We start from the raw sequence: 144179 nt of genomic DNA, 5'->3' as shown, positions 1-144179 counted from the left end.
ATTTGTATTTTATTACTGGGTTCCAAACTTAGCCCTCGACCGAAACACATTCGGAACATTAGATCTCCACATCTAATGCCGGGGACACAAGATACACCTCACGCCCACAAGTGCCACTTTCTAGGTACTAAAAACAACAGTTGTGTCAAAACACATCACTCTCGGGTAAAGTGGCAGAATCCTCCTAAAACCGTGGCCAGGAGAAGGAACCTCAATATCGGGTTCAGGGGACAAAGGTAAAGCCCACAGAGTTTTTGTATCCTCACAGTCTCCCCAAGACCGGATCTCTAAGATCCTCATTCTCCAAATGGGTGATCCCAAAAGGTATATTACACTGTGCTTTATTATTACCTTTTTTTAAAAAATCAATTCCTTAAGTTTTGCAACACCATATGCAAAAATAAAGATAAAAGCTCGCATCTATCCCGCGGGAGCCATCATAGGACTCCGGCCCGTGGAAACATATAGAACAATACAATGAAATGAAATATTAAAAAAACATGATTTTTGCAATGCATTTACATGAATAAGGAATAGCAACCCTCAACTCGGGCTTACCAAGCCCTCGATAATTCACTTTGATCACCGATGTACATTATGCATAAACCATAACATATTGTATGTGAAGTAAATCACGTACTTTCAATTTGCACATTTTTCAAGTTAGTTACAAGCTCACAACCCATAAGCATAACCACAGAAATTTTCAGAATTTCCCTATATACAAACTCAAGTTGATGCATGTTTTCTTTTAAGTGAGCTTCCATATGTGCATACCTATTTTCCAACTGTGTATCTACTCATGTTGGAGGAAAACCTTAACAAGAGTCACATATGCATGTCACTATATGTTCATATCATGTGCATGCCCACTGGTAAATGCATTGTTATGTTAAAAGAAACATCAACATATATGTATTTTCACGTGTATGTAGCCAACAATGAAATGGGTTTGTTTACAATAGTCATAGGCACATCAACACAACTACTACCGTTCTACGTGACAGTCAAATGCAAAATTTTTAAATAAGTGCATGCTTGTTGTTACATGATTTGATTCAATCAATGCATGTCTGTAAGTGTCTATCATTGACTGTGACATGCATGCCTTAAGGAAAAATTTATGTTTGTTTGTACTTCAACATCCATCCCATGTCCAGCCAACACCCGGATGGTTATGGCAGCGTGTACACAGTCCCAGCAGCATAGGAGTCGAAGCTGGACAGCATAACAGCAACATAGGAGTTTAACAGAAATGTTTAAACCCTATACATATCTCACCTTATATATATATATATATATATATATATATATATATATATATATATATATATATATATATATCCTCTTATTTACTTTTTGCTTTTTTTTATTTATGCAGCTACAGATTCATACCCAGGCTCGGCCTGTCAGGTCAACCGAACCCAGCTCAAATGGTCTAAGAGCCAGTTGAACCCTGGGTACATACAAAAAGAACTTGTCTTATTTTCTTCTTTTTTTCTTTGTTAAACAGCCCAACAAACCCATAGCTACATAATTTATTTTATATTAAAAATACAGTTTTTTTCTTCTTATCTAAGTCATCCGGCCCAGCCGACCCTGTCGGCTGGGTCTAACGGCATATCCACAGGCCCAGTTTGGGCCTGTGTATGCTGTCAGGAAACCACAGCATATACAGACAGAAATAATCTTTTTTTTCAATGCCCAAGACCACAGGCCAACACCCAGCTGACTGGGTCAGCTGGGCCTGCCGTTGCCCGACCCAAAAGAGCACAGCACACAAAACAGCATATTAACATTTTTTTTATGCATCAACACATGCCAGAACTATTTATTAATATATATATATATATTGAAAAGAGTAAGCCCAGCCGACCCTGTCTGCTGGGTCCAACCGCATATACACAGGCCTAGTTTGGGCCTGTGTTTGCTGTCAAAAACGATAGCATAAGCGTTATGCAAAAACTGCTTGATATTTATTATTATATACCCTTTTTTTTGTTAAGAAACAGTAAAAATACAAAATATATGAATGGGTAACAGTGAAAATCGTGGGTCCACTGTTCCTCCATGGATTTCCATCAAAAGATGCATGGAAATCCAATCTCTACCCGATTTCTCATTCATTTCAAGAAGAAGTACCCGTACCTTGACCAAGATCGTGATAATGGAAGCTGTCAAAAAGCTTGGGCTGAAGATCAATGGTCTCCTCTTGTACCTCCTCTCCTTCTCTCTCTCTCTCTCTCTCTCTCTCTCTCTCTCTCTAAGGTGAAAATGAGGGAGAAGGGCTGCCCCCTCCCCCTCCCTTCTCTTTTAATAAAGCTGGAAACCCTCTAGAGAGAGTTTCCAGAATTAGGTATCTCTCTCTCTCTATGGAGTTTCCAGATTTTAGGACTCCTTTACCTATTATTATTTTGTTTGACTTTTTGACCCTCCTTTCCTAAAAGATATGAAAACCTCTAGACCCTTTTTAATTAGGGAAGAGAGTTAACCCTAACCCTCTTAACCCAAATCCCGGAATTAATAAAAATAATTAAATTAATAAATTTATTTTTTTGAATTTACTTATTCTTAAATATTCAAAGGTTCCCAAAATCGGTCATGTTGACCATGGAGACTTTTTATATGATAATAACCTCAATTTAAAGCTCCTAATTGAATTTAAAGTCATAAAAATGTTGGGCTTAGATTTAGACCCAGATTCGGATCCAAGATCTAAACCCATACTCATAAAAATTTGGATTAAGACTCGAATCAAGTCCAAATTTTCTAGGACCTAGCTAGGACCCAAATCCATAAAAATTTGGATATTAGGCCTTGGATACAATCTGATCCAATTTCGGATCCGTTTCGACAAACTGTTAAAATTTTAGAAAAACGCAATTTTCGGGCCAACCGAAACTCAAATTTAGAAAAGTAAAATACCATTGCGCTTGGAATATCAAGGCGCATCCAATGGTATATTACATGAATATCAAATTCTAAATTTCGCCCGAAAATAACCCGAATTTTGCTTGAATTTAAAAGTCAAAGTTAGAACTCTTTACCGCACTTCGATTGGCTTGTCTAGACCTTGTCGATGAGACTTGAGTCAAACCCAAACTCTAAGACATCAGTCTAAAACTCGAGCCTCAAACTATTTTCTTACCAGACTTAGCCAAATTTCGAAATTTTCATGAATTGACTAAGATCTGAAAACACGAGAGAGAGAGAGAGAGAGAGAGAGAGAGAGAGAGAGAGAGAGATGCTAGCAGCAGGATGCCTCATACCTGAGTGAAAGTTGGTATTAACAATCAGCTCAGATTTCAGCTGTGATGGTCGGGATCAACTCTCAGGCAGCTAGGGATGAGTTCGGGCCAGTGAAGTGGCCGAAATGCACCAGATAGTCCGGAACAGCTAGGCAATGGTGAATTTGTACTCAGATTCAACTAGATCGGACAATCTTGTGGTCTGATTAACAGAAAGTGCTTCCAATTACACCAGAGGATGTTCAGAACCTCGTCTAAGCTGAAATTCACCAAGCTACACCCAAATTGTGAAAGTTTTTTTGTTAGATAATCCAAGGAAAACCCCCCTTATTATCGGCTGCACATTTGTTGGCCTTCAGTTGGTAAAACCCTTGCCCACCAGGGAGTATAACTGGCTTGGACCTTGCTGCAAGGGATGCCACCCATGGGTGTCAAACTTGTGACGTCCTATCAACTTGGGTTATTCACAAGTCGCCCCTACCAGATGAGCGGAGCCCTTGCAGGCCAGAATTGTGAAAGATCTCACCAAGGCCGGATTTTGCTCAATAGTTGTCGATAGTGCTCTAGTTAGGTGACTGGTTGAAAGATCGTTGCGATGGAAGATTGATCGGCTAAGTGAAGCGAAAACCTGATCAGTGATATTAGAATGTGTGAGAGGGAGAGATTGAATGAGTGAGGGAGAGGAAGAGGCAATTGAAGGGGAGGAAAAGGGGAGAGAGGAACAGAGGGATGGACAAAGAGCGAGAGAAGAAGGGTCGATAGGGAGGGAGGGAGAACAAGAGGAAGGAGGGAATGGTGACGTGAGGGAGGGAATTAGAGTTCTCTAAACATGGAATTTTAGAGAAGCAGATCAGGTCATGCTGAACATGAGCGTTTTTGCTCATGCTGACATCGCGACTGTCTGTTTGCATTTTGCATAATGCCACGTGGTTTTGTTGACTTTTGAGCTTTTTTTAAAATGCAAATCGGATGGCCACGATGTCGGCATGAGAAAAAAATGCTCATGTTCAGCATGACCTGATCTACTTTCGAATTTTAGAATTCCCTTTCTGCAAAAAATTATGGCATCCAAACAAATTAAAGAACTCTACCTTTTATAATAAGTGAATTCTTATTCCTGAGAATTCACATGAATCCAAACACACCCTTAATATTTAGCAAAATTTTCTTCAACAAGATTTTGCATATAATGATGTTTGAGACATTGCTTGCAACTAAGGGTATCAACGGGTCGGACCCCACTAAAATGGGTGGATCCAAACCCAAATCCGACTAAGTGATGCATGTATCAAATCCAGATTCAGGTCTGGCAGAATATTTCATAAGAAAAACTATACCCGGATCTGATAAGAATTACATAACCACACCCAGTGAAAATAATATTTTTTAAGTTTTCTACATTTAAAATTTATCGATCTTGATCAGCACTCTGATACAAGGTCGTTAAATGTGATAAGGCGAAGCGAGACGTTGAGCCTGTTATGAAGCGAGGCATAAGCCTCGAGGCATTGAAGCGTAAGTTTCATGATCAAAATAATAAAATAAAATATTTTGATCATCGGCATGATCGCCAGTGGAAATACGGCCAGTAATAAAAAGGGGCTTTACAGTTTACACAAAACAAAAGAAAGAAGAGGGGGATGCTACGATCAACAACACATGCACTTGTGCATGTACACGTATATGCAATACGTAGACATAAATGGGTATTCGCACATACCAGACAAGAAGCAGAGAGGCAAACAGGCAGGCGCTCACAGATCCTCTCGCACTTGCGAGGGAAATACGTCCTGCAAAAGGCCGTGGTCTCGTGGCTGTAGCTGGGGGAGCGCGTGCGGCACCCACGGGGGCAGGCTCGGTATGGACGGCATTCACTACAAGTTGAGGGCGAGCAAGCCCTGCTGCTGATGCAGAGGTGCGGGCACAGAGGACGGTAACGCCAGGACCACCTGCGGTGAGGGGGCGGCTAACCGATCATCAAGTTCACGATTCTAATTGTGATGGAAAGTTTGATCTTTCCACGAATTTGAAATTTTGGGATCAAATGCGAATATTCTTCGCACATGCTAATTGATCACCTCTTCAACACATCTACAATTAGCAGAAGAGAAGGGAAATCAGAAACCCTAATTTCTCTTCGCTCATGAGTCATGATCGAAGGGGACTATTCCTAAACTAAACTAACAGTCATGAATTCCTCTCTCATATGCAACTATGAGAGAGAAAGAGTGTACCTTGGGAAGGGACTATGCTTCACGGCCTTCTGGTCGCATTTTTGCCACAGAGATGCTGCGGGTGAAGGTCGTCGGCTGCAGAAAAAGGAGAGATGAAAGGTCATTTTTTTTTGCTTTACATGATGCGTACGCCTTAGAGGCGAGGCACGTCTCGATGAGAAGTGTGCGCTTTATCCATGTGAAGCGTACACTTCAAGACTCAAATGCCTCAGTACCTTAAGTGTGCACTTCGCCTTTGAGGCATACGCTTCAGGTATTGAGGCGTACGCCTCTCACAACACTGCTATGATAGAACCCAGTTTTGGTATAAATTTTTATCACTCATACTCGACCCATTTGATAATCGGACCTCATGAGTCTAACCCAGATAGTTAATCGGATCCCTTTCTTTTTAACCAAACCCTGATCCTATAGGATTCAGTACCGGTCAGAATCGGGTCATACCCGGTCGGTTGACGCCCCTGGCAACCATGCAAAACAGATGAACGTTGCAATTCCTTTGTTGCAAAGCTTGGAAAGCCAATTCCAACAACTTTGGCATTTCCCAAACAGAAAGCACAAACCAGGAACCAAGGGCGTATTGGTAATTCAATATCAGAAGAATTAAATAGCAAAATATGGATAAAATAAGAATTATATATGCATTTGTCAAAATGAGGTATAAAGATCCCTTAATGAAAACGCCCCCACTTCTCCCCACCTATTAGTCAGCCTCATCATGGTTCTTTCTGCCATGCCTCAACTTTCCGGCAAAATTTTCCGGCAGTTCCATGGATTGGGTATTTGAGAAATACTTGCTCCATCCCACCGAATTATATTTGATTTCTTCTCCATTTTATGATCATGGATGCCTCGAAAGATAACCACGAGAACACAATCACATCGGACGGTATCCGGCCATCTTCAAGCGAATCTGCAATAATTTCCAGCACCAACAGTGTCTCCAGCTCATCTCCTAACCGAAGGTACTACCGCCATGATTCCTTTAGGAGAAAAGTTGGTCATTGCTTCATATGTTCTGCTATGAAGTTATGCTTTTTGATTGAAAAATGCTATTAATTCGATGGTACATAAAAATTCAGCAAAAAGATGGTGCAAAAGAAAGTAATTTCGGTAGCAATAGGCGATCTCGAGGGCTCAAGACAAAAAGGTGAGACCACTCCACCGTCTGATTCGTGGGCGTGGCGAAAGTACGGCCAGAAACCAATCAAGGGATCTCCTTACCCGAGGTTCATCATCTTCTCGTCTTTGAATCTTATTTTCATTTTAATTTTCAGAAGAAAACAAAGAAACGTCATTTCTTGGATGATCCTTTTTTATGATAAAGCCTAAAGAGGTTCATACGAGCCATCCAATAAGGGTATTTTAATCATTTCTCTGATGTCAAAAAGCTCAAACAGACAAAAGGAGAAGCACGGGGCAACCAGGAGGCCTCAGATTCCACAAGTGGAATAAAATACCCTTGAATCATTCCAAATGATAAAAATGCTCTGCCGGAATTCTGGGGAATGGCGAGATGGGGGGGTGTCTTCATTCTTCCCGTTTTTTGGCCCTCATATTTCTCTTTTTCCACTGTTTGGATTCTGACTTTGTGAATTCCATTTTGCGTCCCGACTACCCTGCAGAGGGTACTACCGGTGCAGCAGCAGCAAGGGGTGCCCGGCGAGGAAGCAGGTGGAGAGGAGTCGCCTCGACCCCACGGTGCTCTTGGTCACCTACGCGTGCGACCACGACCACCCGATGCCTGAGGGCCTCCCGCGCGCTCCCCCTCCGGCCGGCGAAGCCAAATCCCCGCGGGAGCCTGCCAATAAGCCGCAACCGGAGCCGGACTTCCAAGAGGATGAGAAGTTCAAGATCGACGACTCCATGTTGGTGGGGGACGGCGTCTGCTGGTTCTCCGATGTCAGAGAGCCTGCCATCCTGCTGGAGACGCTTGAGATGGACGGTGGAGTATTGGGGTGCTTCCAGATGGACGGTGGTGGTGGTGGCGGTAGTAGTGTTGGTGGGATAGTGGAGTTTGGAGAAGACGAGGCCTTCTTCGCTGATCTCGGTGAGTTGCCGGAGAGTTCGGTAGTTTTCCGGCGAGGCGGAATTTTGGAGGAGGAAGAGGAGGAGCGCCACCGATGCAGCCTCACGACGGCTAGTATTGGATAAGTATGGGGATCTCTTTTGTCAATTTTTCAATTTCTTGTGTTTTTTTTGTCTTCTTGCTATCATTACTTTTTTATGGGAGATGATGTAACGTCTAAGAAATAGATTTTTTTTTCTAAATTTGTCATATTTTCTTTTATATATTTTTAAGTTTTTTTTTTAGGAAAAAAGAGATTTGATGTTTTTGGGAGTAATGGGCAGGAGTGCACGCATTTATTCATGAGCAAGAAATGCACTTAAATTTTCATTATTTTTTTATTTTTTTAAACTGCATAGTTGAAACTTGAATTAGCACTTTAGCAGGGAGCAGCTGAATCATCCGACTCCGATACAGAAGCAGATTTTTTGTAAAGGTTGAAAATTTACTAGTTTATAAATTATAAAATTTAAAATATTATAAAATAGTGTTTTTTATTGCAAATACATGAAACAAAGGCTGATTCCTATCAAATGGAACATGCCCAGCACATCTGTATGGTCGAATCACCAGAAAATGATGCTTAACACCAGTTCACTTGGAGCGTGCACACCTAAGCCGTTTACACCCCAACCCATTTTCTATATTTTGGTGTAGAATAAGGAAATGGGGAATAAGAGTGGTATTATTTTTTGGAGGGTTGATGGTCAAGGGACCATTTATATCTATGTGTGAATGGGAGGTATGGTGATGTTACTGATGCATAATAATAATAATAATTGAGAGGGGAGGAGGTTGCTTGTAAGATGGGTTGTTTGAGGGGTAGCAATGGATATGATTGGTTGCACATGTTGGGTGGTGTTGATAATTGTGTGTGGGAAAGCAAGTCTTCTTTGAGTTTGGTTCGTGGATTGATGTTGATAATTGTGTTGGAGAGCAAGTCTTCCTTTAGTTGGTTTGTTTATTTGGGCCATTGGGGTTTTCTTATTGTTGAGGAGATGGGAAACCGTGTGTGTGTATGAGAGAGAGAGAGAGAGAGAGAGAGAGACCTTTTGTGTTATTCAAACCATGATAAATAACCATGGAATATTGAGGCTACTTTGTGAAATCGAGGTGGGTAACTAATAGTAGATAAAAATGCTCTAGTTACAGGCAAGAAGATGGAATGAAATATAACTAACCTGCTATTATTTGATTTGTTAAATAACCTAGTGTCAGTTTTCCTGCTTTTACTAATGAATTACAGTTGGGATCTTTAACTTTGGATGATGATCAGACAAAAGGTTTTGGACACTTTCATCGTTTACAGGTCAAGATCACAAGATTGTTATACTGATCTTTCGTTTCTCCTTAAGGAACATCAAAGGAGAGAGTATTTTTTTTTTTGGAGATTGATTTTTGTAAACAAACTTTTTTTCATATCATTAATTGCCTTCGACAAGGAGAAAAGAGTGAATCTCTCTCTCTCTCTCTCAAAATGGGCAGTCTGGTCTGCAACATATTCAGTCATGACGGGTGGTGATCATTTACCTAGTAATCAGTATGACATTTTTCAGTCATATGGGTGTCAAGGAGCTTTACGTCTAGCGCTTTCCAATCTCTGTAGTCAGCAGGAAGCTTCCCAATCCCCTCCCTCCTCTATGGAGAAAACGAGAGCAGATCAGATGATCTGTCAGATCACTCTAATTAAGAAAGTGATCCGACGTCCTGACCGTCCATTGCTTCAATCTCACGGTCCTTGTGCAAGTTGTGGGGCACACCAAAAAGTTAATGATGATATCATCATTGGCAGTCCTAATGGTGATCATCGATCACCATAATGGACGGTGAGGATACCAAAGTGATTTGGCACATCACCTGATCTGATATTGGAGAAAACCAAACATGGTAATCCAGATTATCTTGATCTAATCTATTTGAGGAGTGTTCCCATGGCTGGTAAATGAACCAAGCCGCTCACGACTTGGCTCAGATCAGCTCAATAATGAGCATGTTCGGATGCTTAAATTATGCACCTATGCGGCTCAATATGAACGAGCTCATTATGTTAGATGAGTAGGGTTGCCAATGGGTCGGATCCAGGAAGAGGAATTTGCAAAATCCCGGATTCAAACCAACCCGACTCTCAAATGTATTTTGTGATCCGAAACCCAACCCATTTGCATCCCCATAGATGAGCCAAGCTTGAACAAGGACTTTCTCAATGCACCTCATCTAGGGCAGGATTGTAAAGATAATATATGTGCATATTTTGTAAGGGGTAAATGTTTGGCACTAATAAAGGTAGAAAACGGTTGAGCTGAAAATGATAGGTGTAAGCTGGATTCACTTAAACTAACCATCTGCATATGTTCATCATGGTTTGTTTGCTAAGAAACATAAATTGGATCACATTTTCCGAAGACAGACTTTTTTGAGCCCTGAAGTTTTGAAGTGCATTTGTAATGCTCTGTAAATGTGGGTTTGGTTCTAAAGTTGGTGTGATTACAAATCACACTTGCAGAACTTTTACTAAGAAACACAAACATGTGAAAGTAGAACTTGTGATTGTGATTGTCGTATATGATTCTGTACACCTTCAAACTTGTGAAAGTCGGTCGCATGTGTAAACCTGTACTGTAACCACCTTTCACAGGATGAGGAATCGCAGCGGTTACCAACACAAACACGCCTTTGGTATATTGTGGGCCAATTGATTTTTGAAGCCCTTAGAAAGCCTGCTTACATGTCATAATCACTTATTCAAGGATCATTTTCTAACACCTAAAAAAAACAAAAAATATGAAAAAGATATGGTTTCTACTCTATAATTTTTGTACCTTCACATAGTACCAAATATTTACACATTTTTTTTTTGAAAGGCAAACTGGGGTTAGGCAGACCCCCACCAGTTATTAGTCAATGTACCACTGGGGTTTGAACCTGCAACGTCCCACCACAAGGAAACGTGCACTGTAGCTCCTACCAACTTACACATTTAGAAAGACAGTGTATCATATAATGTAAATAATTGGTTGATAAGCTTGACTTTAAAAGACATGCACCTTAGTACCAAATATTTAAGCTTTTATAAAACGGTGTCATAAATTAGGACGTAGAAAGGTATGTCACATCCTATGTGCCTGATGACTTTTATCCATAAAATTGCTCAGGCATGACGTACAGCATGAGAAATTATCGCACTTGGTTACTGTTATTTCATCACCATCATTTATTGAAACAAATGTATCATGTAAGAAAAAATATATTGGGAGATTAAGAAGCATAAGCTATCTGGTCATCTCTCTCGGCGTGGAACAATATAAAAGCTCAAGATATCTTCATGTTCAATCCTACTCAAGTTACAAGGAAAATCCATCTTTTGCTTTAATAATGGTACATGCAAGCACTTGATATTTGGTAATCTTGATCAATGGAGGAAACCAAAACCTCATTTTGATATAAGAAAAGAAACACAACCCTTGCCTACAGGGTTTCAAGCAATAGACATAAGACCTGCCCCTGCAACTCATAAAAAGACGGTCTCTACCTTTGGAACTAAAGTTTTCCAAGACTTGTGTACAACAAACAATGGCAAGCACAACTTCTAAAAGTAAACCAACCATATCATTTTTGCAGTACCCATGATAAGCCTCTAGCTTGAGCAGCACCCAAATTCTCGTTAATGCAGAAACATCATCACCTTTAGTTTCAACCAGTGTTGTGAAAAGCGTTGAGGCGTAGCGAGGCGCTCCACCAAAAACCAAGGCGAGGGGTAAAGCGTAAGCTTCAATTTTTTTTTGAAAACTTTAAAATAATTATAAAAAAATATCTAAAAATACAATTAAATAAATAAATGCTTTATTGATAAAATAACAACCAATAAGAAATAAAAAGTCTCAAATAAGTACTAAAAAATATGAAACTAACATATAAAAGTAACTAAAAACTGATTATATAACTGAAAAATATATGAGATTAACCAAAAAAGTTAAAATATACTAAGAAACTGATTACATAACTGGAAAATATATGAGATTAACCTACAAAAGTTAAATATATGAGATTATTCTAAAAAATATGAGATTAACATATAAAAGTAACTAAAAAAATAATTACATAACTGGAAAATATATGAGATTAACCAACAAAAGATAAAATATACTAAGAAACCAATTACATAACTGAAAAATATATGAGATTAACCAACAAAAGTTAAAATATATGAGATTATTCTAAAAAATATGAGATTAACATATAAAAGTAATTAAAAAACTGATTACATAACTGGAAAATATATGAGATTAACCAAAAAAGTTAAAATATACTAAGAAACTAATTACATAACTGAAATAACTGGAAAATATATGAGATTAACCTACAAAAGTTAAAATATATGAGATTATTCTAAAAAATATGAGATTAACATATAAAAGTAACTAAAAACTGATTATATAACTGGAAAATACATAAGATTAACCAACAAAAGTTAAAATATGCTAAGAAACTGATTACATAACTGAAATAACTGGAAAATATATGAGATTAACCTACAAAAGTTAAAATATATGAGATTATTCTAAAAAATATGAGATTAACATATAAAAGTAACTAAAAAATGATTACATAACTGAAAATATATGAGATTAACCAACAAAAGTTAAAATATATTAAGAAACTAATTACATGACTGAAATAACTGAAAAATATACGAGATTAACCAACAAAAGTTAAAATATAGTAATATACTAAGAAACTTATTACATAACTGGAAAATATATGAGATTAACCTACAAAAATTTTGTTGATTATGTCTCAGAAATCAAAAAAAAAAAATTGCACCTCAGGCTTGCGCCTTGAGGCACAGAGGGCCACGCCTCAAGGCAAGGCACACCTTTTGTGCCTCAAGGCGCGTTTTTTATAACACTGGTTCCAACATTTATCATCTTCTCTCTCTCAAAAAAAAAGAACATTTATCGTCTCTCCTTTGCTCGGCACTGTGGTTGCTGCTAGCCTCAACAGCTTTCTTACTCACAATATGGTAAATCTGTGTTAGAACTTCCGCAGATGCACTCTCCACATTTGTGGATTCCAATGCAGATGTCTCCATGAAATAGAGAGAAGCGCTCTGCAAAAGCTTTCCCATCCTGAGCAGAAACTGCTACAAGGTGATGAAGGTCAGATTTTTTTCCAATGAGCATCATGTTGGGGTCAGTGTGGTCTCTTAACTCCTTGAGCCATCTCTCAACGTTCTCGAATGTGGCATGCCGGGTGACATCATATACAAGCAGTGCACCAATTGCTCCCCTGTAGTATGCACTAGTAATGGCGGGATACCTTTACTCAATACGAAACATGCACATTTATGTCATTATGTGCATATCAATGTAAGCATGTGTACTTTTCCAAACCTCAACGTGCATGTTTGTGTTTGTGCAGTGTTTTATGATGCATTATAAACATATTGCACATTGGAGGTGTATACATAAGCAGGTATCAATGCGATTCAAAGGTGTCTCTGTGCAAATTATACGTGAAAAAAGATCATCCATGCACTGTATATTATAAGGCATATGCAAGCATCTCTCTAATGTTTTCTGGCACCATCCAGCACTGAATTGGATGGGAAATGGAGAATGACACCACCGGCCATAGATCAACTGACTTAGTGAGAGGGTGGTGCCAATCAAAGAAGGGATGCTGGTCAACCACAAACACATTTTTCAGCCATGGCAATCCAATACTAGTAGACGAGAAATCAAGATTGTAAGTAGAGCATCGTAACCCGTATAAATCGGGCCCAAAGTAAGATAGGTGTCGTATCATAGCTATCATAAATTTCACTAAATTTTTTTTTAAATCTAAAAAGTTCTGAAAAAGCAAAAAAATCATAGAATACAATAACACAATATATTTATGTAATAAGATTAACTAAACATAGATATGTCATTAAACATTTAACAGCATGCATTGCACAATACATTTAACAACACAAAATATTTAGCATTTAACAACACAATATATTTAGCTAAACATAGAGTTCAGAAACATATTTTTATATATGAAAGTCATCTTCAGTATCAAACTTCAGCTCAATGATTTCCTTCGTTTATTGCATCATTCAGTGGCTTGAGATGATGATGGGTCATCTTCATCTTCTGAATCAGGAACCACCTCTCGCAAAAAACAATGTAGATAGAGAACATTTTCTTGCTAAGAACAAACAACAGACTTACTTCAATTGTGTACACATCTACTTATCCTAACATACTCCGACAAGATCTTAAATAGCAAACAGTTGCTAATCACTTTTTTCAACCATCAGTTAACCTCAAAATACAACAAAGGTTCATTTCCTTGGTTTCGTACTACACAAAAAACATCAGTGCATTTTAACTATCTATTGTGTTGCACTACTATAAAAGTGCTAACTAATTCTATATCTAAAAAACTACATTGTACACTACGATACATAAGTACAGGTGCAAGTATAGGGTACAACATGGGAATTTCTAAAAGTATGGATCTGGGGGTTACAGATATGCAACACAAACATACATAGAAAAATGCATGTGTACTACATTTCACAAAATGCTGAAGTTATGGACTGCCAATTACAAACTAAAAGTCAAGCATCTCAAATATATATAAACATTGATGTTTTTTAGCCCAAGTGCCAACTACATGTTGGTTAGATCATAAAACAGATAAAATGGGACCAGTCAAGTCCAAAACACTATGACTCAAACTGAAGTACCCAAGTACAAGTGCAAGTACGACACATTAAACCGGTGTTTTCAGTATTGATGTAAATCGGCCGAACTGAGTCATATTGTATCAGCCCAAAATCGATTCAATAAGAGCTGATTGAGCCCTTGGCCAAATTTAATATTTTATTATTTTTAAAATGTTTTAATATTTTTAAGATATTTAATAATCTTTTTATTTTGTAATGATTTTTATATTAAAAAAGTAAAAATGGTTGATTCTACTCGATTTGGTTTGAGTCTGAATCAGCCTATTCTCTGAATTGATTCGGGTCTGAAACCAATACTGACCATTGCATTAAACCAAGCAGCAGATTACTGCAGCTAGTTATAGTTGTGATCCTTGTCATTTATGTGATATTGTGATATTCTTTTCATGGAAACAGTATCCAGCTGGCCTGTGGCAGGTTGCAAACTGCATGTATGATAGCCTGAGATCAGATAGAGCATGGGTCCTGTTATTAAACTTTTCAGAATCACCACTGACCAACATTCTGACATATTCCATATGATCCATATTTTCAGATGTGCCAAACCAATCCAAATATACTGTGGTAAGGGTTTCAACTACTCAGCATATTCCATTAACAATTTCTTGAAATATGCCATACAGGATGTCAATGAAGCACATAAAAAGAATTTTTGTTGGATGATCATATTCAAAAACTTTTTCTTTTGATATAGATAATTCAAAACATGAAATAGGTTAGACAGTTATATCTCAGTTTAATAAGTTTATAATATAAATTTTGATTGAAATCTCCCTGTAGTTTATAACCAAGTTATTGTGAAAAAAATATGTATGACACACGACATATTTAAACAAAACGATCAATGATATAGTGAAAGGAAACACTATCTCAAATCCCTCTATAGGAAATCTAAGTGACAGGAATGGATCAGGGACAAAATTAAAACAGCAAGTCCTAAAGGAGTTCACTATGTTGAAGCAATAAAGAACCACACTGGAATGTTCGATGCATCAACAGCCTCCAACTCAAAAAATATGTAATCAAAAGTCATTGCCTAAACCCCATGAGAAAGCAAGACCCTCTTTTCTTATTGTTGGAAAATGGTGAACATGCCAAGGATCTCAAACAGAGCTTTATGCACCAAGAATGTCAAGCTTTCATGTTCCCACAAACAACTATCTTACTATAGCGAAATCAGTAAAAATAAATAAATAAAAATCAAAGTTCAAACCCCAAAAATAAAATTTGCAAAAGACCTAGAATGAACAAATCCACTCATTGATCCCATTAGATTTCACCATTTAGTTAAATTAGCAGCAAAAAGAACTGAATAAAAAACACCAACCAAACACGCTTGTTTATATTTCTAAAATCCAACAGATCCCTTCATATTATAACAGATCCCCAACAAACAAAAACAAATAAAAGAGACGAATAAAATGACCCATTTCAATAACCAGCGCATTTATCTCTAAACTCCGCCAAAACTCTCTTTTGCTTATCAACCAGAACAACAAACCCAGAAAGAGAAAAGAAACTTCCAACAAAAACATAACCACGTATCCAACTTATAATTCCCACAACTTCTCAAAGAGAACCCATCATATTTCTAACAAACCCAAGCAGTAAGAAAGAGGTGGCACACTGAAACCCAAGCAGTAAGAAAGAGGTGGCACACTGAAACCCAAGAATAGGCCCTACTAAACCCCACATTCCCCAAACCCCAATCCACAAAGCACACAGAAAAGCCCAAATATAGCATACTCGCTTAAATTTTTTTAGCTCGGTAGCACATTCCATCGTATTCATGGAAAGCCCCACCTTTAGAAAACAAGAAAATGACACCACCGATATAACCAATAACAATAAGGAGTGAAGGTCATAGAAAAGAGAAGATAGTAAAGAACAGGCACCTCTCTTGACCAACAGTGTCACAAATCTGAGCCTTGATGACCTTCCCATCAACATTCAGACTCCTGGTTGCAAACTCCACACCAACTGTGGACTTGGATTCCAAGCTAAACTCATTCCTGGTGAACCTTGAGAGCAAGTTAGACTTGCCAACCCCTGATACACCAATCAACATCACCTTGAACAGGTAGTCATAGTCATCATCTCTCTCTCTCCCTGAGACTAAGAAACAAAAGAAAGATAAAAAACAAATGAAACAAGAAGGGTGAGAGAGACAGAAAGAAACCGACCAACACGCCATCTGTCAATCTCCTGTGCATATTTTATTGTATGCATGTGTAGTGCAATTTGCAAAGGCTTCGTTTTTTAACATATTTTGGCTTTTGTAATTAAAATGTGTTTTTGTTTTTCTTAAACTCCAAGCAAGTGAATGGTGATGGATCATGGATAGAATCTTGTAATATAAAACCTGAAATTTTTGTTAGTTGAAACTTGAAAGACAGTAAATGGGATCGTGCATTTTTTATTTTATTGTTATTTTAATTTGACTCTTTAAGATAAAGGAGGAAAGAGAAAAAGTTACTTCTGTTGAGGAAAAGGGGCTTGAGCTGAATAAGGAGGAAACTAGACCTATTGAAAGAGAAATTAATTTGCAGAAAGACCCCTACCAATAAGCTATTTCAAAATATTGTTTAACATTTTGGTTATTACATTTAACCACCTATTTTTACAAATGTGTTTCAATGACATGCTTGGTCTTAAAGTCAGTTAAATGACCTTTTATTTAGCCAAAAAAGAAGGAATAAATCTGAGGATAGCAAATTCAATGGCTTGAATTTGAGAAATGAGCGGCCATGAAACACGGCCCAAGACATTTAGAGGACTTGGATGCTTGGGCTGCATCAACGTAATGTCTCGACTCCAACCATGATTCTTGAGACCATGATTCTTGAGTCAAGGCTTATAATGTGTTGGATTTTGGCTCAAAACTATCTAAGTTTTTAATGTTTTTTCTTTCATTTTTTTAACTTTATGGGTTCCTTGCCTTTTCTACAAGTTTAGTTAGTAGAAACTTTTCTTGTCTTTATATTGAGGGCAAGCCTCTCAGGGGCATTAGATCTTAGGCTCATGCATCTCTTGGATTTTGTACCTTGAACCTTCAACCTTGGATTCATATTCAATCTTAGACCTATCTTTTTAGTACTCAGGATAGATTTATTCTCATTGACTTTATATTTATCTTTTTTGGATCTTACCTAACCTAGATTTGTATAAACTAAGCCCAATGTTCTTTTGTTTTGACTATTGACGGTTTGACCCATCATGAACCGTCTTGACTCTACCAATGACATTTTGGATTCTACTCGCACCCTTTTGGTCCTCTTTCGACGCCTTTCTTGGCCTAGCTGTTTGGAAAGGCCCTTCATGGGCCTTTATGACTGATGGGGAGGCTGGGGACTATATAATCCCCAATTCTCTTTCATTTCTCTCAACCCCTTAGCTCTCTTAAGCTCTCCTCTCTCACAAGCTTTGATGTGTCTTTTTCTTTTATTTTGGAGTTCCTTCAGGATTCAAATCCGATTGACTTTAGGATCCGACTATGATTGCTATTTGAATCCATACTTTCTTCGGATCTATACTTGTAGTTTACATTCATACCCACCTTTATATAGGATACACATGATCCATACTCATTTCGAGCTTGGATCATCCTATCCTAATTAAGAAGTTGTTCAAGATTGTTTGTATCAAGGTTATTAGTCTCTCCTAGTATGTGGTGCAAATCAATGTTTTATGAGTAGGTGGAAGCTCGATTGTATCTTGTGAGCATAGTTGCACAAATACTCATTGCACCAAGGACTTATCCTAAGTGAGACAACTGTCGCTTGAAAGATAGTGTTTGTATATGTGTACCTTCGAGCACACTTAGTTTAAGCTGAGCTGCCTGACCCACTAAGTGAATCCTACTTTACAGCATCATATCTATAGTGAGTAGGGATTTAAAGGGATTGGATCCTGAACAACTAAATAGATGAAGGTGTCGGATTCAATCAAATCCCCAAAAAGCTAAAAATTGCAAAACCTTTATCTTGGATCCAACTCATTTGCATCCCTAATAGTGATAGTGAGCTTGATAAGTCTAAGCCTTGTGATCCTTTTTAAAAGATTTTCAAGAAAGAATTCTTGATAACATGAACTTTGTGCTCATGCATCTTAAACTAGCCCATGATGTGGTCTAACCAATAATGATGTTGGTCCCTTTTGCTTTTTATATAAGCGCTAAATTAACAAAATTAGCATCATATTGTAGCTTTATTTGATAGATATCAATATTAGATTTTTATGGTCCATACAATGGGGCAATCCAAGCAACATGGACCCCCTGCTCATAGTACTACTTTAAAAAAAATATCCAACAAAGAGGTGGTGTTTTCCCCTCCTAATCATGCATCCCCTCTAAAGAGAATACAAGGCTTCTAAAAAAAGGTGATGATATAAGTAGCATCTAGTTGGAAAGTGCTATCATTCACCCCTTTTTTTTATAACCAGGATAAACCACCTCATTCACTTATGAGCTCGTTGGGATTAAAACCACAGGCCCTCTTACCTGCTTGTAAGTGCAACCATCGAGATGCCTTTGGTAATGAGCCCACCAGGGGTACAATTCTCTCTCTCTCTCTCTCTCTCTCTCTCTCTCTCTCTCTATATATATATATATATATATATATATATATATATATATATATATATATATATATATATATATATATATATATATATATATTGAAAGTCAAGTTGGAGTTAGGAAGACTCCCACCGGTTATTATTCAACGTACCACTTAGGTTTTGAACCTGACAGCTCCTACCTACCTAGGGGTGGCAATCTTGTTGGGTTGGCGGGTTGACCCGACGGGTTGGCGGGTCAGCATACCTCAACCCCAACCGGACCCGTTTATTAAACGGGTCGGCTGTGGCAAACACAAACCCGACCTGTTTAATAAACGGGTAACCCGACACGACCCGCCAACCCATTTAATAAATGGGTTGGGTCGGGTAAACGGGTTCTCAGGTTCACGGGTCAGGTTGATGGGTCGGGTTGACGGGTTGACGGGTCGGGTTGGTGGGTTGACCCACCCACCTAACCCGTTTATTAAACGGGTCAGCCGGGTTGGCATACCCCCAACCCGAACCCGACCTGTTTAATAAACGGGTTACGCGGGTCGACCCGTTTATTAAACGGGTTGGCTCAACCCGAACCCGCCTAAGAGGCGGGTTGGCGGGTCGGGTCGGCGGGTCGTGTCAGAAATTGCCACCCCTATACCTACCATGCGGAGCACCCGCCACAATACTTATTGCTTGCATTAAACGTCACCTCCCCTTATAGGCCTTGTGGTAATGATCCTTATGGGGTTATGACGTTTACCACAATTATGTTGCCTATAATTTAAATTTATTTGTAGATTGAATTTCACTTTACTATTTATGGATCCTTTGTGTAGGGTAGAAGTTTTGTATAAAATGTATGTCTATGTTATTACATGAGTCAAATTGAGCTTTGGATCAATAAATTGAATGTGCAAATTTTCTTTTCTTTTTTAATTTTTTGTTAAGAAATCAGGTCGAGCTCTACTTGTTTAAATCCAGCTAGTCATAAACTGGAAGAGTAAGTCAAACTTGAACACCTTATGTTAGATTAGTTCAGCTCATTTACCCTTTCTAATTTGAAGGGGAAAGTTTTTGTTCTCTATTTACTAGTGCATCCAATGCCCTCATGAGAACACCCACAAAAGCTTGGTGTCCATGTATTGGTGTAATGATCTAAATCATACCTTTTAAACCGAGGCAGATTCAAGATCTATTATGGTGGGGTCCATGTTTCATGTACAAAACTAGGTCTGTATTTGTAATTGTAATAATAATTTATTTATTTTTTTGCAATAAGCTTTTTGTTTGTCTTTTTTTTTTTGAAAATAAGATTTTTGTTTGTCGTTATTGCTATGTATTTGAGATAGAGAGAGAGAGAGAGGGGCCGGGGTTGTAAATAGGATATCAACGGGTCAGGTTTGGTTCGAACCCAGCTAGAACCAGACCCAAACCTGATTTGCGATTATGGTACCAGGTCCAGACCCATATCTAGTCGGATCCATCATAAGAGAAACCATACTCTGAACACATAAGGATTACATAAAAACAAAACCGGACCATACCCAGTAAAATAATTTTTTATTCTTTTTACATTTAAAAATTGTGGATCTTAATTGAAACTTCAGTTGGGCCCGGGTCTGGTATGAAATTTCACAAACCATACCTGGCTCCTGATAGTATCGTATACTTTAGGTCCGACTGGGCTTCTAATCGGGCCTTCTTATTTGTCACCAAACCCTGACCCTGTAGGGTACTGGTTGGGTCCGGGTCAAATTCGACCCATTGACACCCCCAAGTTGTAAATGTCCTAGAACTGAATCATGCTAAATGATGTAACTTTTTTCTTGTCATTAATTATAACAATAGTAATGCCTTGATTTTGTACTTTATGGCATTACGCTTTGAGAAAGTACGGTGAATGTGATTTACAATCACAGGGCATGTTTGAAAAAGAATGGCATAATAAAAGTCTTTTGAAAAGTATGTCACATGTGAAAGCATCGTGACCAGTGGCACAAAACTTTGCCATTTAATAAAAAAGAGTAAAGCCCTGCGGGGTTCTGCTGCCACGTGTTAAATTGTAAGCAGTATTCTCTAAGATCTCCTTGCACTACTATGTGAATTCGCCTACTATACTCTCATGAACGAGACGTGGCAGCACCAAAATGATCGCTTGACTTTTAAACATGAGTCTCGTTGGTCACCTCACTGCTGCTCTGGTATAGCTTTCTAAAATCAAAGATTTAGAGATGTCAACGGGTGATAGGTAATTATTGAATGCAACCTAACCAGATTTTTTCCAGTATCACAAAGATACGAGGACATGCTGACACGCGATGGGAGTTCGACTCACTAGTTTTTTTTTTTTTTTGGAAAAGGAACACAAAGACATGGAATTTTTGTTTTTAAAAATCAATAATAACTATTCTTTAGATTTTTATGTTAAAACTATATTTTCACTCAAATAATATTTAAAAATTATTAAAATAATAGTCATGTGTCCATTCATGCCACCAAAGAGGCAGGAACACATGGCAAAAAACATAGAATGTATTCACTACAAGGATGAGGGTCACTAGCGACAACTTTTTTCACTGCTATTGCTCTATTTGCTCTATTTGGCACCACTGTATGTCTATAATGATGATAAAAAATAGCCCCCAATTTTTTGCCTTAATTAGTTGAACAATAATGACGACATTTATATGTCACTCTTAATGTGTGACCCAACACCGGCGAAGAATCTTGTAAGAACTGGGAACACCAATAGTGGTGACCAACCTATAACGGTGACATTTTTGTATTGCCTTTATAGCCTGTAACAGGGATAATTAACTCATTATTTTAGTCGATAACGGCTTGAAGTAAGTCACCATTATAGGCTATGAAACCGGCAATTAAGTCACCATTATAAGTTGTAACTGCGACATAGGGTTAAGGTCGATAACGACGACATAGGAATATCATCATTATAGGCCTTATACCTATAAAAATAATTTTTTTTTTAATTTTTTTTATATTATATTAAACAAACTGACAAATACAATTCAAATATACACTTTAAATATCTTCAAACATATATTCTCTCCAACCCCCTCTCATACGTCCTCTCAAAACCTATAACAAATACACTTCAAGAACGAGTACAATCTGACAAACAAAAAAAATAATCATGACAATGTTAATGATGACAGCAATATGAAAATTCAGTTTGATAACTTATAGATATTTTAATCACATTATAATTGAAGGCTCGATAATGCTTTCTCCTTTTTCTATAGTTTCATGAAAAGCTGGAAAAGCATAAATATAACATTAACAAAACATGTTTTCACATTTAAGAGGATATCAACTTCAATTCAATAAATAAATATATATATATATATATATATATATATATATATATATATATATATATATAATCAGATTCATACTAACTACAACACATTATAGTAAAAATTAATATATGTCAAACAGAAAAAGAAGATATAAACAGACATATGTCCTTAAAACATAACATGACATCAAAAACTATGATATGTGCATCCAATAAATGGACATTTGGTGGTCTTATCTACGAAAAAATAAGAGAGATTTAGGATGAAGGGTTCTATATGAGAGAATCTATGAAGGCCTGCATTTGTTTTATGAGCTTCCTAGTTTCTTCTCTCTCTCACTCATAGTCTTCTCTCTCGCTCCAGTTGCTAAAGGAGTTGCTTGTGTTCTTTTCTCTTTCGCTCCCATTCTTCTCTTTCACTTTCGTTGAACTTGGTTCATCATTTGTTCTTCTCTTAATTGCTGAAGCTCCGACTGTGTTGCCTACAGTTGAGAAGATAGCTCTGAAACATGAGTAAATACACTCATCCATCTCACATATCCAGACCACTCTCCGAGGACTTTGGCAAATATGTCTTATTGCGACATCGACGAACCTCCTTATTAAGAACATGTTTTATTACTTTCAATCTTCGCAGAATGCAGTTTGTTCTACATGACATTAATATTTGGTTATCAGTAACTAATGATAATGTACAAAATAGAAGAAAAGAATATTGCTTTTGCTTCACTGCTATAAAGTGTGAGTTACTTACATGAATGTTATGTGATCTGAATGGGTGTGCATCATTTTATAGAACGAACTTGTTGTCAGTTCGTGTCTTTTCATTTTAGTTTGTAAATAATAAATTTAGAATATATTAAATCAAATGTATTTAGAACTATACTACTATATGAAAAGAAACTTAGAGAATAAGAAAGTTATCATCGTGTGAAACCTCTGGATGTACGAAGATGGTCCACTGATATATTGGACTGTTTGTTTTGCTCTATTCATAGAATTTTTCTCTAATGTTCATTGTTAACCAAAAAAAGATCAATTAATGCACAAAAAATCTAAAAATTTAAACATTTATTTACTTATGAATATATATCTAATATTTATTGTCCAATAGTATCTGGTAAAAAAGTTGTAAATTTTTTTTCACACTTCTGAGTTGACTCTTTCAAGAGGATGCTTTGTTGCTTCATTGTGGTTTTCAAACCTCTTCTAATGCTTGTAAAAACATTCTTGCACATTTGAGTATGATAGTTGAAGTTGCTTATCTGTGATAGCATGATATTCAACTATATCCATGTCTAAATCAAACTTGGTCTACACCAAATTATCAAAATACAGTTAGTAACATTTGTTTTATGGATTAATCTGTTTATCAAAATATAGTTAGGCAATATGCTTACATAAACTGTTTCACACAACATCATCTTCTCGTCCTCTGAGACCTTTATCCACAACTTATGAGTGATGTTGGCTTGCTTCCTGACGATACATGAAAGCCTCTTACAGTTAACGAAGGCGACCTCTCCCACAACTCCTTATGTCACAAGCTTGATAGTTACCGAAGCATTTCATTGCTTGATTTGCTTATGGTGGACTACATATTTGTTTTTCTCACGTTTGCACTGAGAAGTTTTTTCAGTTGCTAATTTGTTGTAAGATACAAATATTAATAGAAATGTCAGTAATAAATTTTTAATTATACTAAAGAAATTCAAAATTAATATTTAGTTGAGTCCGTCCTGGACGACTGTGGAGTTGCAGTGGCCTGTGGTGTGTGGGGGTCTCCTCTTTCTCCCTTGAAGTATCACCACCTGTGGTATGAAGTTGATCTTGTTCAAGTGTTCACCTTAGCTGACGGGTGGTAAACTGATCCACGGGTAGAAAGAATGCACCTCCTTGGCGTGAACGATATGTCGATATCTGTTAATTTTATACAAGCATTATTAGCTCAGACTACACTATAAAAAATTTATTTATACAAGAATATTCACTATCATACAAAAATAACATTAAATTAAATGAATGGCAACAGCAAGATCATGGAGTTAAGATAGCACACAATCATGAAATATAAACATGGGTCATATACATTTTTTAACTCGTTTTCAAAAAGAAAAAAGAACACAAAGGCACTTACAATACACTTTATTTGTGGCCCTAGATGCTTTGTCAACTCTTCAATTGGTAGATGTCCAATTGCACTTAGATCAAATTCTGGGTCTAGCCATGAGTCTAACCAATTTCTGAGTCTAACAATATCAATGAATTAAAAGAAAAATAAAAACAAACATTAAACTTTAAGATCTTCAATAAATTGAAAATGACTAATACAGTTGAAAAAAATTAGGCAAAATGAAAGCCTTAAAAAGAGAAGCGAAAAGGAGTCCAAAAGACTCCAAATTTTTCATTAAAAAAAAGACTACACATGCAAAGATCAAATCTCCTTTCGGTTCATGTTTGGTGTATTGCTTGTGGTTTAGATATACCATTTACAATAAAAGAGCAACAAGCTTCTCAACTACTATGGAAACTTCCCATAATCAAATCACCTAGTATCTCTAATTCATCACTAGATGGGCATAATGTCTTCATAATAAATTCAAAGGAAAAATAGAAGGCAACACTCATTCAAGGAAAAAAAAGAACAATCTAAACACATGATTTTGTGATTTTTTGGACTGTTATATGTATTATGCAGTGTAAATAATCAGGGTAAATGCTCACCATGCTTCACAATATCATTGGCCTCAAATAATCTATAATATATTACACAATATATCAAGTTGGCATTGCAATTGAATGAGTGCAACTCAAAAGAATCATCAATCGCCTAAGATATAACAAAAAATTCAAATGATCTTTCTCTGCAGCAAATAAAAATTCACAGCTATGGCAAAAATCACATTGTTGAACGCAGTTAGTCCCATCAAATTGTTCTGCTCTCAGACATCAAGAAGGTTGTAGACGACATCCTCAAGCAACTGAACCAAGCAATCAACAATGCTAAATCACGAATTTAGCCTGCTTGCGCCCTCTACAACTTTTGCCTTTTTTGTACCAATCTATTTCAAAAGCCACAACCTCTGTCATTTTGAAGTTGCTATATCTAATGTGCAAGCTATCAGTAAGCTTCCTGCAACTGTTACCCAAACCTTTCATGGATCCTCTAAGACTTCTCTGAGTACTTTTGCGACAAATCAAAACTCCAACCCAAACTAGGGATTTCAAAGTATTGCCTGCCCTCTCTTCCCCAATCAAAATTAGAATTGCTACGAAGGATAACACCATCTCTTCTGCTCCCTCTTTCTGAATTGAATTTGGGATTACCCATCTCTCAGTCTTTACAAATTAAAAGTATGGTTAATGTTAGGGTTAAAAGCAAAACCACTTCATCTGCTTCTGCTTCTCAAATTAAAACTAGGGTTAGGGACTACCTCGCCTTTGTATACTTTTATATTTAGCAGCCTAGTAGGGTGTGATACATGAACCATTCATTATGTTGTTAGGTGCACAACCAATACACCAAAAAGGCTTAAAGTGATTAAGATCAATATATTCTCTTTCGTTTTACTTTTCATAGAGAGGTTTCCCTTCCCCTCCTCGTCCTCCTCCATGAGTCATAAGAGTCAGCCAGAGGTCACACTATCATTGTCACAACCCTCATGTTTCAGGGAGAGAGAGATTCTCCTTCACCCTTTCCCTCCTTCATAACCAAGAGAGTTTACAATCTTCTTTCGGTTTATGTTTCAAAGAGAGAGAGAGAGAGAGAGAGCTCATCAATCACCGTTGTGTTGTCGGTAAGAGTTGTTGAGTGTTATAGTGTTACTGCTATCTCTGGGATGATGGAAGAAATCAGGATTCAAGAGAAAAACCAAAAACATGTTGAGAGATCGAAGAGAGAGATAGAGAGAGAAGAGAGAAAAATAAAAAAGGTTTGTCGAGCCCTTTTAAAATACTAAGCTATAACGACAACAAAAAATGTCATTGGTGTAGAGAAAAAAAACTATAAAGTGACTGAAATGTTACCATTATAGAGAAAGGCTATAATGAAGACCTTTTTATCTCGCCGTTATATATCAATAGTGGTGATATTATATACCCATTAAATATTGCCAAAAAAGGTTTTTTAACGGCAATAATTAATGGTCATATAATGTCGTCGTTATAAACATGCCTATAATTGCGATATCTAAAGTCATCATTATAGGTTTGTTCATAACGATGACATATTTAACGGTCATATAATGTCACTGTTATAAACATACTTATAATGGTGATATATGAAGGCATTGTTGTAGACATGTCTTTAACAACGACATTTGTGTGGGGCCAAGGCATTCACAGGGTTATCTAACATCGCCATTATTTCTAAGTCAATAGCGGCAACTTTTTATATCGCAGTTAAAGAGTCGCTTCTATTGACTTTATTCCTTGTAGTGATTGCCTGAAAATATTTGAAGTCGGATGGAAAGGTAATACATAATATGGATCTGACTAGCTTTTTGGATATACTTTTCTATGGAATCATTGTGGATTATCCATTGGATTCAGATTCAAATTTAGACACATCATACTGGATCTGAGTCTGCTTATTAATTGGAATGTTTATTTGCTCAATTGAATCTTATTTAGATTTGGTTGAATATCCGATCCAAATCCAAGCTTTTGACATTCCCAACCAAAAAAACTTCCCACACAACGGAGAACCATTAAAAACTATTACCCACAAAATGGAAGGTTGTGCTATCCACGTTCCCCATAATTGCACTCTACCTCGCGCACCTCCCCTTAAATGTAGTTAAACGTAGCGGTTTCCGTACATCTTCCTCTTATTTTAGGCATAAATCTAGCGTTGCTATATCTTAAAACTCTCTCCATAAGACACCCCCACAACTTCCAGCCATGTCTCTGGCTTCTACTTCATCACCTCTAGAGGAGAATTCACCACCTCTGGTGCAACTGGTGCCTAGACACATCTCGGACCAACTACTCGGAAAATTCTCTGACTTGTCGGAATTCGGATTCGAGTACGAGCGGAGCACACTGTGGTCGCCGCCGATCCGGCGAGGCACGTTCCTCGCGTCGCCGGACAGGATCTGCACTGAAGAAGAGATGTTTGCTAGGCTCAAGGCTGCAATTGATGCTCATGACTCTAGAGCCAGGAGGTTTAGGCGTTGGCGCTGCGCCTGGATTCACTCGGTTCCTTGCAGAGCCAGTCATGCTGAATCATGATGAATCTGCGATTTTTTTTTCTGATCTTTTTGGTGATTTTTTTCTCATTGTACTTTTTTATTTATGCTGTGGGAGATACGTTTTGGAGCCTTGTAGTCTGAACGGTTGAAGCTGTGAATATTTATGGATCAGGATTGGTCTTTTGCGAGATATTCTTCCATTCTTGTCTTCTTGCCTGCCTAACTTTTTTCCTGCTGTTGACCATGATGAATCATTTGAGCAGGTCGGCAGGCATGGGGAAATTGGCTTCCTAGGAAGTGCGCTTCTCACTCGCTTCCCAAATCATTTCCGCTTCTTAGTTGATTCCACTCGCTTTCCTCTTGCTTCATATATTTTTTATATTATTACATGTTATGCTTTTTACTACAACATGCGATATTCATTTCCTTGTTGATCCTACCTTTCTTCCTACTTATTTGTTTTCGCTTCCGCTTCCTATCACTTTCCACACATTTCTTTTTTCGCTTTCTATGCATTTTCACAATCACTTCATAAATGTATCCCGTGCTTCATACTACTTTTTAACACTTCTCTTCTCTGCTTCTGCTGCTTGTATCCATTTCATTTCTTAGGAACTATAGGCAAAGTAAATGAGTTATGAAACCACTGCTCGATATGAGAAACTAAAACCTGCAATACAAGCAACAAATATGCACTTGAACCTCAAATTTGAGGGCTTTAAATATGCTTACTGGCGATGAAAGAGTGCATTTTTGCAAGGTTTTGGGATAATTGATCTTAGCCAAGTCTTTGGCACCCTACTTTGGTAGGCTAACAACAAAGCCGAAGGCATACACCTAAGCCGAGCAGAGTGCCTTATTAGATAGGTATGGTTTGGATCCTGATCCTGCTATCTTTGAACCAAACTTGAGTTAATCAGGCAATAGCTCATGTTCTTTATCAATTTTATGTACAAGTCTGATTCTAAAGTTGGATCTTGGTCTAGGTTAGGCACACTTAAAACAAGGGCTATCTACCTAACCATTGCATCTGGCTGCCTTATTAGTAATTTGAATCTGTTTATGTGGGTCCAAGACCTTAATTACTTTATTCTGGATCCAGTTGGTTCAGGTAAACCGGACCCATTGACAGCCCTAAAGTTGGAAAAAGCCAACCTATATATGTCAGGGAGAAAGATTAATTTTATTTGACATATATAATATGTTAACTGAAAATATGTGAACAACCGAGATTTTCATGGGTTTTTTTATTTTTTCTTAAATTTCACCATATGTACGTGATCTATGCTTGGTTTTATAGAAACAGACTCTTGGTTATCCGATTATAATGCATATGAAGGATATTTTAAGGCTTGAAAATCAACAGCTCAAAATTTTTATAATTATTCAAACATCCAAAATTTATATTTTTACATCAAAAATGCATTATCCAACAGTCGATTTCTAGCAAATGGACAATGCTAAATGCATTTGCAGGGTTCACATATTTTCAGTTAACGTATTTCAGTGTCCCTATATATATAAATGCACCTTACTATACAATTGGTACCTTACTAAGAGTGAGAGAAAGGGCATATATTGGTATTATGGAAACAGTACCAAATAACTAGCATGTAAAGGGATTGTTGGATTCAGTTTCGAAGCAGAAACAACTTAATTATCTCTCTCAGTGGTTTTTTAATGGAAATGCATGTCTTCAACGGTTTCAAGTTTGAATTTTTTTTTTAACAAAAGAAAGGTAAAGCTGCTATCTAAAAGGAAGATCAAAATTCTGGGGTTTATATACCGCATTTGCCTCTAAAAGTTGTAATCCTCTTGGTGTCATCAATTGCCCTTTTTTTTATTTATAATGCGAAGAAACCACACCCTCATGAAGACTGATTGTGCTGGCTCAGCCTGCCATTCCTCATATATAGTGACAAACGTTTTAAACGGCAATTTCTCGTTTTTCAAAAAACTAGCAAGAAATTGAAATTTTTTCATAAATCTCGTATTTTTTTAGCAAAATCTTGGCAATTAAAAAATATAAAAATTATTTTTATAAGGAAATAGTAATAAAAAATATTTAAAAATAAAAATACACATTTTTTTCGTGATCAATAGCAGTTTAAAACATAAATATCACATTTAAATCATGGTATTTATGTTTTTTCATAAATCTCTTGATATTTTGAAAATCTCGCAAGAAATTGCCATTTTTAACTTTCAGGCAATTTCTCGCGTTATTATCACGATATTTTCATAAATCTCACGATATTTGTCACTATGCCATACCTACGGTCATCATGCCCTGAAGATAAAACTCCGGAGGTTAGGACCCCTGCCCCCAGGGCCTACCCAGAGGGGAGACGCCCAGGTAAAGCTGTTATCTAAAAGGAAGATCAAAATTCTGGGTTTTTTTTTAAATGCCGCATTTGCCTCTAAAAGTTGTAATCCTCTTGGCGTCATCAATTGCCTTTTGCCTTTCCTTTTGCGAAATCATGTACCCATTCAACTAAGACGATTCATTACGGACCCGTACCTTTTCTTGCGCAACTTTGCACCCTAAAAAGGGCGAGTGTGAGACCCAATACATCTTCAAGTGGTTAATGAAAAATTCAATTGCATAAGATGGTAGCTAATTGCACAAAACCACATTTACCTTTTCATGGCGCTTGTTTAGTATAATGATTCTTATTTATGGATGTTTGCTGGTTGTCTCCCCTTCATTAGACGAGTTTCATTTCATCAAAGCTCATTTCTTTGTTGGTCTCAAAAGCTGAAAACTAATCAATATTTAAAATAACACTTTCTAGAAAAAACTTTCCATTTCTTTGTTGATCTCAAAAGCGGAAAACCAATCAACTTCTAAAATCACACTTTTTAGAAAAACATTCCTTTCAAAGAAGAGTTGTCATTTTTTATTTCCTACTTGCATTTTTCCTACCATTTTCTCGCTTCTAAACATGCTCAACGTGCGTTTGGGTACAAATTGGTGAACATGGCTGAATTGCATGTAAAAGAATAATCCAAACATAGCCTAAACAGAGAAAAAGTGGTGGAATTGCAACAATGTTTCTGTCCAACATGAGATTTGTATGCTGTAAAGCACATTTTTCAGTAATTAATTTAGCTTTTGGCAGAGTCCATCCCAACTTTGTGTGTTCTCAGACTCATTTTCTGCAATTTAGTTACTTTCACATGTAGCAAGCAAGTGTGGCAAATCCGTCGGGGCAAGAGGTAAGCCCACCGAGCGGCTAGGTCTCTGATCCAGGGAGTGGTTTCTGCCTGTAAATATAAAAAAAAAATAAAACCAGGCCTTTTTGTTCACGATCCTGCAAATTACGCACCGATTGAACAGAACAAAATTAATAAATAAATAAATTGTTCAGTGGTAATGAATTTGGTTTAAATTAAGGAATTTACTCTGCACAAACTACTATTTACCATATGCAAACGTACATTTGGTTGGTTATCGGCCTCAATAAAACCTAGTTAGCTTCTCTTCTAATGACTCCAGATGCTGGGATATTGTAAGGAAGGAAATGTAGCCTCAAGAGTGAAGACTATCAACACCATCGATTAGATTTGAGCATGTTTTAACCTTTTAGGCAATCTACAATCCTGAGCAACTTCAATTCTTCATGATAACCTGACTGAGTTGATCCTTGCTGAGGGAAAGTTCTTGAAAATGCTGGCTCAAAATCCCTCCCTCAAACGGGCCACACATCCACACCATCATACCCCTGCAATACTATCAACAGCCCTGCACGCCTCGACCCTATCAAATTTCTCACAGATTCTGTGAATCGCCATCCCCCACATTGGCAATTCGACTGCTGATCTCTTTGAAACGCTATTCAGAACAGATTCAAGTAGCTTCAGATCACAAGCCTCGCACAGTGAATCAACAAACTTCTTCAAGTTCACACCAAGAGGAGCAAATCCCTTGAACAGCATCTCGTCCAGAACAAAAGCAGCATCCTCAAGCTCCCCTGCACCGCACAAGCCATCGAAAACCATCCTGTACGTAACGACGTCGGGGGAGCATCCCCACTTGGGCATATCCTCAAACACGTCCATGGCGTCCCTCACCTTCCCGGCATCGCAGAGGCTCCCGATCAACGTATTGAACGTGAACACATCCGGCTCGAGTTTCTTCCCCACCATCTCGTCGAACGCGGCGAAAGCCGAATCGAATTCCCCCTTCTTGCAGAACCCATTGATCATAGAATTGTAGAAAACCGTATCGCCTTCGCACCCCTTCGCCTTCATCTCCTTCAGCACCTCATCCACGTCTCCCTGAAGCCCGAACCTGAAAATCCCGCTCACCAACGTCGCGTAAACCGCCGAATCCGATCGAATTCCCCTCGCCGCCATCTCCTCCTTGAGCCCGAACGCCGCTTTCAGGTCGTTCGTCGCGCACAGACCCTTGATCAACGACGTGTAGACGGCGAGAGTCGGCTCCAGACGGTAAATTGTCATCATTTCCTCCTTCAACCTGAAAGCTCCGTCCAGATCTAATCGCCTACATAGGTGAGCGATCAGGGTCCCGAACGTGACGCCGTCCGGCCGGATCCCTCTCCCACGCATCTCCGCGAACAAAGCCCTCGCTTCGCCGATCGAATCGTCGAAGCAGCGAGCTTTCATCAGGATGTTGAAGGTGCAAGCGTCGGGGACGCAGAGGGAATCGAGATCGGCGTGGAGATCGCGGATCTTTGCGAATTCCCTGCAATTGAAGAGGGCGTTGAGGAGGGAGTTCACGGATCGGACCGTCTGTCGGCAGCCGAAGGAAGGGATGGAGTCAAACGTACGGATCGCCGGCGCCGGGCGGCGGGATCGTCCGTAGGAGCGGATGACGTTGCAGAAGAGGGGCTCCCTGGGGACGAAGCGGGGCCGCTCGGAGCGCATCATGGCGAGGACGCGCTCCATCTCCGGGAACATTCCGGCGCGGCCGAGCCGCTCGATCAAGAGGTCGTAGGAGAGGTAGCTCCGCCGGAAGGGCTTCTTGGGGTTAGGGTTGGGGTTTTCGAAGAGTTGCAGGGCGGTGCGGGGGTCCTTCTGCCGGCGGATGAGGACAGCGAGGGTGTACGGGTTTAGGGTTTTGGGGCGGCTAGGGCCGCCGCCGGCTAGGGTTGGGGTTAGGGTTTCCATCGGTATGAGAGAGAAAGACGACGGACGGCGCCATTCTTTTGGTTGCGTCGCTACCAGGGTTCGGGTCGGGTTTTGTTAGATAGAAGGGATATTGAATTAGACCCGGACTGGACTCAATTGGATTCGGATTCAAGTCTAGGTCTGAATATAGTTGAAACGAACTCATACGGGTTGATAGGTTCATTCATAAACAGGTCGAGCGCCCAAATGTTTTGGCGAAGCGGGGGGGGGCTTGGCCACTGGACGGGTGGTCAAGGTTCCATTCTCATGAGCGTGTCAGCCCCTTGCATTAATGAGGGCAAGCAATAAGCCCATGCTCATCCGAAACTTTGGTAACTCCTTGGAGACAAGGGGTGCAGCGGGTGCACCATGGATTCATTCGGAACAGCGACCGACCGTACCCACAGCAGGATTAGCCAGCATGATGCGGTCTCTGATTTCGATGGTGGTTTTCTCATACTTCATGAAAAATAAAACTATAAACAGGCTGGTTTTGGATAGATTTATTATTAATGGAGTCTAAAATCTGGAATCAAATGCAACCCGATTTGGTTACATGATATTATCGTTTAATAAATATATATATATATATATATATATATATATATATATATATATATTAGCAAATCATGTTATAAATATGACTTCACATTATATGCAGCATTGCTGCATGGTGGTTATGCAGCCACCTGCTTAGCAGATTTACACTGTCTGGATAGCGACTGTACATACAGCGCAGGCTTAGTCAATGCGACGATGCCTCTGATTCCGAAGGTGGTTTCCCCATCCTTCATAGAAAAAAATATAAACAGGTGGGTTTTAATAAATTTATTTTTAATCGGGTCTAAAAATTAGAATCAAATGCAACCCGATTTGATTACATGATATTATCGTTTAATAAAATATATATTATAAACTTATAAATATGACTTCACATTTTATGGTAGGCATGCAGCCACCAGATTAACAGCCATCCATGTTGGCATTTCTTGAGATGAATGCAGATCTCAAAAAATGTTGGGGCTCCCCTTGTTTGGTAGGAGTTGTTAGCGCACGTGTGGAGAGGTTGCAAGTTCAAAACCCAATGGTACCTTGTATAATTGGTGGCAGTCGGACTAACCCCAGCTTGCCTATCAAAGAAAAAAATAAAAGAAATGTTGAGATGAATAGTCAGCCGTAGAGAAGCTGCATAAATAATTACCTTTATAAATATTTGTACATAAATATTGTATATTGAAAAGCTTATAAAATCACTATTAGACCATACCAAATTTTGGAGATGAGAAAAAATGTTACTTAAATCGGTTTGAATCCGTATGCGTGATGGGTAGCGTGTTCAAGTTCAGGTCGGGTATGTGATTGATTTGGGTGCAGAATCCATTACAAATAATAATAATATAGAAATTTTGGTATAAAAATAAGTCAGTTAAATGTATGTTTGAGCTGATATTTTTTTGTTAACCAAAAACAAACATGTCTGTAAGAGGATTTTAGACTCGACCCGAACCCACATGCCTATGGAGATTGGGTTGGGTCTAATCCGTTTGAAACATTGACTGATAAAGTCAAGTGTACTCGACCTAGTTACACACCTAATTGCCACGTCAAGCCCAAGCCTTAACTAAGTAATCGATGATAGTAATGTAAATGGATTGGATCATATGGAACCTGTGGTCTGAATCCCACACATTGTTTTATGATATAGATATTAAAATAAGGAAAATGTACGGTGGTTCTGCAGAATCTGTACCATGATCCTATGTGGTGGTACACACTCTTTGTTTGTATTGATGTAGCCCAAAATGCTGGATCCAACGATACAAATATGTTTAGCATGGTTTATTTTCTGTAACAGAAAGTTTTATCATGTTTAATATTCCACAAGATTCCGCTTTTAAGATTGAAAAAAAATTCATTGGTCGCAAATTCAGGAAAATAAGAGCGGTTGAGAAATGGTATAAAACATTATATTTGAGTCAACTTTAACACATGAAAAGATTAAAAAGGATATGATAAACATGATCCAAAGGTTAGATTTTGCATTTGGAGCTTAAAATTTTAATGTAAATCAAATGTATACCATCATATGCAACGACGGGGTGATATATTTCCTCCGTAGAAAAACTCATTAAAATAAGATAGGAATTGGGATGCGCCTCGAATGCTTGTATGTATCGATGGTCTGGCCTTCCTTCTAAGCTCCTTGTCGGCTTGGCTAAAGACACCTTAATCACAAATTAGTAATTGAAATAGAAATCTCAAGGAGTGTGTATCAGGTTAGAGCAACCTGATGGGTGTTCATCTCATCTATGCGATGAACGGCATTCCGGCATTCAGAGTCGTACCTGTGTTTTATGGGGCTTGAGGCTGAGGGAAAAAATGGGCCCCCTATTAATAGTAGGACTTTGGGGGCAGCGCTTTCGATTTTTTTTTTAAAGAATCAAAATAATAATAAAATTTGCATTCACATTAAACAAATATAATATTCTAAATATTTATATTATATTAAATAAAAATATATAAAATATTTATATAAACTACCTAAACAGTGGGCCCCTAAATTTTTTTTGAGCCCAGGGCCCAAGCCTCATTGGCCTCTTTATAGGTCCGGCTCTGACGGCATCCAAACCAAGATACCACTCAGGGCCGAATGGCCTCTTTGAGATTTGAAGCCATCACCTAAAGCCTCAAATGAAATATATATATATATATATATATATATATATATATATATATATATATATATATATATATATACAACAACAACAACAACTACGCCTTCATCCCAAAACAATTGGGGTCAGCGATATGAACCAAAAAAGAAATTCATTTTGGGTCTTCCACATGAATCCTTTTCCTCCAATCATTTCTATCCAATGCCATGTCCTCGGTGAGGTTCAAAGCATTCATATCCTTTCCTATCATCTCCATCCAAGTCTTCCTAGGCCTACCCCGACCTCTTTTAACTAATATATTTTCCCATTTCTCCAACCTTCTAACTGGAGCATCATTAGGCCTTCGCTGAATATGTCCAAACCACCGTAAACGATTCTCTCGCATCTTATTTTCAATGGGTGCAACACCTACCTTCTTACGTATCTCCTCGTTCCGAATCTTATCTTTTATTGTATTTCCGCACATCCATCTAAGCATCCGCATCTCAGCTACACTCATTTTTTGAATATGATGTCTCTTGGCAGCCCAACATTCCGTACCATATAGTAAAGCGGGTCTAATAGTCGTCCTATAAAACTTTCCCTTCAACCGCAATGGCATTCTACGATCGCACAGCACTCCAGTTGCACTTTTCCATTTCATCCACCCAATCTTTATCCTATGATTTACATCTCCATCAATTTCTCCATACTTTTGAATGATGGATCCCAAATATTTGAAATAATCATTCACCGGTATTTCTTGCTCACCAAGCTTCACTACACTCCCATCACTACTTCGTTGCTTACTAAACCGACATTCCATATATTCAGTCTTACTCTTACTCAACTTAAAACCTCTAGCTTCCAATGTCTGTCTCCATAATTCTAACTTAGCATTAACCCCAGCTCTAGACTCATCAATCAAAACAATATCATCAGCAAACAACATACACCACGGTACATTTTCTTGAATTGATCTCGTAAGCTCATCCATCACTATCGCAAATAGGAAAGGGCTTAAAGCAGATCCTTGATGTAACCCAACCGTTATCGGAAAATTGGTTGTCACCCCTCCACAAGTGCGGACATTGGTTACTACTCCTTCATACATATCTTTAATTATACTAATGTACTTGAGAGAAACACCTTTCTTCATCATTGTCCACCAGAGAACGTCCCTAGGTACTCTATCGTAAGCCTTCTCTAAATCAATAAAAACCATATGCAAATCTTTGTTCCTCTCTCTATATCTTTCAATAAGTTGTCTAAGAAGATGTATAGCTTCCATAGTTGATCTTCCAGGCATAAAACCAAACTGATTCTCCGATATCATGACAACCTTCCTCAACCTAGACTCAATCACCCTCTCCCAAAGTTTCATAGTATGACTCATGAGTTTTATACCACGATAGTTTGTGCAATCTTGTATATCACCCTTATTCTTATATAAAGGCACCAAAGTACTCTTCCTCCACTCATTAGGCATCTTATTAGTTCGCCAAATCAAGTTAAAAAGATTTGTCAACCATTCTAAACCTTTCTCTGCCAAGCATTTCCAAGCCTCGATAGGTATACCATCTGGGCCAACTGCCCTACTTGATTTCATTTTCTTCAAAGCCTCTGCAATTTCTTTCTTTTGAATCTTGCGTATGAAGTCACGATTTATCTCATGAAAAGGAATGGAGAAGTCTCCAAGATCTTGAGCATGACTATCATTAAAAAGCTTATCAAAATAATCTTTCCATCTCTCCTTAATCTCCTCATCTTTGACTAAAACCCTTTGTGTTTCATCTTTGATACATCTAACCATACCCAAATCCTTCGATTTCCTATCTCTCATCTTTGCAAACCTATAAATATCCTTCTCGCCTTCTTTGGTATCCAACTTGTCATAAACCTCCTTATATACCTTAGCCCTCGCGTTTCGAACAACTTTTTTAGCTTCCTTCTTTGCTATCATATACTTCTCCAAATTCTCATTATCACGACTCTTACTTAGATTTCTATAACACTCTCTTTTAACCTTAATAGCTAATTTGACATCCTCGTTCCACCATGATGTATCCTTACCTAGTGGTGCACCGCCTTTAGACTCACCCAATACCTCCTTCGCCACTTTCCTCATGCCACCCGCTATCTTATTCCACATTGATTCTGAATCCTCCTCGAGACACCAATCAACTTCTTTAACTACCTGCTATACAAACATTCCTTGTTTAGCTCCTTTCAGTGCCCACCACTTAATTCTAGGATCTATCCTATGTCTATCTCTTTTGCGGCATTGTCTAATTCTAAGATCTAAAATTAAGACTCTATGTTGTGTAGCTACACTTTCTCCCGGTATAACCTTGCAATCGATGCAACAACCCCTATCTCTCTTTCTAAGTAGGAAAAAATCTATCTGACTCGTATTAACCCCACTTTTAAATGTTACTAAGTGAGACTCCCTCTTCCTAAACCAAGTGTTTGCTAAGATCATATCATAGGACAAACAAAAATCTAAAATCCTTTCTCCACTTTCATTTCTTTCTCCTATACCATAGCCTCCATGGATACTCTCAAATCCATCCCTACTAATGCCTACATGTCCGTTAAGGTCACCGCCGATGAAAAGCTTTTCTCCATAAGATATCCCTTGTACTACTCCATCTAAATCTTTCCAAAATTGATGCTTAATGGAATCATCTAAACCTACTTGAGGTGCATAAACACTAATAATATTAATAATATCCGTACCTAATACTAATTTAATAAGTAAAATTCTATCACCCTTCCTACGGACCTCAACTACATTATCTATAAACTGACGACTCATAACAATCCCTACTCCATTCCTTTTTCTATTTATTCCTGTATACCAAATCTTATATCCCCAAGGTTCTATCACTTTAGCTTTCTCACCTACCCATTTGGTCTCTTGAAGACATAAAATATCAATCTTTCTCCTACACATAACATCTACTAACTCTACCAACTTACCAGTTAAAGACCCTATGTTCCAAGTGGCTAACCTAATTTTATGGTCTTGGACTAACTTCTTTACCCCCACCCGTCCAACAAAGTGAGGGAACCCTTGCCTATTTGACACCACACCCGGGCGCCGGTGTGACGCGTCGCTTCTGGGCGACGACCTAGCAACCCTTGCCCATTTATCACTGCCTCCGGGCCTAGAGAGTACAGCGCGTCGCTCAGTAGGGAACGCCCCAACGAAATTCTCATATTGGTTCATTTTCATAAGATATGACAAAGTTTTTATGCTGGCTGTCATATATATATATATATATAACGCTTATATTTTACATGCTGAGGGCTCCAATAAAAAAAAATAAAGAAATATGGGCCTCCAATGAAATATGCCCAGGGCATCAACTTCTCTTGAGCAGCCCCTGGTTGGACTCTGCATCTCCTAGATGGGTCTTACAACTTTTTTTGTTCAAAGCTGTTGATGCCCTAGATTAGGGCTGGTAAATGAGCTGAATGAACCGAGCAAAGGTTGTTAAGGTTTGCTTCATTTACAGCAAGCCACTGCTCAGCTCATCTGGCTCATGCCATACAAGCCAAGCTCGAGCTTGAGCAAACCCAAGCCAGATGAGCCAAGTCATGAGCTGGCTCGTTAAATAAAAAAACCATTTTTTATAGGATCCATAGTGAAAATGAAAACCCTGGCCTTTTGGTTGCCTACATACCCAACTAAACCAACTGTGGATTCATATGTTTTTTTGACATGTATCACACATAATTCCTATATAAGCTCACCTAAACTAGCCGAGCCGAGCCGAGACAAACACCCACTGTTCATGATCGGCTCAGTTACATTATACCAACAGCTCGTGGCTCATCTCGCCGAGCCAATTTGACGATCACAAGCGAGCTTTAGGCAAGCCGAGCCACGAGCTGCGAGGTTCATTTACCAACCCTGGTTCAACCATGGGATCTGGGATGCCTCGCATGGATGAATGGCATTAGGGTGACCTCAGCTCTCACCTCATACGAAATCAATCTGAAATCCGAATTTTTAAGAGGACCCTAGATCCAGTACGCGACGTAGAATTGCATCAACCTTTTTTCTTTTAAATTGACCTAGTTGTTGTTAATCATTAAATTCCTATTTTGAACACGAACTGTGGTCCGTACCAAAGCCACAGATATCGTTATAGAGATTATTTCAGTGAGAAATTAAAATATCTCGCGATAGATTTAAATACTTTTTTTTTCTTCAAAAAATCATGTGAAAATGAAGGCATAAAATATCTATTTATGTTTAGTTTTCTTTTTGGATAGTCGAAGGGCCTACACCCAAGTTTCGACCGTTCGGCAAGGGATGTCATTCGTGAGTTTTGAACTTATGACATCTCTCGTCAACTTGGTGACATTCACAAGTTGCCCCTGCCAGATGAGTGGAGCTTTAGTGGGATATGTATTTTTTTTTTATAAACAGAGCTGGGGGAATTAAGGCCCCCTCTTATTACAAGAAACTCATTTCTTTTGAACATTCATAAAATATCCCTTTTTAGCATTTAATTGTTTTTACCACCATAGAATCACAACATTGTCAAAATGTAGCAAATATTTGTGACCATGGTCATAGAAGGATCAGAAATTTGATCCAGGTCATGACCAAACTTGAGTCTGAATTCCAGATTGCATATGGATCGAATTCGGGTCCAAAGAGAAAGAGAATCTTGTCAAAATTTAGATACAAAAGGTTGGCTCCAAATTTGAACTTAACATTGATACATTTTTTAAGCATGATCTGATCAGCTATTGTCCTAATTGGATCTAATTTTACATCTAATAAGAGTTGAATATAGCATATACATTTGGGTTCAGATTCAAAACTGAGTCTTACCTCATTAACGAATGAAACCCAATTCTCTTTACTGCATCCAACTAAATGGATCCGGTTTGGTTGGATATGAGACCCATCAATCATACTGTTTACATTTAAGGGAGGGTGCAAGCAGGTCTGGCCCAGTCTGGGTCTGATCTGGATTTGATCCATATTGTCAGATATGGAAAGTTAATAACCGAATCAAAGATAGATCCGGAATGCATCTGACCTGGTCTTGTCATGAGATCCAGATTCAAAAAAAAAATCCTGATACCGTCAATAGCTTTTCCCAACTAATGTGGATCTGGTTCTGACCATCCTGGATCTGGTGTTGCCTGTTGCTGAGCTAAGATCAGACACGGACTTAGTATCAGTACCTCAAAGTCGGACCCATTCCCGACCATCTGGGTCCAGCCTAAGTTCGACACTAAACCTCTTTAGCAAGAACGCCTCACCTACTACTACGCTATCCCAGCCACTTGGTATGGATGATGATGGAAAAGCTGTGGAGCAGGTCCGATTAAACCTCGCCCAATTGGATTATGGATCTAGTTCACCGGGTCGAGGCATGCACGGGAACCGGGTCTTTGACCGGGCCGCGTAATAATATCTCGTGCAAGAAATCCAACGCCCCTTGATCGTGTGGCCTACGTTTGTTCAAAAGATTTCCTCGATCATTCTCTCTCCCTCTCTCTCTCTCTCTCTCTAGAGTGAATAAACGCCACCCTCTTCTTAAATCGTCTCTCTCATATCTTCTACTCGATCTCCACACACTATGGATTCTTGCGTTCTTAATTTACAGGTAATTTTCTTCAGATTGTTATTGAAAGATCAAGATCATAGTCTCTCTCTCTCTCTCTCTCTCTCTCTCTCTCTCTCTCTCTCTCTCTCTCTCTCTCTCTCTCTTCCTGAGAAGAGTCACTATGGGGATGTGAAGTTGGAGAAAAGTATGTAGATCAAGATGGTCTGGGAAACCATCGATTACCATGTTTTTAGTTTCTTAACTGAAGATTGTATTTATACGTTTTCATAGATAGATATTTTTCTTGGGCAGTTGCCGATTAGTCAGAAGATTTTACACCCCGTCTTTGTTCAGTTTAATGGTGATGAGAATTGCCACTGCTCTTTGTACGCAACATATGACACTTATATACTGATCCATCTAATCAAAACTAAGTTTGTGAGAAGAATTCAGTGCATTGTGCCTCTTAAGTGTTAATCTGGTGAGAGTTGATCTGTATCATGTGTCAGTAGATGGAATAGAATTGGGGCCAACTTTTGAAAAGTGAAAAAGGTGAAAAGAAAGGTCAATGGAGGTTTTTGGAATATGGGAAAGAATCCATTTCCATGTATCATTCTTGTAGAAATTTGAGGTTTAAAAGTAGCATGGTGGTGAAACTTCAGAAATAGTATGGTTGAGTGGGGCGCATCTCAATGGCAAGTCTTGTTTATGTTGGATTTAACAGTGTTTAGACAGTCCTTGACTTAGCTAATTTGTTGGTTTTGTAGATTGTATATGCTGCATATACTGCATATTCTGAAATGACCAAAAAAATAAACGTTACAGCATATTTTTTCTTATGAAACATATGGTTGATGCTAAGCATTGCATACTTACCGAGGTTGAATTTGCGATGTGTTCATTTCTATGTTTCGGAAATCATTGGCTAAAATCTAGTTTTGGAAGGAAATTTGGAAACTGCCCTCGATATGCTTGGGCATTGCTCTCAGTGGATGTGTAACCTAGACCAGTCGGTTAAGATGGTGTGACTGCTGATCCAGCTATTACATTACATGCTGCAAAACACTATTTACCATGTAATTTTGCAGATTCCATATTGCATGCTGCAGAATGTTTCATTTAATGTTCTCGTGGCGACTGCAGGGTTGTTCTTTATATTCTGTTGGTAGGAAGCATAATGAGAAGAGGTTGCTGGTCTCCCATTTTAAGCAGTCCATTCATCTGAATGACAGACTGCATCCATCTTATCCATGGTTGTTGCCACTCACATCAAAACGTTCTTGTAGTACTGTTTTTGCTCAAGCTGACAGACAGGCTTGGGATTTTGGTAGATTTTTGAAGACTCTGTACTTCTTCAACGGGCCTCCATCTCCTTTTAAGGTAAGGTATCTTGACTACAATGGTATTCCTATTATTCACATTTTTAAACAATATTAGATTATCTTGGTGAGTCCTTTGCATTACTTGTGTGCATACATAGTTCTTTGAGTTTCTTCTGGAGAAACTTTCAAGCTCAACATCAAGTGAACCAGTCAAGAAAATGGACAAGCATGGCATTATCCTAGTATCAGGAGCCACTGGTGGTGTTGGAAGAAGAGTAGTTGACATTTTACGTGGGAGAGGTCTACCAGTCCGCATACTGGTAATTTTTTCTTCTGTTCTAAAATGTGCTTTTTATTGTGTAAGAATCATCTTTCATGGGTACAGGTTCTTATTTCCTGTGTCTGTTCTAATGTTGGCCAGGCCAGAAATCCAGATAAAGCACGGGCTATGTTTGGACCAGATGTTGACATGGTAAGTAAGTGTTTGCATAATAATCATACTGATAAAATCATGGAGTTGGAGCATGACAAAATGAATTTCCCAAAATTTTCCCATCAGAAAATTTACAGGAAGTGCTTTTTCTTCTGAAACTGTAACATTGACGCAAGCATCAAACAACTTGTGTTTGTGTTATACTGTTCAGGAATAATCAATGATCATAAAAAACTTGCTAAAGGCCTTGCAATATATCTATGTCTAGCAGATGCACACCATGTATGCTTACTCAGAACCTCATATTTGGAGGTGGTTAACAAAATCTGCAAACATATGGTTAATCTTTACACAGCATTGTCTGTATGCTGTTTTTATATTGTCCCTGTAATATGATGTCTTTTTTTGTTGCTTATTGCAAACATTTTCTTTGTTTTTATGCTGCATTGTTCATATGCTCTTTTTATATTGCCCCTATAATATGATATCTTGATTTCCATGCTTATCTCATATTAATTGTTGTAGATAGCTAGGTTGAACTTGATTAGAGTATCGTCTTGGTGTTGGAGGAGTGTGGAGCCTGATATAAATCCCTAATTTTCGCAGATCCAACTTTTCTGTAAGTTGACGGGGAGTTGTAGGGAAGGGGGTCGCGCCCCCTGCCTGTAAGGTGGGGGCTCGGGAGCGTTAGTTCCGGAGGTGAAATTTTTGAATGGTAGTTCTGTAATTTTACCAGAAAAATTATCCTAAAGAGTTTTACTCTAAATAGGTCTAGACTCCTTTTATTTAAAGGAGGCAATCTGCCTTTTGTAACGTGTGGTTTTTCTCAATCTGAATAAAGAATCTCAGTACGGCTGTGGACATAGGAAACTCTTGCCGAACCACGTAAAATCCCTGTTCCATGTGTGATTTTTTTTTCTCTTCTTCTCGTCTGTTTCTTCAATCTATCGATAGTGTGTTGGATCGTTCCCGAACACCTAAGTTATGGACATGGGTGGCTTCATTGCTATATTCTTTTTAAAGAAAGCATTTTGGGCTACATGTATGGAAGAAAAAATATAATCTCCATGTGTGTGTGTGTGTGTGTGTGTCATATTAATGGTTGATTTTGCATGAAAGGAATGACATGGGATGATAGAATATTCACGTGTTTTTATTTTTTCTTTTGCAACACATGTTATTCAATTTTTTTTTAGGTTGTTGGAGATGTTACAAGGGCAGAGACACTTTCTCCAGAATATTTCAAGGGTGTGAAGAAAATCATAAGTGCAGTCTCTGTCATTGTTGGTCCAAAGGAAGGGGATACTCCTGACAGGGCAAAATACAGTCAAGTACGTTATTAGCTCATGTTCTGTACAACTAGCCTTTCACAGACTAGAAGAAGAAAATACTGATTGTGTTCCATCCTTTTCCTCTGTATTAACATATCTCCTGAATACAATAAGCTCTATCAGAAATGTTATATTGTACCTATAAGTCTGTAACTGCTATCTGCATGATCTTTTCCTAAGGGGCTTCCCCATCTTTTGCCTGATAATTTTACATTGCATTTTATTGGCAGGGAATCAAGTTCTTTGAGCCAGAGGTGAGATGAAGCATTGCTCATAAAATGTGTCAAGAATCATGTTCAATATTTAGCTTTCTTTTATTTTCTTGGCTCATCATAATTTTATTTATATACTTTTTTCCATCTGCTGCCTTATTGACATGTTTCTTTCTACTATAAAATTAGATCAAAGGTGCCCCTCCTGAAATGGTAGAGTACATTGGCATGAGAAATTTGATCAATTTGGTGAAGGACAGTATTGGACTTCGGAATGGAAAAGTTATATTTGGATTTGAAGGTAACAGCTATAACTACATAATATGTATATGTATACAGACTACAGAGCAATGAAGGCATGAATAAGATTGGCAAGCCTAATTCATTGGTTGATCATGGATATGACTGGGCTGACATTCATAATGTCCAGATTAGTGAAAGAACGATTTTGCAGTCCAAGGGTTGAATATTCCTTGATGTTTCAACAAATCCATGCATTGTTACACATCACAAGTTGTGAGAAAAAGGGTTAATATCTGATGACCATTTCATGAATCACCAATGTCTTATACTGGCTAAAATTGGACCTTGTCTCATCTCAACCTGTCCTGCTTCTGCATAGCATAGCTAGGCTCCTATGCACTCTGGAGTGGCTCATCTTATTTTGGTTTATTGATCTTTGATTTCGATGTTCAGATGGCATTTCTGGAGGGCTTGAATGGGGTGCTCTAGATGATGTTGTCATGGGAGGTGTAAGTGAAAGTACATTTCAGGTAGATCTACGTGGTGGTGAATTTGGTGGAGCAACTGGGATTTTTAAAGGTCTGTAAGCTTTATCTTTTTCATTGTTAAGAACTCCAATACAACTCTGTACTGAACCCTGAGCAGTTATGCTGAGTTCCTATCTATTACTAGTAGTCTTATATTCTTTTGTCCATGACATGCTTCTGTTTCTGTCCATCAGGACGTGTTTTCACTGCTAACAATGGTGGTTTTACTAGTATCAGAACAAAGGTAAATCTTCATATTTCCCTTATATTTCATGAGAAAAGGTCCGCTTTAATACAAGCAGTCTCATTTTATTTGAATCTTACATGTTTCCTTTTTTGTTTCTCATCAGTCCTTCTGTTGACTCATGCTGTTACCTGTCCAATTTGTTCTCCATAAAGTGTTTACCAGTCTAATGGAGTGTAGATGTGGGTTTCTGGAAAGCAAATTTAATGCACTGTTTTTCTGGCTCAGTCATTTTGTCTTTCATGAAAGTCATCAAGATATGCTTAGTTGTTCTGCATCCAATATTTCTATCTTGAAATTCAGAAAATTTTGCCCTCGCTTTGCCATGAAAATAAAATGAATTAAAGAAGTGATATACCTCACTCTTTTTCTGCTTCTACATGCTGCATTTCAAGGTAAAGTGAGAAGTATACCTTATGGAACTTTATGATTGCATTGTTTTATATGCTTATGCTGGACTCATACCGGTAAAGTGAGAAGTATATCTCATGGCACTTCTCACATTCTGTTGAACAAAAAATTTAAACTTGCTTCCAAATATTAGAGACATAGAGTTCCAGAGCTTCCATAAGCACTGGCTATTGTAGTTTATGTTGGAGTATGCTTTCAGAGTTCAGACTGAAATAAGCTTGTGGTTGTACCTTTTCAAATTAAAATTACAAAGGGCCCTTTCTTACTTTTTGAACATTGTGTTTGATACATTTATGCATGTGAGAATTACTTTCACTTGTTCATGATATATTCCTATCCATATAATCATAGATGAGGTATTGTCTGCGCTCTTTTCAGAACTTCTCTGTGCCTGTTGATCTTTCTCCCTATGATGGCCTGGAACTCCAAATTAAAGGTGACGGTCATCGTTATAAACTTATTCTGCGAACTAGTTCTGACTGGGATACAGTGGGATATACTGCAAGTTTTGACACTGTAAAAGGACAATGGCAGAGTGTAAGTACAGCAACAAGGTTGTCTTTTATCACTTCACTGTTGTCCTCTAATTTTCTATCCATTCAAAACTTGAATAATTCAGGTCCAAGTCCAGTTTTCTTCTTTAAGATCTATATTTCGTGCACGGACTGTAAAAGATGCTCCACCATTTGATCCAAGTAAAGTTGTATCTCTGCAGGTAGTTATATTCCATACTGCATTCTTTTCCCTTCTGAAGTTCCATTTGCTCATGTGAAATCTGTTTGAACTTTTCTGCAGCTTATGTACAGCAAGTTTGAATATGATGGAATACTAAACCCAACATTTGAGGAAGGCGAATTCCAGCTTCCAATTTCAAGTATACGGGCATATATTCAGGATCCTATCATGCCAAGGTATTGTTGTCACTGTGCTCAATCATACATACCTTTCAAGTTCCAATATAAGAATATATCAAGATGATTCTATGTTCAAAATTTTTTCTCTAATTTTGTTTTGTAGGTTTATTCATGTGAGTTCTGCTGGAGTTACTCGGCCTGACAGGCCTGGGCTTGATTTAAGCAAACAGCCTCCTGCCGTGCGCTTGAATAAGGAGCTGGGTTATATTCTCACATTTAAGTTGAAGGTATATTCCGCTGCATGACTCAGTTTGATATACACATTAATGAAGGAAAAGAAATATGTATGACATTGTAATTAGAGAAAACACTAGATTCAAAAGAGCATATGCATGATTTGTATCTGTGTTTCTGGTAGTTGGTTGCTTTCAACATTAATATAAAGTTAAATTTTCTGTGCATTTCATTATTGAGTAGGAAGTTTTCTTTTAAAAGTCTTCAGCTCATTGATTGTGATGCTTCATTTTAAGAACATGACTTTGTACTTCTGATTTTTTTTTAAATTACCGCAGTTAATATTGGATTGTATGTCAATGAAGCAATACAGTGTCTAGTTTTACAACTAGGACATGTGAAGTAACCTTTCTAAATGGCATAGACAATTGAAGCCTTAGCTGTGTTGTTTTATTTCAAATTAGGGGGAGGATTTGATACGAGAGAGTGGTATTCCATACACAATTATAAGGCCTTGTGCACTAACCGAAGAGCCTGCTGGTGCTGATCTTATTTTTGACCAGGGTGACAACATAATGGTACCTCAGTTACTTTTCTCTGTTTACGAATATGTGACAATTCTTTAGTTCTTTGTTCTATGTACAAAATTGGCTTTAACAGAGGTCTTGGCCTTTCTGAATGATCTCAAATGCATGTAGAAAAATATGTTAAAGGAGTTGTAAACTTTAATCATCTCACTGTTAAGATATATGTAGCATTTTCCTATGTTGTATTTTTCTTGTATATACCAAAGTATACCTAAGTGTATTCTAGGTATTTTCTTTCTTTCTTTCTTTTGATGTGTATTCTTGTATATTTAATTTGACTTGTATTCAAGGTATACTTTAGGCATACCTTTTATGCTTTTTAGGATAGGTATACTCTATGTATACTTATGGTATACTTTAGGTTAGATTACGTTTTTTTATCATTATTAAATTGACTAAATATTTTATTTTTGTTTTTTTTATTTTTTTTTAATGACCAACTAGTTGTGTTGGGGCTTGTAACGTCTAGTTTAACTAGTCAAACTAGTCGTTAGGATTTGTTTTAATGGCTAGTTTGAGTAATCAAACTAGTTGTTGGGATTTTCTCTAACAAGTCTGACTAGTCAAACTAGTTGTTAGGACTAGCTCTAATGGCGAGTTAATCAAACTAGCCGTTATGTCTTCCTCTATATATTACTCATCCTTTTGTTGTATAGGTGACAGAGGATAGATGTACATATAGTGTGTGCTTGAGTGTTTTGTAATGATGTTCATTTATAATTTTTGTTTATTTTGTTATTAATAAAATTATTTATTTTATTTCTTGGTGTTCTAGTGAATGTATAAATATGTTATTTCCTTTTTTTGTTAAATAAATTATGTTTGTGTTTTAGTTCCTTTTTTGTTTGTCTTTTTGGTTGTGTCTCGGGTTTTGTGACACACCTCATTGTAAAACATTTGAAGCAATCATTTGGGTTTCTGACAAGAAAGTTTGTGAAAAATGCAGGGAAAGATATCAAGAGAAGAGATTGCTCTTTTGTGTGTTGCTGCTCTGGAAAGCCCAAATGCACTTGATAAGACGTTTGAGGTTTTAGTTTATCTTGTCTATTTAGGCATGAGAAAATATTCCCTGTTTTTCCCCCTTATTTTCTCACTAAATTTTATTAGTATGTCTTTTAGTTGTTTAAATCATTTTAGTCAAATAGCTATACAAGCTTAAGTACAAACCCAATACTGGATCATTTGGGACTTTACAAAGAAGTACCATTTATAGTCTTTTATTAAAAATGTTGAATTGCTATCAAGTTGAAGTAATAAAAAGGATACAGAAATGTTAGTGCTTAAATTGCTTGCAATAAGATGGGACTGTATTATTTTGAATAGAAGCCAATACTGGTTGGATGTTTTCATTTATCATTAGCTGATGTGGCAAATGAAGCTTTTGAAAGAATATGTTAAGAAAGAATTATAAACAAAAAGTGAATATGTATCACGTAAAAATTTCAATAGGCAGTCTGTATCTTAAACTGTTTCTTCTTGTCAAAAGTGAGTTATATAAGACTTCATTTCTTTCCAAAAAGTGTATTAGTTAACTGATATGAAAAATGAAGTTTTTATAGAACATGAGCTATGTCACAGGGATTCGGCTAGCAGGGTGCCGCACCCGCGTCGACGCCACTTGACGCGGGTGCGGATGCGGCACTGGGTGCGGTCAACCCAATCCTGGGTGCGTTGACCGCACCCAGGGTCATTTCGGTCCATTTTTTATTTTTATTTTTTTAAATTTGCCCTACGAAATGGGCTGCGGAATTTTAAAAAAAAATATGATGACAGCTGCTTGCTGCTGTTGCTCTTGTTTTATAAAGGGGCACTTGTGTCCACAACATCTGATGAGCTTTGTTGGCATCCCATGCTATTCCTGCCTCCAAAAAATTAATTCGCAGCGTTGGAAAACATACTGTTAACTTGGAAATGATGATCCATCTTCCTCAAAAATTAAAACCAAAATTCAAGAGCCTTTTGAAGTCTTTATCCTTCAACCATCCAGATCCTTCTTCGTCAAGGATTTTCTCTCTCCATAATAAATGATAATGGTGGTGGTAGCCTTGGTGGTTATTAGTATTCACTTTTCTCCTGACGAGATGGGTGCACTAGCCGTAGCCTTGTGTAGACCTCTCTTTTCCACATGTCAAATCCAATAAATTTCTTTTAGCTGTCATCTGTGTGCAACTGTATATAAAATGAAATTTGAAGAACCCTAGGCAGTGGCGTGGCAGTGGAGTCGTAGGCCTCGTGAAGACTCTCTCTCCAACAAACCACATCAAACCTTTCGCTTATATTTTTTTCGTGAAGACCAGGGAGTTTCAGACATGATTGAATCATGACAGTCAGCAGAACGCAGCAGGTTGAGTCGATCAGATTGCCAATCCTTTTGGTTCATCAATTTTGTCCCGTTGTGCCAAAGTACACAACAAGCAGAGCGTGGGTAACAAGTCTTCAAACAAACACACTAGCAAAAAAAAACTGGACCCCCGACCCGCACTGGGGGAACCCTCGGACCCCCTTCTCTCTCTCTCTCTCTCTCTCTCTCTCTCTCTCTATATATATATATATATATATATATATATATATATATATATATATATATATATACATTTTTGCCCCTGCCACACCCCCGCACCCGGGTTTTTTGGAAGTGCCGAATCCCCGCACCTGCACCCATGTGACATAGAACATGAGACATTATGCTACATAAGAAACCTATCAAGGAAATTTTCTAACTTCAATCTATAAAAATCAATACAATGGTAGTAAGTATTTCTAGAAGTGTTCCTTTCTGATAACAGATAGTAGTGGATTAGGTTGAATTCCAGACAATTTACTCTTTATGATTTTACTGAATGCAATGGACAATTGGTGTTACGAACTGCCACCCCAAACCCATTCAAGATGGTCTAGGATCCACATCCACCCAAGAGACCTAGTCTGACAAGAATTGGAGGATGCCCCTCCCTTTCTTGGACTCTTATTTCTTTTAGGACTCTTTGGTAGTCTCTATAAATAAGTGTTATTATTCTTGGTTAATTATGAATGAAGTTTGATTGAGATTATTCTCCTCTCTTCGTTCTTGTTCAAGGTTTTCAATCTTGAGGGAGTGTGTTTCTCCCTCCTCTTGCTCTTCTTTCCCTACACAGGACGCCAGCCTAGGAGGGAATGTTTTTCTCCCTCCTCACTGCCGTCGCCAAGGGCGTAGCTAGGATTCATGTGAGGGGGGGGGGGGGGGGCAAACAGGGGTGTAGCAAAAAAATTATTTTGTGTGATAGTCTGGGGTTCGGGGGCAGCGCTCCCCCAATTTTTTTTTTGAGATAAAATAAAAAATGGCTACAATCATTAATAAAAATCTATTTCATATGGACAAATCAAACTATTTGCTGCAGTCAGGGCTGGGCTACAAAAATGGATAAAAATCTATTTCATATGGAATCAGGGCTGGGCTAGGATTGGGCTTTTAAAAAAAAAAAATTAACTGGGCCGGAATGCAGGACTAGGCTACAGCCCAGTTCTGCCCCCCCCCCCCCCCCCCCAGCTCCGCCTATGGCCGTCGCCCTCCCTTGGGATTCACGCTCAGGCCATACCATGGCCGATCTGCAGAACCGTCTCTCCTTGAGGTCGGGTTTGACATTTGGCACTCTCTCTCTCAATGCTTCCATTACATAATCACCATTATGCACCATTATGACAAAATGATTGACATGATCCTCTTCATGTGACACTTCAACAGCACAGCTATCATTATCAACAAAAAGATCATCATGATATGGGGCACCACAACCTAACAAGTAGCTTAGATTTTGTTCACATTCTTGGAGGTTTGGTTATTCATTCCGGATTTTCAATTGTTTGTCTAGAACTTCATAAGATTTAAACTTTAACTAATTATAATTTTTTTCAGAGCAATGTTTGTATTTTTTCCATCAAATCCTATAGCCTTTTCTAATCTTTCTTTTCTTCTAGATTGGATGTTATTTCTATTGAAGGTATAGGACATTAGTATTAATAGAAGATGCTCCTTTCAATGAATTTAGTGAGTAGATTTTGTTTTTCTGTTCAGATAGTTAAGTAGTTTTGAGCCTTATTATGCAAATGTGATGTCATTATCTGGTTCCAGTAAAGCTATTCTCATGTTAGATCAAGTTGCTTAGGTTATTTAGAAAAACATTTGGATACCTTAAATTTCTCAAGTTTGTTCTTTTTTGATAGACCGAAACATGTCCTTGGTGTCACTGCATGCCTTTGTGATCCTTTTGGACAAATTCTCATTTTGGCCAATGATAACATGCATTGTTTCTTAATTATTATCTTTATTGGGAAAAGAAGTTTATATTTTTAGACTTTTTAACCTCAGCAATACATAAGCCTCTATAGCTAATGTCTTCCCTATGAAGCCTTCAAGTGGCTATTTCATGCATTTATATTTGGGTGGGTACATGGCAAAGTTTTGCCTTTTATATTTTTGCTGTTGAACTATTGCATATGTTGATGCAATTCAAGTTTTTTGATCGAAGTACCACACTTGTTTATAGGGACTGTCTTTTTACTTTCGTTATTATCATGATACATATGAACTCACTTCTGTTTTTCCTGCTCCTTTAGAATCATTTACTATGATATTTCACACGACTGCACCCAATGTCAGTTTAAAATTAAAGCAAAATTCCCCTATCAAGGGCTAATTATTTGCTTCCTTTCATACTGTAGGTCAAAAGTGTTGTTCCATTCAGTGAACCATTCACTGTGGACCCAAACAACCCTCCTCCTGAGAAGGATTATGATGTCTTCTTCAAGAATTTGAAGGAAGGTATTACAGGGAAAGAACAACTAGAGACCCCCGTGCCAGCATAAATTGTGTGTGACTCGATTATGGTGAATGAGAGTATATTTTCTTGAACAGGTTTTGCTTGTATTACGCTGTTCATGTTATCAGTTGATGTAATGATAATGTATGTATTCATGTATATACTTAATTCCACAGGACCAGTTTGTGTATATGATGTGAAGGTACTGAGATGTTCACTTGCTTATTGGCATGACTGTCTGGGTGATTGAATTCATTGCTCTTCACCCTCACAAAAATACCCTTGTTTTCTCATTGGTCAAAATTGTTGAAAGATGGTTTGTTATTCTATGTAAAACGTCTGAGCAAGTAGGTCCAGGTCCCAGACTTGGTCTGGTCTCTAATAAACATAAAGATAGAGTCGATCTGCCAACTAAATACTGTGGTTGGAGCTGGTCCAATGTTCTCATTTGTTTGGAACTGCCAAAATGGATAAGGCTATAGGTTGTCTTGCCTTTGTTGACTTTGCTCTCCCTAGCTAATTGAGATAATGAAGTGCAGACTTCCAATTTTGCTTCTACTATGAGTTACTTCAAGTTCTACCATGTCATGGGATGATATGCAATCCTCAAGTACTTGAGATGACCAAGTATTGCAACTGTTCAGTCTTGATAATCACACTACATAGGCATCTGGTAACACTGCTTTCTTATTTTGGGTTTGAACTTTGAACCCTTTTAGTGACATTTTAAGATCCAGGTTAGCAATTCAAACACCACCAATATCAACATTTAAAACTTGGTGGCTCCAAGCTAAGAATTGCTTCATTTGGTAATTGGTACTCACTTGATCTTGTTTGGCCAAAGAGTGACTAAGCTGCATTAGAGCTCAGCCAAACACCCTACTACCCTAGTGATATGGTGACTCCATAATTGAGAATTATGAAGATGACCATGCTATCTGGAAAACTTAGAAGTTGCTAACATCTGAATGTTTTACATGACCAAAAACGCTAAGAGATTGCCAAAGCCCAAGTTGCCTAACTGCTTGTAGAATTAGCTTCTTTTTTGCATGTTCGATCATTTGGTACTTGAAAAAGATCCAAGTAGTGGCACCAACATTTTGAGCACCGTGAAAGCCTTCTCCCTTCAGCAAAAGGATGTGCAAGATCAGCAATCGGCTATATTGACAAGACAAGGGGAATCAAAGAAATGCATAGGAAGGAGTGAAGATGCTATTAAGAGGCAAATGCAATTTTTTGTACAGTTCAAAGCTGCCACCTTTGAACTTTGTTTGTTCCTTCAAAAAACAAAAAAACTTTGGACTTTATTTAGAATTGATGGCACCGCCTAGGTGGGTAAGTCAGGGCCTTTAAACCCGACTAGTGAACAGGCCCGGGCTAAGCTAGGTTCCATTGAAATCTTATTTTGGTCTTACCTGAGCCCGGCCTGTTTACTGGTCAGGCTGTGCCCAGACCAGGTTTGATCAGACTCGGGCTGCTGTAGACAGCCCAAGCCTATCTCGGATAGGGAACCCGACCCGATACCCACTTTTACCTTTTGCACATTTATACAGTAAAATATCACCTATCTAATGCACGAATTTTTGCAAGACAGGAAGATATGGTCAAAACTTGGGTTGCTCAATTGGGCATAGGCAAAACAAAGTCTCCAATTAATCAGTGTTGCTAATCGGAGTTAAAAATCAAAGACTCAAGTTGTCAAGTCATCTCAATTTTAGACTATGGACCTACTGAGTCTGATCCTTGACCTTGACCTTGACCTTGACCCGAATAATCATGCACCCATCCTTATGGTCAAAGCTTATCAATGTATGCTTCCAGTGTCAAAATTTATAGTAGCTCATGAGTTCAGAAAGAACAAGCAATCTTCAAAATGTGGAAATATCAAATTTCTTTCATTCAATTTGGAGTGTTATTTTCCTGTACATCTAGCTTGTTGGACATTTCAACAATGAAAAAATGGAGAACACAAATTAAAAATACAATCTTAAACAAATGCACTTGTAGATTCAATGAGCTTTAATATTTCACCCTGTTGTCACAAAAAGAATTACATTGATGGCACACCATTAGAGCCAGCAAATATCATATGGTAGGGGCCACAACAAAATTATGCTCTACCCTATCAACCTTTAGGTGGGTAGACTCCAACCTCGTCCTAGTGTTCCCCAAACATCTAGTACTAGATAGTTCTACAAGAATCAACAATGACTGCTCGCTGAAAAATCCATGGGATCACTGCAGTGCACACCAAAGCACAGGTGGATACTGCCAGAGCTTGTACTGCAATGGAAATGGCACAAGTGAAGACAGAAGGGGAACTCCATAATCCATTGTGCTGAATGTCTGTTTGAAAGAGAAGAAAACTGTAGTAAAACATAGAGATCAATGAATGTAATTATAGCTTATTTTACTAAGCATATCTCAGAAGGGACAAATTGGAAAATTGGAAATCCTATTATTTGATCAAAATTGAATAGAGAGAGATAAACAAAATAATGTGGAATAGCCAAAAAAAGCTAAAGAGACCACACCGTCCATATAATTAAATCGTAACAAACAAAAGAGAAGCAAGTGTAGAGTGTCCCAGGCAAAGAAAAGGTAAACAGTACCATGTTAAGCATCTTTTTTGGAAAATAAAATCAAGTATTCAAATCGGACATGCATTAATTATGCTCAATTGCTGGAAAAGGTTCCAATCCCACATTTCTTATGTAACACTCCAGCTCATTCCCTAATCCCTATAGTAATGACTTCCCTAACAGCAGTCTCCCCCTATCTCTCAATGACTTGCAATAGGATTTTGTACCTTCATTTACTCGTATTTACTGTCACTACTGAAAGCTCCTTCTTGCCTGATTCAAAGGTAGAATTATTATTCCATTAATTCATTCATTTGTAACTAAAATCTGCTGTCCCTCACCTTTCAGCGTGTCATTTAACATGACAACATGTCTCTTAAACTAGTTTCTGATTCATCGATAGATGCAATAAAAGCTAGAAATCAGAAAGTTTTACATAGATCATCTGAATCTTTCTACAGAAACAATAGTATGACCTTTTAATATAGCCTTCCAAAAAAAGGCTAAAGCATCTGTGGAGACTTGAATGAGGTGCACCAGAACCGAGGCAGAAGAAGAGGGAGAGAGAGGGAGAGAGTGTGAGAGAGAGAGAGAGAGAGAGAAGAGAGAGAGGTCGGCTGAGAGAGAACTCGTTAATCTTAATTAGGGCTAATCTCCTCTAAGTTAAATAGAGAGAAGCCAATAAAAAAATTACCTACAAGTCCCTCCTTAATTATGAAATATCAAATAACCTACTTTTTAAGAAAGCTTAAGCTTAAAACCTCAATAAGACGATTAGTCTCAACACTCCCCCTCAAGCTGGAGCATAGATATCAATCACGCTCAGCTTGTCACAACATTTTGAGAAATTTGGTCTAGCAAGAGGCTTTGTAAACATATCTGCAACTTGGTCCTCCGACTTTAGATATTTGGTAGTGATATGACCAGCTTGAACCATATCTCTTACGTAGTGGCAATCAACCTCAATATGTTTTGTCCTCTCATGAAAGACAGGATTGTTTGCTATATATGTGGCTGTCTTGTTATCACACATCATTGTCATGGGAGAGGAAATATTCACCTGAAGATCATTTAGTACAGTACGAACCCATATTAATTCAGCAGTTGTTTGGGCCATAGCCCTATATTCTGATTCTGCACTCGACCTAGCAACCACATTTTGCTTCTTACTTCTCCATGAAATTAGGTTATCTCCTATAAACACACAAAATCCGGTGGTAGATTTTCTATCCACTACAGATCCTGCATAGTCAGCATCAGAGTAAGCCACTATTTCCAGGGTTCCACCTTTCTTGAAAAATAACCCTTTTCCAGGAGAAGATTTTAAGTACCTAAGAATCATTATTGCTGCATTCCAGTGTACTTCAGTTGGTTTGTCCATAAATTGGCTAACTTTGCTTACTGCTATAACAATATCAGGTCTGGTCACAGTTACATATAGTAGCTTCCCTACCAGTGAGCGATAGCTTTTGCTATCAACAGGTTTTGACCCTTCTTCAAACAATTAAACTTTATAGTCCATGAGAATATTAGCTGGTTTAACTCCCAACATTTCAGTTTCTTTTAATAGGTCAAGAACATACTTCTGTTGAGACAAAACCATCCCTTCACGGCTCCTACCAACTTCTATACCCAGAAAATATATAAGTGAACTAAGGTCTTTTGTAACAAAATGTTTTTGAAGATGAGCCTTTGTAGCTTCAATATCTTTCATATCATCTCCTGTAAGAATGATGTCATCCACATATACCACCATAACAATTATACCTGAGTTAGTTTTCTTAATAAATAATGTATGGTCTGTCGCCGACCTATTAAAGCCAAAACTTGACATCACTTTAAACAACTTTTGAAACCATGCACGCGGACTTTGTTTCAAACCATATATCGCCTTTCTTAATCCACATACCTTCTGACACTCCCCCTCAACCTCGAATCCAGGAGGTTGTTGCATGTATACTGTCTCAGTCAGATCCCCATATAGAAATATATTTTTCACATCTAGTTGACACAAACTCCATCCATGGTGAACAACTACTGAGAGAACAAGACGAATGGTACCCATCCGTGCAACAGGAGAAAAAGTTTCAAAGAAATCAATACCATAAGTCTAAGAGTATACCCTTTTGCTACTAATCTGACCTTGTACCTTTCAATAGAACCATCTGATTTGTATTTTATTGTATATACCCATTTGCATCCAACAATGTCAGCATCCACTGGGCAATCAACTAGATCCCATGTATGTTGAGACAATAAGGCATCTATTTCTTCTTGCATAGCCAGCTTCTACCTGTTATCGAGCTCTGCCTGATGATAGTTCAGAGGAATAGTTTTAGCAGATAAGGTTGAAATAAAAGCTTTCATCTGATTTCCAATTCTGGCATCGGACACAAAATGAGATATGGGATATAAGGTACATTGTTGTGTCCCCTTCCGTAGAGCGATTGGCCTGTTATCATCATCATGAAGATCACTGTTGTCAGTAGTACTTACCTCAGGAGAAGAAGAAGATGAAGGCACTGGAGGGGGTGGAGTTCTATGCACACATACCAACGGAGGATTATAAAATTGTGAAGAAGATAAAGTTTGGTTCGGTAATGGGGGTACAGATTCCGAAGGAAAAGGAGGTACAGGAAGTGGAAAAAACTCAGCTGGATCAACTTGTATCTGAGTACCGGTACTAGAGTAATATGGAATGGATTCCAAGAAAGATACATCCGCACTGACATACTCTCGCCGAGAAATTGGATCATAACATTGATATCCCTTTTGATTTTTGGGATAACCTATAAACATGCATTTTGTAGCTTAAGCAGCTAATTTATCACGGTCAGGTCCAAGTTTGTGCACAAAACAAATGCATCCAAATATTTTAGGTGAGAAGGAGAAGAGTGGGGCATTTGGATTTAGGATATGTAGTGGAATTTGATCTCCCACGGAAGATGAAGGCATGCGGTTGATCAGATAACAAGCAGTGATAACCGCATCACCCCAATATAACGCAGGAACATTTGATTGAATCATAAGGGTACGTGCGACATCAAGTGTGTTTTCGCTCAGCCACACCATTTTGTTGAGAGGAATAAGCATAAGTAGTTTGGGGTAGAATGCCATGGTCTTGATAAAATTGCAATAAGGCTTTTGTTTTGAACTCAAGAGCATTATCAGTGCGAACAATCTTGACAGCAGATTCAAACTGAGTTTTTATTTCAAGAATTAAGGATTTGATAATACTTGAAACTTCAAATCTTTCTTTTATTAAAAATACCCATGACAACTTCGAGAAATCATCAACAATAACAAGATAATAACGACACTGAGTCCTGGTAGGAATCTTACTAGGACCCCATACATCTGCATGAAGAAGTTCAAAAACCTTATGACTAGACTGACTCTGACTAGAAGGGAACGAACTACGATAATGCTTGCCCAACTGACATGCTTCACACTGAAATGATGTAGTAGAAGGAATTTGAGGGAAGACATAACGAACCTTTGACAATGAAGGATGACCAAGATGACGATGCCACTGAACAGGGTTGGATGAGTGTTCTACTGCAGCATAAACATTGCCCACTGGATGATGTAGGTAGTAGACTCCATTTTCTTCATAGCCTCCACCAATCTTCTTCCCCGTCAGCAAATCCTGAAAATGACAACCCATCGGGTTAAATATCACTCTACAGTTTAGTTTTTTGATAAGACAACTAACAGAGAGTAAACTTTGAGGAAATAAGGGAGCATGAAGAACATTTTTCAACTGCAAGGAGGAGGATATAGAAATATTTTCCTGACCAACAACTGGCGAGGAACTCCCATCCGCTAATGAGACTCCTCGATGAACAATAATATCCTTTAGATCTGAAAAGAAAAGTGAATTCCCACACAAATGTCTGGATGCACCAGAGTCAATAATCCACTTACTATCATTCAGATAAAGATGATTCCCTGTTGAGTAGGCCACACCAGTTACAGGAGAAGAGGAGCTTGAGGGACGAAGAGCTATCAGCTCATCATATTCTGATCGACTAAGGGTGATATTATCACTTGCAGAAGTATTGTCATTTGCATTTGCTACCTCTAGTGTAGTAACATTAGCGTTTAGAACATTATGCCTTGAAGAAGAAGGGATTGGCCGGCCATGCTTATCCCAGTAGCGATCTTCTAAATGTCCAGATTTTCCACAGAAGGTACATTGAAGTTTGCCTCTGCCTCCAATACCTCTTCCACGACCTCGTCCTCTAATATTCTGAATATTTTCACGTCCATAACCAGATGAGACAGCTAGAGCAGATGACTGAGACACAGGGTGAGATTGTGGAAGAGAAATCACAAGTCTACTCAGACGATTGTATGCATCAGCAAGAGTAGGTACATCTGATCCAGTCAACATTTGTACTTTTGCAACAGAGAATTCTGAAGATAAACCTGTGAGAAACCGAGTTACCATAGTCTGTTCTTGATGATCCTTTTGCTGCGAACAGCACAGAGGCCTGTGGGCATTGAGTCTTTCAAACGCTGCTTTGACAGAGGCATAATACTGAGCCAAGGTCTGATCTCCTTGCTGCAAATTATATATCTCCTGTTCGACTTGCAGGATACGACTCACATTAGTTTCTTGAGAGTACGTATCTCGAAGATTGTCCCACATTTGTTTTCTTGTATTATAGTAAATTAGACAATTTGCAATATGAGGTTCGATACTATTCATGATCCATGACATAACGATGTCAGTATCTTCGTCCCAAGTAATGTATTTTCCTACCTTTTCATTTGGTTCAGTTTCCAACAAAATATGTTTTCTACGATGTCCAGATACCGACATCATAAAAGTTCTGGACCAACTAACATAGTTAGTTTCATTCAATCTCATAGAAGAACAATACGAGAAGGGATTTGCAAAAGCCTTATACTCCCCAGTAGCCTCATTTTTTGAATCAAATTTCGAAGCTTCACCCATACTGAATAGTACTAACAGGATATGAGAGATATTTGATGCTAATACAACTGCAAAAAAAAATATCAGATTCACTCTCTTGAACAACGTGTTTTATGATCACACGTCAGCCAAGTCCACGACTACACAAGGCTGCCACACCAGAAATAAATTCACGACAGCTGACACAGAGAACAGCGTGTTTCACGATCACGCGTCAGCCAATTCCATGACCACACATGACTATTCAACCCACATCAGAAACAATGGAAAAATCAAATCAGACACAGAGATCTGAGAAAGCCAAAACAACGTCAAACACGACATCTTGTTCATGGTCTGATTTTAGCAATTGCACTCGACACATAAATCCCACGACAGCTAAAAAAAAACTACTTCCACGAAACAGAAATCACACATGTTGCTTCCACGACACAGAAATAAAAAAAAAAACTTATCAACATGTTGCTTCAACGGCACAGAAATCACACCAACTGCTTTCACGACACAGATAAAAATATTATCAACAACTGCTCCCACGAAATATGTTTTACGGCAAGACAACAAAGGAATGCAACTCTGCCGTAACACCCAACTTTGTTGCAATCGATCCAGTTGTCACGCTATCACCGTGATCTGTAGATGTGTCATGACATTAGTCAGACATCAGATCTGTGATCAGATCTATGCAATTAGATAAAAAAAATAACCACACCTGTTTACGATTTGGTGTAGATCGATCACGCTCTCAGGTAACCACACCTGTTTACGATTTGGTGTAGATCGATCACGCTCTCAGGCTCCCGAGATCCACTGCTCTGATACCATGTGGAGACTTGAATGAGGTGCACCAGAACCGAGGCATAAGAGAGAGAGAGAGAGAGGTCGGCTGAGAGAGAACTTGTTAATCTTAATTAGGGCTAATCTCTTCTAAGTTAAATAGAGAGAAGCCAATAAAAAATTTACATACAAGTCCCTCCTTAATTATGAAATATCAAATAACCTACTTTTTAAGAAAGCTTAAGCTTAAAACCTCAATAGGACAATTAGTCTCAACAGCATCCATAACCCTGAACGGCAATTTACATATCTTCTAAATCCAGGGGTATCAGGTATGGTCTCTCTTGCCAGTTCTAATCATCATCTTTGCATAGGATGAAGGTTAGAAAGGCACCATCACCTGTTATAGGGCTTGGCAACGAGCAGGCCAGGCCCATCCCATATTTTGGATGGGCAGCCCAGCCTGACAAATTGACGAGCTGGGCCTAGGCTCAGTTCAACTGGCCATGGCCCGCCCATTAGGCCCATGGACCTAATTGGGTCAGGCTGGCCTGTGAGAATATATAGTTGTATATTTATATATTATTATATTAGATATTTATATGTGTGTGTATGTGTATCGGGCTGGGTCGGGCCGACCTGTGTTAAACCCACTGAATTTTAGCCTAGGGTGAAAAATCCCAGCCCAGCCCATACCAAGCCACCTGATCCTTGCCAACCCCTAACCTTTTATGGTGATATGAAGTGACCTGCTTCAGTCCTGCTATAAGTGGTCAATAATGGGATGTTATCTTCATGATCATGCAAGGCATGCAGAGATACATTGCTGAGTTGCCTTAAGGATAGCATGCTCTTCAAGCCATCGTAGATGCACAGTATTGTATCAGGCCAATATATTACTGTCAAGATTCCCCAGCCGAGTAAACCTTCTCTTCTTTTCAGGACACTATTGCTTCTTGAGATATCATTAATCAGCCCTTTTCAAAATAGACCCCAAAGAAATTTTTAAGTCTTAAAATACAAGCTGCATGTTTTGTCTATTTTCACATCTTTTTATTTCTATGCTGCCTTTATAAGCCACTTACCTTGACAAATTTTAACTCAAGGCTTCCCTACATTAACCTTTTCAACACTCTTTTTGTTAAGGCCCCATTGATTACAGGTAAAAGTTTTGGAAGGAAACTTCTTCCAAAACAGGTGGGACCCACCATTTTTCCATGTTTCTAGCAAACATGGAAAAAATTTAACCTGACTATTTTTATCAGTTTTGGTTTGTTTTAATTGGGAAAAAAAAGTAAGATGCAAGGACATCAGACTATTTTCCCCATAAAAATTTTACCCCACTTTTTTTTTCTTTCAATTGTTTTTCCAGATTGCAATCGAGGCCTAAATATCCTACCAAAATCAAGTTTGTGCTTCTATCACTTTATTTCAGCTAGTGGCATGCCCCCCATCTTGAGTTATTCAATCTTCATGGAAAACCCCTACATTTCAATTTCCTGAGTTCAATGAATTCCATTCAACTTTAGGCTTTCTATGACTATTGCCAATAATAGGTCACTATCCTGGTAATGGGTTTCTACATCGAGCAATATGACAATATGCTAAATTTGCATCAACTAGAAATGATTTTCTACCCATGAATGGGGCGCCCCTCACAGTCACAGGCCTCCATAATGACCTTTTGCTTAAAGTGAATCAGAAGCTCGGAAGCACCTACTGAGAGAGAGAGAGAGGAAATTTAGTCATAGAAAGCATTCTCCTAAACAGTAATGGAAGACTTCAAATCAATCTGTTGTCTTTGTAGTCTTGATACCAAAAGACAGATTAATCAAATTCACAAAAAATGCCAAATTCCAAGCACCTAAAAATAAAGTTTACCTCAATACTCTATCATATCTGTTGAAAATATACCAGTTTTCAAGCTTCCTCGTCCATATCATCCATATTATCAAGAATGACATATTTTGCTGAGTCATTGGCATGTGGAGACGGAATAGATTCTCTATTTCCACTGAGTTGGCCTTTCTGCAGCTTCTGATACCTGAAGGTAAAAGACTATTAGTCACAGCAATTGATTTTCCTTTTACTTTTTTATGTGTGTTCATGAAGTTTAGTGGAAGTCACCGAAAAGCCATGTCCTTGAACAACTTGGCCAGTTTCTTTCAAACACAGTCTTCATAATTTAGAGCTTTTACATTGATCCAACTTGCAAAATTCTTAAAGGGTTAAAATATTTCCTCTAGTTATCTTTAATATAAACAGCTTATTTTAATTTTGAACTGTTACGATAAGCAATTAACTTGAATAAGTCATCAAAAGAACAAGAAGTTTAGGTAAATATTAATACAGCACTATAAATGAGTTGCATTCAATAAAAAGTGTCACTTACTTGTACCAGTTAAATAAGCTGACACCAACCATGATAGTCAACAGACCCAGTCCTTTAAGCGGTGTGAACTTGTCATGGAAGTAAAACACAGCAACCTGGGCAAGCAAATACATTAGATTCATGTGAACAAAATTTTCATGATAAATATCAACATATAATTTACCCAACTTCTGTCTCATAGTTTTCATATGGGAGATGAATATTTTTTACTGAGAATCCTGCTATGGAATCTGAAAAGCTTATTTTTCTTCAAAAACCAAGAAAAAAAGGAAGAATAGGCTACACTCTGAAACTGGTAGGGTCAAACTGTGGCATCTACAAAATGTTATGTAAAAAGAATACACAAGGGAGTTTAAGTTCCCAGCAGGCGATGTTCACCTAAAAAGCAATAAACTCCTTTGAAAAGAAAATCAGCAATGTTTGGAAGATGTTGCAATGTCACAAACACAGCAAAAGTTGCACATAGAAACTCTAATTCATTAATTCTTCCTGAAAACCAATGCCAGTATAACAATGATAACAGCAGCAATAATTGTGATGCTAATCATCACAAAAGGATAAAAGAAATTTCATATTAATATGATGACTTATTTTATAACAAAAATGGATCAAATGGAATCTTTCCCCTTAAGAGACATTTACCAGTGTTCAAAGTACTCAAGAAGGCAAAACTTAAGCAAGCTTCCTCCTCCAATATAGAACAATGTTTCAACACTTGATGGGTCGACTAGAGTCAACTCAAATCATCCATTTACTGGGTCTCTCTCTCTCTCCTCTTTATATATATATATATATATATATATATATATATAAGTCCTATGACATTAACCATTGTTGGGTCGTGAATTCATCCCACCAAACCCCAATTTCTACTTGATAATGAAGATCAAGTATATTGTATCTAAAAGCAAGGGGTCATGGCCAAGAAGCAGCCAGATAACTCTCCCCTTCCACAGCCCCTATTCGCAGTGCAAATAAGGTCTTGGAACGTAAAGGTTGTATGGCCATGATGGGTGGGTCACAAGAAGCCACTGGTCAAAGGTGTTAATAACCACCTCAACTTGATCTTTGAAGTATCACTAAATATGAAACTTTACAACCTTTAATTGTTGCTTGTTTGCTTTTATTGAGACACGCTAGTCAAATCATTTTGGAAAATACTAAATTTGACAATTACTTTACAAGTGATTTTCTTAAATTGTGATGTTATTAATTAATAATCTTATGTTGGACTTGAAAATAACTCCGCATGTGTATAACTGTTTAGTTATACACTGCCGGTCCCAAGCCCGGATAAAGGAGGAGGGTTGCGGTAGGCCTGTGACAGCCAGCATAAAAACTTTGTCATATCTTATGAAAATGAACCAATGTTGGACTTGAAAATCTTGATTGCTTGATTTTGTTGAATTTTGTTTTTGGTCTTGGTCCTCATAGTTATTCATGTCATACAATATAGACTGGTTTAGCTGTTTAATTTCCTATCAGTAAATGTAGCTTAATTGTTTCTTAGCTTAATGTTATTTGACTTATTTCTTAATGTTACGTGCATTTATGCCATTATGCATATCTCCTATTTATATGACAATAAATTCACTATTTCTATTTATAGATAGGAATAGGAATGGAGTAGGGATTGTTATGAGTCGTGAATTTATAGATAATGTAGTTGAGGTCTGTAGGAAGGGTGATAGGATTTTACTTATTAAATTAGTATTAGGTTCGGAGATTATTAATACTCAAGTAGGTTTAGATGATTCCATTAAGCGTCAATTTTGGGAAGATTTAGATAGAGTAGTACAAGGGATATCTTATGGAGAAAGGCTTTTCATCGGCGGTGACCTTAATGGGCATGTAGGCGTAGGGATGGATTTTAGAGTATCCATGGAGGCTATGGTATAGGAGAAAGAAACGAAAGTGGAGAAATGATTTTAGATTTTGGTTTGTCCTATGATATGATCTTAGCAAACACTTGGTTTAGGAAGAGGGAGTCTCACCTAGTAACATTTAAAAGTCGGGTTAATACGAGTCAGATAGATTTTTTCCTACTTAGAAAGAGAGATAGGGGTTGTTGCATCGATTGTAAGGTTATACCGGAAGAAAGTGTAGCTACACAACATAAAGTATTAATTTTAGATCTTAGAATTAGACAATGCCGCAAAAGGGATAGACATAGGATAGATCCTAGAATTAAGTGGTGGACACTGAAAGGAGCTAAACAAGGAATGTTTGTAGAGCAGGTAGTTAAGGAAGCTGATTGGTGTCTCGAAGAGGATTCAGAATCAATATGGAATAAGATAGCGGGTGCCACGAGAAAGGTGGCTAAGGAGGTATTGGGTGAGTCTAAAGGCGGTGCACCGCTAGGTAAGGATACATCGTGGTGGAACGAGGATGTCAAATTAGCTATTAAGGTTAAAAGAGAGTGTTATAGAAATCTAAGTAAGAGTTGTGATAAAGAGAATTTGGAGAAGTATATGATAGCAAAGAAGGAAGCTAAAAAAGTAGTTCGGAACGCGAGGAATAAGGTATATAAGGAGGTTTATGACAAGTTGGATACCAAAGAGGGCGAGAAGGATATTTATAGGCTTGCAAAGATGAGAGACAGGAAATCGAGGGATTTGGGTATGGTTAGATGTATCAAAGATGAAACGCAAAGGGTTTTAGTCAAAGATGAGGAGATTAAGGAGAGATGGAAAGATTATTTTGATAAGCTATTTAATGAAAGTCATGCTCAGGATCTTGGAGACTTCTCCATTCCTTTTCATGAGATGAATCATGACTTCATGCGCAAGATTCAAAAGAAAGAAATTGCAGAGGCTTTGAAGAAAATGAAATCAAGAAGGGCAGTTGGCCCAGATGGTATACCTATCGAGGCTTGGAAATGCTTGGGAGAGAAAGGTTTAAAATGGTTGACAAATCTTTTTAACAAGATTTGACGGACAAATAAGATGCCTAATGAGTGGAGGAAGAGTATCGGAGAATCAATTTGGTTTTATGTCTGGAAGATCAACTATGGAAGCTATACATCTTCTTAGACAACTTATTGAGAGAAATAGAGAGAGGAACAAAGATTTGCATATGGTTTTTATTGATTTGAAGAAGGCATACGATAGAGTACCTAGGGACGTTCTCTGGTGGACAATGATGAAGAAAGGTGTTTCTCTCAAGTACATTAGTATAATTAAGGATATGTATGAAGGAGTAGTAACCAATGTCCGCACTTGTGGAGGGGTGACAACCAATTTTCCTATAACGGTTGGGTTACATCAAGGATCTGCTTTAAGCCCTTTCCTATTTGCTATAGTGATGGATGAACTTACGAGATCAATTCAAGAAAATGTGCCGTGGTGTATGTTGTTTGCTGATGATATTGTTTTGATTGATGAGTCTAGAGCTGGGGTTAATGCTAAGTTAGAATTATGAAGACAGACATTGGAAGCAAGAGGTTTTAAGTTGAGTAAGAGTAAGACGGAATACATGGAATGTCGGTTTAATAAGCAACGAAGTAGTGATGGGAGTGTAGTGAAGCTTGGTGAGCAAGAAATATCGGTGGATGATTGTTTCAAATATTTGGGATCTATCATTCAAAAGTATGGAGAAATTGATGGAGATGTAAATCATAGGATAAAGGTTGGGTGGATGAAATGGAAAAGTGCAACTGGAGTATTGTGCGATCGTCGAATGCCATTGCGGTTGAAGGGAAAGTTTTATAGGACGACTATTAGGCCCGCTTTACTATATGGTACGGAATGTTGGGCTGTCAAGAGACATCATATTCAAAAAATGAGTGTAGCTGAGATGCGTATGCTGAGATGGATGTGTGGAAATACAATAAAAGATAAGATTCGGAACGAGGAGATACGTAAGAAGGTAGGCGTTGCACCCATTGAAAATAAGATGAGAGAGAATCGTTTACGGTGGTTTGGACATATTCGGCGAAGGCCTAATGATGCTCCAGTTAGAAGGATGGAGAAATGGGAAAAAATATTAGTTAAAAGAGGTCGGGGTAGGCCTAGGAAGACATGGATGGAGGTGATAGGAAAGGATATGAATGCTTTGAACCTCACCGAGGACATGGCATTGGATAGTAATGATTGGAGGAGAAGGATTCATGTGGAAGACCCAAAATGATTTTCTTTTTTGGTTCATATCGCCGACCCCAATTGTTTTGGGATGAAGGCGTAGTTGTTGTTGTTGTTGTTGTAAATTCACTATTTTTGTTTAAGTTTAGAAGTTGACAAAATCTGGTCGAGTCAGGAGTCAAGTGTCAAGTCACTGGTCGAACATTTATTATAGAAAATGTTTGGAGAGAAGGTAGGAAGAATCCCTCTATACATAAATAAAAACAACTAACAGAAAACAAAAAGAAATATTAGCACCCCAAAAGAATGAAGGATATCCAAATATAAACATATGACCATGACACAAGATGCAGAGACAAAAGGGACCTAATCCCAAGCTTCTTTTGCAAGTGAATTTCATTGCACGACTTTTGCATTGTATTTGTCCCCTATAGTGATAATAAATTGCTCAACCAACTACTGCTTTTTTCTTTCAATAATTTCATCCAGTAAATCCCATCCAACACAATATGTTACATGCAAAATCAATTGCTATAATTGGATGTATAGAAGTTCACCAATGATTTCTGATGCACATTTACTGAAAGAGCAGAAACATTAAATAACAGAGAAAACAACATTGATTTATGAACAAAAATAGGGCACAAAGAGAGGTTAGCTATCTGACCCACAATAAGCATGAATGGCTATAATATTAAACCAAAGGAGAACTGACACAGAGTGCATCATTCAAATAATTGAAAATAAGAAAGAAGCTATAAGAAATAGATAAAATGGGCAATAAGGAATGACATAACGCAAAAGATGGACATGGAAATCTTGGATGTTATACAGGCATAACCCAAGAAAGGAAAGCCAATCAACTGAAAAACTAATTGAAAAGAGAGTTAAATTCACCCTAAAACCAAAACATGTGACAAATCCTCTATAAGGAGTTTTCTCTTTCTTTCCCAAGTTCATTTCAAGTATGCTTCCTATCCTTTCTATCTTTGGTATCAGAAGTACAAGGAAAAGATATTTCTTTCATTTATTATCATTTTTTTCGAGTCAGATGGACATGGACAGGATATGGATGGCGCAGATCAGCCTATACGAGGTCATCTTGTAACACCCCAAAATTTTAACTCGAAAAAAATTCACTAAAATTTCTTTTTCTTTTAAAATCAGCAAAAATAACATTTTTCTTTGGGTTAAACATTCTGGGCGGTTTATAGAACAAACAATCATTATAACATAATTAAAATGCGAATAACATTCACTGTTAAAATTTAATTCAATTCCAATAAATTTAAAATTCATATCAGAGTATTTTCAATCCAAAATAATAATAAATGTTTTTCCAAAACTACCCCCAAAAAGGAAAAGATTGGCTTTCGACGCCATCCCGGTATCATGCATCCACTCCGCAGCTATACATCATATTTCACCTGAAAACCCATAAAACGGGTCAGACTCGTGAAAGCTTGGTAGGGAATACCAAAACCAGTATACATGAACATATCTCAATAAATTCACACATTAATTTAGGCAAATATCCATTTTAAGTATGCATGATATCACAGTTACATAACAAGAATAACATTAAAAATTAATTAACAATCTTATAGATGAGCAGATAAATAATGCATGCACTTACCGATGAATATATGATAGCCTTTTCATGCATGAGTGACTTTAATTCCCTTTATTTAAGTTTTTTTTACGTGATGCATTTAATGACTATATAAATGCACAAACATTTAAGGTTTCACTTCTTAGCCTTGTGGGTACTAACACAGGCTTAATCTAGATCAGGACCACGGCTCAGGAGGGGTATATTCAAAGAAGTTATGGCTTAACCCTTGCCGAGCACCTTTCACTAGTCCCGGGTGAGGGACAACCCAATCAAGAGAGTGCTCCCAACACCTCCAACTTTGAGTTCCTTAACCTGCCACCATGCAGCTAATGTGGAGGCTTCTCCTATCTCTGTGGTTGAGGAGGAGCAACCTTCCGTGATCTATGTCACATGGGTGCGGGCGCAGGTGTGGGTGCCGGTGCGACACGGGTGCAGTGCAATTTCAAAAATTTTGGACACGGGAACTCGGCTATATATATATATATATATATATATATATATATATATATATATATATATATATATATATATATATATATATATAAGACTCGATCAAAGTTGTGCCCATTAAGGGACAGGTGATGAGTTGTGAAGCCTGATTCAGGGTTTTTTTCCTTACAGGAGGGGAAGGGGGGTCCCCCGGCGCGGGTCTCGCTGCGCGGTCAGGGGTCCAGGGGGGTCGCCCCTGGCGGGGGGTTATAGGGGGGCAGAGCCCCCCCCCCCTCCACCAAGATTTGTTTTTAAAATTCTGTAGCCCAAAAATTTTTTTAAAAAACAAAATTTCCAAAAAATGGACCAAAATGACCCTGGGTGCATTGACCGCACCCATAGTTGGGTTGACCGAGTTCGAGCCGCACCCGTGTCACTGTGTGTCGACGCGGGTGCATCGACCTTGGAGCCGAGTCCGTGTGACATAGTCCGTGATCAAAAATTTATTTCACGGAGCATGCAGTATCACTTACTCTCTCGTTGTAAGCCTCAATAGAATTAATGTTCACAGCATAATCTTTCAATTATATTAACTCTATTGCTTTCATGCACATACACATAATGAATCTATCAGTAATATTTGTGCCTCCAGTTTGGGCACATAGATGAATAATTCAATGTCAACAATGCTTTCATGTCATGCATGATAATTGTAACACATTCACTTATAGGCATTGAACATGATTAATAGCATGCATCCACACATAGTCCAATATCACACTACAATGCATATGCATATGCAATTCAATAGTAGTGTTCATTCAATCATGAGCATGCAATAATAATTTATCCGATGTCATGCTTATTAGGAATTTAAAACATTCATTTTCATAATACTATAGGTCACATTTGCATGCTAACTAAACATTTACATTCATGCATTAATGTAGAGAATTTATACTTTGCATAGCTTAACTGGTCTGTACTCGGTTTGGGACCCGGTGAAGCAAAAATATGCATTGTTGCTACAACAATCACCATTCTCCACATAGACTGAGACTTAAGCTCATTTTCTACTGAACATGCACATTTTCGTCAGCTTTCATATGCCACAAACCGTTCGTAAAAACTCCTTATAACGAGGGAGTTATGTACGTTTTACCGGGTAGTGGTCGGTTGCCAACTTGCATAGGGCGTAATCAACAAGACAAATATAACCAACATGTATTATATGTATATTTTTCTTTTCAGCCCTACGCAATCTTCATAACAGTCGAATAAAAGCACAATTGTATTTTATATTTTATTTTACTATATATATACATATTTTTTGAGGCTGCACTCGAGCTGTGACAAGCTTTGGTAGTCTTGCATCTCGCTGCAACCTTGCCCGAAGTGCACCAGCAAGGGGTGCACATTGCTGGCCGCCTGGGTCCAGTTGACAGGCTGGGGCAGACTTACCCCAGTCTGCTGTACGCCATAGGCCACCAGCTGCTAATGCTAGCACAAACAAAATCTCACAAAGCCCATTGCAAAGCCAAGAAAAAGATGTCATTCCATTTTCATCCTCAAAGTACATCTGCCTTTATTCATCGATATTACCAAACATATAACTGATTACTATCCAAAGGTGACATGCATTATTCAATGAAAATCTATGTGAAGAAGTAATCATCAAGTCAAAAGCTGAGATGCAGAAGGGTGGTGGCATATAGTTTTGGTTTTAAGATAAACAAAATCTGTGTTCATAAACTCCCATAAAAGACCTACTAAAAACTAATTAAGTTCTTAATTAAGTAACTCCAGTCATACAATTCAATCTTGGTTGCACTAATGTAGAAATTCAAATGCTCAGCCAAAAGGGTAGAAATTTTACAACCAAAACACGTATCACAACATTATTCTCGTTCAAAACCATTTCACACGAGTTTGGACCACCCACTTATCCAGATAAATTATAGGATCTGGGACATTGCATTATCTCAATTTAATCCAATATTCTCCTGGATGAATAGGTGATTCTGAACACCACCATGAAAAAAATAACACATGCCACTGATCTAAATCTAACACGACCTCTCTGAAAGAGGTTACCTCACATAACACACTCTAGAAGACTTAAAATCCATACCCATACCCAATCCATTCTACAAACGGGTAGGCTCATTTTTCTTTTTAAATACAACAGACGCCATACCTATGTCTGCACAGTTAGCGCCTAGTATAGCTACATCTTTTATTTTTTTATCACTGAATCAAATTACTGAAACTAGACAGACCAAGTCCCAAATAGGGACTGGTCCGATCTGTTTCAGAGTCCAATTTCTGGCCTAATCCATAACTGATCTGGAAGCCATCCACAACGGGTTTTTTTATAGTTCTGAACCAAATCATTTAAACTGAGCAGACTCAGGTATGGCATCAGATGAATTTTAAAAAAAAAAAATGAGCCTACCCGTTTGTAGAATGGATCAAGTATGGGTATGGATTTTAGGTCTTCCGGAGTGTGTTATATGAGGTAACCTCTTTCAGAGAGGTCGTGTTAGATTCAGATCAGTGGCATGTGTTATTTTTTTCATGGTGGTGATCGGAATCACCTATTCATCCAGGAGAATATTGGATTAAATTGAGATAATGCAATGTCCCAGATCCTATAATTTATCTGGATAAGTGGGTGGTCCAAACTTGTGTGAAATGGTTTTGAATGAGAGCAATGTTGTGAATCTTATGATACATGTTTTGGTTGTAAGATTTCTACCCTTTTGGTTGAGCATTTGAATTTCTATGTTAGAGCAATCAAGATTGAATTGTATAGTTGGAGTTAATTAGTTTTTAGTAGGTTTTTTATGGGAGTTTATGAACACAGATTTTGTTTATCTTAAAACCAAAACTATATGCCACCACCCTTCTCCATCTCAGCTTTTGACTTGATGATTACTTCTTCACATAGATTTTCGTTGAATAATGCATGGCACCTTTGGATAGTAATCAGTTATATGTTTGGTAATATCAATGAATAAAGGCAGATGTACTTTGAGGATGAAAATAGAATGACATCTTTTTCTTGGCTTTGCAATGGGCTTTGTGAGATTTTGTTTGTGCTAGCATTAGCAACTGGTGGCCTATGGCATACAGCAGACTGGGGTAAGTCTGCCCCAGCCTGTCAACTGGTCCCAGGTGACCAGCAATGTGCACCCCTTGCTGGTGCACTTCGGGTAAAGGTTGCAGCGAGATGCAAGACTGCCAAAGCTTGTCACAGCTCGAGTGCAGCCTCAAAAAATATGTATATATATAGTAAAATAAAATATAAAATATAATTGTGTTTTTATTCGACTGTTATGAAGATTGCGTAGGGCTGAAAAGAAAAATATACATATAATACATGTTGGTTATATTTGTCTTGTTGATTACGCCCTATGCAAGTTGGCAACCGACCACTACCCGGTAAAACGTACATAACTCCCTCGTTATAAGGAGTTTTTACGAACGGTTTGTGGCATATGAAAGCTGACGAAAATGTGCATGTTCAGTAGAAAATGAGCTTAAGTCTCAGTCTATGTGGAGAATGGTGACTGTTGTAGCAACAATGCATATTTTTGCTTAACCGGGTCCCAAACCGAGTACAGACCAGTTAAGCTATGCAAAGTATAAATTATCTACATTAATGCATGAATGTAAATGTTTAGTTAGCATGCAAATATAACCTGTAGTGTTATGAAAATGAATGTTTTAAATTCCTAATAAGCATGACATTAGATAAATTATTATTGCATGCTCATGATTGAATAAACACTACTATTGAATTGCATATGCATGTGCATTGTAGTGTGGCATGTGACTATGTGTGAATGCATGTTATTAATCATGTTCAATGCCTATGAATGAATGCATAAGTGAAAGTGAATGTGTTACAATTATCATGCATGACATGAAAGCGTTGTTGACATTGAATCATGCATCTATGTACCCAAACTGGAGGCACGAATCTTACTGATAGATTCATTATGTGTATGTGCATGAAAGCAGTAGAATTAATGTAATTGAAAGATTAAGTTTTGAACATTAATTTTATTGAGGCTTACAATGAGAGAGTAAGTGGTACATCAGGTTCCGTGGAACAAGTTTCTGAGCACGAAAGGTTGTTCCTCCTCAACCACGGAGAGAAGCCTCCACATTAGCCGCGGGGTGGCAGATTAAGGAACTCATGAGTGAAGTCTGATGCATCAAGTTGGAGGTGTTGGGAGCACTCTTTCGACTGGGTCATCCCACACCCGGGACTAGTGAAAGGTGTTCGACTAAGGTTAAGCCATAACTTGTTTGAATATACCCCTCCTGAGTTGTGGTCCTGATCTGTGTTAGTACCCATAAGGCTAAGAAGTAAAACCTTAAATGTTTGTGCATTTATATAGTCATGGCATGCATCACGTAAAAAAAAACTTAAATAAAGGCAATTAAAGTCACTCATACATGAAAATGTTATCATATATTCATCGGTAAGTGCATGCATTATTTATCTGCTCATGCATAAGATTGTTAATTATTTTTTAATCTTATTCTTGTTATATAATTGTGATATCATGCATACCTAAAATGGATACTTGCTTGAATTAATATGTGAATTTATTGAGATATGTTCATGTATACTTGTTTTGGTTTACCTGTGTTGGTATTCCCTACCAAGCTTTCACGAGGTGAAATATGATGTATAGCTACGGAGTGGATGAGTGATACTAGGACGGTGTCGAAAGCCAATCTTTTTCTTTTTGGAGGTAGTTTTGAAAAAATATTTATTGTTATTTTGGATTGAAAATACTTTGATATGAATTTTAAATTTATTGGAACTGAATTAAATTTTAGCAGTGAATGTTATTCACATTTTAATTTAATTATGATGATTGTTTGTTAAAAGAAAAAGGTTGTTTTCGCTGATTTAAAAAAAATAGTGAAATTTTTTGAGGTTAAAATTTTGGGGTGTTACAATTGATATCAAAGCCTAAGGTTAAATCTTTGGGAACTCTATTTTTGTAGAATGTCAGAGTTTAATTGTTTTAAAATAAGTGAATTTTTGGTCCATGGCACTTCCAGTACTCCAGCAACGCTCTGTAAGTATTTTTTATTTTTGTTTAAATTTTTTTGTATAATATTGTTTAATCGTTGCCCTAATATATGGTGTGGGCAGCTCGTCTTAATGGCATGCATGTTAATGATGATTTTATGTTGAATCAATCCATACAAAATCATGTTTATATAGATTATTTATAAAAAACAAGAATTAAATGTGTTATTGGTGTGAAAAGCATGCTGGAATGAGTTAACCAGATGCAGCCCTAATGGAAAATCAGTCATGAAAGGAGCTGATTAGTTTAAGAAAGGTTTTAGTCTCTAAAATCATCTTTTACCAAAATCTTTTTTGAAGGATTGCTTGATTTAATTGATTTTGTTCGTAGAAATCAATATAGATGTTCTTAATGCATGTATAAGTTAAATTTATTCATGTTCAGCATGTTACAGTATAGATTCGTGTTGGATTTAATGATTAACGTGTTGTATTAAATCAAAAAAGCATGAAAAGCATGTTTAAGATGTATTTTTATGCTAAACATAAATTATTTAGGGTTTTTAATCAAGAAAGCATGCAGTCTTGTTTTCATGGGTACGGACACCTTTCAAGAACTTTATCGTACGCACAAACGGTAAACCCTGAAATTCCCATATTATAGAAGGACGTTTCAGATATATAGAGGAAGTCCCAAAAAAAAATTTTGCATCATTCGAGGTTCGAATGAGAAAATACGGCCTCCAGAAATTGAAACAGAATTTATGTCCCAACAAAAATTATGTATATGACTGCACTGTCTTGTGGATTTTATTTCTCTTAATTTGTACAACGGTTATGCCTAAAAACTTTATGTATGTTAGATTACATGTTAATGAACTTCCAATAAAAATCTGATGCACAAATTCATTACTATCTGTGAGTTAAAAATTATGAAAGTTAGCTCTGAAACCTGAAATTTTTTTAAGCACAGCCTGTCCAAGAACCTGAATAGGCTGTGGTCCATGATTTAATTCATAACTGGGATGGAGTTTGGACCTGATCTCTATGGTTGATTGTTCCAGATATGTCCATCTATCTACAATAAATTTTACAATATTTTTCTTATTCTATAAAATTATTGAATTGATGCTTCTTCGGAGAGATTGAACCAGATAGGTTTGTTCGATGAACATAAAACCAGTTTCGGTAAATTATTTATTTCTCCCTGTTTCGGACTCTGGTTGAGGCAAGTTTTGTGGCTATGTTTAGTTAACACATCCATGCACCTACTATAAAAATTTTAGATTTTGACTCAGTGCAATCTAACCATGATAGAACTTATACGGACCGATAAAATTCAGTTTCTATCGCTTCGAGTTGGAACTCTTGTGATACATGTGTCCTGATTATGAAAGATGACCAGTTGGACATGTCTTGGTTCCAGAACTGAATCAGATGGATACACTAATGATTATAGACATGAGAGTGCTTTCAATGATGAAGCTATTGGGTTACAAAACCCTATTGATATGCTAACTTATAATTACGTGTTCAATTTCCATATGATTGTAAATTACGATGTGATGCGTGTCGAATGTATACATGCTTGGGCCCAGATTGGTGGTCATCAACCCTGAGAGTGGTTAGCTGGATTGATGCATCTATGGCAATTCACTGAATAAATAATATGTTGAGGAACTATTCTCAAGAGGACAATCTCTGTGAGGACTTGCATGTCTAAGACCAGGTAAATCCGGATAGGACGATCCTTGTGAGGATGTACAGGTCCAAGACCAGGTAGTCTCGTGAAGACGATCCCTGTGAGGGTGTACACGTCCAAGACCAGGTCAATCCGTTTAAGATGATCCCTGTGAGGATGATCACGTTCAAGACCAGGTAATCTGAAGGGAACTTGTTTTCAAGATACGGTGAATCTCTGAGGATGAACACTGAAAGTAAATTTTGATATTTGCACAGTTAAATGAATTTATGACCTCTTTATGTGCTTACACAAGTATTGATCTTTGAGGATAAATTATTTGATCGGAGTGCACAGTGGAAGCGTGATGAACTATGGTTTAATGATAATTAAATTTCGTGAACAAAATTTCTTTGAGAGGGGTAGAATGTAACACCTGTGAATTTTGTATATTTTAACTTTTAAATTCAAACGAAATTCAAATTAAATTTGGGTTAAAATTAGGTTAAATTCAAGTGAAATTCAAGAGTTCTTATTGAACTAGGACTCTAGTTAGATTCGTTATAAGCCATAGATCTCGTAGAAGATCCAATTTGGCGATTTTGGATTTGGGTTAGTTCGAAAAATGCTTTTTTCAAAATGGACCGACACTATTTTAGGTTTTTAAACTTGGATTGGATCCCGAATATTCTAATAATTGGATCCCCGATGTTCTAATGTTGGGTATTCTAATAAACAAACCTTAATGTGAATTTGGATTTATTTTGGATTTAAATTGGTATATTGGACCCATAGGGTGGGACGCTCCGAACAATGTCATTGTTGTTTTGACAAAAATTCCGGTCGATCAGTGGCGCTTACCTATTAAATCAGAGTCGACCTTGACATTCCTCGTCTCGAGGGCATCAAGATCAACTATCTATACGCCCGAATTGGTGGTGATATAAGTGTTCTATAGTCAACTAAAGTTCATGCTTAATTGTAGGTCAAAAATCAGCATTTTCGGCATTGACTAACTTTTTCGGATGATCCGTGCATGTACAATTAAATCTAAAACCATCACGACGATCTATGTTTTGAGGGCTATCAAATCGACTGTTTAAACGTCAAATTTTGTTGAGTCTTTGGGTCTGTAAGCCTCCCAGAAGGTTGCCCTATTACTAGAGTCCTACCTAAATGGGAACTCTCTCGAAAAGAGGTTATTATAAAGGAAACCTCTCTCCCTCTATCCTCAATTTCAACTCTCTACCATCTTCTTCCTTCTCCTATTCACACCTTTAGGGCTTTGTTTGTGTATGTGTGGCTGCCATTAAAACAACATTAAGAAGGTGGAGCTTTCTTCAACGTTTTATTATCTTCTTCAATGACTTAGCTTCTTCTCCAAACTGGTTTTTGAGGTAGGGTTTTACATGGCTTGTTTGTGTGCATGGTCTTAAGGATGCCATACATAGGGGATGTTCCAGATCTAATGATGATATGAACATCAACCATGGAACACCATGGACATGTGTGATTAGTTTTTGAAAGGATTTCCAAGAGTTGTGATGTTTCTTAGAAAATGTTTTTTGAGGAAAAGCCTCAAAAACCCACTATTTCTTATGTATCAATTTTTTTGTGATTCCATGTAACGACCCCAACTCACACCTCTTGAAAATGAAATTTTTTTTTAAAAAACCATTACGGAAATCTTTCTAGAGACCCGAGGCCTTTACAGTTTCACTCCTAGTTGAATAACCAAACACACCACAAGGAAATCTTATATTTATCACCTCAAACCATAGCAACTCGTTATTTATTTATTTTGAAAGACAGTGTTTAAACAATAATTGCAAGAGACATATCAGAGTTATTTAAATGACATAAAAATAAATAAAGAAAAACTGAGTCATGATGTCCCTCTGTAAACTGTCTAGCAAAAGTGTAACACTCGTAGCTCTCTCAGAAGCTAGTCGCTTCACTGATCCCCTACGGCTGTAAAAAAACCACAGAAGTAGGGTGTCAGAATCTAAGAAATTCTACGTACGAATCTTTATAATGAAATAAATGAGCATAAAGAATACAGGTAGGATTTCATGCAATAATTTAGAAGAATGCATTTATGACAATTACATAATTCAATTAAGCATTCCTGCAACAGAGAAAATTTATTAAGCATGAAAGAACATCAATCAATAACAGAGATCACAATTTAATTAAGCAAGACATTTAACATGCATTAAAAATTAAACATCATGCATCCAGCAACATGTAATAATTAAGAGAACAGGTAAAATATGCATGATCTAATGCATAGCAGGTGTTGAGAATAGGTGGTTCTTTGTTTAAGTTCTTTTATATTAGAGGTTTTCTGAAATTTTGTCATCATAAGGACTTAGATGTAATTTCTCTTTTTGCCTCTCTCTATTTAATATAGAGAGAAGCCCTAATCACTTGAGTTAACGAGTTCTATTCTTGCAGTCGTCTCTCTCTCTCTCTTTCCTCTCTCTCTCTCTTTCCTCTCTCTCTCTCTCTCTTCCTCTCTCTCTCTCTCTCTCTACCTAGGGTTCGGGGCATCTCTTATCTTCTTGAACATGGTATCAGAGCCAGCGATCTCAGGAGCGTGATCGATCTGCAACGATCTCAGGAGCGTGATCTACACCAAACATCAAGTACTCGAACCAGGTGTGGATTAAAATTTTTTTTGAGATCTGATGACAGATCTGGCCTAGATCCGTTATCAGACCTAAAGAGCATCGTGGGAGTGAGCCCTCAGGTCTGGCAGTCGTAACCCTTTTCTCTTGAGTTTCACATGCCGTGACTTCTGGGTGTGGCAGCTAATAACAGATCCTAACTTCGTATGGCTATGTGTGATCGAGATATGCTGCCATGATGTGTTTATCGTGTCCCTATCGTGATTGCTTTTATCCTTTGAAGAAATGAACTTCCTGTTTGTGGTTGTCGTGATTTACAGCATTTGTCAATATGATTTCAGCCTCTGTCGTGATTTCAGCATCTGCCGTGATTCTTCATGTTGTCGTTATTTTTTTCTGTCGTGATTGCAACTGTGGTCATGACTTCAACATCTGTCGTGATTTCAGTATCTGTCGTGATTCTTCATGCTGTCGTTATTGGTTTTTACATGTTGTCGTGATTAGTTTCAGCATCAAAAGTTCTGTAGTGGAAACAGCAAGCTTGTTTTCTCTGCTGTGTTGAAAATTATCATGTTTATGTGAAAAAAAAATTTGTTGTCGAGGGAGTCTGTGTTGAGCATAGATGTTGGTCATTGGTTCTGGCTGATGCATGATTGTCATGTGTGTGGGTTGCTGTTCAAGATTCATGTGTGTGGGCTGCTGTCCACTACTGTCGTGAAAATTGCAGGATTGATTCCTACGGTGCTGGGAAAATATTTTTTTGTGACCTGTTGTTCCTTAATGTCGTGGTTTCTTTTTGTGAACAGCTGCTGGGTTGCTTGAAATTTGTCCAGATTTTTTATCTCTGCTGAAACAGAAATATTTTTTTAGTATGGCTGAAACTTCAAAATTTGATTTCAAATTGGAACATATTGGGGAGTATAAGGCTTTTGCCAACCCCTTCTCGTATGGCTCTTCCGTAAGGTTGAATGAAACCAACTATGTCAGGTATGATTATGATGTCGGTATCTGGACATCGTTGCAAACATATTCTGTTGGAAGGCGAACCCACTGAGAAATTGGGAAAATATGTTACTTGGGATGAAGATAATGACATAGTTATGTCATGGATCATGAATAGTGTCGAACCCCATATTGCAGATGGATTGATCTACTATAATACAGCCAAACTGATGTGGGACAATCTTCGTGATACATACTCACAAGAAACGAATGTGAGTCGTATCCTGCAAGTCGAACAGGAAATATATAACTTGCAACAGGGAGATCAGACCTTGGCCCAGTACTATGCCTCTGTAAAAGCTGTGTTTGAAAGACTTAATGCCCACAGGCCTCTTTGTTGCTCGAAGCAAAAGGATCATCAAGAACAAACCATGGTTGATCGTTTTCTTACAGGTCTTCAGATTTTTTTGTTGCAAAAGTTCAAATGTTGACTGGATCATATGTTCCCACTCTTGCTGATGCTTACAATCGTCTGAGTAGACTTGCGATCTCTCTACCACAATCTCAGCCTGTGACTCAGTCATCTGCTCTTGTTGTCCCATCTAGTTATGGGCGTGGAAATATTCAGAATATCAGAGGACGTGGACGTGGTATGGGAGGCAGAGGAAAGCTTCAATATACATTCTGTGGAAAATCTGGACATTTAGAATATCGTTGCTGGGATAAGCATGGTCGGCCAACCTCTTCTTCATCAAAGTCATATACTCCTAAAGCAAATGTTACTACTATCAAGGCAACAAATGTATAAGAGAATATCACTGCAAATGAAAGTAGTATCACCCTTAGTCGTGTGGAATATGATGAGTTGATCGCTCTTCGACCTTTGAGTTCCACCCCTCCTGTCGCTGGTGTTGCCTATTCAACCGGAAATCATCTTCATCCGACTGATAGTAAGTGAGTTATTGACTCTGGTGCATCCAGACATTTGTGTGGAAATTCACGTGTTTTTTCAGATCTAAAGGATATTAAGGCTCAGCTTGGAGTCTCATTAGCCGATGGGAGCTCCTCCCCGGTTGTTGGTCAGGGAAATATTTTTATATCCTCCTCATTACAGTTGAAAAATGCTCTTCATGCTCCAAATTTTCCTCAAAGTTTACTTTCTGTTAGTTGCCTTATAAAAGAACAAAACTGTAGAGTAATATTTGATCCAATGGGTTGTCATTTTCAGGATTTGCTGACGGGGAAGAAAATTGGTGGAGGCTATGAAGAAAATGGAATTTACTACCTACATCATCCAATGGGTTCTGTTCATGCTGCAGTGGAACATTCATTCAGTCTTGTTCAGTGGCATCGTCGTCTTGGTCATCCTTCATTGTCAAAGCTTCGGTCGGTCTTTCCTCAGATTCCTTCCACCATATCATTTCAGTGTGAAGCATGTCAGTTGGGCAAGCATCATCGAAGTTCGTTCCCTTCGAGTCAGAGTCAGTCTAGTAATAAAGTTTTTGAACTTCTTCATGCAGATGTATGGGGTCCTAGTAAGATTCCTACTAGGACTCAGTGTCGTTATTATCTTGTTATTGTTGATGATTTCTCATAGTTATCATGGGTATTTTTAATAAAAGAACAATCTGAAGTTCCTAGTCTTATCAAATCCCTAATTCTTGAAATAAAAACTCAGTTTGAATCTATTGTCAATATTGTTCGCACTGATAATGCTCTCGAGTTTAAATCAAAAAGTCTGTTACAATTTTACCAAGATCATGGCATCCAACCCCAAACTTCTGGTGCCTATTCATCTCAACAAAATGGGGCGGCTGAGCGAAAACATCGGCACCTCCTTGATGTTGTCAGGACCATTATGATTCAATCCAATGTTCCTGCGTTATACTGGGGTGATGCGATTACCACTGCTTGCTATCTGATCAACCGCATGTCTTCATCTTCTGTGGGTGATCAAATTCCATTACATATCCTAAAACCTGATGCCCCACTTTTTTCTTTCTCACCAAAAATCTTTGGATGTATTTGTTTTGTACACAAACTTGGCCCTCACCGTGATAAATTAGCCGCTCAAGCTACAAAATGCATATTTATCGGTTATCAAAAAAATCAAAAGGGCTATCGATGTTATGATTCTATTTCTCGCCGAGAGTATGTCAGTGCAGATGTATCTTTCCTGGAATCCTCTCCATATTACTCTAGTTCTGGTTCTCCGCTGCAGGTTGATCCAGCTGAGTCTTTTCCATTACCTATACCTCTTTTTCCTTTAGAATCTATGCCCTCATTACCGAACCAAACTTCATCATCTTCCAGATTTAATAATCCTCCATTGGTATATGTGCGTAGAGTTCCACTTTCGCAAGAGCCTTCATCTTCTTCTTCTCCTGAGGTAAGTTCTACTGACAATAGTGATCTTCAGGATGATGATAACAGGCCTATTGCTCTACGAAAGGGGACAACACAATGTACCTTATATCCCATATCTCATTTTGTCTCCCATGCCAGAATTGGACATCAGATGAAGTCTTTTATTTCAGCCTTGTATGCTGAAACTATTCCTCTGAACTATCAACAGGCAACACTTGATAATCGCTGGAAGCTGGCTATGCAAGAAGAAATGACAGCTTTAGTCTCTCAGCATACCTGAGATCTAGTTGATTCCCCAGCAGATGCTGACATTGTTGGATGTAAATGGGTATATACAATAAAGTACAAATCTGATGGTTCTATTGAAAGGTACAAGGCCAGATTAGTCGCCAAAGGGTATACTCAGACATATGGAATTGACTTCTTTGAAACTTTTTCTCCTGTTGCACGGATGGGTACCATCTGTCTTGTTCTCTCAGTAGCTGTTCAGCATGGTTGGAGCTTGTGCCAAATAGATGTGAAAAATGCATTTTTATATGGGGATCTATCTGAGACCGTTTACATGCAACAACCTCCAGGCTTCGAGGTTGAAGGAGAGTGTCAGAAGGTGTGTAGATTGAGAAAGGCGATTTATGGCTTGAAACAAAGTCCTCGTGCATGGTTTCAAAAGTTGTTTGAAGTAATGTCAAGCTTTGGCTTTAATAGATCAGCAACAGATCATACTCTTTTTATAAAGAAAACTAGCTCAGGCATAGTTGTTATGGTGGTATATGTGGATGACATCATTCTTACAGGAGATGATGTGAAAGCTATTGAAGCCACAAAGGCTCATCTTCAAAAACACTTTGTTACAAAAGACCTTGATTCACTCAGGTATTTTCTGGGTATAGAAGTTGCTAGGAGCCGTGAAGGGATGGTTTTGTCTCAACGGAAGTATGTTCTTGACTTATTAAAGAAAACGGGCATGTTGGGAGCTAAACCAGCAAATATTCCCATGGACCATAAAGTTCAGTTGTTTCAAGAAGGGTCAAAATCAGTTGATAGCAAAAGCTATCGCTCCCTAGTAGGGAAGTTATTATATGTAACTGTGACCAGGCCGGATATTGCTTTAGCAGTAAGCAAAGTTAGTCAGTTTATGGACAAACCAACTGAGATACATTGGAATGCAGTCATAATGATTCTCAGATATCTAAAATCATCTCCTGGAAAAGGGTTATTATTCAGGAAAGGTGGAACTCTGGAGATAGTAGCCTATTCTGATGCTGACTATGCTGGATCTGTAGTAGATAGAAAATCTACCACAGGATTTTGTGTGTTTTTGGGAGACAACTTGATTTCATGGAGAAGTAAGAAACAAAATGTGGTTTTCAGGTCGAGTGCAGAATCAGAATATCGGGCTATGGCCCAAACAGTTGCTGAATTGATGTGGGTTTGCACTGTTCTTCATGATCTCCAGGTGAAGGTTCCCTCTCCAATGACCATGATGTGCGATAACAAAGCGGCAACATATATAGCAAGCAATCCTGTCTTTCATGAGAGAACAAAGCACATTGAGGTTGATTGTCACTATCTAAGAGATATGATTCAAGTTGGTCATATCACTACCAAATACCTAAAGTCGGAAGACCAAGTTACAGATATGTTTACAAAGCCTCTTGCTAGGCCAAAATTTTCAAAATGTTGTGACAAGCTGAGCATGATTGATATCTATGCTCCAGCTTGAGGGGGAGTGTTGAGAATAGGTGGTTCTTTGTTTAAGTTCTTTTATATTAGAGGTTTTCTGAAATTTTGTCATCATAAGGACTTAGATGTAATTTCTCTTTTTACCTCTCTCTATTTAATATAGAGAGAAGCCCTAATCACTTGAGTTAACGAGTTCTATTCTTGCAGCCGTCTCTCCCTCTCTTCCCTCTCTCTCTCTCTCTACCTAGGGTTCAGGGCATCTCTTCTCTTCTTGAACAGCAGGGATATGCATGATTATTTTGAATGCATGATCATTTTATTATCTTTCATTAGTGTTTTCTTTTTCATATGCATGCCCTTATTAAATGCACACAATTTAAAGTTCCTCTTTTTAATTACTGTTGCCCGCGGATACACCAAACAGGTAAAATTTCTCGAGGTCAAGTAGGGTTCTCAGGGTAACTTAGCACACAAGTTGTATTTTATTACTGGGTTTCAAACTTAGCCCTCGACCGAATCAACTTCGGAACATTAGACCTCCACATCTAATGCCGAGACACTAAGGACCTCCACATCCAATAGTGTCACTTTCTTGGTATACCAAAACAACAGTTGTGTCAAACGCACAACCCCAGGTAAAGTGACAGACTCTTCCTAAAACCATGGCCAAGAGAAAGAACCTCAATATCGGGTTCAGGAGTAATAAGTAAAGCACACAGAGTTTTTGTATCCTCGTGGTCTTCCAAAACTGAATCTCTAAGATTCTCATTCTTCCGATGAGAGATCTCAAACCGTATATTACACTGTTCTTATTCATTATCTTTTTATTAAAAACCAATTATTAAGTTTTACAATTCAGCATGCAAAAGCTCGCATCTACCCCTACGAGAACCATCACAGGACTAACGCCCTTGGAAAAGCATAGAACAATGCAATACAATGCAATAAATGTGATTTTTGTGATGCATTTAAAAAGTAAATAAAGAAGAAGCGTCCAGTGCTCAAGGCTCCCTAGGCCTGCGATGATTCACTTGGATCATCGATGCACCATATGCAAAAATCATAACAATATGCAATATATGCAATGATACCAACATGTTTCCAAATGCACATTGATTCATACCAATTTAACAATATGCATGAGTTACCACATTCATATGCATGTGTTCACCATCCATGTACATGCTAAACACACATCGATTTCATGTATGCAGATGCACTGGAACAACTTTCACAATAGCATAATGTTTAAGGATGTCACATAAGTTCAAGCATGTGAAATCTTTCACTTTTAGCATTTAATACATCCACATAGGAATCATCATGCTTATTACTTTCAAATTCCAGATTCAACAAACACAAGGTGTTAAATATACACATTTTTTTTGAAGTAGGCCTATCGCCTTGCCGACCCCGTCGGCTAGAGGTTCGGGCCCTACTATGCCATGTACATGCTTTCATTTATTAAGTAAGCATGAGACACACTCCCACATAAGCACATATTGTAACATTCCACCTTTGAAGTTGTGTATACATGTGTCAGCCAATTTGCATTCAAAACAAAAGCAAGCAGGGGGAGCCAAGTAGGCATTCAAAACAAAATCTAGAAACTAGATCACATAACTAAACACACTTTTATTATATGTGCACTTGCTCTTGGAACTGCTTGCAATAACATATTGCTATAGCACATCATATTCAGTCCAAGCATATGAAACCAGGTTTCATCCTTAGCAAATAGCATGTAATCAGAATTAAAATACCTACAATTAAAGCAAATTGAAAGTTAACATACCTATAACTTTAGAATTCCAGGTTTAAGCCAACACTAAGTCTAAAAAAAAAAACTCTTTTAAACCCCTCTTGTATTTTATATATATATATATATATATATATATATATATATATATTTTTTTTTTTTTTTTTTTTTTTTTTTTTTTTTTTGCTTTGGAAGGCACCCGCCTGCTCGGCTGGGCCCAAAAAGGGTCAACAGGCCTGGTAGGGAGGCCTGTCAGCACCCGTATGGTGTTATCCCTGTCCAGCCAAGTCTGGCCAGAGAAAAATAAAAAAAGATTAAACAAGAATATTATTTTTATAGCCCCCTGCCCAGCCGAGCCCACTCGGCTGGGCCCAGCAGACTTGGCAGGCCTGGCAAGCCAAGCCTGTCAGCCTGCTGGCCAGGTCTGGCCAGCTCGGCCAGCCGGACCGAGCTGCTGTCCAGACCGTTGGCCCAAGCAAAAAAAAAAAAATCAAAAGGACCACATGCCCAGCCAATCTGCTGGGCCTGGCATAGTCTGTCAGCAGACTCAGCACTTACCAAGGGCTGACAGACCTGCCCCCCTTACCCAGCCAACTGGCTGGGTGTGACCTGCTAGGTTTTACACAACCGAACCCCACCCGGCTAGGCTGCCATCCAGGTCAACACAGCGGAAATATAAACCCTATGTTTCCTACGTGCGAAAACACTCTCGTAGCTTCTAAGAATGCATACGTTAAGAATTTACACAGGTTCCCCTGGATTTTCATACAGGAACAACTTCATATCACCAGTATGCATCTAAAACACTTATTTAATGGCTAAAAATACATGCATATGCAGCAACAACTTGTACAGTAACGATAGATGCATACATATGGAATATTTTATCACATGTTTTTTAGGAATCTAACAGTCCATCACATGGACCATCTTAAGGAAATCGATATCCATTGAAAATCGGCTCTAAAGGAACACTCGTACAGCAAATAAAAATTCTGGTTTAGCTTGTTCAGAAATTTATTTGTTGGAAGGAGGAATAAAGCCAAAAAAGAAATGAATCTATGGGAGAGGATTCATAATCCCTCTTTCATATATTTTAGAGTGATCATATAGATCTACTCTTTTATCATGGTTTTAGATCATGGTATAGCATGAGAATCAAATCGATATTCGATTTCTCACTTATAACAAAAGAGAAGACCCGTACCTTTGCGTGGATCGAGAAAAAAAAACAGAATAAATGGTGAAAAATATCGGTTGGGCTGGAGAAGAAGGCTCCTCCTTCTTCCTCTCTTTCCTCTCTCTCTCTCTCTCATTTCCTCTTTCTTTCTCTTTTCCTTTCTTTTTTTTCTCTTTAAATAATGAGTGGGAGAGGGGGTGACGCCCCCCCTTCTCAAGCCCTCTCTAAGAGAGTTTCCAAAAAGATGGAAACTCTCTCGCTCCCTCTAATTTCCTAATTTTTTTGAAACTCTAAAAAAAAGTTCACTTTTCTTTTCTTAAAGCTTCGAACCCTTCTAAAACTCTCTCTTAACCTCTCTTAGGTAACAATAGGGACTCTTTTAGAGAGTCCCACATATCCCAAAAATAAAAATTCGGAATTGATATTATTTAATTATTAATTAATTAAAAATATCTAAAAACTTTCAAAAATAACCAAATTAACCCTAAAGGCTTCTTAACCTTAATAAACCCCAAATTAAGGCCTTATATTGAATTTAAAGCTGGAAAAACGTTGGGCTTGGATTTGGATCTGGATCCAAGATCCAAACCCATACCCAAAACAAAAATTGGAGCGAGACCTGGATCAACTCCAGATTTGAGTAGGACCTAAATAGAACTCAAATCCATAAAAAATCGGATCCTAGGCCTTGGATCCAATCTGATCCAACTCCGGATCCATTTCGACAAACTGCTAAATTTTCAGAAAAACGCAAATTTCGGGCAAACCGGAACTCAAATTCAGAAAAACAAAATATCGTTGCGCTCAGAATTCTGAGACGCATCCAACGATATATTACACAACTACCAAATTCTGAATTTCACCCAAAAATAACCTGAATTTCGCTTGAATTTAAAGGTAAAAAATAAAACTCTTTATCTCGCTTCGATTGGATTGTTACGACCTTGTCGATGGAACCCGGGCCAAGCCCAGACTCAAAGACATCAGTCTAAAAATCAAGCCTCAAACGATTTTTCTCCCAGACTTAGCCAAATTTTTAAAAATCTCATGAAATGACTAAGTACGAAAATACGCGATATTACATTCTAGCATGATTTGTGATGGTTCTTGCAAGTTAAATCAGTGTTTGATCTGAATGATATGAATCTAAAATGATTTTGTAGTGTTCTAATAGATCTACATGGATTTTGAGAAAAACGTTTTTGAAGAACCCTAAAAAAAATAATACAAGATTTCGATCTACGAGCAAAATATGATAATTTTGGTCTTAGGTTTAATCAGAGAGGATCATGTTGAATTTAGAAAGCATATTGAATTTAGAAAGCATATGAATTAATTTGTTTATGCAAAAACCAAAATAAAAAGGTCTATAATGGTGTTCGATTAAATAAACATGCCCTGCGGAGAACGTTTTTGGTGTTTGATCCTTATTTTGGGAAAAGTTTGGTATGTATTGTATAAATCATTCAAAAGTTTTATTTAAAGAATATATTTAGCATGATCTATCAATTATTTATGTGCATTTAATGTGTTTATGCACGTCTGAAATATGAATACGTAAATAAGGTTGTGTAAGCTTTTCAATTAGGGTTTATGAAAGCTTTTTTCAGAAATACGGGTTTGCATGATTCTTATTTATGGATTTGTTTTCAGAATAGAGAAGATCCACTTATATGGCTTTGATACATGCTTCGTCACTGTGTTTAGTATGCATGTATATACTTTTCTTGAATTTTCATATAGTCAAATTCGTTTAGATGACTTTCTTGATTTGGTTCTTAATTTCAAGAAAACCTGATTTTTGTTTCTGTCCTGTTTGGGATCCGACCACACTCAATGTTAAATTTGTCGCTCTCAAACCAAGAACTCAAAATTCACCAAAAATTAGTATGTTATTCTAGACAAAATTTTGAAGATCGGGGAAGAAAAATCGGGCCAAACTGACTTGTGGTTGGGGAGATATGATCTCTGCAATATCAGTATGTTTTTTTGCCCTGATAGGAAAGGAAAACGACCTATCCGACTTTGTTGGAATTGTTTCTCTTAATTTGTTCATGATCCATGATCTAGATTTTTATAGCTCTGATACCAATTATAACACTCCAAAATTTTAACCCGAAAAAAAAATTCACAACTAGTTGTTGATGATGGGATTTCTGTGTTGACCAGTCACGGTCAACCAAACATATCATGAATCACATTCACCACTAACTAAGCTGACCATAGTTCTTTGATCCAGATAAGGGAAAGAGCAAAATCGCTTGGACGCCCTCTCTTGTCGAGGAAAACAAAGAGTTTCATGATCCAGGAGTTGCAGGAGTTGCAGCAAGACACTTTTAAGGCCAATGAAATGTGAGATTCTGAAAGATTATTAATTGCACAGCCTAACATGGTCTTTCCCAGAGGAACATCCACAATAGAGCCAGTGCACTTGACAAGAACCCCTTCTTTAATAGGGGTATCACTACCAAAGACAACAATACCTAGATTCAATGTTATTCCTTTCACACCACTTAAGGAAAGGGGTGTTAAGATATCTCTCACTTGTACAAACTGAATAATAAAAGTGCATCATAATCAAAAGATATGTCATAAGGATGGTTCTCAAGAATTTATCAGCAAGGGAATATGAAGAAACATTTTCAGAAATTTTTGTTTTCCTTACAAAAAATATCAGGATCATCAAAGGAGACCTTAAGCAGAAAACCAAGTGAAAAATAAACAAATGGAAAATAAATAGTTCTTGCAACAAGGTCAGGACAATGTTTCAGTACTATTATGATAATGTCATGAAAGCATCTGTGGTATAATATTTGGGGACAACACATACAAACATGAACGTCATAGAAAAGTAAAAATAGGACGCCTTCAAAACTACCAAATAATCTCCATAACCATGTCATGAAGAAAGTTGGAATCATACCACGATAGTAACAGCTTCCTTGACAACACCTGCAATTGTGACTGTCACTGCACTAGTTTCTGAAACAAGAATATACTCTGTTAAAACCTGCAAGGAAAGGAACTTCAATTAAAAACATGCAAAAAGCTTGGTACCAAAGAGGTGAAATGCAGGACTCATTCTTATAGATGAATTCTATCATAATATGTGCCTTCATACCCATGCAAGTCAAAATAAAATTGCCGAAACCCTCTAAAATCAAAAACCTACTTGAATTCAAATAATTCTGAAATCAAAAGCTACTTGCCATAAAAAATGCTAGACCACCTCCAAGAATCATCAGCAAGCAACTTCGAATAATATGCCATGAATCAGAAAAGTAATAGTTTTTCTTGAAGTTAATCCAAGGATCAAACAGTAATGAGAGTAGAGCAGTAGCAAATGCCATAACTGGTGTGACATAGCTCATTAAAGTGATAGGATTCTTCAATCCTGAACAACATACAAAAATGTAAGACCATTCATTTATGTCAGCTATACACATGCATACACAAGCTAAAGAGATTCTAGAGTTAGAAATCCAAGAGATAAAAAAGAGTGTTTACCATAAACTTCCCTCTTCAAGTTGTGGAATTTGTCGATTCAATGCACAAGCGGAAAATTTTGTAGGTTAGAGGCCAAGGAATAAAATACAGTAAATAAGCAAGTAATGATAACATAGTAGTTAATGATGCTAAAGTTCAGGAAGTAAGCACCAGCTAAGACATTGTCATTATCATGTTAAAAAAACAGAACAAGAAATAACAAATAACTTGCTATAAAATAAGTTACATGCTTCAGGAGACATACATAATACAGAACACATGCACATAATTCCTGCATTTTAATTTGGTCCAGAAGACAATGAGTTAGGGTATCTCACATTGATATTGTGAGGGTCTTCTACTAGAAACACTGAATTAGGAAATGTTGTCTGACGTATATCCAAACTAAGCACGGAAACATGGCCTAGTAAAGTGCATGTATATGTTATTTTCATTTCCTTCGTACCTATTAGATGCAATATGGTGAAACAAAACATTTGGTTCTTTGGGGCATTTTGACCATGTCTGTAGCGCCAGCCAGCCCACATTTCATGCATTTAGTTAGAAGATGATCTTTGGAGCATTTTAGTCATGCATCTAGACTTATGTGCTTGGGCCTATGCAATCATTAGCAAGAATCTTTCTTCTTGTAATTCCTTCTTGCCCTTTTTCCCTCGTCACATTCTCACTGTAAGTAGTTTGAAGTTTGAACACATACCCCTTGAATATTGGCAATAGAAATTTCAGGCATTCTATGTAAGAACCACAAATTTTACACTAAAACTTAAGAATTTTGTGGATTTGGGCCAGGATCCGTTATTGGACCCAAAAGAAAATTTCGGATATTAGAGTATTTTAGTAATATTATATAAATAAATATTTAAGGAATTAAATATTTCAAATCCTCGGTTCGGACCCAAGGGGATCCAACCCTTGGGTCCACTGTTGTTTAAGCGACCCGGACCCAAATCAAATTTGGGTCCAGCATTTCGGGTCGTGGTTCGGACCCGGACCCGATCCACCCCCTGTTAAAATTGAGAGGGGTTAATGAGGGGGGGGCAACCCGATATGGGTTGCCCGATAAAAAGCTTTGGGAGGGGAAACCCTCTCCCCTGAGTTATCGGGTGTTAGGGTTCAGCCGAACCCTAACACATAGGAGATGGGAGTTGGGGGTGCACACCGCAGCTGCCGGGAGGAGGAGGAGCTCCTTCCTTTTCGGGAGGCCACCCACCTACAAAGGAGGGACCCCGAACCTTTCCTTCACCCTCTCTCTCTGTCCCATTCTCTCTCTCTTCTCTCTCTAACCCTCGGATTCCCCTCCCCCGAGCTCGGCCTGCTGTTGAAGCCGTGTTAGGAGACGCAACCGACCTCCTCTCTCGTAGCTGCCGCAACAACTTCGCCGAAAAATGGTAGGTTTCCTGTGACTGTTTTTTTTTAGGTTAATCATGGGTTTGGGTGGAGTGTGGGTTGTCCAAAACCCAAATCAGTCGATTTGCAAGGGGAAAAATCTCTAGTGTTGGAGTTTTCTGTCAACCCCAAAACCGAAACCCCAAATTTACAATTTGGGGGTTTCAGATTTTTTTTACAGAGCGTGGTGCGTGTGGGGGGGGGGGGGGGTTGTACCAAAGGTGGTTCAAGTGATATCTTGAACTAAGGAATGATTCTGTGTTTAAATGTTGCGGCATCGTCCATCAAGATTCGGGTAGGTTGCTAGTTACCTGTTGGTTTTCGGAGTGTGGTGTGAATGTTTTTTTTTCTTTCTTGTCTTAGTAACTATATTAGCATCCGGTATGTATTTCATAAACTCCAAATCCCTGCATACAATATTGCACTCAATTAGTTGCATGAAACACGATAGTGCAAGATTCTTTTTGTCATTTTCCTGATATTAAGTTGTGGTGTAACCCGGGCAGCAGACAATTCACTAAATTAGGCACTTATTTTTATAGAGACCGGGTAAATTCAGGGTTTATGGCATATTATACTATTGTGCAGTTCTGGTGTGAGGTTCTTCTCAAAGCTAAATCGAATTTCTTGGTGTATAGGTTGTAGGGTAGCTAAATTATTAACAGTTTTTGTGCATTTGGCTGTATGGAATATGCTCCTTATTTGTTTTCCTATGTAACAAGACATGTTATTAAATACTTATTTATTCTTTAAGGTACAGTAAATGGCTAAGTAGATAGTTATTGTGCAGGCTGTATTCTAGTTGAGCTGAAATGTTAAATAACACTTGGTTCATATGGTTGAACTGCTAAAAAAATCAAATCTTGATAATGATTAATACAAATTAGGTTTATGAAAATCTTGTTTAACAGATCATATTTTTCTTATTCTGAAACATATATCATGCTTGTGTTGATTTATGCTGGCCGATTGGTACAGCTGTTGCCTTGTGATTATAAGTTGTCCATGTAAATTCTGACCACCCACTTGATCTTCTGGTTATTGCTCCATGTTGATGGTTTAGTCTGTAAAGCTATGATGAATCATCATAGTTTATGTTTGTCGGATGTTGATTACATCATTCTGTAAAGTTATGCTGAACTTAACATAGGTTATAATCAGCCTATGTTGATTAAATCATTATGTAAACCTGTGTTAAACAAAACATAATTTATGTGGACAGATGCTAATGGTTTCATCCTGTAAAATACAGCACGTTTATGCTGGCCGATTGACACTATTTCATTATGTAAACCCTAACTTGTCTAGGTAAATACCTGTTAGCCTATTTTTGTCTATGTATTATGTTGGGAGATATGGCATGCTTATGATAACTCATGTTCACTATTGAAGATACTGGTAGTTACTATGTTTGTGGAAAATTTTCATATTGAGACCCTACATGATAATAAATTATGCTGAGCATTCATAGAAGCTGTTACATATTAGATGTTGATTCCACACATAACTTGGTGTACGCTGCAATCTTTAGACATGTGCCCTGCCTAATGGGCAAGACAGATTGGATTACCCGATACGGGTTAAGTACCTAATGAAGGTGTGTGGTCTGGTTCAAGTTAGGGATGCATCCTGTCTTGGTTTTGGCCTTTGGGAGTTTCTCTCGGTCACTGGCCGCTCCCTTGGGATTTCAGTCACAGTTAGAATGTTCGGGTTAATAAAACAACCTTGAATAATATACCCCCGAACGTTCTCTTCTGTGATGGTTGCCTTGGCCCGTGTGTACCCGCGGGATAAGAAAAGATAAACATTTACTAGAACAGTTAGGTATCACTGTGTTGGAGTCATTAAAGAGACAATTGTTTATTTTTTTTTCATCATGCTGTATATGTGGTGCTTATGATAAAACAACATCCTAAACTGTGCACATATTAGTTAATTGAATTCATATTATGGAGGTTATATAGATGTTATTCATGTTAGCGTAAGTTCTGTTTTGATTGCGTAATACCTTGTTTAATTGTTGTAGTTGAGAAAAATGTTTTTTGTGCTTAAGTATAAACTGTTACATAATCTACCTTTCTATTTAGATATATGTCTATTATTGCTATTGCATCGAATTCCCTATTTGTTATGTATAGACTGAAATTCCAACACAACACCCACATCACACCTGACACATGATTTACTTGCAAGAATAATTACAGTTTTCCTACTTAGACGTGGTAGTCTAATTCCTATATTTTTTATCATTTTCAGGCTCAGGTTAGTTCAGGGGCGAAGCAGGATGAGGCGCTGACCATGGCTGGATTTATTTGTTCCCTGGCGGTCCTAATTGCTTTTTGATTGAAATTTTTGGTTTGAGACTGATGATGTGATAAACTCCCTTTGAATTCTATTATTATTGAAAAAAAAAATATTAATGGCGTGGTTTGCTTTTACCTTCCTGTATCGTTCTGAAATGCTTAACCCTTGAATCATTTGTTGGTTTAAAAGAAAAAAAAAATTGGGTTAAATTTCGGGGCGTTACATTCTAACTAGTCTTCTATGCTTCAAAATATAATCAAATGACGCAAATGCAATCTATGGAGACCAAATTGGATGACAGCAGATCCTCTGTGTGAGCATTTTCAAGATCCCTATAGCTGATTATAACAGATTTTCTGTATACAAAAAGCCACCTCATCAGTCATATTCAGTCGATAAAATGCTTGTTGCATGCACAGATTCGTGATTTCCTCATATTTCCCTATACAACATTGTGGTATTTTCCTACACATGATCATTACACTACCAGATAATTTGTAATAAGGCATCAGATTAATAGCCCATCCAAAGAACTTTTCTAGACTACTTAATTGACTTTTTTGAATAATGAGGTTGCTGCCAGTGTTATTCATTGCTCCACAACTTTAGTTCTATTGCATATGTGAAGCTTACATCTCCTGAACACAAGTCTCATTCATCTAGCCCTAGGCCAGCAACTTCTTGTTTATACATCATAGTACTTGGACAGTGATCAAGTTACTCAGTTTCAAAAAGATTCTGCTAAAAATCAAAGGGTGTGGTAACTGTAAAAATGTCTTCAAAGAGACAAAATGCATACAAGCACTAATTCCTCACAAGAGATGTGCACAAAGGTGTAATGAAATGGTGGTCTTCAACAAATGCACAAATAACTCACAAACAAGTGTCTATTGGAGACACTACAAGCATGACCCTTGAAAGGGTATAAAAGGAAGAACACTTGAAAAATAAATAATACTTTATTCATGAACAAAATGCTTAAGAAGCATGCTTGTTTACATTGAAGGGGTTCACCCCTATATATACAAAAAAGTTGAAGAGAGAGGAGAGCTCATTTTGAGCTCTCCAAAAGAGACGTTGAATTCCAACATCTCTTAATATAGCTGTTGGACTATAGTCCAACAGCATTTATTATATCCGTTGGACTACAGTCCAACAGCTATTTGCACAATCAAGTTCCAACAGGAACTTGACTGGATCAAATATCTAGTTTCTATTGAACTAGATGCTAAAAAAGAAAATAAAGAAAAATAATAAAAGAAAATATAATAATATTAAATAATATATATATATTATCGTTTACATTTTAACACTCCCCCTCAAACTTACGGTACAATGAGCGAAAGTTTGTCTAAGAGGAAGTGAAATCTAGGAGCAGCGAGAGGCTTGGTGAAGAAGTCTGCTAATTGATATTCTAATGTAACATATGGCAGATCAATGGTTCCATGTAAGTATTCCTCTCTGACATAGTGACAGTCCATCTCAATGTGTTTAGTGCGCTCATGAAATGTCTGGTTGCTTGCAATGTAGATCGCACTTTTGTTGTCACAGTACATCTTTGAAGCTTGCGTTGCTTTAGCTCCCATATCCGCTAGCAATCTTCTGAGCCAAACAACCTCCATAGTGGTGGTTGTCATGGCTCTGTATTCAGCTTCGGTGGAGGAAAAAGAGACTTTTTGCTGCTTCTTGCACCTCCACGAAATTAAGGTTTCACCTAAGAACACACAAAAACCAGTAGTTGAGTGTCTATTATTGGGATCACCTCCCCAGTCAGCATCAGTATATGCAATTAAATTTAATGAAGATGAAGCAGACAAGAAGAGTCCTCGTGAAAGAGAGGATTTTAAGTATCTAATAATACGCAAAATCGCTCCCATGTGCACAGAGGTGGGAGCATGCTGAAACTGACTGACTGTATGAACCGCATGAGTTATATCTGGCCTAGTAATGGAAAGATAAGAAAGAGCTCCAACAAGCTGTCTATAAGGAGTAGGATCATCAAGAAGTTCTCCATCATTAATTTTCATTTTAACATTGACAACTTCTGGAGTGTCTACTTTCTTATCATCTGTAATTCCAGACCTGGAAACGATATCAAGAGCAAATTTAGATTGAGATATCAAATACCCCCGAGGGGAATAAGCAACTTCAATGCCTAAAAAATATCTTAATAAACCTAAGTCAGTCATTTCAAAGTGAGTTTTAAGAAGAGATTTGATATTTGCAACTCCCTGTTTGTCGCCTCCGGTGATGATCATATCGTCCACATAGAGAAGAAGAATAATGATGCCTGCATCAGATTTTTTAACAAACAAAGCAGTGTCAGTTAAACAAGGTTGAAAACCAATATCAAACATAACATGACTAAATCAGTCATACCAGGCTTTTGGAGCCTGTTTAAGACCATAAAGAACTTTTTCTAGACGAAGAGCTTTACCCTTAGGGATACTAATACCAGGTGGGGCTTCCATGTATACTTCTTCAACGAGATTCTCATTCAGGAAAGCATTTTTGACATCTAATTGAAAGATAGGCCATGTTCTAATGGAGGCCAAGGCTATTAAAGTTCTAACAGTGGTCATACGGGTCACAGGAGCAAATGTTTCTTCATAATCGATGTCATACTCTTGGGCATATCCTTTTACTACTAAACGGGCCTTATATCTTTCCAGGGTCCCATCACTTTTGGTTTTGACTTTGTATACCCACCTACAACCTATAGGTTTCTTACCCGGAGGGATATCTTGTATCGTCCAAGTATTGGCCTTTTCTAGTGCATCCAATTCTATTTTCATGACTTCTATGCATTCTATATGATTTTTTGCTTGAGAATAGGATGATGGTTCAACATATGATTGTATTAATGTAATGGCGGCCCTATATGTGGGTGAAAAAGATTCATAAGACACAAATTTTTCTGGAGGTTTAGAGATTCTAGAGTCTAGACGTTCTTCTAGGTGAGACTTTAGAGTATTTTTGTAATGCACATGGAAGATTTTGCTCTCTACGTCTTGAATATTGTAGACTAACATCCCTATGGATTTGCTCTTCATTATCATCATTTTCAACAACAATAGGACTTTGATCATTGTCAAGGTCACATCCAACATCACATTCATTGGATTTTGAAGTTGGATCAATTAAAAACGAGTATTCAGTGACATCCTTGGATTTTTCAAATTCAAAGAAGCTTTCTTTTTTCAAAAAAGATACATTTCTTGACACATAAAATTTGTCATTTTGAAAATCGAAACACCTGTAGCCTTTTTTATTATCAGCATATCCTAAAAAGGCACATGGGATTGCACGAGGAGAGAGTTTGTCATTTCTGTTAGTGAAAACAAAACATTTCCATCCAAAGACTCTTAATCTGGAGTTAAATTAACAAGTTTTTCTATTGCAGTTGTATTCTTTAATGAGAAAGATGGCATCCTATTAATGAGGTAGGTGGCAGTTAGGACCGCTTCAGCCCAAAAACTTTTTGGAACTTGATTTGCAATTAGCAATGTCCTAGTAGTTTCCATAATGTGCCGATGTTTGCGTTCAGCTAGGCCATTCTGTTGTGGAGTGTGTGGACATGATCTTTGATGTGTAATACAATGTAAATTGAGATAGTCTTTGAATTTGTTGGACATAAATTCTCCCCCTGAATCAGTGCGAAAAACAGAAATATCATTTTTGATGATGTAGTTGGAGTAGTCCAACTTAAAAACTTTTATGTTACTTTTTTGTCATGGTCTTATAATATTTTTTTGGTATACTTTTATTTTGAATCTTGCATGATGAAGTAAAGTAGTGGATTATGTTAATTTTAAGGTTAGACTTAGAGTTTAGAACTTTGTAACTTATAATTTGCAATTTAGAAATTTATAGTTTCTTAGGTCGCTTCCGGTTCGCTTCCTATGTCGCTTCCGAGACGCTTCCTATGTCGCTTCCGAGACGCTTCCCGGTTCGCTCCTAAGTGGTCCCACGCTTCTCGCTTCCTAAAATTTTGAAAGTGCCTCGCTTCCCGCTTCCGCTTCCCGTATCGTTTCCCGCTCCCGCTTCCTCGACTGGCAACTCTGCTTGAGGTGCATAAACACTAATAATATTAATAATATCCGTACCTAATACTAATTTAATAAGTAAAATCCTATCACCCTTTCTACGGACCTCAACTACATTATCTCACGACTCATAACAATCCCTACTCCATTCCTATTCCTATTTATTCCTTTATACCAAATCTTATATCCCCAAGGTTCTATCACTTTTGCTTTCTCACCTACCCATTTGGTCTCTATGTTCCAAGTGGCTAACCTAATTTTATGGTCTTGGACTAACTTTTTTACCCCCACCCGTCCAACAAAGTGAGGGAACCCTTGCCTATTTGACACCACACCCGGGCGCCGGTGTGATGCGTCGCTTCCGGGCGACGACCTAGCAATATGAGAATTTCGTTGGGGTGTTCCATACTGAGTGACGCGCCTAGCAATAAGAGTTTCTCTATGCAATAACAAATATATTTTGACCCTTGTGAGGGTGGTGTGGTTCATTTAATCAAGTGTGTTACTGCATGTCTATCGGATTGAGTCCATTTCATTACAATAATATCAATAAAACTTGGAAGACCCACAAAAATTACTGCATTTTAGAAACAACAAAAAAAATTTGATGTTATCACTTATCACCATACATACTTTGGCATTATTTTCAATCAATTGTGATTTCAATCATAATATGTGGTGACTATGGTCAGGATATAGATGGTGCACTCAATTATTTGTTGTACTTTAGAGGCAATATATTTGTTCATACCTTATTTTCCAAAATTGTATTTTTAGTTTGTTCTTAGTTAGCTCTAATTATGTAGCCACATCATACATTTCAATCTATACCCTTAGTTATTGAGATGGCAATCAAAGTTGCTTCTTTTCTCCTCGATACAATTAAATATGCACCTTGCGGCTTTCATGTGAATGGACAGTTCATATGTCAACCCTAGCACTCTTGTCTATATCTATGCAACCCAAGAAGAATATAAAACAGCATACGAGTTATCATGTTTGTGTATCCATCATTTGAGTCTCCAATAATTATTCCAGTAATTACATATCTGATTTGACCTAGGGATGAATATGCAAGCATATGTTTGAATCTATACCCTCAGTTATTGAGATGGCAATCACAGTTGCGTCTTTTCTCCTCAATACAATTGCATATGCACCTTGCAACTTTCATGTGAATGGACAGTTCATGTGTCAACCCTAGCACTCTTGTCTATATCTATGCAACCCAAGAAGAATATAAAACAACATATGAGTTATCATGTTTGCATTGTTAAAAATATATAAACATGCATATATATATATATATATATATATATATATATATATATATATATATATATATATATTTATTTATTTATTTATTTTATCCAAAATACCCGATAGGGGTATTTTTGTCTTTTCACATGTAATATAAGTTGGTTTAACACAACTTATTTTTAGGTTTTATTTTCTTTATTTTTTAATTTTTCTTTTCTTTTATTTTTCCCTTTTGGATCATTGAGGACCCCACAAAGGAAGTCGTTGGGGTCCCCAATTATCATATATATAACTATTGGGGCTCCCCAACGACTCCTTTGTGGGGAGCCCCAATGCTCCCTCTCTCTCCCTTTTTGCTTTGTTTATAAAGGGGTGAACTCCCTCATATTATGTAGTTATTCTCACACATTCTCTTAATAAAATTATTTCTTTTGCCTTTTGGCATTACCCCATTGTGGGTTTATGTATTTGCACTTTATGTGCTTGTAATTTCTCCTTAGTGGATTTGTGTATTTGCACTTTATATGTTTGTGATTTCTTGTCCATTAGTGGACTTTTAAGTGTTATCAATTGGTATTTGTATTTTTGCCCATTTTCTTACATGGTTTCAGAGCTCGATAGTGATCAAGTTATTCTTTCTGGTGCTTCGGGAACTGTGTCATTCAAAATTTGAGAATGAGGTGAAGTATTTGATACATTTCTTTTTCTCTCTTCTCCTTGGAGTTACTCGGTATGCATTTTACATTTCCTAAGTATTCCTTGTGTTATTTAGCTCATGCATTACGCATGAAAAAATATTTATTTTTTTATCGTTATACATATATATATATATATATATAATTTATTTTTTTATCGTTATATATATATATATTTTTTTATGATTTAAAAATAAAAACAAAATGTGTGCTTTGAAATTTTTAAAATGGTATTTTGATCACCGTTGAACTTGTTGTCTTATCATTATTGGTTATTTTGTTAAGAAAAACTAGACATAAGTATCATGTCTGAATGATAAAAAAATTTGAAAGTTGCTTTAATATATATATAATCATGTATCATGTTCATATATTAAAATAATTTGATAATGATGTATTTCACAAAGTATAATCTTACTTGAACTTGTGTGTATAACAAATAGTGATGACATTAGGTGTTTTGAACTTACGATTATGTTGTTGCATATGATTTAAATATTATGTTGCATCCTTGATAAACATGCATGTTTATATCTAAAACAAATACAATAAAATTTTAGTGCTTTTAATCTATCACTTGCATATATGCTTAAATTTGTTGATAAGCATGTCTTTTGTAGCGTTAATTATTACATATACATGAGTCTCTTTAATCTTTTTATGATAATGCTTTGGTTCTCCTTAATAACATTGATTGTCTCTTAGTAAACTTGTGAATTAAATTTAAGTAGCTTCTTCAAGATCATATTGTTTTTATCTTCGTTTTAAAAAGTCATTGGATCCCTTGCATGTAATATGTCTTAGTGCACTTATCCCCTTGATTAATGTACTCATGAATCTTTTTAAGAATTGTTCATAATAAGCATGATTCTTATTTGCTTATTAAAATTGTAAAAATTGTCATGAGACATATAGTTGGACATATGATTCATTCTAAGATTTCATCTTAGTTGTTGGAAGTTTTAAATTGGGAACTTTATATGTTCAAATTGGTTCCTTTTTATGAATCAAATCAAGTTAGCCCTTTTATCTATGCTTCTTAAGCATTTTATGTATGAAATAAAATATTATTATTTTAGAGTGTTCTTCTATTTATACCCTTTCATGAGTTATGCTTGTAGTGTCTCAAATAAACATTTTTTGTTTCTCATGCATTTGTGGAAGACCACCATTTCATTACATCCTTATATAATCACATGAACATATGAGTCCAAGTTTATCATTATTGAAGTTAATTTGAAACTTTATTTCTCAAATCGGTATTTTATTTGAAAAATGATTTATGTGAGTATTTATTGCCTTCTTATGGCATTTGGGTTGTCCATCACAAACTTTTATATGATGCATCAATTTTCTTGGCCTTGTTATTATTAAATCAGAGATGTTTGTTGGGGTGAGTTATGTGCACCTCGTGTTATGTCATTTTAGATTGTCAACTTATAGTTTGACTCTAACTGACAGTTATGTGATCTCTGAGTGTATTGTATCACTCATTTGTTCTTTGACCATTGATTTTATTATGGATGTTTTTAATTACGTGTATCTCTGATGGCTATTTATTTTTTTAATCCATAGTGTTTCGAAATGTGGTTAAAATTGATAATGATTGCATTAATGTATTTCCATTGCAAGCTTTCTTACCTCGGTTGTCTTTTCTTTTTTATGCCTCTTATCTAAGTGTCATTATATGTAGACAAGAGAGGTTTATTCACACCTAAGTGTGTAATTTTTAGCCCATTGTTGACTTTGTATTCTTGCTCTAGTAGCTGATACACTTGTTTTAAGTGTCATTATATATAGACAAAAGATGTTGATTCACACCATCGTGTGTGATTTTTAGCCCATTGTTGGCTTTGTACTCTTGTTCTAGTCACTGATACACTTGATTTTGAGTGTCACTATATGTAGTCAAGAGATATTTATTCACACTTTCGTGTGTGATTTTTAGCCCATTGTTGTCTTTGTGCTCTTATTCTAGTCGTTGATACACTCACTTCAAGTGTCATTATATGTAGACAATAAGTGTTTTTACACACCTTTGTGTGTGTCTTTGGCCCTTTAGTGGCATGATGTTTATGCTCTTGGTCTAGTCGTTGATCCACTTGATATTTGCGGTTTGGAGAACTAGGAGATGATTGCTTGTGATGGTTAAACCGATGTTTTAATTTACTCATTCAAATGTTAAAGAATTTTTTAATCTTTTTCAAAAGTTGTCTAAATAATTGATTAAAATAATTTCATGCATCTTGCATTGCATTGTTGCGGTTTGCAAAATATAACTTCTTGATATTTGTGAGAATGTAATTTTTCACAAATTGGTATTGATTTGCAAATTTCATTTCTCCTTATATAAGTCTTTTTAAATCTCTCTTTGAAACTTCAAAATCTTTTGTGAAAGATGTTTATAGATAAAGCTTTTTCGCATACTCATATTATGAGTCTTCTTGTGTACCCCCTTGAGGTTTTTGTGAGTATGTCCCTTAAATAAATACTTGAGTATTATTATGATAGGAACGTTGGTTCATAACTAAAAGTACTCGATTTTTTAAATTAGATTCATGCTTGTTATATGCATTTTATTGATAAAAATAGTTAGTGTTTTATTATTGTTTCATGTACATTAAAAATGCTTTAATTGTATGATGCATATATGTGTTCACATAATTATAAGGATGAAGTTAATTAGCTCTTTCTAAATCTTTTATGATGATTCCTCTCTTTCAATAAAGAATTTTTTTCTATGCATGTGTGCATGTTTTCTCCTTTGTGAGTAATTTCTTGTGCCTTTGTGCACATATCTTTCTTTAAGAATATAGTGAGTTTATCAAGTTGTCTTTGAGCTTGATCCTCTTAACGATGTTTTCTCATGGTGCTTGATTGAAATGCGTAGAATATTTTTTATGCATTATTGTTTTATCTCTTTTAATGAATCATATGTTCTTTAATAATCGAATTTTCTCTTATCAATATTATGGTTTCTTAAAAAATAAGTTCATTCAATATATCTTATTTGAAATATTATATTCTTGTCTTTAAATTATATTCGGCAAAGATATTTTTTCTTGTATACTTGGAGCTCTCTAGTTTGTTCCACAGGTTCTTAAAGATAAGATGAAAGAGTACCTTCGATACATCATGGAGATAGTCAATGAAGGTGCTTGGGGATGATCACCATTAAAGACAATTGAAGGTTGACATTTGCAAAGTCCTTCGATATGTTAAAAAGATGGCGATTTCAATTGAAGACTGAAGATTTGGAGTTCTCCCTTTCGTATATCCAACTTTCTGGCATTCCTCGTAAAGTTTGAGGAGCGTGTTAAAAATATATATACATGCATTTTATATATATTTCTATTTCTATTTCTATTTCTATTTTATCCAAAATACCTGATAGGGGTATTTTGGTCTTTTCATATGTAATATAAGTTGGTTTAACACAACTTATTTTTAGGTTTTCTTTTCTTTATTTTTAATTTTTTTTATTTCTTTTATTTTTCCTTTTTGGATCATTGGGGACCCCACAAAGGGAGTCGTTGGGGCTCCCCAAAGACTCCTTTGTGGGGAGCCCCAATGCTTCATCTCTCTCCCCTTTTACTTTGTATATAAAGGGGTGAACCCCCTCATATTATGTAGTTGTTCTCGCATATTCTCTTAATAAAATCATTTATTTTGCCTTTTAGCATTACCCCATTTTGGGTTTATCTATTTGCACTTTATGTGATTGTAATTTCCCATTAGTGGGTTTGTGTATTTGCACTTTATGTGCTTGTGATTTCTTGTCTATCAGTGGACTTTCAAGTGTTAGCACTTGGTATTTGTATTTTCGCACATTTCCTTAAATGTGTATTCATCAGTAATTACATATCTGATTTGACCTAGGGATAAATATGTTGTAAAGAAATAGGCAGAAATACAAATAACAAGTGATAACACTTGAAGGTCCAATAATGAACAAGAAATCACAAGCACATAAAGTGCAAATAAACAAACTCACTAAAGGGAAATGCCAAAAGGCAAAAAATGAATCAATATTATTAAGAAGAGGTACGAGAACTACATACAAACGTGAGGGGGAGCACCCATTTATATACAAAGCAAAAGAGAGAGAGAGAGAGAGAGCATTGAGGCTCCTCAACGACTCCCTTTGTGAGGTCCTCAATGATCCAATAAAAAAGGGGAGAAAAAGGAAAAAAAAGAAATAAAATAAAGAAAGTAAAAAACCTAAAATAAGTTGTAAACAACTTATGTTACATATAAAAAAACCAAAATACCCCTATTGGGTATTTTGGATAAAATAGAAAAAATACATACACACACATATATATATATGATGCATATATATTTTTAACACACTCCCTCAAACTTGACGGGGAGAGGACGGAAAGTTTGAAATTACGAAAAGAAGCAAAAGAGGGGCTTCAAATCTTCAAGATTCTTCAATGAAAATTGCCATCTTTATAGCATATCAGAGAATTTTGCAACCGTCAACATTCGGCTGTCTTTAATGGTAATCATCCCCAAACACCTTCATTAACTATCTCTATGATGTATCAATGGTGCTTTTTCATCTCATCTTTAGGAACCTGTGGTATAAACCAGAGTTACCAGTCGAGGAAGCGGGAGCGGGAAGCGAAGCACTTTCAAAAATTTAGGAAGCGGGGAAGCGTGGGACCACTTAGAAGAAAATTATGAACACAACCAACATTATCCAAATTCCCTAGGCTACATTATTCCCTAGTTAGACATTTCTCCTGGTTAATTGATTAAAACAAGATTGCAAGTGACACGGCAAACCCAACAAGATAATAAAGAGTGGAAAAACACTGCACCTAAGCAAGCCCAATCTTAGCTCAACTGAGTAGACACAATAGTGTGGGGTCACCCAATTAACTAGTAACCCCCCAAATCCCTAATGCACTTCATATCTATTAACCATACTCACAAAAATATCTCGGGATTTTTTAAGCCACGCTATTTTAGCGCAAGATCTCCAGAAACAAATACAACCCCCCCACAAAAAATGAGACATTTTGAACATATCATGGTTTTTGTTGCAATATCATTAACATGATATCTACATTTTTATATTTTAATGTTTTTTTTGTGTTTTCTCATACATTTTCAAGTTTTAAATATACATAGATCCCCCCCCCAAAAAAAAAAAACAAATTTCTTCAATTTATTGCAATATTTTCGTTCACCGTCGAGAAAATACCATGGTTGCCAGTTGAGGAAGCGGGAGCGGGAAGCGATACGGGAAGCGGGAGCGGGAAGCGAGGCACTTTCAAAATTTTAGGAAGCGGGGAAGCGTGGAACCACTTAGGAGCGATTCGGGAAGTGTCTCGGAAGCGACCTAGGAAGCGTCTCGGAAGCGACATAGGAAGCGTCTCAGAAGCGAGGGGGAAGCGAAAAAAATAAAAATAAAAAATAAAAAATACAAAAAACTTGAAAAAAACAGGGGAAGCGTGGGGGAAGCGTGGGGGAAGCGAGGGGGAAGCGTGCTTCCCATTAAAGGGAAGCGCGTCCCCCATTAAAGGGAAACGCGTCCCCCATTAAAGGGAAGTGCGCTTCCCAAAAAAGGGGATGCGCTTCCCAAAAAAGGGGGACGCTTCCCCCCACGCTTCGGAAGCGCGACGTTCCGCGCTTCCGAAGCGCGACGTTCCGCGCTTCCGAAGCGCGCTTCGGGGAAGAGTGCTTCCCCTTTTAGCTAGGCGCTTCCGGTAAACCTGGAAAATACCAATAACGAGATTTGTGACTTTGCTATTAACCAAGCGTCGCAACGAGCAAAGTGACTCCCTGTGAACGATCGACGCAGAAATCCTGCTTCGCTGATAAGAATCGATCGATGTCACCAAGACATCTTAAAAATTCACGTATCTAATGCACAGTGACAGCATCGCCAACATGCCGGCTGAAACCCAATCAAACCCATCGGCTTCTTTCCATTCATTTCCAACCAAACATGCATCGAGCTCGATCGAGACTCGGTAGCAAATCAAACAGCAACAACGGAGGGACGAGAAATGACAGAGGAGAGAGAATCGAGAAAAGAGAGCGTACCTGAACAGAGACATCGTCGGTAGCGGAGGTCGCCGATCGTCGGTGGAGGAGGTCGCCGGTTGTCGGACGTGAATAGCGGAGGAGGTCGTCAGTCGTCGAACGTCAATGGAGGAGGAGGTCGTCGATCGTCGGATGTCAATGGAGGAGGAGGTCGCCGGTGGCCGAAAACGAGAGAGAGAGAGAGAGAGATGAAAAAAACAAAAACCCTAAGTTTCTTTTTTTTATCTTTACGATTTTTTGAAAATGTCCATTTTGCCCTTATTCAAAAACGATTTTCTTTAATTTTTTTGTTTTTCACGTGTTAAATTTTTTTAAAAAAAGGGGCAAACTTGACATTTTAAAATACGCGTCCCCCTTTAAAGGAGTACGTGTACCCCTTTAACGAGGGACGCGCTTCCCTTTAAAGGGGAACGTGTACCCCTTTAAAGGGGGGGGGGGGGGGGGGGGGGGGGGCGCTTCCCTTTAAAGGGGGGGGGGGGCTTCCCTTTAAAGGGGGACCCATACCCCTTTAAAGGGGGACGCGCTTCCTATATTTTTCATGTGCTTCCCCACGCGTTTCGGAAGCGCCGTGTTTCGCGCTTCCGAAGCGCGTCTCGGGGAAGCACGCTTCCCCTAGTACATGCGTGTTTCCGATAACTCTGGTATAAACCAGAGAGCTCCAAGTATACAAGAAAAATATCTTTGTAGAATATAATTTAAAAACAAGAATAGAAGTTTTCAACAAGGTTTTAAAACCCAGTGACTCGGGACTCGACTCGTTCTTTATTGACTCGTGACTCGGTGGGTCAACTCGGTGACTCGGACCGGGTTTTGTTAACTTTTGATTTTAAAAGAAAAAAACAATATATAAATTGTCAGTCCATGGGAAAGATGTATTATTCAGTACAAGAGTGATTCATCACGCCAACACCTTCATAGCCCTTGGGAACTACATGATCCCAATGACACTGGTATCCTGTGTGATTATGGATTGCAGTCACTTGGATCATGCAATATACAGAGAATGGCAGGTCCGAGTTAAGAGATTCATTATTTTGGACAAACAAAGAACACATAATGGAGTTAGACAGATTTTTTGCACCATGCATCACCTTGAAAGAATTCAAACAGCTATTAGCAGCTCGAAAGAAGATATAATAAAATTTCCAATGCCTAAGATTAGAGGTTAGGAAAAGTGAAATTGTTGCAGGCCTTAGATTCATGATGTGCAGCTCTTAAATAAAAAAGATTCCAATTAGACAAAGGGCAAAAACAGAGAGACAGATGATGGTGGTAAAATGGCTCAGAAGCTGCACCAAATGCTACAGACTGGGGAAAAGTATCACTGTATAAGATAAACTATCATTTAGAAGAACATAAAGTGAAAAACTAGAAGTTGCCTTGGACCTCTAGTGGTCCACGAAAGGATGGTGATGGGGCAATGTTAGTTATAGAGGCAGAGCTTTTTTATGAAGTTGTATGTAAAGTAACATGTGATATTCAGATAAGGAATCCTTAGGTCCTAACTCTCCAATCTCCATATGTGTCTTGAAAGAAATCCTTGCTTTTAGATGCATAGAATTCTTTGTTAATTGGGTTTATAGACTAGAATGCTTTGTTGTTTGATTTATATACTATAACAGTTATTTGTTCAAAAAGATCTTTCCTGACAGTCCATGGGAAAGATGTATTATTCAGTACAAGAGTGAATATGTGTGTGTGAAATACCCAAAAGATCAAATTTCAAACATCCTAGAACTTGGCCGAGTCTTCGCAGCCCGAGTTAAGCTTGCCGGGTTGACTCATTGGATGGTCGAGTCACCAAGTTGACTCAGCGAGTTTTAAAACGTTTGTTTTCAAACAAGATATATTGAATCAACATATTTTTCAAAAAATCATAACATTGATCATGAGAAAATTTGATTATTTAAAGAACATATGATTCATCAAAAAGAGATAAAACAATGATGCATAAAAAATATTTTACGCATTTCAATCAAGCATTATGTGAAAATATCGTCAAGAGGATCAATCCCAAAGACAACTTGATAAACCTAGTATATTCTTTAAAGAAATATATGTGCACAAATGCACAAGAGATTGCTCACAAAGGAACGAACATGCACAAAGGCATAAAAAGAAGTTCTTTATTGAAAGAGAGTAAGCATCACAAAAGGTTTAGAAAGAGCTAATTAACTTTATACATACAATTATGTGAAACCATATACGCATCATGCAATTAAAGCATTCTTAATGCACATAAAAGGATACCTATTTATATCAATAGAAATGCATATAACAAACATGAATTTAATATAATGCATCAAGTTTCTTTAATTATGAACCAATCATCCATATCCTAACAATACACAAGTGTTTATATAAGGGACATACTTACGAAACCCTCAATGGGGTACATAAAAGACTCATAATATAAAGAATAATATTACCATGAGTATGCGAACAGGCTTTTATCTATAAACATCTTTCGTAGAAACAAGTAGTAAAAGTTTAGAAATTTCAAAGAGAGATTTTAAAAATAAAGAAAAATTGATATTTGCGAATCAACACCAATTGACGGAAAATTACATTTTCAGAAATATCAAGAGCAAACTTCAATAATACAATGCAAGATGCATGAAATTATTTTTAACAATCATTTCTTATAGAAGAGAAGATGGGTTTAGACAATTTTTCAAATTAGAACATCGGCTTAACCATCACAAGCAATCACTAGTCCTCCAAACATCAAATATTAAGTGTATCAGCGACTAGACCAAGAGCATAAACAACATGCCACTAAAAGGCCAAAGACACACACAAAGGTGTGTAAAAACACCTCTTATCTACATATAATGACACTTGAAACGAGTGTATCAGCGATTAGAATAAGAGCATAATGCCAACGAAGGGCAACAAAATCACACACTAGGGTGTAAATAAATATCTCTTGTCTATGTATATTGACACTAAAAATCAAGTGTACCATCGACTAGAACAAAAGTATAAAGCCAAAAATGGGCCAAAAAATCACACACATAATTAAAAGCATTTGTAATAAAGTCAATGGCCAAAGAACAAATAAGTGATACAACACACTCACAATCAGAGATCACATAAGTGTAAGTTATAGTCAAACTACAAGTTGTCAATCTAAAATGACATAACACGAGATGCACATAACTCACTCCAACAAACATCTCTGATTCAATAATAACAAGACCAAGAAGATTGATGCATCATATAAAAGTCTCTGACGGACAACACAAATGCCATAAGAAGGCAATAAATATTCATAAAATCTTTTTCCAAACAAAATACTGATTTGAAAAATAAATTTTCAAATCAAATTCAATAATGGTAGATGGAAAACTTGGACGCATATGCTCATATAATTATAAACATTGTTAACATAAGCAAGTTATATAAAGAGCTAACTTGATCTAGTTCATAAAAAGAACTGATTTGAAGATATTAAGTTTCAAATTTAAAATTTCAATAAATAAGATAAAATCTTAGAATGAATGTAGTGCAATCATATGTCCAACAATATGTCTCATGACAATTTTTACAATCTTAATAAGCAAATAATAATCATGCTTATTATAAGCAATTCTTCAAAAAAAGAGTTCATGAATACATCAATCTAGAGATAAGTGCATTAAGGCATATTATATCTAAAGGATCTAATGACTCTTAAAGAGAAGATAAAAACAATATATATGATCTCGAAAGAAGCTATTTAGATTTAACTCACAAGTCTACTATAAGACAATCAATGTTTATTAAAGAGAATCAAAGCATATGTAGAGATTCTCAAAGAACCATACGAAAATCCAAGTGCATACATTCTCATAAAGAGATCAAAGGGACTCATATATATGCAATAATCTAAGTAACTTAAATCACCTATCTCATACAAAGGACATGCATACGAACAAATTTAAGCATATATGCAAGTGATAGATTAAAGCACTAAAGACAATATAAAAATTTATATTTTAAGTGTACAATGAGTCAAGAATTTTAAATCTGAACATGTATGTCCACCAAGTATGCAACACAATATTTAAATCATATGCAAGGGATATAAGATAATTCCAAGAGATCAACAACATAATCATAAGTTCCAAACACCTAATGTCATCACTATTGTTATACACACAAAATTATACTTTATGAAATACAACATTATCATCAAATTATTTTAAGATATGAACATGATTGACTTTTATAATCATGGTTGGTTCAAACGAACCATCTAAGGCTAACAACACATGTTCAAACATATATATATATATATATTAAAGCAAGTTTTGAAAAAAATTTAAGATTCAAACATGATACATATCTCTAGCTTTCTTAAGATAAGAAAAAAAATAAGAAAAACAAGTTCAACGATGATAAAGATACCATTTTAAAATTTTCAAAGCATACATTTTGTTTTTATTTTAATTTAAAAGAAATAACATAGAAATATATATATATATAACGATAAAGAAAATAAGTTATACATATATATATAACGATAAAGAAAATAGATGTTTTTCTCATGCATAATGCATGAGCTAAATAACACAAAAAATACTTAAGAAATGTAAAATTCATACCGAATAAATCCAAGGAGAAGAGAAGAAATGAGAGGTAATGAATACTTCACCACCTTCTCAAATTTTGAATGACACGCTTCTCAATACACCGAAAGAATAGCTTGATCACAACCCGGCTCTGATACCATGTAAGAAAATAAACAGAAATACAAATAACAAGTGATAACACTTGAAGGTCTAATAATGGACAAGAAATCACAAGCACATAAAGTGCAAATAAACAAACCCACTAAGGGAAAATGCCAAAAGGCAAAAGATGAATCAATATTATTGAGAAGGTGTGAGAGAACTACATACAAATGTGCCCCTTTATATACAAGCAAAAGAGAGAGAGAGAGGGAGCATTGGAGCTCCCTACAATAGAGTCGTTGGGGAGCCCAACGACTCCCTTTGTGGGGTCCCCAATGATCCAATAAAAAAGAAGGGAAAAAGGAAAATAAAGAAAATAAAAAACCTAAAATAAGTTGTAAACAACTTATGTTACATGTGAAAAAACCAAAATACCCCTATCGGGTATTTTGGATAAAACAGAATATATATATATATGATGCATATATATTTTTAACATATGCAAGCATATGTTTCATTATTCAGTAATACCAAAGATAGGATTTATAGAAGATGGCATTCATGTGATGAAAAATAGAAAGAAGTACTGAAAATTTGAGTGGTTGAAGCTGAAGCAACTACTTTTGAAGTAACAAAAGCAAAATCAACAACTAGAGTGTGAGACTGCGAGACCGAGTCAAGAAGATGATTCCTCACTTCTTTCTCTCATTTAAAACTGTGCATAAAGCTTCCAATTTATGCAGCCCCCAAGTGATAAAAGAAAGAATTCATCTTCTCTCTTTTTCTATTACCTCGGTCGAGTCATAAGTTCAGCTATTTACTTGAAGAAACTAGTTTCTCCATTATCAGGCAACATACGACAATCATGTCCACCAGAAAGACACTCCTAGAAATCCATGTATCCCACAGAAGCATTGGCTGCAAACAGTGTGTACTCCACCCCCAGCTCCCCCACCCCCCCAAAAAAAAACTCTCTTTAATCACCAAAGTATATAGCTTTTTACTAGAGACAAAGACTGTTTAAGACATGATACAAAGCAGAATGTAAATATGGAAGTGTAACCAAAGCAGTTCAAAACAAGTACCTGTAAAAGAATCTGAGTCATTGACCAACGGAATCCTGACATAACAGCAGCAAGCATAACAAAAAGAAAACCCCAGAATTCGAACTCTGTCTCTTTTGCCACTGCACAACCCCAGAAAATATCACATGTATCAAAGAGAGAAGATTAAATAACATAAAAAAGAAGATAAATAATCATTTCATTTCACCAAATATTGATAGCAATCTGAGGAAGCAAAACAAAACTTCTATGAGCATCCAAAGCAAAGTAACAAAATTTCTTTAAGGACAAAATAAATTAACTTTTTCTTATATAGAAACACAATTCTTTACATGACTGATATATGCATTGGAACAAACAGCAGCCAACTTCATCTCACATCAACCAATTAGTACAAACAAAAGCTTTATAGGAATTTTATAAGAAGGTTGATAAACTTTTAAACAGTAATGGATATAACAATCCTTTGTAAAATTACTCAAATACCACTATCGCTGCCACCTGTGATAACTGACATCGGTCTCACAACAATATTGAGAATGATATTTCTTGGAAAAAATTGAAAACAGATAACTTTCTTGGGAAGTCCCAAGATTGAGGACCTTTTAAGAAATAAATAATAGTAATCATTAAAAATAGAAAGGAAAAGATAAATTATAAAAAAATATCACAATTTTTTTGCTTTCAGTTTCTTTTTCTACTTTCTCAAACAAATATAAAAATGTGGTAAATTCAATTTAGGCCAAGATTTGGTTGACTAGGGTGCACATAATACATGGCACCACCATAGTATTTCAAATAAAGTTAAAAAAATAATAATAATGGTGAATGCACGCAGGCTCAATCACCTGTCTTTAATTTTTCAAAGCGTCAGGAAAGAAGTGAAGTTTTTAAAGTACCACCAGCATAATCCACCAACCTGTAAAGAGAACTCCAACGGAGATTACAAATATGATCCCCAAAAGCTTTAGGCTTGGAGCTTCCAACCTTCAGAAATTAAAAGAAGTTTAGAGAACCATACCCTTGACAAAAATAGTCTTTAACAGAAGAGAATTGCAGATAATAAGCAGAAAAAAGTATATAATATAACTGTAAAAATGCATCAAATGAATCCTATGCAAAAACAATTCGAACTAAATAACACAAAAAACACGAGTTACAGCCTAATTGATCACCAACAACTAAAGCCAGCCTCGCTTATTTGCTCTGTTCACACTAAATACAAAACACATTTATACTACTTATAAAGGAGCAATGAGGGGAAATAGTTCACAAAAATACTTAGCTTTACGAACTTTTTTAAATGACACAAAGATTATGCTAGGTGTAACTGTCTTTTTTAAATTGTTTGCAAATTGTGTTATAATGCCCCCGTCACGCACATATAAGAGAGAGATAGGCAGTAAAACGGGATACATAGAGAGAGAGTAAAATAAGAAAGGTAAAAAGATAAAAAGCAATTATTCATAAACAATTAGTATCTCCTTAAACCTAGGGAAGAGAGAGAGAGGGCTAGGCACAGGGCCACAGCCTAGGCTTATGGGTCTAGGCGGTAGGGCCCTGTTTTTTTACCTAGGCTGCCTAGGTTGTCCCCACCTAGGCCGCAGGGACATGGTTGTTATTTTTTATTTTTTTGTCTCATTTCTTTCTTTCTCGCTCCAAAAGCTTTCTTGTTTTGTTCTCTCATTTTCTTTTTCTTCTTCTTTTACTTTTTTTTTACCTTTTTATCTGGCTTCTCTTCTTCTTCTTCTTCTTCTTCTTCTTCTTCTTCTTCTTCTTCTTCTTCTTCTTCTTCTTCTTCTTCTCACCCCTCCACTCTTCTTTTTTTTTTGTCCCTTTTTATCTTTTTTTCTTTTTGTTGTTTACACGTATGCATGTGTTTTTGACACACACAAACACACACACATATATATAATCTGTTTTTTTTAGTTATCTATCTATCGATCCGTATATAGGGTTAATCTATCATTAAACTATTGAAGTATATATATATATATGCTAACACGTATATATATGACAAGTAAAACCCAATAGGGGTATTTTAGACATTTTATCTTATGTAATTAGTTGTGTTCATTAGGGGCACTTTAGGGTTTTCTTCTTTTTGTATTTTATTCTTTTTATCAAGGGCATTATAGACCTTATAATTCCATTTTCATGAGTTGAGAATGTGAGACATTTTTGGAACCTTCATCCATACCACCCCTTTCGTGTGTGATGATCCCACAGAAGCTACTCTCTTTTCATCTCTTCGATCTTCTCTTCTCATCTTTGGGCAAAATGGTTCATTGCAAAAGTGGCAAAATGGTTTAAGGTTCCGATTTGATAACTCCATTTTCCCCCCAAATAGATTTTGTGAGAATAGGTTGAGGTTACAATATGGAGCCATCAACATAGTCTCACAAATCTTTGCCAACTAAGATTCTTTTGGCATCGGCAATGGAAAACAACCTCAAAGGAAAGAAACTTTGGGGTTTTGTCATGGGTACTGTTCCGGAACCTAAACTTATGCTCACAAAGAACGAAGGAGGTCAAGAAAAAGCTTTTGAAGGAGATGCTCGCCTCAAGGCCATTGAAAATCATCAAAAAGAAGTGGAAGATTGGGAAAGCAATCACACAAAAATCCTTACGTGGTTTATGAACAATGTTGAACTCAAGGTATGTGCTAATATAGCTAAATTTCGTAGGGCCAATAAGGCTTGGTTCTTTATGAAAGGTATGTATACCCAAAAGGATCTTGCAAGAGCGTATTTTTTGCAAGAAAAGATTAGAACCACCAAACAAGGTGATTCTAGCATTAAAGACTATTATAGTGCCTTAAACCCACTATGGGATGAATTGGCTCTTTTAGAGCCAAAATGGGTTGCTATGGAAGATATTGAATTAAGACAAAAACAAATGGAACAAGAACGATTGTTTCAATTTCTTTTTGGGCTACGTCCCGAATTTGAGCAAGTGAGATCCTCACTTCTCCATAGATCTATATTTCCTCCAATTGAGGATGTCATTGCCGAAATCACTCAAGAGGAGACAAGGCTTGGCATGAGTAAACATGTTGATGAAGTGCTTGCCGTATCCAAACCCGACAACAATGTAAGAACCTAGAAACCTCCTCATTTTGGAAAACAAGGAAACTATAATGGAGGAAGAAAAATGATTGTTTGCCATCATTGCTATGAGTCGAGTCATATCAAACCCGCTTGCCCAAAGCTTAATGGAACTTTCAAGCCTAAGGTGGTCTCTCTTGAAGAAACTACGACCAAGGAAGATGAAGGCAAGAATGGTGACCTCAAAGAAACTCTTGGACAAATATCTATGGCTCTTCAACAAATTCTTAAAGTTTTTTCCTCCACATCGGGTGCGGCTATTGCTTCTACATCATCACCCGGTACGTATTCTTAGATCCTTGACTCCGGAGCCTCTTTTCATATGACCTCCCATGAAAATGCAATTGTTGATGTTTGCACCAATTCAAAGGATTTTTGTGTCTCTACGGCCGATAGAACTTTTTTTAAAAATTTCAAGTATTGGCTCTTTTAAAGACTCTCACAATTTTTGTGTTCCAAAAGTAAGAGTTGTTCCCAAACTAAATTTAAATCTCTTTTCGGTCTCCCAAATTGCCGACCATGGATGTGAAATATTTTTCTCATCTAATAGTTGCTTTGTGCAGAATGTCCGGTCCGGGAAGCGGATTGGGCAAGACCATAGGAAGGGAGACCTCTACTATATGGATCACCTAGACCTTCCCACAAATTATTTTTGTCCTTATGTCCAAGAAAAAAATATGGAAACTTGGCATAAAAGACTTGGTCATCCAAGTTATTCCAAAATGTATCTTTTTCCCTTTGGAAACAAATTTTGTAAGGAAAAAGAAATTAATTGCAAAGAATGTATTTTTGGAAAAATGAAGTCTATTCCGTTTCTAACTAGAACTTTTTTTTCATCAAGACCATTTGAATTGGTGCATTCGGATGTCTGGGAGCCCTCTCCGGTCATGTCTAAAGGAGGTTATTCTTATTATATTACTTTTATTGATGACTTTACTCGGTATTTTTGGATTTATTTTCTTAGTCATAAGTCAGAAGTATTTACTTTCTTTAAAGATTTTCATAGAAAATCCAAAATAAATTCCAAAGTAACATATCTACTTTGAGGACCGATTCCGGTGGTGAATATTTATCTTATGAATTTCAAAACTATTTAACTCAAAATAGAATTTGGCATCAAAAATCATGTCCTAGAACCCCTCAACAAAATGGCCTAGCGGAAAGGAAACATAGGCACATTGTAGAAACCGCTAGAACATTACTTGTTTCTAGAAATATTCCAAAGAAGTTTTGGGCCGAAGTCGTTCTAACCGCAACTTATCTAATCAATAGAATGCCCTCTTTTAAGTTAAAAAATGTTTCTCCCAATGAAAAGCTCTTTAAATTTTCACCCGATTTCAATTGTCTTCGTATTTTTTTTTGTAAATGCTTTGTTCTATTGTATAAGAGAGATAAGTTGTCTCCAAAAGCAATTGAATGTGTTTTTCTAGGATATGGTGAAAATCAAAAAGGGTATAGATGTTATGATTTTAAAAATGATAAACTGTATGTTTCAAAAGATGTAACATTTCTAGAAGATGAAAATGGTTTTGATAAAATAGAAGAAACAAATGAAATTGATTACATATTTTTATACGATCTTATTGATGACATACAAAATGATTCTCTTGAAAGCATAGAAGATACATGTGAGGTGTCCAATCTTGATATAATAACCTCAAATGATAATAATGCAAATATGAATGTTTACTCAAGAAGAAATCAAGAAAACCCTATTAGTGCCCTCGAAAAATACTCCCAAATTTCTGAGTCTACAGAGGAACCACAAATTAGACATTCCTCTAGAATATCAATACCACCAAATAGGCTTGTATCCTATGATTCTTTGACACCCAACTATCGAGCATGTTTAATAACCCTACATTCTTATTTTGAACTCACTCACTATAATCAAGTTAAATCTATATCACATTGGGTTGAAGCAATGCAAGTTGAACTAAATGCACTAAAAAAGGCCAATACTTGAGAAATAGTTAATCTACCCCCACACAAAAAACCTATTGGGTGTTGCTGGATTTTCAAAGTCAAAACTAAAAGCGATGGATCTTTAGAACGATATAAAGCTAGGTTAGTCGCTAAGGGATACAAAAATATGGAATTGATTATGAAGAAACATTCGCTCCCGTAGCTCGAATGACCAGTGTCAGGACTTTAATAGTTGTCGCATCAACCAAAAAATTGCCTATTTATCAACTTGATGTAAAAAATGCCTTTTTAAATAAAAGTTTAAATGAAGAAGTTTACATGGATGCACCACCTGGAATTAATATTGAGCAAGGTCAAACTCTTCGGCTTTTAAAAGTGTTGTATGGCCTTAAACAAGCCCCTAAGGCTTGGTATGATCGCTTCAATGATATCATATTAAAATTAGGATTTCATTCTTGTTATACTGACAATGCTCTTTTTGTTAAAAATGCAGGTACTAGTATTATTATGTTGTTACTTTATGTTGATGATATGATTATCATTGGGAATGATCAAAATAGCATTGTTGATATTAGAAATATGTTAAAAAATAATTTTGATATGTCTGATTTAGGTTTTCTTAGATACTTTCTTGGAATTGAAGTTGCATATTCTTCTCGAGGATATATTTTGTCACAGATGAAGCTTGTCGCAAATATATGTTCTAAGTCTGGCATTTCAGATGATAAAAAAGTAGAGACTCCCGAGGTTATTAATGCCAAATTACGTTTGGAGGATGGGGTTCTTCTGGAAGATCCCACACCCTACAGACAACTCATTGGGTCTCTCACCTACTTAACCATCACCAGACCGGATATCACCCATGTCGTTCACTTACTCAGTTAGTCAATTTCAGTATGCTCCTACAATTGTGCACATGAGTGTTGTTCTCCGGATCATTCATTACATTCGGAACACCATCAATAAAGAGCTATTTCTATCATCTTCTTCTCCCTTAAATCTTCTAGTTTATACTGATGCATATTGGGGAGGTAATCCTAATGATCGAGTATCAACTACTGGTTTTTGTGTCTTTCTAGGGGACTCTTTGATTGTCTGGCAATGCAAGAAGCAGCAGAAAGTTTCACTATCATCTACTGAAGTTGAGTATCGGGCTATGGCAACCACAACAATGGAACTTGTATAGCTTCGCAGTCTGCTTAAAGACATGGGGGTTGATATTACTGAAGCTTCAAAGCTATGTTACAACAACAAGAGTGTCATCTATACTGCAAGCAATCATACCTTCTATGAGCGTACCAAACATATCGAAATGGATTGTCACTATGTTCGTGATGAATACTTAAAAAGAACAATTGCTCTACCGTATGTCACTTCAAAATATCAGTTGGCGGACTTCTTTACTAAAGCCCTTCTGGCTCCCCGCTTCATGTTTCTCCTTGGCAAACTTTCTGTCATTTCCCCGTAAAGTTTGAGGGGGGTGTTAAAATGTACTCCATATATATATATATATATATATATATATATATATATATATATATATATATATATATATATATATATATATATATATATATATTACATCAATACCCGATAGGGGTATTTTTATAATTTCACATAGTTTTTTTAGAAAACAACTATTTTTATTTTTTGATAAAATGTAATTTCATTTTTTATTTTTATTTTTTTTTTGTATTTTTTAGGAACCAAAAGGGGCTCCAACCATAGAGTCGTTGGAGCCCCCAACGGATGACCGTTGGGGGCTCCCAATGACTCCATGGGAGCCCCCTTTTGGGCTCTTCTTTTGAGGCCCTTGGCCTTCCTTTTCTTTTCACTCCCTCTTATATAAATAAGGGTGAACCCCTTATATGTATGTATTCTTGAGAGCGCTCTCTTTTCAATAAGAGGCTTTTTATATTGTTGCCTTCTTAAAGGCTTGTGTTTGTATTGTCCCTTAGTGGACTTGTGATATTGTCTCTTTTATTCATTGTTGTAAGTGCTTATAAGCACTCTTTATATTTCCGCAATATCTCATTACACTCTTCTCCCGATAAGATTCTGGCTCTTAGACTCGAATGCATCCTTTCATATGACTCCAAATGTTTTTGCACTTTCTAAATACTCAAAAAAAATTGTCACCCTTTTTTGTATCTACCACGGATGGAGCTTCTCTTGAAATAAAAGGAATTGGAGATTTTGAAAGACAAGGTTTTTTTATTCTTAAAGTTAGATTTATCCCAAAACTAAATTTAAATTTGTTTTTCATCTCTCAACTATCGGATCATGGGTGTGATATCAAATTCTCATCAAATAAATGTTGGATACAGGATCGTCGGTCCAGGAAGTTGATTGGGGAACGCTCTAGGAAGGGAGATCTATACTTTATGGAATTTCATCAAATTCCAAAACACTCTTTTTGTAATATTGCCCAACATAAATATATAAATGTTTTGGCATAAACACCTTGGGCATCCAAATATTGTCAAACTTTTTATTTACATTTTGCTAAAACTTTATGTAAAGACAATTTCAATTGTAATGATTGTATTCTTGGTAAAATGAGAAGCTTATCTTTTGGACAAAGAACTATGTTTTCAACTAAGCCGTTTGAAATTGTGCATTAGAATGTTTGGGGACCGGCACCCGTAGTGTCTAAGGGAGAATTTTCGTATTATGTTATTTATGTTGATGATTTCTCAAGATATAATTGGATATACTTCCTCAAACATAAACATGAGGTTTTCTCTACCTTTAAGGTTTTTCATATGATGATACAAAATCAATTCAATAGTAAATTACAAATTCTTAGAACCGATTCTGGGGGAGAATACCTTTCAAATGATTTCAAAAGTTATATTGAAAATAATGGGATTGTTCATCAAAGGTCTTGGCCCAAAATACCTCAAAAAAATGGATTAGCCGAACGAAACCATAGACATATAATAGAAACTACAAGGACATTACTCATTTCTCAAAAAATTCTGAAAAAAAAAATTGGGCCGAAGCGGCTCTTGCATCGGTTTACCTCATAAATCGACTTTCATCCAAGAATTTGAATCAAATATCCCCCTTTGAAATCTTGTATAAAAAAGAACCTGATTACAATAAACTAAGATTTTTTTGTTGTAAATGTTTTGTCTTCACCGACAAGAATGATAAACTATCTTCCAAAGAAATTCCTTATACGTTTTTAGGATATTCGGAAGCACAAAAAGGTTTTAGGTGTTATGATATTAAAAATGATAAACTATAGGTTTCAAGAAACGTAACCTTTTTAGAAAGCATGAGTGGTTTTGAAGAACATAAAACTTATGAAGATAATGACAATTACTCTTTTTTGTTTGAATTATTATCTAGAAATGAGGATTTTTTTAGCGATAATGAATTGAATGAGGATGAGGATATAAGTGAAAGTACTCCACAACCCATGCAACACGAAGAAGAAATGACAGTTGAACCAATTACCTATACACATAGAGATAAAAGTACCTTTAGAAGTGCAATAGAGAAATATAGTGTCCCTAGCGAATCTTTCAACCACTCTCGAAGAACCGAAAGATCTAGGAAAAATCCTTCTAGATTTATATCCTATGAGTCTTTTTCTCTAAAACATAGGGCATGTCTTAGTGCCATTCACTCATATCAAGAACCTAGGAATTTTGAAGAAGCTAAGGAAATGATAGAATGGAGAGACGCCATGGATAACGAACTTAGAGCTTTCAACAAAGCCAAAACTTGAGTCTTTCAATATCTTCCCAAAGGAAAGAAATCAATAAGATGTAGATGAGTTTTTAAAGTCAAAACCAAGAGTGATGGCACTCTTGAAAGATACAAAGCCTGTTTTATCGCAAAAGGATATAATCAAGAATACAACATTGATTACGAAGAGACCTTTGCCCCTGTTTCACGAATGGTTATTGTAAGATGTTTAATCACCATTGCATCTATTAAAAAATAGAACATTTACCAAATGGATGTTAAAAATGCTTTTTTAAATGGGGACCTTAATGAAGAAGTTTACATAGATGCTTCTCCTGGCATGGAAGTATCAAAGGGAAAAGTCCTTCGTTTGCAAAAAGCGCTCTATGGTTTAAGACAAGCCCTTAAGGCTTTGTATGATCGATTTAATGAAATAATGGTTCAAGATGGTTTTACTTCATGCTACACTGACACTGCTCTGTTTGTCAAAAAGTCTGATGCAGAAATTGTGATTTTAGTCATTTTACTGTTATATGTTGATAACAGGTAGTGACATAAAGGGCATCAAAAGTATTAAAACAACTTTAAAAGAAAGGTTTGAAATGTCAGACTTGGGATATCTGACATACTTTCTTGGTATCGAGGTAGCCTACTCTCATAGAGGCTATTTTTTGTCTCAAACTAAACTTGCATGTAAGATTCTTGACAGATCAGGTATTACTGACGATAAAATCTATGAGACCCCTGAAATTGTGGGATCAAAAATAAAGATCGATGATAGGATACTTTTGGAGGATCCCACCCCCTACCAGCAACTTGTGGGGTCTCTAATGTATCTTAGCATCGCACGGCCAGACATCTCACATGTCGTGCACACTGCAAGCCAATTTCATCATGCTCCTACATCCGTCCATATGGTCGTCGTTCTCCGAATTGTCAGATACATAAGGGGAACTTTAAACAAGAGAGTTTTTCTCTCCTCATCTTCTGAGTTGAATTTAATTGCATATACTGACTTTGATGAGGGAGGTGACCCAAATAATCGTCACTCCACTACAGATTTTTGCATCTTTTTAGGTGAATCCCTGGTCTCATGGAGATGCAAGAAATAAGATAAGGTGTCTCTATCATCCACAAAAGCTGAATATCGAGCCATGGCTTCCACAACCATGGAAATTGTGTGGATTCATCAACTGTTACAAGACATGGGAATTCAAGTTCAAGGACCCACAAAGTTATGTTGTGATAATAAGAGTGCAATCTACATTGCTAAAAATCACACGTTCATGAATGCACAAAGTATATTTAGATGGACTGCCACTACGTTAGAGAAGCATATTTGCAAAAAGTTATAGATCTTCCTTACATGACCTCAGAATTTCAGTTGGCAAATTTCTTCACCAAAGCGCTTTGCTCTCCTAGATTCAACTTTCTTCTCGGCAAACTCTCGGTCATTGCGCCCTATATCTCTTTTGAGATATTTTCACAATGATTAGTGAAGAACAATCTCATGGTGATAAAACTTATTTGTAATATACTAGACATAGGGCTCAAAAACCTCCATGTGCACTTGAGAAGTATTCAAACATTGAGAATGGACATGGAGTACAACTACAAACTAGGAGATCATCAAAGCTCCCTGAAAAGTTTGTCTTATGAGTCTTTTTCATCCAAATACAAGGCATGTATTGCGTTAATTATTCCTATGTAAAGCCCTCGAACTATACCCAAGCCAAGGGACATTCCGAGTGAATAGAAGTCATGAGAGTAGAGTTAGAAGCTTTAGAGAGCCAAAACTTGGACACTTCAAGATATTCCACAGAGAAAGATACTTATAAGATGTAGGTGGGTATATAAGGTGAAAACCAAGAGTGATGGGACCCCGAAGAGGTATAAAGCCAAATTAATTGCAAAAGGATATTCCCAAGACTATAGAATTGATTACGAGGAAACTGTTTCTCCTGTTGTTCGAATGACCATTGTTAGGACTCTTATAGTTGTCTCTTCCATGATGAACTAGCCCATATACCAAATGGATGTTAAAAGCATTTTTCTTAATGGGAAACTTATTGAAGAGGTGTACATAGAGGCACCACCGAGTATGAGCATTCTTGAAGGAAAGGCACTTCGGTTACGTAAGGTCATTTATGGCTCAAAGCAAGCACCAAAAACATGGTATGTTGAGAAGCAGTCACCGTACATATGCAAATGCATATGAGTAGTTTGGTAACTACTTAAGAGGTCAGGGGCATTATTGTAATCAAGGTGTTTTAGTCTAATCTCTCTATTTAAGTGAGATTAGACCTAATGAACATATACGATTCTCTCTCTCTCTCTCTCTCTCTCTCTCTCTCTCTCTCTCTTCTCTGATTTGCTAGAAACCCTAGCTGGCTTCAACATGGTATCAGAGCAGGACGTAGCTCTGGGCGTCTGACTTGATCGATCCACACGTTGATCGGGTGGCGTTGTGTACATCGTGAAGAGCGGTCTGAACAGCGACAAAGCTGATTGTTGTGTACAGCGACTACAACGATCGTTGTGTATAGAGTGTACCGCGATCTGGAACCTCTCCAGCCAGCAGGAACATGAATGGGTGGCGTTGTGTGCCAGCATGAACAGCGATCTAAACAGCGTGAATAGCGATCAGCTTCTCCAGCAGGAACGCTGATCAGGCGTGTGTTGTGCGTGTAGTAGCAGGTATGTGTGCGTAGCAGCAGGGAGACCCTGACCGTGTCGATGGTGGTTGAGGATGGTTGTGTGGATGTCGTTGATCGGGCATGCGTTATGCATGTAGTAGCAAGTATGTGCGCGTAGCAGCAGGGAGACCCCGACCGTGTCGATGGTGGTTGATGATGGTTGTGTGGATGTCGAAAAGGCCTGTAGTCTCCATCATGATGCAGTCGTGGTATGCAGGTTGTCGAAAATTGTTTGCAGTCGTGGTATGCATCTTGTCGCAGTTTTTTTTAAGGTGAATAGTTCAGATTTTATCAGGGTGATTAAAATCTGGTAGAGTCGGCTTCCCAGTTGGTAGTTGGTGTGCACGTTAGTTTTGAATCTGAACAGCGTATTACAGTTTTTTTGTATATTAGATTCTATCTGTATGATTAAAATCTAGTAGAGTCGGCTTCTCAGTTGGTAGTTGGTGTGAACGTCAGATCCAAGTTTTTCAGCAGTTGGTAGTTGCGTGTGGTTGTATTTCCATGGCCGAAATGCAGAAGTAAGACATGGAGACCGAAATTGTGTCTGATTATAAAGCCTTTGCAAACCCATTTTCATATGGATCATCTGTAAAGTTGGATGAGACTAACTATGCTAGATGGTCACGTATGTTCATGATGTATGTTTCAGGGCATCGTAGAAAACATATTTTGTTGGAAAATGAGCCTATAGACAAAACTAGAAAGTATGCTACATGGGAAGAGGACAATGATATTGTCATGTCTTGGATTATGAATAGTGTGCAACCTCACATAGTCGACGGGCTTATTTATTACACCTCTGCAAAACAAATGTGGGATAATTTGCAAGATACTTATTCTCAAGAAACTAATGTTAGTCGTATTCTTCAAGTAGAACAAAAGATCTATAAATTGCAGCAAGGAGAGCAAACTCCAGTCCAGTATTATGCCTCCGTGAAGGCAGCTTTTGAGAGGCTAAATGCTCATAGACCATTATGTTGTGACAAACAAAAACTACTCATATGCATTTGCATATGTATGGTGACTGCTTCTCAACAATATGTATATCATTTGTATAAATATACAAGTATATATATAGTATATATATACATATGTATGTATACATATATATATATATATATATATATTATATATATTTTTTAATTTAGTATTTGTTATATTATTTTTTGTTTTTATTTTATTGCATTTTTGGTCAACACATGTTGACCTTGACTAGCCATTAGAGATGGTCTACCGACTAGAGGCTCTTTCACTCTCTCCTCTCTTTACTCCCTCTTCTCCTTCTCTCTTGTGTATATAAATAGGAGATCCTCCCCATTCGTATGCTTCTTGCATACTTGTTCATCAATAAAATATTATTTTTTTATATTGTATGCCTCTTTTGGTGTGTGCCCATAGCGGCCCTTTGTGCTTGTCCACTTTGGATTCTTTGGTGGATTTTTGTTTGTGCTTGAAGGCTCTTCTTTCTTTACACCCTCCCCCCTTCTTTTTCTCTGACTTTAATGAGCTAAAGAAACATTATTTGATATCTTACGCCAGAAAATGCTACCTACAACAAAATAGATCCATACTTCAAGGAATTCATGTCCACAAGCAAATATAAGAAAAAATTTATGAACGTATAACAATGCTGAAATATATCAAATAGATTGGCAACTATAAAAGGAAGTGTAAAGAGTGAATAGTGCAATTTGAAAACTCACTTACTTGAATGCGAAAGCAAACAAGAGGAGAAAAATTGGAGCAGCAGATTTACACTGTACAGACAAACAAACATGCAATATGAGTGTTCATTACAGTGCAAATGTTAAATCAGATTTTGATAAGAGAAGCTGATATATGTATATAGTATATACATATATATGGGTAACATTTGGTAATGGCGCATTACTTACAAACGCCTCTGGATCTCCATGTGCAAGTTGTTTTGATCCAATCCGACCTCATGATTGTATTCAGCATGTTCAAAATAGTGGGAACCGGCTTTTAGATCATGTTTTTTCGATGAAAAACACAATTTTATGATCCAGGAAAGTATCGCACATTGTAGGACATTTTTTTTCAATAATCCATATTGTAGGCCGTTGATTTTTAAGACTTATAGAAACCTTCCTACATGTCATAATCATACGATTCAAGAGCCGATTCCCCCCAAGTAAAACATGTAGATTACATTTGTAAGGCTAGTTTCATGAAAAACAACCAAAACAAAAGAGGTGTTGCACCTCATGTCTCCATTACCAAATGTTACCCCTATATATACATACATACATGCATATATACATATATAGAGAGAGAAAGAGAGAGCAATGCTACAGTGCTCCCGGAGCACCTACACCCACGTAGTAGAAACCATTTGTGTAGATTGCATCTTCTCAATCAGACTTAATAGATGTACTCAGCATGGTTTATTTGATAGGAATCAGGCCTTGGATCATGTTTTTTGGATGCAAAAATATATTTTTTTAAGTCATCAAATTTTGGTACATTGTAGGCCGTCAATTTTTTAAGGTCTTGAAAAATCTACATATGAGTCATGATCACATGATTCAAAACTTGTTTGCTACTAAAAAATGCATGTAGATCATATCTATAGGGTTTGATCGACAAAAGAACTCGAGAATTTTGAAAAATTAAAGCTTTTATTAGGTGGGAGTAGGTGCTTCCCGAGCAATATATATATATATATATATATATATGAGCTGTTAGCTTCCACTGCTTTTCATGAACACTAACAGCTTCACCACAAATTTATACACCTAATAAATTTAAAAATGACAATGATTTGATACATTATTTGCTATGACCTATGTCACACGGACTCGGCTAGGGAGGCGCCGCACCCGAGTCGACACGCCCCGACACGGGTGCGGCTTCGGACTCGGCTCCGACTCGGTCAATGTTGACTGAGTCCAAAAATTGTCCAGTTTTAGGGTAAAAAAAATGATATCTTTATATGTTTTTTTAAAAAATATATATATAGAATGAGTCTCAAACATAAGCCCCAGAAAAAAAAATCGGGGGGCGCTGCCCCCCTTGGGACCCCGCCCGCTGACCACGCAGCGGGATCCGCGCCGGGGGGAGCCCCCAGACCCTCTTTCTGCAAGGGCAAAAGTACAATTTGCAAAGTTTATAAAAACACTCATGCTGGTGCCAAACTTTAGAGGACAATATCCACATATATGCACACAGGATATATTATTATTATTATTTTTTTTTTAAATATATATATATATAGCCAAGTCCCCGTGTCCAAAATTTTTAAAATTGCGCCGCACCCGTGTCGCACCCGCACCCGCACCCATGTGACATAGGCTATGACCGTGGGTATTTCAGAAATTTTATAAAGAACAAATGATACATTTATGTCATAATCTGAAAGCGTGCAATGTCTTTTCAATGTGCTTTATAAAAATTACTAAATCTTTATGGCACTGAAACTAATGCATGAAACTGCTGCCATAGGGATACAAAATATGTCATGAAGCTACACACACACACACACACATATATATATATATAGAGAGAGAGAGAGAGTCACCATGGTAGCAAATGTCACAGATATGAAGACAAGAGATTCGTTGCTCAAATTTATGTCCAGTGCAGTTCCAAGAGCAGTTGGCACAACTACAGGGCCAGAGAACAAAAACCTTTCAATAACATTGCTTATTTGAAATGGCAGAAAACTGAATGCATATCGTAATGACAATGACGCAAGGCCAATTCATTGTGTGTTCATACCTTACATTCAAAGCAGAGAGAGAGAGAGAGGTTTAATATAAAAGGTTAAGATTCAGTCAATAGCTACTGGTTGTTCATTTTTCTTGTTTGTAAGAAATTAAGAATTTTCATCGAAGATGTTAGTCAATAGGTTTTCAATTTCTAGGCACAATGACATTATGGTTAACCAGATATGTAACACATTAAGTAATATCACTCCATTCCATCTTCATGCTCTAAATGGGTCGCTGTTTCATTCACCAATGGTTAAAAAGCTAAAAATATTCTCATTGAAGAAGCAAAGTATGACAATGACCAAAAGAGGTAAAGAACCAAACTAGATGACAAAGTTGAATATATCTTGAAAGCATTTTGAAACGCTTAGTACTCTAAACACTAACGAGAAAAAGATGAACAGGTTCAAGGTCTTAATTGTTAGAAAAGGAAAAGACAAAGCCAAAGAAAACAAATACAAAAAAATAGAAAGGGTTATGAAAGATTCAACTTCAAGTTGATAAGACCTTCAAAGGCATGGATATAAAAACTCAAATATGGATTCCAACATGTTTGTGCAGCAATTTTTGAGTAATATAGAGGGTCCAAATTTATCATTTGAGATGTTATGGATTTGTTCTAGTAATTATTTTACTTACATCTTGTAATCAGACGTAGAGTGGGTTGATGATATGCTTCATAGTTGGCAAACCTGGCGAGTAGACTCAAGAATTGCCCGAGTCGACAAGGATCGGACCCCAAATGGGACACAATTCAGAACCACCGATCCACATGCCTCTTACGTATTTCTTGTCATGCATTTTGTGGTTTTAATGTAAATACTCATAAAGATACTTGTTATAAAAAAATCATATATTTTAAATCATACAATTAACAATTATGTATTACTATATACTTTTATCCTTGCATAGCCTAGTCATTGATGTCATGTGCTAAATTTAGTGATTATGCAGCTTGGAGTTTGATTTTTTTCATATATTAACTGTTTAGCAACACTAAAAATTGCAAAGTCTCAACCTGTCCGAGTTACCGAGTCAACCCACTGACTCGCGAGTCAAGGGTCAGGCGATCCAAATCTGAGTCATGAGTTTGCCAACCATGACATGCTTAATAGTGTATGTTTCTCAAAAGAAGAATCAATTTCTCTAATAGTGTATGTTTAACAGAAATTTTAATATGTAAGCAAGAATAGAAGCATTACTAAATTTAGCTAGTCTCTTCAGAATTTATGCAAAAGTCCAATCAGGTTCATGATAATTCAGGCATCCATAATTCTATGTGATACATGTCCAAACAAAAAAACCAAGGTTGAAGGTGATGCCTCAATATCTCCAACATTTACTAGTACAAAAGATAGAAATTAGCCCATTTAGTGTTGGCCGCTCTAGGAATGTAAGGCCGAATATGGGTTTTCACAAGGCATGTCTAGGAATTCTTCCAGAATTCAAGACCAGATCTATGTTTTGTTATATGTGCCACTGACAACTAAGATTTAGTAGCAACTACAAAGCACCACAAAAAGGTTCCAGGCAAACAAAATTGCAAATATGTTTCATTTTAAATATCTTTTCAAAACATAAAACAAATTATTCTCAACCTATATCACACGAATACTTCACTTTGACTCACATTTTGTATCCCCTTATATATTGGTCATATTGGTTGGAAACTTCATAAAAACAGTTGTATCCCTGTATCTACGGCCATATCCATGTGACAGTTCTCAGATCTATCCATGTGAAGTTCTTCCACAAGATGCCACTAGAGAAAAAAGAATCTGCCACCACAGGCTCGCTCACTTGTCTAGTTCTCAGATCCATGTGACAGTTCTCAGATCTATCCATGTGAAGTTCTTCCACAAGATGCCACTAAAGAAAAAAGAATCTGCCACCACAGGTTCGCAAACAAAATTGCAAATATGTTTCATTTTAAATATCTTTTCAAAACATAAAACAAATTATTCTCAACCTATATCACACAAATACTTCACTTTGACTCACACTCTGTATCCCCTTATATATTGGTCATATTGGTTGGAAACTTCATAAAAACAGTTGTATCCCTGTATCTACGGCCATATCCATGTGACATAGTTCTCAGATCTATCCATGTGAAGTTCTTCCACAAGATGCCACTAAAGAAAAAAGAATCTGCCACCACAGGCTCGCTCACTTGTCTAGGGATGGACACAAATGTCCACGGCTTCCTGGATATCTCGTGTTCAAAGTTCAAACCCTGGGATGGGCACCCACGGCCTTCGTGCTGAAGTGAAGGGGAGACCTACGTAGTGAAAAAAAGAGGTTGGGGGTGGGGGATGGGATCCCAAGGGTTTTAAGCAGGAGAATCCAAAAAGAAAGGGGTTGTAAACGTGAATTCCTGCCAATGAGCCAAAAAAAAAATGGTGTTTCCCCAGTCAGAAAAAAAAAAAACATCTACAATTTTGAAATTAAAAAAGTAAATCCATATGTATACCTCTTTCGTAAGTATCAAGTTCCCAAAGAAAAAACAAAGATCAAATACTTGAGAGAAGGAAAAGTTACACAGTATCGTTACCCCTTATGAAGTAGTCCCTCCAAGACATGGCTCCGCTTGGTTCAAATCTTTCTGACCAGAACCACAGAATGGCCTTTGACAAAACAGCTTGCATAGCAAAGTGGACTGTATTCATCAGCAAGGGAGCTGGGAACCTTCCCAAGTGATCTCCCAAAAGTAATTTATTATACCTACCCAAAAGACAGCCATGTTAAGTTCATAGTATCATTGAAGAAACTTCTTAAGAGAAACATGACCAGATAGGGAATTGAGCACATCACTTTACTCACACTGTCAAGCATGTGCTGAAGGTATACCATACAAGTATTAGAAACAATGTTCTAATCACTGTCGCCGCAGAAATGCAGCTTTTATTCGTCGGGCTCAATTCACTTGAACCTTTTAAATCATCGTTCTTGACCTTGAAATCCGCAGTACTCCTCTCTCTAGGAGGTGTAACCCATAGGCGTGGACTTCCTGACCTACTGCTATTCTCATTTTCAACATAGAAAGAAGAAATTTTCTTCCCGTTTCCGGCAATATCTTCATGATTACGCGGTGAATCCGTGTTCCCTCCACTCACTGAATCATCTCCTACATGGTCACCATTCAAATGGATACTTCTTTGCCGGAAATTATTCGATCTCTTCTCTAAGTGATCGATCTCAACTGAATCCTTGCTATCTCTATCTAAAACCCCATTCTCAGACCCATCTACCTGAAGTAATGGCAGCTCAAAATCACCATCCTCCCCGACTTTCTTACAATGATTGTTCAAAACTTCGGAGCCGTCAATCCCAACTTCACCGCACCACCTCGAGAAGGAAGGCTCCTTTCGGAGAACCGGCACTTTGGCATCCGTCCTAACTCCCTTATCTTCACCCCCTTCACCCTTCTCCAAATCTACATGACGACCTTCTTCCATTGTCACCACTCTTTAAAACAGCAACAAATAACTATTCTATGTCCCGCGTGAACAATCAAGAAAAGCAATCAGATATTCATACTAATCAACAAATCACACACTCTACAAAGCATCCCAAAAGAACCAAGAAACCCATCACGCAGAAACGTCATTGCCCAATTCATATCTAAAAAAATCGAATCACCACGTCAAGAAAACGTCACAACGAACTCAAATCAGAGGTACCCATCTGCACCAAAATCAGTATTAGGCCAAACCACATAGGAAGACCAAGTCCCATCCTCTCATTGGTGAGAAACCAACAAAAGACAAACTAAAAGAAACAAAGTGGTGAATCGAAATCTCGCCGAAGTAGATAATAAACAACCAATCGCAATCGATAAGAAAACTAGTCGGTATCAATCCACAGTGAATCACAAGCACCCTTCTACTTCAATCCACCAAACGCGTTGTCTGATGATAAATTAACGCGAGAACGTCGTAACTCGATAGAAGGACCAGATTGACCTGAGATCGTGCTGGCGTACAGTGGTTGGTTCCACTGAATCTTGGTGTTCGTTTCCGTCGATCAACCGAGAGAGAGAGAGAGAGAGATTTGTGGCAGATCTAGCTGCTCTCGAATGTTGTCGACACTCACCGTTTTGACACATTCGTGGGCGCGCCCGTACAGTACCAAGCAGCTGAAAAGGCATTATTTTCTCTAGGCTTCGTTAATTAACGATAAACTATGTTTTAAAGGTGTGATTTTTATTGGGCCACCAAAACTTTTAGTCATAATTAATATGTCCACCATAGTTTTGTAATTTTTCAAATGCCATACAAACAAATAATCATACACGTTAACTCCCATTAAAGTTTTTGTATTTTCAAATTACTCATTTTCTTATAAAAAAAATAGCTAAAGAATGCATCACAAGTAGGGGTGTCCACGGGTCAGGTTTCATCCTGACCCCACCAGTACCAAACCCTATAGGTTGAGGTTTGGTAATAAATAAGACCCGATTAGAATCCGAGGGCCCTATTAATACATGGAGCCGGGGATGATTTGTGAAATTTTATACCAGACTCGAGCCTGACAATAGTTCCCATTAAGATCCAAAAAATTTCAATGTAATACGTGGTATGAGTCATGTAGTTTTTTTAGGATCCGGGTTACACCTGGGTTCGAACCAAACCTGACCCGTTGATACCCCTAATCACAAGGGCTTCGCCTCCCTGACTAGGTCACTTGGGACAATGAATCCCAATCATGGAAGACATCCTTTGTTGCAAGGTCAGGTGTACTCGCATAAGAGCAAGGAGACCAAAGGGTTTTACTAACATGAGACCTATCAATATGCGATTAATGATGAATTTTCTCTTTGCTTGATAAAAACAAGTTTTTATGAAGGCTAAAAAAAGTCCAATGAACATTTTAGTTTCTCCTCTTACAAAAAAAAAATAGTTCCAACCTTTAACTCGTCTTTGGCATGACCAGTGTAGTGGTTACCCATATGGTCAATGAGGTCCTGTGTGAAGCTGAAGTCTTGGGATCAAATCCCACTGGAGTATGGGAGCTGTTGTTGAGGTTGGGTAGTTGTGTCCTCAACTGGGAGTTTCAATTGGCAGGAGGCAAGCCCATTAAGTGTCACTGTTCTTGGTGAGAGTTTTTTTTTAGTGTCAAAGATAGATAAATAAATAAATAAATAAATAAAACCCATGTTTGTCCAAATAATAATTTTGATCTAGAAATAAAAATTCTTGTCTTTTTATCTAACAATCTTCAACCTTGGACATCAATGAACACTTGTCACGTTTTAAAGGTTAAAACCCAAAAAATAAGTTATGTTGAGCATGAGAGAAAAATCCGGAGATACGTTCCCACCACAATAAACGTTAACAAATGATCAGAATAAGGTGATAAAGAAATGAGGGGGGTGTTTGTTTAAAGCCTCAAAGTTGGGTTATATTTTGAAATTTGTAAAAATTATAGTGGGTAAATTAATTGTAATGAAAACTTTGGCGGGCGGTTGAAAATGATCTCAACCAACTCATCCTTGCGGAAGATTGCTTTCTGCGGCCTTTCAGATGTAACGTTGAAATTAAGCAAGAGGATCCATTGCTAGCCCTTCGTCTTTTATGTAATTCCAATCACGTCCTCGTGACAAAATATCAAAACATGATTGGCATAAGAAACCGGCAGTGTGACCCACAAGGTTGACAAACTTGGCTATATGTATCGGTTTTAAGGTATTCAAGTTAAAGAACGTGCCCGCTTAACATGGGGTGGGGGCCTTGAGTGTTAGACAGGCAGTTTAGGTTTGATTCTCATGGGGGTTGCCTTTACGCGCATAGGTTTAAGGGGCAGGGGTCTTAGCCTCAGAGTTTTATGCTGTTAGGTGTGGTAGGCTGAGTCAGCACGATCAGGTCTTTGTGTGTCTCTTACGGATTCTTACGTAAAATATCTTTCTAAAAGTGGTTATTAATCCTTCTTTAAACCGTAAAATGGTACATAAAATCGAGGGGATGGCAATAATCTACTGGTGCATTATCGACGAGTTGGTGGCAAAGTATATCTATAGTAAGTCCTAGCCTCAAAGATTTAGGCTTATTGAACAACAAACGTAGGTATCCCAGGCACGATCAAGCCTTTGATCCCAAGCACAGTTCTTAAAGTAATAACAACAACAACAACAACAACGCCTTCATCCCAAAATAATTGGGGTCGACGATATGAGCCAAAAAAGAAAATCATTTTGGGTCTTCCACATGAATCTTTCTCCTCCAATCATTTCTATCAAATGTCATGTCCTCAGTGAGTGAGGTTCAAAGCATTCATATTCTTTCCTATCATCTTCATCCAAGTCTTTTTAGGCCTAACTCGACCTCTTTTAACTAATATATTTTTCCATTTCTTCATCCTTTTAACTGGAGCATCATTAGGCCTTCGTTGAATATGTTCAAACCACCGTAAACGATTCTCTCTCATTTTATTTTCAATGGATGCAACGCCTATCTTCTTACGTATCTCTTTGTTTCGAATCTTATCTTTTATTATATTTTCACATATCCATTTAAGCATACGCATCTCAGTTACACTCATCTTTTGAATATGATGTTTCATGTCCGCTCAATATTTTGTACCATATAGTAAAGTGGGCTTAATTGTCATCGTATAAAACTTTTCCTTCAACCGCAATGACATTCTATGATCGCATAACACTCCAATTACACTTTTTTCATTTCATCCACCTAACCTTTGTCCTATGATTTACATGTCCATCAACTTTTTCATACTTTTGAATGATAAATCTAAAAATTTGAAACAGTCATCCACCGGTATTTCTTGCTCACCAAGCTTCACTGTTTCGTTGCTTGCTAAACCGACATTCTATGTATTATGACTTACTCAACTTAAAACCACTTGCTTCCAATGCCTGCCTCCATAATTCTAACTTAGCATTAACCCTAGTTCTTCAGGTAATAAATAAATACAAAAATGTTACATATAAACTGATAAAATGTGTTTATAACCGTTTAATTACTTAGTAGAAAGCATGTACCAAAATATATATTTCTATAACCAGTCATGTTTTACAAACTAAATAAATCAAGAACCGGCATCCCCACTAAAGCTTGATGATCAAATATTCAGCGTTTTCATTGAATCAATTTGATTCAAGACATGTTTTTTTAATAAACAAGCCATGATAAACACGTTTAGAAGTTGATATCAAGCAAAAGCACTTGCAACTATGGTTCTTAAGAGTCCTAACAAGTGACCTAACGATTGATAGAATAGGATAATCTCTCTCTCTCTCTCAAGTACAATGCCAATGCATCACAACCGTCCATTTCAGAGATGGAAGGCACCGACACCTGACTGTCAACACACTCGCGTTAGGTGTTAATTACCGGGCCCCCATGAGACGTAAACGTCCAACAATTCACAACCCCGTCCATGTCGACCACCATCGATGCTTAAGATGGACGACAACCAATAAAAAAATTTATTCATTAACGGTGTTGATTTTAAAAAATCTAAAGCCATTTAAATCGGACAATTTTTATCCCAAAATCCCCTTCGTCTAATCAATAATCCACACTGGCACACCGCTGGCAGCTTAGTCACAAATATTCATTACGAGAATCTCATGATATTTTTGAAAAGTTGGGGAAGTTTTGGAAAAATACTTGAAAAATATTGTTACAGAATAAATATAGAGAGAGAGACAGAGTAAGTGGTGGCTGCCTACCACTTTTTTGGCCTACTACCAGCTTATTGTAGTGAAGTGGTGTTTCAGGTTGTTTTTAGTAAATTTGACTCTGTAGATGTGTTTGTTTTCATGGTCAACTTGCTTTGAAACAACACTTTGATCATTTTTTAATAAAAGCATGAATTTTTTATGCCTTGAATATCTATAAAAAATTCAAATCATCGGTTTTTAAATATTATAAAAACCTACCTGCACATCGGAATCAGGTGATCAAATAGTTAATTCCTATAAAATCATGCATGCAAAACACATATGTATGGTCAGATTAAAAGAAAACATGAAAAAACACTTTTTGTATAAAAGGCCGGTAAGCTAGCGGTAGACCAGAAAAGTGGTAGACATCAACCATTTTCATATATATATATATATAGAGAGAGAGAGAGAGAAATGCGCTTGTTCTGCCCACTTTCTGGTTTTGCCCCTCAAAATCGTATTTTTCTGTGTTCTTCACATCTAACACCATAGATGTGATCTATAGGTTTTGCTTAGTGGGAACCGACATTTGGATCACCGGAATCTGACCTATATACAGTACTTTCCGGTGATCCAAAATGAATGGCTATGAAGGTATCAATTTTTTCCCGCTCATAAAAACATGTTTTTCATGGAGAAATGATCAAGAGTCAATTCTCAAGAAATAGAGCATGGTAAACACATCCAACCGTTGAGATTTATCATAAGACACTTCAAAACTATGGAGCAGAGCTTGAAATGGGGCTTAATATGTTAAGTTCTCATATATATATATATATATATATAGAGAGAGAGAGAGAGAGAGAAAGAGAGTTTAAGGGGGTGGGTGGCGTTATGTGACCATGATAAAATTGTGAGACATAAATAAATCATAAAAAAGCAAAATCGGTGATACTTTGATTTATTTTTTACATGATATTGGCCTTTGTAAATATCACAATATTTTCAAGATATCATAGTGACCAGTGTTTAAAACATGGAAATGGGACCGGTTATAGTTATTCGTGTGGGTATTAAAATATATATATAACGTGTTTTTAATGACAAAATATTAAAAATAAACAAATTGGTTAAATTCCAATTCTAAAGTCAGGTTTTTTAATTACAAACAATAATTTACATTTTAAACGGCTGAGAGGATATCTCCTTTTTTTTCCTTGCAAACTAAAAAAAGTCCACCACATTTGTCATTGATTTCAATGGACTGAGCCAATCATGGCTTAATAATTGGGCCCACTACAGTCGATGAGGTAGGTATGGGAAGGCTCTCCAGTCTCCACAAGTACGTCATTTTTTATCAATATTTCTTCTCTCTCTCACTCTCTCTCTCTCTCTCTCTCTATATATATATATATATATATATATATATATATATATATATTACCTTTGATAAAATTTCATCTTGATTTTCAAATTTTAGTTTTTAAAGCCATTCTCTCTAGGGCAATCAAACCCCATATCAGATGAGCGGGCACGTCCCATGGGACAGTCTCACGGGGTTCCGACCCCTCCTCCCAGATTCTCGAGACAATGTGTCATGAACAAGAACATGTCTGTCATTAGGTTTTGAACTTGCAACGTCCCAACATAGTGACGTGCAATAACAGCTCCTACTAAACAAGGTGGGAGTGGAGATGGCAATTAATGAGAGTGTAATTAATACCACCTATTCCCAATTGTGTTTGGGAACCCCTTTTGAGAGATGAGTCATTTTTTTTTTTTGAAAGGCAAGCTGGGTTAGGCAGACCCTGCCAGTTATACAACTATACCGCTGGTCCGCTGGGTTTTGAACCTGCAACGTCCTAACATCCTAATACAAAGTCATGTGCACCAACTGATCTTACCAAACAAGCGGAGAGTTGGTGAGATGAGGCAGGTGTTGAGGGTGGAGATGGGCCATTTTCAACTACGTCCACACAATGATGTTGTTGACAATTTCAACCTCATCTTCCATTTTAGTCTCCACTCCCATCACCCCTCTCATCTTCTATCTAATACGGCTCCCAAACACAGCCTAAGAAATGACCTAGATTCCCACCTCACTCCCTTTATCAGGAAATTGAGGAATTGTTTCCACTTCTGCACCATTTTTTTCTCACTGGAAAACTTTTCTTCCCTGTCTCGTTTGCAATCACACTAGGAAACCATCACTCTGAGAATCATTGGCGTGTTTTGTTGGCCCTTTTCACATGTATGTAAATCTGACGTGTGTGTTTGTGTGTGAATGGGATTCACATTGGTTTACGTGTAAATCCCATTCAAATATGAATCTTACTGGCATGGCTCACTTGAGTTTCTTTTTCTTTTAACTTCTTAATTATTTCAAATTTTATTGTTGTATTTTTTTTATAACTTGAAGAAACCGCACATGTGATATGGACACGACTAAAAATCCAATTACCGAGGTAGGCGAAATTAGTCGGTTCACACGGCAGCAGAGTCAGCATCACCGTAGGGTAGTGCGACCACTACACGGGCAGCGTGGGTGCGCTAGGGGTGCAATTGGCAGGGCAGATGCTTCACATGTGCGACACATGCATGACAGCATCCAGAAGGGATCCAAGGGTGGCGCGGTTTCAACAAACAGAATAGAGGCATCAGCCGTGAGGTTTGATTCATGGGCCGCTCAAAGCTTGGCACCACTTATGAAGTCAACACTATAAATATAGTGTGAATTGTATTTTTGATCACTATGTAATTTTAAAAATTTGTGGAATGAAATGAGATTTTCTTTTGTCTCAACTTGGAGAAAGGCTTCACTTGTGGATCGGCTTTCACTAGTTCGTTTGTGATTTAGTTGAGATTCTTCCTGTTTCACTCTCTTCTCCAAGTTCTTCTCTTTCACGAAGTCCTTAGCTCGTGGATAAGGTGATGTTTTCGGCAATCGGATTTTGTTTCAACTAAGTCGGACAACTTCACGCTTTCTGATCATCTTGCCGCAGCAATCAACAGTCTATGCAACCGAATGCAGCACAGGGCTCGGGGCTCATGATCGTCTTTCAAACTCCAGCAGTTGCAGCATCACTGTCGCACACAACTACCTGTGCGTCGACAGATCGCAACTAATCGCTTGCCTGGAACTTATGTCCGTAAACATTTGGTCTCCTACAACTGTTGAGCCATCCACTCACGTTGTTGAACTGCTTCATACAGATAAGTGCAAGAATAATTGTTTGCATTTTAATCGATCTTCTGTGTTATGCTGCTTGTTCCTGTGTGCAACATGTCCAGTGGGCACAACTCTCTGTCGAGGACATCTATCATAGCTACGAGTATGTCTGCTGTGGTGCCTTCAAGCGCTAACCGGTTAGCACAAGTTCCTCGAGCGTCTGTGCGTGCTATGATGCACGCGTGGTGCGACCCTTTTCCTAGGATCCGATGGTCTATGGGATGGTTCCGAGAATTTTTTGTTTTGTCGGGCAGTAGAACAATATTCAAGCTCAATGCCAATCAAGTCTCGCAACTCGCAGGGTTGAGCTCGAGTAGTCGATGCCAGCATGAGTGTGTGCAAGTGAGCAAACCACAAAGCATAAAGAACGGGCTTCGTCTACAAGTTAGATACACAAGCACACAGGCCCGATTTACAAGCTCTCAAGAGCCACCTTATACACACGCAGATGCCCACTCATAGAATGCATAAATACTTACAGAGTGGCAGCTGGGATAAAAGGAGGTTGCAGTTGTGGTGCAATCATGGCAGCAACAGAACACTCAACGCGTGCAATGCATAGGCGCGGTGCGGCAGTGCGCAGACGTGCAATGCAGGAGGCAGCGCAGAAGGGCGCACAATGTGTAGGAGGTAGCATAGAAGGGCGCACAACGTGCAGGAGCAGGGCAACAGCACGTGCGACGCACAGGACACACAGGTGCTGCGGACACAGGGCGCGCATGTGATGCAGTGCGGGGGCTGAGGGCACAGGGTGTGCGGCGCAGGTGATGTGCACAGATGCAGGATGCAGTGCGCAGGGACAGGGATTGTGCAAGGCACAACGTGACAGTGCAGCTGCAACACACAACTAACATGCACGGGGGCAGGGCATGGGCAGCAGATGCAACACGGTCGTGCGACACGCTGTGGGCTGCAGGCTTGCAAGGACAGTGCTGCAGTCCAACAGTAACGTAGGCACCCAGAGGGCATCTGTACGCTACAAAGAGAGTGCAAAGCCAACTCAAACGCTGAGTTATCGAAGCCAAGCACTCGCGCACGGTTGAATGATGAGCTTCAGAAGTTTGAACTATGTGGTTGATCAACCCATTGCTGTAAACCTCCTTTGGTGAAGGGGGAGTAAGAACGCTCCTAGACCACTGACTGATTCCTTGGCTCGCCGGGTGTGCACCTACTCCACCAACATCACCGATCATATGCCATCGATGGCCCAAGCAAGTGTTTCGCAACACTTGCATGGGCCGAAATGGCCAGTGAGAAGGAACTCACGGCCTTATGTTGAAAAACCTCTCTTCAGCGGAGGGAAAATAAAAAATGTCTCGCAAGACAAAAGCCAAAGGTTGATTTCATATATTTTCTAAAAGATACATAACACGCTACAATAAATGGCTTAAATAAGCCTTAAGGAATTCAAAATGCATAAAACAAAAAAAGAGACGCCAATTGAGAGAGGCAAGCCCAACTGGGGTGGCAACTACCATTGCACACTGTAGGGGCGCATACGATCATGCGGCGCCGTTGTCGCATCATGCATGGCACGTGGCGCAAAGCAGCATGAAAAATGCGCATTGCGTTTGAAATTTAAAATGCCACAACTATCGTGCATGGCCTGCACGCACAGTGGTGTAACCGTTGTTGCACATGGCCATCGCGCGTTGCGGTGCATTTGAATTTCAAACACGCATTGTTGTCATGAATGCAGTGGTGTAACTACTGTCGTGCATAGCTCGCGCATGCAATGTGGTACCCTATTGCCACGCATGGCTTACACGAGCAACACAATAACCGTTGTCGTGTATGGTTTGTGCATGCAGCGTGACAACCGTTGTCGTGCACGACAAGCATGTGTGGCACCTCTGTTGTGCATCGTGTGTGCGTGCACGGCAGTGTAACTGTTGCCACGTTGTGCACAGTGCGTGCAGGATGCGACGTGGTCAACTTTTGTGGCCTTTGGCGTGCGCTGAAGGTGCATGGTCAGTTGGCCTTCCACTGCCACTCCATGTGTGTGGGGTACTCTGAAAGATGTGCTCCGACTCTCAAGCGTGGTTAAGTACCGCGTTAGGGGCGCACACTAGGGTTGAGAGTGGCTCCGGCGTGGCGAATCTGAATCCAACGCAACAAGGGCTGCTCTAATCCGAAGGAGGGTGTGGCGACATTTGATGGAGTCCGCGGTGGTCTGAATGAAGTGTGGATGCATCAATCCACCATACTTCTGCTATCCCTTTCCCTTAAGGGTGTCGCTTAGATCTTTCTCTTTAACATTGTCGCCTAGCCGTGAGAGTGCATCCGCTACACGATTATTGGTCCCCTTTTTATACTCCAAGTCAAAGTCATAGGCTTGTAGCTTTAACACCCATCTTTGTTGACTCGAGGTCGTCACTCTTTGCTCCAGCATATACTTCAGGGACTGATGATCAGTCCTTACCACAAAGTATCTTCCCATAACTTAAGGATACCATTTCTTGATTGCAATAACTATAACTAACATTTTCCGATCATAGGTGCTCAATGCATACACTCTTTTAGGGATGGCCTTGCTCATATAGGCAATTGGGTGTTCTTCTTGCATAAGAACCACTCATACCCCATAATTGCTTACATATGTCTCGATCACAAAAATTTTAGAAAAATCAGGTAGTGTCAAGATGGATGCACGTGTCATGGCTTCTTTCAAGTTTTTGAAGGCTTCTTGGGCCTTGGTGGACCATAGGAACGAGTCTTTTACGAGTAAGGCTATGAGTGAGGCTGCAATGGTATCGTATCCTTGCACAAAGCATTTGTAGTAGCTAGTTAAACCCAAAAATCCTCTCAAAGCTTTCTGAATTTTAGGTTGTGGCCACTCTTTCATGTGTAGGACTTTGTCAGGATCCGGTTCCACTACCTTGTGAGATAAGATGTGACCCAAATACATAACATTATCGGTCTCAAATGAGCATTTGGTCTTTCTTAGCAAATAGCACATGCTCTCGTAATATGGCAAGCACTTTACGAACATGATCAAGGTGCTCTTCCTAATTCTTGCTATAAACAAGAATGCCATCAAAGAACACCAAGACAAAATTATGCAACATGGGTCTGAACGCATCGTTCATAGCTCACTGAAATGTGGCAGGGGGATTGGTTAACCCGAACAACATGACCATAATTTTGTATTGGTTACCGTGGGTCCAAAACATTGTCTTGAATATGTCTCCTTCAGCCATACGGATTTGATGATAACCCGCTTGAAGGTTGCAATTCATCGAACAATTCCTCTATCACAAGAATTGGGTGTCTGTCTTTCACGGTGATGGCATTAAGTGCTCGGTAATCTATACAAAACCTCCATGTATCATCCTTTTTTTTGACCAAAAGTACCATGGAAGAGAAAGGATGGGAGCTCGGCCTTATGATGTCGCTCTCCAACATTTTCACTACCATTTTTCCCATCACTTCCTTTTGTGAGACTGCATACCGATAAGGTCTCATGTTCACAGGATTGGCATTTGCAGCCAACGTGATTTTGTGATCCTGAGAACGTGGGGGGGTAACCCCGTGGGCTCCTGGAACACAACCTCAAATTCGGCCAATAGAATGGCCATGTCGAGATGTATTTCAACCCTTTTTTCTTCACCATTTTTGTCTACTTGTTGCACTAGGCAAAGACCTGCACAGTGCATGGTCTAAAAAATATTTAGGACTTCACGGCTATCAATCTCCTTGTCGAATGTTGCTCGATGAGAACGAAGGGTAACCATTTTGACTCTCTCTTGGAAAGCCATCTCCATCACAGTGAAATCCCATTGAACTTTTCTGAGACTTCGCAACCAACTCATTCTCAAAACGACATCTACCCCTTTTATGGGAAGAAGGTAAAGGTTGACTTTGAATTTTGAGTTTTGAAGAGCCAAAGGAGCATCTTAACAGAATTGGAAGCTACGAAGGTATCCACCATCCCCAATTACCACTTCAAACATGAGATGCTCCTTAACTGAACATCCAGACTTCTCAGCCACCCCCTCTTGAATAAAATTATGTGTGCCACCTGCATCAATGAGCACGTTCACCTTATGCCCATTCAGTCGACCTTCCAAACACATAGAATGAGGGCAGGTGAGTCTCAATATGACATGATACTCGACCTCCTCAGTATCGCTAGAGTGTTTTTCCTCCTGTGGACTACTTTCCTCATCATCATCATCGATGGTTTGGAGTATTTGGAGCTTTTGGCACTTATGCCCGGGATTCCACTTGTCTCCACATTTGAAATACTCATTATGTTTCCTTCGCTCCTCCGTTTCTTTTTGTGTGATGGTCTGGATTTTAGGAGCGGGTTTGGACATAAACTTATGACCTTTGAAAGTTTCCTTCATTTTGTTAGGCCTCAGAGCCGACCATCTCAACTTTTGTATCTCCTTGTACACCTTGGCTACCCGATATGCCTCAGTTGTGGAAAGAGCACCTAAGGCCAAAACCTCTAAACAAAGTTCATCCTTAAGCCCCCCTATGTAGGACCCAAACAAAGTGTGTGGATCTATGTGAGGCACCAAGGAGCAAGCATCCTCGAACTCAGTTTGATACTCTTCCAACGTTTTTTTTTTGTCTTAGTTGCTTGGGTGAAACATCATGATTAACCAAGGAAGATTGACCAAACCTTTCCATGATAGCGATTTGGAGTTGATCCTAAGTGATGTGCTCATGCGTAAGTTCCTCTTAATGGAACCAATGTAGAGCACTACCTTCCATTTTCGAAATGGCCACATCAACATGGGCATTTCATGGAGCGTTGGTGGACAAAAAATAATGACTGGCTTTGTAAAGTTGATCTCTATCACTCCGTCCATCAAATGTAGGCAAATCTACCTTGATTTTGCACCTATAGGTGTCATGCCTATCTTTCCATGTGCATTCTCATGGTGATTGACTTTTCACTGATTCATTATCATATTCACGCAAAGGGGATCACACATAGGGAACTTGTCGATGTTGGGGCGTCTCCTTCTCACGATTTTGTCGTCCGTTTAGGCTCGTGGCAAGGTTGGCAATTAAATCTTCAAGACGACCGATGCGATCATTCACTTCTTGATTCAAACAAACCAAATGACCCATCATGTCTACTTGAGAAGCACCAAATGGAATCGTAGAGACCCGTTCACTCTCATGGGGAACCTCTAGACCATCCATTGCTTTGATACCAACTGATGTAGCCCTTTTCCTAGGATCTTATGGTCTATGGTATGGTTTTGGGAATTTTTTGTTTTGTCGAGCAGCAGAACAATATTCAAGCTCAATGTCGATCAAGTCTCGCAACTCACGGTGTTGGGCTCGAGTAGTCGGTGTCAGTGTGAGTGTGTGCAAGTGAGCAAACCACAAGGCATAAAGAACGAGCTTCGTCTAGCCGAAGCTAGGATTACAAGTAAGATACACAGAAGCGCATGCCCCAATTTACAAACTCTCAAGAGACACCTTATACACATGTAGATGCCCACTCATAGAATGCATAAATACTTACAGAGTGGCGGTTGGGATGAAAGGAGGTTGCAGTTGTGGTGCAGCCATGGCAGCAACAGAACACTCGATGTGTGCAATGCACAAGCATGGTGTAGCAGTTTGCAGGTGTGCGGTGCAAGAGGCAACGCAGAAGGGCGCAAAATGTGCAGGGCGCACAAGAGCAGAGCAACAGCCCGTGCGATGCACATGACGCAGAGGTGCTGCAACTGCAGGTGCTGCAAATGTAGGGCACACAAGTGATGCGGGCACAGATGCTGTGACACAGGTGTTGCGGGTGCAGGTGATGCACACAAATGTAAGATGCAGTGCGCAGGGATAGGGACTGTGTAGGGCACAATGCGACAGTGCAGCTGCATTACACGACTAACATGCATGGGGGCAGGGCACGGGCAGAAGATGCAGCACAATCGTATGCAGGCTGCAGGCTGCAGGCTACAGGCTTGCAAGGGCAACATTGCAGTCCAACAATAACGTAGGCACCTTGAGGGCGTCCGTACGCTACGAAGAGAGTGCAAAGCCAACTCAAATGTTGAGTTACTTGCGATGTTGACTTCGCAGAGATGAGAGATTCACCACTCAAGGTGTGCAAACCCAACAGAGAGAATTGCTTACCGAAGCCAAACACTCAAGCACGATTGAATGATGAGCTTCGGAAGTTTGAGTTGCATGGTTGATTAGCCCGTTGCTGTAAACCTCCTTTGGTGAAGGGGGAGGAAGAACATCCCTAGACTGCCGACTGATTCTTTGGCTCGTTGGACGTGTGCCTACTCCACCAACATCGTCGATCACACGTCGTTGATGGCCCAAGTTGATCCAAGTGTTTCGAAACATTTGCGTGAGTCGAAATGGCCAGTGAGAAGGAACTCACGACCTTGTGCTGAAAAACCTCTCTTCAGCGGAGGGAAAAGAAAAAATGTCTCGCAAGACAAAAGCCAAAGATTGATTTCATATATTTTCTAAAAGATACATAACACGCTACAGTAAATAACTTAAATAAGCCTTAGAGAATTCAAAATGCAGAAAACTAGAAAAGAGACACCAATTGAGATAGGCAAGCCCAGCTGGGGTGGCAACTGTCGTCGCATGTTGCATGGGTGCATGTGGTCGTGTGGCGCCGTTTGCGCACTATGCGTGGTGCATGGCGCAAGGCAGTGCGCAAAATATGTAGTGTATTTGAAATTTGGAATGCCGCAGCTGCCGCGCATGGCCTGCGTGCACAACAGTGTAACTGTTACCGCGTGCGACCATCACGCCCTACGACATGTTTGAATTTCAAATGTGCATCGCTATCGTGTGAGGCTCGCACGTGCAATGTGGTACCCCGTTGCTACGCACGTCTCACACGTGCAGTACGACAACCGTTGTCGTGGACAACCAACGTGCATGACACCTCTACTGTGCATTGTGTGTGTGACAATGTAACTGCTATTGCGCTACTAACAGCATGTGCGGGGCACGATGTGGCCGACTTTTGCGACCTTTGGCATGCGTTGAAGGTGCATGGCGAGTTGGCCTTTCAAGCGTGGTTAAGTACCGCGATAGGGGCATGCACTAGGGTTGACAGTGGCCCCAACGTGGCAAATACGAATCCAACGTAACAAGAAGGGGTTGCTTTGATCTGAAGGAGGGTGTGGCAACATCTGATGGAGTTCGCGGTAGTCTGAAT

The 144179-nt window shown here is 37.7% G+C and overlaps 4 protein-coding genes and 1 pseudogene across 6 annotated transcripts; 2 read left to right on the top strand and 3 right to left on the bottom strand.

The window, feature by feature from the left end:
- The first annotated feature begins 5724 nt into the window (after positions 1 to 5724).
- Positions 5725 to 7853, top strand: LOC149814251 (putative WRKY transcription factor 65). The gene is made up of 3 exons (XM_089989772.1): positions 5725 to 6447; positions 6565 to 6711; positions 7108 to 7853. The coding sequence occupies exons 1-3, from the start codon at positions 6320 to 6322 to the stop codon at positions 7634 to 7636; spliced, it is 804 nt and encodes a 267-aa protein (XP_089845898.1). The 5' UTR covers positions 5725 to 6319; the 3' UTR covers positions 7637 to 7853.
- Positions 7854 to 12485: 4632 nt separating this feature from the next.
- On the bottom strand, positions 12486 to 16480 carry LOC149814250 (ras-related protein RIC2-like; annotated as a pseudogene).
- Positions 16481 to 30343: 13863 nt separating this feature from the next.
- LOC149814249 (Pentatricopeptide repeat (PPR) superfamily protein) lies at positions 30344 to 32494 on the bottom strand. Of its 2 annotated transcripts, none has more exons than XM_089989576.1 (2): positions 30781 to 32494; positions 30344 to 30668 (listed from the first exon to the last, which is right to left on the bottom strand). In XM_089989576.1, the coding sequence occupies exon 1, from the start codon at positions 32485 to 32487 to the stop codon at positions 31072 to 31074; it is 1416 nt and encodes a 471-aa protein (XP_089845702.1). In that variant the 5' UTR covers positions 32488 to 32494; the 3' UTR covers positions 30344 to 30668; positions 30781 to 31071. The 2 variants fall into 2 exon arrangements, with proteins under 2 accessions (XP_089845702.1, XP_089845701.1); XM_089989575.1 differs by having other exon boundaries at positions 30796 to 32494.
- Positions 32495 to 40666: 8172 nt separating this feature from the next.
- Positions 40667 to 52247, top strand: LOC149814248 (protein HIGH CHLOROPHYLL FLUORESCENCE PHENOTYPE 173, chloroplastic-like). 2 transcript variants are annotated; one of them, XM_089989360.1, is made up of 16 exons: positions 40667 to 40777; positions 41861 to 42097; positions 42198 to 42359; positions 42461 to 42511; positions 43669 to 43803; positions 44034 to 44057; positions 44205 to 44316; positions 44712 to 44837; positions 44980 to 45029; positions 45819 to 45977; positions 46060 to 46155; positions 46236 to 46351; positions 46458 to 46581; positions 46993 to 47106; positions 48062 to 48142; positions 51814 to 52247. In XM_089989360.1, exons 1-16 carry the CDS (start codon positions 40751 to 40753, stop codon positions 51955 to 51957), a joined length of 1758 nt encoding a protein of 585 aa, XP_089845486.1. In that variant the 5' UTR covers positions 40667 to 40750; the 3' UTR covers positions 51958 to 52247. The 2 variants fall into 2 exon arrangements, with proteins under 2 accessions (XP_089845486.1, XP_089845487.1); XM_089989361.1 differs by lacking the exon at positions 46993 to 47106.
- Positions 52248 to 53771: 1524 nt separating this feature from the next.
- LOC149814247 (putative sugar phosphate/phosphate translocator At1g06470) lies at positions 53772 to 130251 on the bottom strand. Its single transcript, XM_089989359.1, has 12 exons — positions 128994 to 130251; positions 128725 to 128894; positions 125978 to 126063; positions 124144 to 124193; positions 111925 to 111992; positions 111027 to 111127; positions 89533 to 89545; positions 89235 to 89419; positions 88949 to 89035; positions 62605 to 62699; positions 62094 to 62256; positions 53772 to 54257 (listed from the first exon to the last, which is right to left on the bottom strand). The coding sequence occupies exons 1-11, from the start codon at positions 129626 to 129628 to the stop codon at positions 62133 to 62135; spliced, it is 1614 nt and encodes a 537-aa protein (XP_089845485.1). The 5' UTR covers positions 129629 to 130251; the 3' UTR covers positions 53772 to 54257; positions 62094 to 62132.
- Positions 130252 to 144179: the final 13928 nt, after the last annotated feature.

The sequence above is a fragment of the Nuphar pumila genome, chromosome 15 (assembly GCF_984573655.1).
Source record: "Nuphar pumila chromosome 15, dmNupPumi1.hap1.1, whole genome shotgun sequence".
NCBI classification, from domain to species: Eukaryota; Viridiplantae; Streptophyta; class Magnoliopsida; order Nymphaeales; family Nymphaeaceae; genus Nuphar; species Nuphar pumila.
Note: the sequence above shows the minus strand (reverse complement) of the source record. Positions and strands in the feature narration are given on the sequence as shown.

Coding starts and splice junctions, on each gene's coding strand:
- LOC149814248 (XM_089989360.1), top strand. CDS start 40,751: ATGGATTCTTGCGTTCTTAATTTACAG. Junction 40,778..41,860: donor CTTGCGTTCTTAATTTACAG/GTAATTTTCTTC, acceptor TGGCGACTGCAG/GGTTGTTCTTTATATTCTGT. Junction 42,512..43,668: donor TTGGACCAGATGTTGACATG/GTAAGTAAGTGT, acceptor ATTTTTTTTTAG/GTTGTTGGAGATGTTACAAG.
- LOC149814249 (XM_089989576.1), bottom strand. CDS start 32,487: ATGGAAACCCTAACCCCAACCCTAGCCGGCGGCGGCCCTAGCCGCCCC.
- LOC149814251 (XM_089989772.1), top strand. CDS start 6,320: ATGATCATGGATGCCTCGAAAGATAACCACGAGAACACAATCACATCG. Junction 6,448..6,564: donor AGCTCATCTCCTAACCGAAG/GTACTACCGCCA, acceptor ATAAAAATTCAG/CAAAAAGATGGTGCAAAAGA. Junction 6,712..7,107: donor AAGGGATCTCCTTACCCGAG/GTTCATCATCTT, acceptor ACTACCCTGCAG/AGGGTACTACCGGTGCAGCA.
- LOC149814247 (XM_089989359.1), bottom strand. CDS start 129,628: ATGGAAGAAGGTCGTCATGTAGATTTGGAGAAGGGTGAAGGGGGTGAA. Junction 124,194..125,977: donor CTGTGACATTTGCTACCATG/GTGACTCTCTCT, acceptor TTGTCTGTACAG/TGTAAATCTGCTGCTCCAAT. Junction 62,257..62,604: donor AGCTTATTTAACTGGTACAA/GTAAGTGACACT, acceptor TTTTACCTTCAG/GTATCAGAAGCTGCAGAAAG.